Source organism: Vombatus ursinus, unplaced genomic scaffold (genome assembly GCF_900497805.2).
Source record: "Vombatus ursinus unplaced genomic scaffold, bare-nosed wombat genome assembly UNPS02014864.1, whole genome shotgun sequence".
NCBI lineage: Eukaryota > Metazoa > Chordata > Mammalia > Diprotodontia > Vombatidae > Vombatus > Vombatus ursinus.
This window is the reverse complement of record NW_020954642.1, coordinates 5,178,115-5,322,293: the sequence shown is the minus strand read 5'-3', so window position 1 is coordinate 5,322,293 and position 144,179 is coordinate 5,178,115. Positions and strand designations below refer to the sequence as shown.

General features: G+C 37.8%; 2 protein-coding genes across 2 annotated transcripts; one reads left to right on the top strand and one right to left on the bottom strand.

Annotated features, from left to right (window-relative positions):
• Positions 1-1,281: 1,281 nt before the first annotated feature.
• LOC114027884 (zinc finger protein 383-like) lies at positions 1,282-32,392 on the top strand. The gene is made up of 8 exons (XM_027842057.1): positions 1,282-1,362; positions 13,240-13,320; positions 14,084-14,169; positions 15,320-15,821; positions 17,046-17,122; positions 26,486-26,612; positions 27,093-27,188; positions 29,678-32,392. Exons 4-8 carry the CDS (start codon positions 15,359-15,361, stop codon positions 30,919-30,921), a joined length of 2,007 nt encoding a protein of 668 aa, XP_027697858.1. The 5' UTR covers positions 1,282-1,362; positions 13,240-13,320; positions 14,084-14,169; positions 15,320-15,358; the 3' UTR covers positions 30,922-32,392.
• Positions 32,393-57,292: 24,900 nt separating this feature from the next.
• LOC114027887 (zinc finger protein 11-like) lies at positions 57,293-110,342 on the bottom strand. Its single transcript, XM_027842062.1, has 7 exons — positions 110,269-110,342; positions 108,794-109,292; positions 104,618-104,706; positions 103,702-103,810; positions 103,052-103,147; positions 98,588-100,061; positions 57,293-58,558 (listed from the first exon to the last, which is right to left on the bottom strand). Exons 2-7 carry the CDS (start codon positions 109,173-109,175, stop codon positions 57,352-57,354), a joined length of 3,357 nt encoding a protein of 1,118 aa, XP_027697863.1. The 5' UTR covers positions 109,176-109,292; positions 110,269-110,342; the 3' UTR covers positions 57,293-57,351.
• Positions 110,343-144,179: the final 33,837 nt, after the last annotated feature.

Below are 144,179 nucleotides of genomic sequence, written 5' to 3'. Positions count from 1 at the left end.
CACTGACCTACACAGACCACGAGAACATAGAATACTTTCAGAATACGTGGCTGTCTAAATCATGCTTAAGCTATAATAGCAGGTTCCACTTCAGTATCACCTATGTTCCCTGACATCACAATCTTCAGGCAGATAGTCATGAAAGGTTAAGACCCAACAGATCAACAACCCCCCAAAGTCCTATAGATTAATAAGTTTTGCATCCATTAAGCCTCAACTAGTCCTCTCATCGTTAACCCTCTTAGAAGCTTGACTGTCAGTTTTTATACCAGTTTCCTGCTTCTGAAGATGTCACCTGGAAACTGTTTCTACATGTTGCAGCCCCTGCCTCATCAGCAGCAAGAAATACTTCACAATTAGAAAACAGTTTTCTCCACCCACGTCCTTAGCACTATCAAATGTTTCAATATCATAAAATCTTTTAATTTTCTTAAGTGAAAATGACATTTCTGATACATTACCATCAGCTTTGCTGCTGTACCCTAAGGACCCCAGGAGTTTCCATCTGACTTTCAGCTGAAATCTCCTCTGTGCTGTCCCCCTTGGTAGAGAATCAGCTTCTGGAGAGCAGATTCCCTTAGCTTTACTCTCTTTATCACCAGAGCTTTGAACACAGTCAGCACTTCTTCCTTCATCCTGACTCAGCCCCAGAAGAAACTCTGGTTTGCACTACACCCGCCCTTAAGCCAAGAAGGCGAGTTAAACTAGGGCCTGGAGATGGAGTTCATATGATGAATGTGAATCAGCCTAGGATTAAGAACTGACCAGGACAGGGGATGGGAAGGGGGAGGGGCGATTTGGGGAAGTTCGGTCCCCACTTCTCCGCCAGACCCCGCTCTCTTCCCCGAGGAGTGGGTGTGGTGCGGGCCTCAGCCCCGCGTAGGCCGGCTGCAGCTCCTCCCCAGCTCGTCACACCCATCACACCTCTTCCTCTCCCCCACGGCCCCTCGCCCTCCGCCCCCCTGCCCCGCCCCCGCTCTCTCCTGAGTGCAAGTGAGACCAAGACGTCCACATACACGTTCCCTCTCCTCTCCACCCCATGACGCCAACACCGCCATCCCGACCCACCCACCCCCCAAAACAAATTCAAAAGCGTTCGCAGAGTCAGAATGGCGGCACACCAAGGAGCACCACGTCGCCCGCGGCTCCGGCCCCAGCCCCAGCCCCGGCCCCGGCTCCGGCTCCGGAGGTTATGCAACAAACGCCAGGCTCCAGGCACGAAGGATGCCGGGAGGCGGAGGCGGGGCGCCCCGGGGGATTCTGGGAATGGTAGTTGGGTGGCGTGGCGCTGCCCAGGCTTCTGCGCAGTGTCCTTTTCTCCTGGTTTGGTGCATTGTCCGTCAGGTCAGCTCCAAGTTCAAGGTGAGTCCGGCTCCATCCCCTTTCCCCTGCTTCAGTCTGTGCTCGAGCGCTCTGGGACTGGCTGGCAGCCGGGAGAACACGGTGCGAGGCTGCGGCAGCGTATGCCACTGGGATTTCTCGGACCCGCCAACCTCGCGTGCTCCGACCTCAGCCCCTCAGGCTGCCCGGCATCCCTGGACCGGACCGAGGCTTGGACTGAGCCTGCGCGTCGCACAGGGCGGCTCTGCGGGATCCGAGACCCGGAGGGGCCCCTAGAGGTCTTCTCATCCAAGCCTCTGGCTTTAAACATGAGGAAACTGGGGAACGGGGAAGGGACTTGTGGGGCATCCCTCAGGTGGTAAATGTCAGAACTCAGCCCGAGCTCCCATCCGCTGCCCCCCGGGTCGGGCATGCTTCCACTGCTCTCTGCTGCCTCAGTGTGCATTACCCCATGTGAGTGACCATCCCTGTGCCTAATTTCCTGTGTGACCCTGTGGTACAATTCTCCATGTAACAGTGTGACAGTCTGTTGTGCCTTGTCACCGTATTGTGTGGTCGCCTCTGTATGTATGACTGGGCTATGGGGGCGCATGAGGTGAATGTTGGCGAGAAAGAAAGGGAGGAGAGGGTCTCCTGTATTCGTGGCCTTTTATCTGGTTGCCTATGTGACCTTGTATGCATAGGTAAAATCATTACTGAGTGTGACTTTGTGTATATGTGGTTGTCTACGTGCATGACTCAGTTGTGTGACCTTTATGGTCTCCCACAAGTGCCCGTTATATGACCATTTATGTGTTCACCTGTATGTGGTCATTTGTATGTGGTTGCCTAAGCATGACCATGTGTATGGTAACCTGGGTGCATGACCCTGTGTGTGTATGATCTGTGTGTGTGGTTAGCTGTGTGAATGATCTTGTTATGTGTAGACATACACAAAGGAAGCCATACATGCAACATCATGTACTCATGTTTGTGTGATTACTTCTGTGTGGCTCTACTTGTTTTCAAATGCATATGGTCTTGTATATGGGGTCACCCCTATGTGATCTTAGATGTGTGTGTGTATTTGTTCACTTTGTGTGATTTTATATTTGTATTTGAGTGTGGTCTTCTGTATGCCTGACTGTGTTTGTGAAGGAATGACTATATGTGTTTGTTTGCTGTGTGTTTTTGGTGACATATGTGTATGTGACAGTTTATGTGTGTGTCAATACATTAGTGTATGTGAGCACTTGTATGTATGACCATATGTGTTTGTGTATGGTTGTGACCTTGTGTGTGTGTGGTTGCCTTTGTGCATGCATTTGTGTAGTTATTTGTGGCCACATCTGTGTGTAATTGTCTCTGTGTACCCATGCACACACATGTGTGTGAGTGGGTCTGATATATGAGGCCATGTGTATGATAATCACTACTTATGTTCTGCTATGTCAGGTGACCAGCTGGGTGCTTGACCCTAGGTGCATGGTTGTCTGGAGATGTGACCATGTTAGATGACAGTGTTCATGATCCTAGTGTGGGTCTAACCCTCTAGGTATGATCGTCTATTTGTTCCCATTGCATGACCCTTCTCTTTGACTGTTTGACCAACCTGGGTATGACCAACTCAGTGACTGAGTATCCTTGATGTCAGTGGAGGATGCTAGGAGAAGAAGGAAGGTTTGTCTCTATTTCCTGGTTCTAAGAATATGGTGGGTGATGTTAAAATGAGAAGTATGTATCTGATAAGAGCTCCATACACACCTATGTGCCTGAGGAGTTGTAGAGTGGCACAGATTATCTAGTCCAACCACTTTATTTTACAGGTGAAGAAAATGACTCATTCCTAGAGAAAGGAAGTAACTTGTATTCATCAGAGAGAGAGTTCTTTCTAGGGAGACAAGAGAGCTGAGGTAGAGAGAGATCTTATGAAGTAAGTATCTCGCCTAGAGGACACACCTGACCTGAGACTTCTAAAACTCAAACTCTCTTTTATCAGGAAAGAGGCAGATTAGTCAGGAAAAAGCAGATTTTTGTGTAATGGAACAACTTTTCAGAATCCTCAAAAAAGTAGGACTTAGAAAAAGTCCTATCCTGGCAGGCACAGGAATTGTTGCCAAATCTTCTGATACTATTCTCTTTAAAGTATACCAGGCTACCTCCAAAAGGTCTCTTTGGAATTTCGTTTGACTACTGTTCCTCCTGGTGCTGCTTTGCCTTATCTTTGAAGAGCTTTGTTCATAGCAACCGGTGTTCATTTGTGTATCTAAGAGAATACCAGGGGCTCTCCTTAGATTTTTAGGACCACGGCACCCCTTTCTCCCTCATAGTTACCATGTTGACCATTGTATCCAGAGGGCTGGTTTTCTGTTTTTGAGTCACCAAGTGCAGCAAAGCACTTTAAAATAACAACAGGAAGGGATTTCTTCTCCTCCCCCCCCCACCACCATTGGCTGCCCTATTTTTTTTTTTGTCTTTATCTCAGCTTGATATTCTCAGGACTCTGCTTTTCCCTCAAAGCAAAGAACACAGAAGGAAATGGCCAATAGGCCTCTGACAGCCAGATCCCGAGTGAGTCAAAGTCTCCTCTCTATCTCTTGAAATCTCATCACATGGTTCTTAGTGTGTGGACCTCTTTCTTTCTGACATAATGTAATATCTTTGTCCCAACTTCTCTCTTCTAGAAGAATGGACACATTCTAGTAGAAGATGGCTTCCATAAAGAGTGCTACTCATTTTCAGTTTCTTTTTCTTTTCCCTAGAACAGTCATTCAGGCAGTCAGTCATTTATGTCTGCTCTTTCCTCAGTGCAGTCACATGGGCTGTTAGGAAAATTAAAAAAAAAAAGTATTGAGTTCTGTCCGTTTGGATCTGTCTGTAGCATTACTGACTAATGTGTCTGCTTGAAGACATCCAGTGACAGGAAAGGTTCTGTCTCCTGAGGCAATAACTTTATTGATTCCTCTAGAGGGACAAGAGTTTGTATTAAAAGTAAGTTATCCCATAAGCTATAGACTCTTTAAAATGTTCGAATAATTTATATGTGGGGGATGTTCAAAGTAAGTATGCCTTAACTATTATATATATATATGTATATATGTATACATACAATATTATACTACAAAATTATATCTTTGGTTTATCACCATAGAGTATGGTGTTTAAAAAAAATTGTCATGTTAAAATTAGTTTACTCAGTGTTACTGTCATTTTCTGATCATCAGTTCCTGTGCTTTCAACAAGCAGACTAATCTATTCGTGTGTATGTATCCCACTGGATACAGACTGTGCTGTTGATTAAAAATCATAAGGAATAAACAACATAAATCAGCATAACTTCTTTTTATTCTCCAGACACACAGTTATATTTTAGTGAGGGCCAAAACTTCACCTGAGTTCAAACTCAGCCTCAGACACTTCCTAATTGTGTGTCCTTGGGCAAGTTACTTAATCTCTGTTTGCTTTGGTTTCCTCAGGTGTAAATGGAGATGATACCACCTACCTCTCAGGGTTGTTGTGAGAATCAAAGGAGATAATATTTGTAAAGTGTTTAGCTTAGTACCTGGCACATAGTAGCACTTTATAAATGCTAGTTGTTATTATTATCATTATTATTTTACTATCTCTCATTTAGAGAGGCAAGGCATGACTAAAAAAGTAGAATCCCCAGAGGTATATAAAGAGTGCTGGAATAGAGAACTGGATTTGAATTTTGGTTTTACCACTTCTTATCTCAAAAATGAGAAATAATTGGACTAAATGTCCCCTAAGGTTCAAATACATAGGTTCCTAGACATCACAGCCTTACTAACTGAATGACCTTGAGCAAATGACTTAATATCTCTGGTCCTTAGTTTCTTCATCTGTAAAATGAAGAGGTTGGATTAGATCCCTTAAGATTAGGTCATACAATCTGTTATAGCAGCAATAGTCTCAGATTCCATGATTTATGGGCAGAAGTTTTCCTTTCTGAATTTACAGAACTTTGTTCTGCCCCTAGTTGAACAAATATTTATTAAGTGCCTTCTGTATGCTAGGCAGTGGGACAGATAAAATATTTAAATTAGACATAGTCCATGCTTTCATTGAGCTTACAGTCTGGGAATGGGATGGGACACAAATCACTATAAAATGTGATACATGATTTTTTTTTTGAAGATTAAATAAGGTGTAAGATGTATATAAATGGGTTTTCAACTGGAGGGATTAGGGATTCCTGAAGCAGGTGGCAAGTTACTTGAACTTTGAAGGTTAGATAAGAATTCAGTGAGCATTGCAGGCATAGGAAATGATTTCAGCAAAGATCTGAAGGTAAGAATACAGGATGTGGATAGGGGTTGGCAGTGGTCCAGTTTTCCTGGAGTTTAATGTAATCAGGAGCAGAAGGTTCTGACATAATGTCAGAAAAGCAAGGTCGTAATAGATTACATGACTTGGTAATAACGAGGGAGCAGAATGGACCTAACCAGAAATATGCATGAGGAAGATGAGTCTGGCAATTGGAAAAAGAATGGAGACAGAAAGGTCGCTTAGGAGGCTGTTACAATTGTCCCAGCAAGTTGTAATGAAAACCTGTACTAGGATAGTAACAGTAGGGATGAAGAGGTGGGGACAAATGGACAAGATGGTGTGAAGATTGAATCAACAGATTTAAACAGAAGGAGTGAAGAAGTTAGCCAAGGAAGTATAAAGAATTACCTTGAGTTCTGGAATAAAAGAGAAAAGGTGGATAATTATATGTTACTGTATGGACTTTTGATAATATTTGAACTTTGCTCAATTGTAACAGAGCTAGAGCAGCTCTGAATAACAAGAATGTACTATTTGATAGTGGAATGCAGCTAAGCCCACAATCTCATCACAATCAGATAAAAAACTTCTAAATATTATTGTTGTTCAGTCATGTCCAACTCTTAATGACTCCATTTGGGGTTTTCTTGGCAAAGATAATGGAGTGCTTTGCCATTTCCTTCTTCAGATCATTTTACAGATGAGGAACTGAGGCAAACAGGGTTAAGTGACCTGTTCAGAGTCACACAGCTAGTAAGTGTCTGAGGTCAGATTTGAACTCATGAAGAGAAGTCTTCCTTACTCCATAGCAGCACTCTATCCACTGTGTCACCTAACTGCCACCTAAATACACCATAGATAATTTAAATATACCATAGATAAATTAAACCTACCTCACAAGCCCCTTAATTCTTTGACAGGTAGTTGTTGTTTGTCCTTTATTTTCAAAGAGGACCAACATCCCAGGTGATGCCTTGACTTGCATGTGAATTAGATTTAAGTGAGACAGAGTTGCACAAAGTCTTCAACCTTACTCTGTTGTCCTGAGTCATCAAAGTCCAATAGTAGGACAAAAGTCAAGACTGCTGGCAATGTTCTGGGATGCAGTGAATGACCTTGGCATCTTTGATGCCTGACCAAGCTCTAAGCACTTAACAATGCCTGCTTCAGTTGCCTTCATGGCCATTGGAACAAATTGTTCTCATCTGCCCATTCCACCATGGAAAGTCTTCAGATGCTTGAAATAGACATCACCCTAACTCACCAAAAGGTTTGAGGCCTGTAAGTTTCCCTCCACCCAGTTTAACCTATCTACCAAGACTGTTTACTGGGGTGTGGCTACTGTGCATGCTAGTTTCTTGGAGCCACTGGTAAGAGTTGGGTGAATCAGGTGAACAACAAAGGTGGATGAGCAGTCCTGAAAAGGGTGTGGCAAGCCATCACACCAGAGGTACTAGTCCTCCTGAACACTCTATACACCCCACGTGACAGGTACATGGCAAATGAATAGCTTGCTATGGAACTTAGCCACAAAATTTAGCCATGAAAGCTGCCAACAAGGAGACAAAGGACTAAAAGTCTGCTAGAATAAAGATGTGGTCATCTGAAACTTTTCAGGTCTAGTCTTTCTGGCACTACATTGTCTCTGCCCTAGACATGACTGTCTATTCCAGACATTATCCTTCCTCCTGACTGCATCCCCTTCCTTTTCTGAAATCATCTATGTCTACAACGTTCTATCTTAAAATCTTTTATGCACTATGGTGCCTCCTGGCCTTTAACATCAGAACTGTAAAGCCTTTTGGATATTCCTGGTTGAGCTCCTAATCCCCTTTCCCATGTTGGCATCCCTGAACTACCCAAATCAAGGTGTGATTGTGGAGCCAGGAGTATCACCTACAGTACCTAGAAAGAGTGGTGATAACATAGCTTCTTCAAGAACAAGTCATGCCAGACTAACATTTTTTTTTTCACAAGATAACTAGAGAATGGTGGGGTGGATGAAGTATATTTAGATTTCAGAAAAGAGTTTAAGTCTCATACAACCCTTGTGGAAAAGTGGAGAGATGTTGCCTGGATGATAGCACAATTAAATGGATTTGGAACTGGTATAATGACCAAATAAAAAGAGTATTCATTAATAGGTGGATTTAGCCTACATTGATGCCTCATTGTAGTATGGAAATAATCTTGGATTCTCAAAGACTCTGCCAGTGGAATACAAGCTTTGGCACATTCTAACATGATAGAAAGTCTTTGAATACAGATGGGGTTGTAAGAAGAGATATCATCTGTCATAGGAGCAGCTTAGCTAAGTACAGACAGGCTTAACACCAGTAGTCTGGACACTTAATGATGATTTCTTTGGCCATGGAAATCCATCACATGAAAAATATGATACGGACATTTGTAATGTGTAGTGACCCTTCCAGTTGGGCAGAATCTTTAGGGAAGAGGGTGCTAAGAATCACAGCTTTTAGACTTTTATACATGCTTTATCTCTCCAAAAAAAAAAAAAACAATGATGCCAACAGCTTCACATACCAAAGCATCCAACAGCCTAAGCCATTGGAATTCTAAATAAAGAGTCCTTGTTCAGTGACCAGTAAGTAGATATACTAGTGAAGGAACTGAATTCTAGCAATCTTTACACTCTCACTATTAAAAATAAATAAAACAAGGGAATTGCAAGATAAATGGAAGAATTATTGTTCATAGATTCTCTTTGGAGAAGCAAATAAAGTGTTGGCAGAGTTAGTTTTATAGTGCACCTAAAGGCAACAGGAAACATTTCATGGAACATTTGATATTCTCAAATTGCACTCTTCTTGATGAGTATTTGCAAGAAGACCACCATGAAAATAATGAGGATGAAGAATTATATAAAGGATGAAGAAATTATATGAAGAACTTGACAAGGGCCTCCAAATTAAACTAATGTATATTTTGATACTTAGTGGTTTTGAGACAAAGGTGAGGATAGTGAAAAATATTAGAAAATATGCCTCAAGAATAAAAAATGGAGAAGCCCACACCAATACATCATGGATATTTCCTTTGAGAAAAGGACCAAAAGATGCTAGACATGGCAAGCACTGAAAAGCATCACTGAAAAATGAAATTGATTCTATTTGAACAGTCAGACCAGTGACTTGCTAGAGAAAAGATTAAAATTAATATAAGACTTTAAAAAGAAGAATAAAAATGAGAAAAGATATACAGTGGACAATTAAAGCAACATTGGAGGGACTGTGGGAAGACAGGCATATAAATAAGCTTTTGTTAGAATGATGAATTGTTTTGAGTGTTATGGAAAACAACTTGGAATTATGCCAGAAAATTTACCAAACTGTTCATACCGTTTGACCTACTGACCTCACTACTGCACATATACACCAAGGAGGGCTTAGAAAAAAGAAATATATATATACCCAAATATTCATAGCAACACTGTTAGTATCAAAGAAAAAATTGAAAATGAAGTGGTTACCCATTAATTGGGGCATGGCTGAACAAACTGCAGAAATAGAATATTATTACACCATAAGAAATGAAAAATATAGTGAATTTGCTTCTTAACATTTTCACACCATGACACCTTTTTTCCAGTTCCCCTTTATGTGCTGGAAGACAACAGGTACCTACCCATTAGAACACAAGTAGGCAAATTATGGGCTATGAGCCAAATCCAGTCTAACACCTGTTTTTGTACATCCCACAAGGTAAGAATGGCTTACGTTGTATTGGAACATAGCCATCCTCATTCATTTATGTATTGTCTGTGGCTGCTTTTGTGCTATAATAGCAGAGTTGAGTAGTTGCAGCAGAGATCATATGTGACGGTCTCATCACTTTGCGGTTCTGCTCAGCAAATTGCAGTGACAGTCATGATTCAAAAGCTTCAAGTGCTCAACCCACTGCCGTACTGTGACATTTCATTTATTACCAGTGAATGCCTGGCATGTCAAAAAAAAAAAAAAAAAGAAAAAAGAAAAAATATATATATATTATGATTTATCTCAGGGCCAATAATTGAAATTAATTTCTGGACAAGAATAACCACACTCAACCAGTATTATGGAATACTTAATGACTTTGGAAATTAGCTTGTGCTACAGACTTAATATTTCTTAATGAATTCAACCTAAAATTACAAGGCAAAACAGGGTTTTTAGGGAAAACTTACTCTGTGGTAAAGTCAATTCAGGCCACTAGGTGGCACAGTGAATACAGCACTAGGCCTGGAGTCAGAAAGACCTGAGTTCAAATACAGCCTCAGACCCTTAATAGTTATGGAGTCACAAAGGAGTCAGACACAACTGAAACAACTCAACAACAGCAACAACAGCCAATTCATTGACCATTAATGTTGTTTAAATCATAAATAATGACCAACTACTTTATATATTTCCTGTGTTGTCAAAAGTTAAACCAAGAAGCAAGATCTCTATTCCCAAACAAATTTTGCAGCATGTTTTCCAAGCTCAGGTTATGGTTGCAACAGTGTGTTTTGGACCTTGATGCAAAAAAAACAGAACAGAAGGGGAAAAAAGGAGCAAATAGTATGCTTTGATCTGCATTCAAATTCCATAGTTCTTCCTTTGGATGTGGATAGCATTTTCCGTCATGAGACTTTTGGAGATGCCTTAGATCCTTGCATTGTGGAGAAGAGCTAAGCCTATCAAAGTTAGTCATCAGACAACGTGACTGTTACTATGTCCTGGTTCAGCTCACCTTACTCAGCATCAGTCCATACAAGTCTTTCCAGGTTTTTCTAAAGTCTGCCTGCTCATCATTTCTCACAGCACAATAGTATTCCATTACATTCATATACCACAATTTATTTAGCCATTCCCCAATTGATGGGCATCCCCTCAATTTCCAATTCTTTGCCATCACAGAAAGAGCTACTATAAATATTGTTGTATATGTGGGTCCATTTCCCATTTGTATGATCTCTTTGGGTTACAACCCTAGAAGTGCTATTGCTGGGTCAAAGAGTATGCACATGAAACTCTTCTTTTTAAGGTTACTAATGACCTCCTTTTCAGTGAACCCAGCCATTCAGCTGTATCTTTTTGGTGTTTGTGAACAACCATCTACTTCTAGATCAGGAAGTCTTAGCCTTTTTTTGTGTCATGGACCCCTCTGGCAGTCTGATAAAGCCTGTGGACTCCTTCTCAGAATAATGTTTTTAAATGAATAAAAAACAGGGCTTCAAAAGAAGTCAATTATATTGAAATATAATGATCATTTTTTTTTTAAAAAAGTTCAAAGAACCCAGGTTAAGAACTCCTGTTCTGGATAGTCTCGTATATGTTGGTATCCAGAACACTTCCTTCTCCTGGTTGTCCCCCTTACTTCTATAACTTATTTTTTTTTCCTATGGACTCTTTCCTCTTCTTGGGCAGCTGGGTGGCACAGTGGATAGAGTGCTGGGCCTAGAGTCAGAAAGACTCATAGACTCATCTTTGTGAGTTCAAATAGGGCCTCAGATACTTAGTAGTGGTGTGACCCTGGACAAGTCACTTAACCTTGTTTGCCTCAGTTCCTCATCTGTAAAATGAGTTGGAGATGGAAATGACAAACCACTCCAGTATTTTTGCCAAGAAAACCCCCAAATAGGGTCACAGAGAGTCAGACACAATTGAAATGACTAAACAACAACAGCAACCTTCCTCTTCTTTCCCCTTAAATTTTGTCACTCCATAAGGCTTTGTCCATGGCAATATTAATAGTCTTTGGTGATCTAAACTAAGCCCATAATTTCAATTAGCACTTCTATACAAAAGACCCCCAAATCTCTATCTCTGGCCCCAACATTCCCCGGAAGTCTAGCCCCACATTTCCAGCTGCCTACTAGTTATCTCTACTTGTTTCACCGTGGCAGCTTAAACTTAACCTTCCCAAAGAAAGTTCATCATCTTATACCCACCACTTCTAACCACTATTTTGGCGATGGCACCATGCTCTTAACCATTCTTTAAATTCCAGGGACATCCTCGACCCTTTCCTCTCCCTTCCTCCCCGCATTCAATCAGTTGCTAAAAATTATTGGTCCTATTTATGTAATAACATTTGCATCCCTGTCCTCCTTTTCACTGTTACAGATACAACTCTAGCTAAGGTGATCTTCATCTCACTTTTGAACTCTTGCCTAATCTTTCTTCCTTCATTATTTCCCTTTACTAATTCATCTTTCACACTGCAGTCAAAACGATTTTCCTAATGCACAGATCTGATCTAGTCATCTTCTAGGTCAAACACTTTTAAAAACTCTACCAAATAAAATATTGATTCTTTACCGTCACATTCATACGCTTTCATAATCCAGTTTTCCAGTACCTTTCCAGCCTTATTTCACCCTTTTCTCCTGTATATACTCTGCACTCCAGCTCAGTTAAACTAATCATTGCTTTGCTCTAGTCTGTTCATAGCTTTTTTCAGCCTCTGCCTTTGCTTATTCCATTCCCTCTATTTATAATGGACACCTAGCCTTGATCATGGGTGTTGAATGGGTGTTGCCTCAGTCAGAATGAGACCTGTTAAAGACCTTCGCTTAAAAAAGTCAAAGTTGCCCATTGCCTATCCAGTCGTCCTGATGTACATCTTGTCACTGGACTCAGATGGCTCTAAAGGAGAAAATGAGCCTGGTGACTTTGCTCAGCCCTCCCTCACTTAAATCCAATTCACTTGAATGTCATGGCATCACCTCCATAATGTCATGGTCCTCTTCAAGAATGAAGGACAAACAATAGACTCCACTTTTCACTCCCTTGATATCTTCTCTCACTATGTTGAAAGCCTTCCTTTCTATCATTTAAAATAATCCAAGGTGCCATCTCCTTCATGAAGGCTAATCTGAGCTCCCACTGCTAAAAGTAATAATTCCCTCCTCACCTGTGGCTATTTGTGTAGAATTCTCTTTTTAATTCATTAAGATTTCAGGTTGTTGTTGTTGTTGCTTTGGTTTTATTTTGGCTATGTCTCATCTCATCTTCTAGTTTGTAAGCTACTTTATGACAGGGTCTCTATACTTGTTCTTTGCATCTTTTTATCCCCAGGGTCTAGGGCAGTGGCTTATACGTAGTAGGTTCTCAATGTTATTTGACTTAAATATAACTGTGTCCTAAGAAAGGAGAGATTTTTAACTCCTTTCCTTGTATATTTTAGAGTAAAAGATCTTCCAAAACGTCAGACTCATGGTCAGCATAATGCCATTGCCTATTTCCTACTTTGTGCAGAATATGAAGGGCTAGATACAGGGAGAAACTCATGGGGGACATATTGGTGTCTATGTTCAAATACTTGAAGGGTTGTCATGTGGAGGATAGAGTAATCCTACTCTGTTTAACCCCAGAGGTCAGATTTCAATACAGTACAAATATAGTACAGTAGATCCAAAACAGAAGTCAACTTCTTCAACTCAGGATCACCTCTGTCTCTCTCAATCTGTATATTCAATCAATCATTTAAACCTGTGGATCCTACCTTTGAAATATCTCTGGAATCTTCCTTTTCCTTCCTATTCCCAGTGCTACTTAGTAGATATGATCCTAGATGAGCAAAAAAAAAAATTTTTTTCTTTAGGAATTAGTAACATTCAAAAATGTGACTGGATTTTACCAGGAACGGGAACACCTGGAGTCTTCTCAAAAGGACTACACAAGGAAATAATGCTGAGGAACTACAGGAACCTGGTCTCATTAGGTAAGGATGGTTTTCATGTGTCTCAGATTCTGCCCTTTGGGTGTATTCATTTCCTGATTCCTGGGATGGTTTGTTTTTCCCAGTACAAATATTAGGTTCCTACATATTTTCTCATAAGCAGGTTATCAAATTTCAAAATCAGTGTAGTATTATCCCCTCAACTTCGTTTATACTCACGCCGTGTGGCCCATCTATTGTTGAATCTTCTTGTTTCCACTTTTGTAACATCTCTGGTATATATAGTCCCTTCTCTCCACTTACATAGCTGCTACTCTAATGTAGGTCCTGTTTACGTCACGCCTGTACTATTCTAATAACCTTCTGGTTTGTGTCTATGAGCCTAGGGTTCTTATGGCCCAATAGAAATGAGAACACAGGTGTCTTAGGTTCATAATGTAGGGAGATGGAAATCTGAGTTTCCACTAAGGACCAGCCTGGACTAAGACTATCCTATAACTTGTCATACTTTACTACCTGTAACCTCTAGAGCTTAGCTCCTAAAATCATGCTAGACCCTAATGGCTAGCTGGAGGGGAACTACTCTGCAGAGTCACCAGATGTTTTACCAGTGGAGAGCAAAAATTCTCTGAAGTCAACCTATTCAGTTGAGAACATTGGAGGCTGGGAGTCGATGTGGCCACAACCTCTGTGCCTGGAATCCCTGTTTTATCTTTTTTTGGAATTAAGATTGAACTGGGAATGTCCCAGGAAAGTGGGACAATATTCATTCACATTTCTCTCTCTTCATCTTATTTTGCCGCAGGCACTACCTGCTGGATTTCTGGAGGAGCAGAGGGATCAGAGTTTGTTGGCCCTATTGTCTTTTCATTGCTTTCTGTCCAGCCTGGGGTGAGTAAGGTTAGGGGAAAAAAAGGAAAGGAGGCTGGGACTCTAAGGGGCAGTGTCAGGAGGGGAGGAGAAGAGGCCTTATATCTCTTTTATTCTATTTTAATTCCAAACTTAATAAACACCAAAAAATGGGTATTTGCATATATCAGATAAAATGGGAAAAAAGATGATTGTTCATGAAACTGTAAATTTCTTACGTGCAGCTTGTTTTTCCTTTTTTATGTATATAATAAATTCAACATGTAACTTTAAAAACTATCCTGCTTATGCATTTCCTTCTGGCCTTTCTTCTGTTCTCTTTCATGCATTAAAAATACTTCAGTGACCCTCTTTTCTTTCTTTCTTTTTTTTTTCCTTTTTGGGCAATTTTATTGCCAACTTCCCTTTCCTTTCCACTATTAGAGGGGAGAAAATCTCTTGTAGCAAATATGCATAGTATAGCAAAACAAATTCACATTGCAAAGTTGTATCTCTTGAATTGAAAATTGAGTAAAGAGTCCAGTGACAGCAGGTCCAGAAACAGCCAATTCATGCTCTGGTTGGATGATCACTGATAACCACATCTCTCACTGACTTTCATCCTTCAGATAAAGGGAAAAGAGAATCAATTTCTTCAGGGCCCTGGGACAGTCTGTGGATCACCTTTATCCTTGACTTCTAAAGGCTTTTGCCCAAGTGTGTATTAATCTCATGGTTTGCCATTGGTTATTTCTTATTACCTTGCATTTTTAGAGAGCTTTGGAGTTCACAAGGCAGTTCACAAGCAGGTCATTACAGTTTTTAGTCAATAGTTTGATCCAAGTCCCTGTGTCTTACCTGCTCTCTTCACACCCAACCTTCCTCCACCCCCATGCCTTTTCTGGCTTTTCTTTGTAGGCAAAGCTGTTGTATTTTCCAACTCTAAAGAGAAAGTGACAGCCATTCACTTCTGCAGCCCTTTTATCTATTGTTTACATATGAGGATTGAACCTAATCTTAAAGCATCATTGATATTAATTTCAGAGTACCCCTCCATACTACTCTCTGAACTGCACTTTGTCAGCTTCTTTGTCTTTATAATTTCTTTACAGTCTGTAAGACCCTAAGTACTGTTTGTATGACTGAAGACTCTGGAATCTTCCTGTTAATTCTGATCTCTCTTTGCCCACAGCACTATTTAGTAGACTATAGATTCTCTGCCTGAATTTGAATGGATTTGGTTCCTAAGGAGGCAGATTTGAACCCTAGCATAAAGATCCCAGATGAGGAGACATTGTCCATGAACAAGGAGATGGCCACTTCTAGGAGTACTCATGGTCCACATTTACAAGATCAAGATGAGGTTCTGAGAATGACTTTTTCTGAGGAACATGAAACCCTTCTAAAAAGAAATACATTTGATGCTGCAGTCTCTCATCGTAACTTCAGACACTTTCAGTACGCAGAAGCAGATGGACCCCATAAAGCCCTAGGCCAACTTCGAGAGCTCTGCCATCAGTGGCTGAGGCCAGATATTCACACCAAGGAGCAGATTCTGGAGATGCTGGTATTAGAACAGTTTTGGGCAATCTTGCCTGGAGAGATCAGGACTTGGGTAAAGTCACATCATCCACAGAATGGGGAAGAGGTGGTGAACCTGATAGAGGATTTGACCCAAATGCTTAAGGAGGAAGGTAAGACTTAACAAAAGGACAGGTAGAAGACCTGAGGATGTAAGAAAGGGAAATAATGCACCTGAAGGTGGAGGGGTTAGGGTGGCAGGTGCTTGGAAAGACAACAGTGGAAAGGAAAATATCTAGAGGGTACATAAAGGGGCACAAGAGATTCTACCTGCACAAGTCAATAAGAATATTTGAACCTTCAAATGGAATCCAGATATCTTCTTGGTCCTCTATGAGCAACAGCATGTATGAAACCACAGAGGAGAGAACATTCTCCACTTGATAATCCTGTTTTGGTTTTAGATATGCAGTCTACCATCATAAAAACTTCCATGGAGGGTGTTTTTCCTCCAGAAGCTAATGCCATTCAGCTTATAAATGGAAAAGAAAAAAAAAAACAGAATGATCATTTGACTTGTACAAGTCTTTGTATGTCTTGCTTGTGTTCACATTAAGAGGACCACACAAATCTTCTGACTTCCATCTTTGTCTTTTCAAGATTAGTGTTACTCAACTGCCCATCTGTTGTGTGAAAAACTAATGCCAGTTCAAAAAAGCTTTTGCAACTTTTATTTCTTAAAACATAAAAACTCTTTGAACCCTTATTCTACTCCTTCTTCCTATACCCTTCTCCTTTCATCCCTGCTCCATTTTTTGTTCTCCCAGTGCTTCGTGTCTGCGTTGCCCTTTCCCCCTGATCTACTATACTGAAATTGTAGAGAGCACAGTGGACCCTGGCGAAGACTTCAGATATTTATAAATCCACAGTATTATTTGGGTTGAGGAAATTGTACTAAATCACCTTAATTCTGACATTAAAGCCAATGTTTTGTTTCTTTGGAGCTGCTTGACAAACTGATCTTTCACATTCTGTAAAGTAGGATAGGAGCTTGGAAAACATTCCTTCAGTAGTTAAGGAAACTACTGTGGCAGAAAGTTTGAGTTACATTCTTCACATCACATAGCAACTTGGAGATAGAGCTGCACAATCAGTGCTTCCCGGTGTATAAACCAGAGCGCTATCCTCTGCAGTCTTCTGTGACACCAAAGATGAATTTGGAGCTGTTGTTATTGATGTCCAGGGTCTTTTGTTTCACTCCTAGCAAAATCAGGGCTATTTCTGGGCTTTTGTTACCTTTTTGTTCTATAAGAAGGGCTAATGGTGTGTGGAGATTTCTAGTGTGGGATTTGACACACAGGACTAGTGTCCTTCATATCTTCATTTTCCTTCCCTAGTTCTGCCTTCTCAGGACTCTGTCCTTCCCCAAGAAGAGGAGAGAATAGGCCCTGAATTCATGACAATCAATTCCCAGGTGAGTTGGGGTTTCCCCTTTTTCTTGAAATCTTGATTCTTAGATCTTGAGTGGATATTTTTTCCTTCCATTGTTCCAGAACCAAGGAAATTTGGTCCACCCAGGTCAACAAAAAATTCCGTAGAAAATGATTTCCACTTATCTAGTATGCTGCTTCAGGATTCCTTTCCTATCCACCCAGCATTCATTCATTCAACAATGGGAAAGAGAAGTTGGTGAAATTCTTTTTTTGCCCTAATGATAGTTTTATGCTTCAAAAAGTAGAATATACAGCAAGGGAAACTCTTCTGGACCTCACTCTTACCAGTAAGGTAAGGAATCGGTTGTTGCAGTAGAAATGATGAAAACCTGAAGGCAAGTGACCACACCATGTTAAAATTTGTGATAGAGCAAGAGAGACATTCCAGGAATAGTCTGATGCACATGCTAGATTTTTGGAAAGTAGATTCCAAATGGCTACTCAGGGAAAAAAAAGGGGATAAGATTCCATGGGTTAAAATCCTGCAGGGCAAATCACCCTAAAAGAGTTTGAAAACACTAAAGAATGAAACTCTGAAAACACAAACAGATAAATTCCAATGAGAAAGAGAAGAGAGATCTTTCTAATGATACCAATGTGAATAAACATTACAAACGTAGATTTGTAAAAGATATAGAGAAGATGGAAGCAAGGACAAATAGGAAGGATGACTACTAAAAAGAATCCTGAGTCTAAAAATGATAACCTCAGAAACTCTAAAGGTCAGAATGAACTAAGGCTAGTGGTAAAGTAAATGAAGGTTTTGGTTTTTTTTTTTTTGGAACAATGTTAAGGGATTACCAAAGTCTTACTCATCTGATCATTGTTTGAAGGTGATCCTGTATTCTTAAGGTTTATGCCAGCAGAGCACAAACTCTGTTTTTACCAAGATGGAAAGGCTTTCCTGGTCCCTGCATCAGACTGCATTCAGAGGACTGTCCTAGCTAAGGACAGAATCTCATCATCAGCATACTGGCCACATAGTAATGGAGTCTTTGGCCATGGCAATCTATGAACAAAGAAGAATATAAAACGGCCCTTAGAATTACAGAATGCTGTAAATTCAGCATTTACAGTGGCATGGGTAGAGGGTACTAAGAATCACGCAATATTTAGGGCACTTATTGATCTGTTTTGTCTAGTGACCAATGAGTACACATGCTTGAGAAACTGACATATTAATCTTGAACTTCTCACTGTAAATGAAAACAGAAGATTAAAGGGAAGTTACAGCTAAGTGGGAGGATGGTTCACAGATTCTCCTTGGAGAAGCAAGCAAAGGAGTTGGCAGAGTTGGTGTTATAATACAACCAAAGCAGCATTTCCTGAGTCATTTGGTCATCTTATAGTACAGTAGTCATGAAAAGTATTTGTAAAAAGATCACCGTGAAAATAAGTTACCTTTTACATAAATATCTGTTCCAAAGAATGAAGTGATTGAGCAATTCCTTGAAGAATTTGATAATACCTTCTAAGGTAAATCAGTATATATGCTTTGATACTTGAAAACTTCAAGATAGAGGTGGGCTAAAATGATAATGTTGAAAAATATCTTGTAAAATATAGAATAAGGACTGAAAGAGGTCAGTAGCTTGTAGACTATGCAGAATTTTCATACCTGTACATCATAAAGCTTCTTCTAAGAAAAATATTGAAGAGACTGGACAAGAGAAGCCCTGAAAGATATCACCAAAATAAAATTATTTTTAACAAAGAAGGGATTCATTGATGTGGGAATCATTCTTAAATCAGTTGTCTATGAAATTAGACAACCAACTTATTGGAGCAAAGATAAAAATTAATACAAAATAAGAAAAAATCAAAATGAGGAAAAGACACAGAATACAATTAAAACTTCAGTATGACCTATTTAAACAAGTTTTTTTTAATTTTCATTTATTTATTTATTTATTTTTAGGCAGTTGGGGCTAAGTGACTTGCCCAGGGTCACACAGCTAGTAAGTGTCAAGTGTTTGGTCTGAGGCTGGATTTGAACTCAGGTACTCCTGACTTCAGGGCCGGTGCTCTATCCACTGCGCCACCTAGCTGCCCGTAAACAAGTTTTTGATCCCAAAAAATGGGAATCAGATGGGGAAAGGACATTGACCTTATTATAAGAATTTCATATGCAAGTTGCACTAAAGAAAATTGCTATAACAGGAATACCAAAGGAGCCTAAAACTTCCTTAGTTACCAAACATTTTATTGATTTGCTCAGCAGAGACATGTAACAGCTGATGACATCAATTTAGATTACAAATTCATTTGTTAAATCTTGCAAAGACTGTTGGAATATTATAAGTCATATTTCCTTCTAAACCATCAGGAAACTCTGGAGAGAAAAATAGTCTAATAAAAGGCATAATGAGAGACACAACTAAGCAGAATTATCTTGAGAAAATCTGAAAGGTTGCAAAAACAGTGAAAGTGAGAGGAAGCATGGGATAAGTCAAAATGACTCAAGTTCAGGTCTTGCTTCTGACCTACACTGGCTATATGTCCCTGGGCAAGTCATTTAACCCCTCACTCCCCAAGACAACTTTATAAGATAACAAATTGCAGAAAAGTTGCAGATCTATATTGGTAGAAGGAGCTTCCTCTTCGAAGATATCTACATGAATGAAATCACAGATCAGCCCCAAAAATAAATAAATAAGATTTAAAATATACACAGACAAAAGACATTTAAAAAATACAATTTTTTGTAATAAACTCTTTTCCCTATCAAAGATGGTGAAGCTGCCACATTTGAGCTCTACCATCACATTCTTAGCTATGTTTCTAGAGGAATAACAAAATTAAATTGAAGAGAGCAAAAGTAGAAGAAAGCAGCTAGACTAGCAAATATACCCTGAGGAGGCTCATGCTGGAGGTAACAAAATTTTTAGATCATCGAGAGATCAATTCTGGGGGCATCTGGAAGAGGAGGAGGTGCCAAAGGAGTTTTTAAATAATTTCAGATGTTATTGTCAAAAAAGATGACTGAGAAATGATCACTAACTTAAACATATGCTTACTTTCCCATCTTTAAAAAATGTTTTAAGAATTATCTTCATATCCATTGAGAGGTCACTCTTGATAGTAGTATTCATAAGATATTTAGGCCCTCCAAAGTTATCTACCACAGTGGGCCACATATTTTCCATCATACAATGGAAAAATGAACAGAAATTAAGGTTCTACTGTGCTGGTTGTTTAACTATTAAAAAAAAATAGTCTTTGATTCAATAGAATAAAATGCTGCCTTAAATGCTATCCTCCAAAAAAATGTTACTCATGCAGATGTTAAAACTATCCTGGAGTCTTTGAGAGATATAACAGAAATAACCTTGACCTTGTGATCATTTCTATCATGTGAAACATAAAACAGGGAGATAATGCCCAATAATTTCCTACTTTTATAGAGATCCAGCACAGAGTTCATATTGAAGAGAAATTCACTGTAGAAGGAAAAGTTCTCCAGATGTTCTCATTTGTCCGTGACATTGTGCTATTTAAACCCCAGATCAATAAATCAGTTCTTTAATTACGCAAAAGAGTTGTAAATGTAAGAAAAAAAAAATAAAGGATGCCTATTGTCCATGCCATGATATATAGCTGGATGGACAATCTGTAGAACTCATCCATCAACACACATCTTGGACAGAGACAGAGCATGGGGCCTGGAGTTAGGGAGACCCAAGTTCAAACCTAACCTCAGCCACTAACTAGCTGTGTGACCATGGATAATTCACTTAATTCTGTTTGTCTCAGTTTCCTTGTCTGTAAAATGAGCTAGAGAAGGAAATGGTGAACCACTCCGGTTATCTTTGCTAAGAAAAACCCCAAATGGGATCAGGAAGAGTTGGACATGACTGAAAAATGACTCAACAACAACAATGTTCAACATGAGTCAAAAGTGTGATGTTGCAGCTTAAAAAGCTGATTTCATCTTGGACTAGATTAAGAGAAGTTGAGCTTGTTGGAGTAAGGAGATGATAGCCTCTACCCTAATGAGAACACGTCTGGAGTATTGTGTTCAGTTCCACAACTTAGAAATTATCTTGATGTGCTGCAGATTTTCCAGAAGAGGGCAACCAGTTTGGTTTAGTCCTTTGATTTAATGAAGTCTCAAAGACAGTTTCACTGTCCTTTAAGGAAAAGAAATAGTCCAGCCCATATTGTGGCAGATAATCCTACCACATAGACTGGATGTAACAAGCACCATGTCATTCACAAACAAGAACACATGAAGGACTTTACCATCTATAAGGAACCCTTCAACTTGCATTTTGTACTGAATTTTTTTTGTGACAATGGTGAACACCTTTGAGAAGAATACATCTCTATATTTAATTTCTTGCTTGATAACAATAATAACGATGGTCATTGAACAAGATTCTCTCTAGTTTTATTTTTCAAGAAATCATGCATAATAACCTTCTTGGAAGAGAGTCCATAAAAGGCCTTAAGATTTTGCTGTACTAAATCAAGTATTTTTGTAACCCATAAACAATAAGTACAGTGAGATCTCATATTTTCTAATCTGTCTTTTGTATGATAATAAAGGTGTAGTTTACTGTGAAGTGTTTCTTGAGAAAACCTGCCCATTACCTTTTCATACCTCCATCCAAGGGTGGCTTAGGTAGATGATTCTATGAATTATAAAAATGTTATTAAAAGATGAAAATAAGCATATGAGCTGATCGATTTTGATGTCCTCTCAGTCACCTTTTTTGATAAGAAGGCCTGATATTTTCAATGCCTTTGGTGTCTTTTTCTCCTTCACTCATTTTCTTCTTCATTTCTCCCAAACAATTAATATCACAGTATCCTCATAATTGTTGCCTCTACCACAGACCACCCTCTGTGTACATTTGATCTTTTCCAACTGCTTTTCTCATCTTTGCTTTCTACAGTGCATTTCTACTTCCTCTAGAAACACTGTTAGACTATAATGAGAAAGAGACATGGTCTCACATGCTTTAATGTAAAAGAGTCTGTTATAAATAAGATCTTTGAAGACTTAAATATATATATAGTATATATTATATATATGTTTTCCTCCTTCTAATTTCCTCCTGTAATGCTGTCATATGACTTCATTTAGTTGACACCTTAACCAAACTTTCTTTGAGTGGGTTTTTCTCTCTAATATATCTCATTGTTTCATCAGTTGATATTCCTCATGATTTTCTTTTACCCTACTGCATAAGATTTTATTTTTTTGTTTTCTTTTCAGTAGTCTGATAGGATATAATCTTTTCATTTATTTATTTTTTGACATTATTTATTCATTTTTTATATTTTTTTAAAATTTTGATTTCCAAAGTCTTTACCTCCATCCCAACCTTTCCTCAGCCAGCAATATAATGGCAAGCAATGTAATATCATTTATGCATGTCAAGTCATGCAAAACATATTTCCATATTAGCCATGTTGCAGAAAAAGAACAATGAAAAGCAAGAAACATAAAAAAAGTGAAAAAAGTATACTTCAGTCTGCACTCAGAGTTCCTTATTTCTCTCTCTGGGAATGGATAGCATTTTTTATCATGGGTCCTTTGGAATTGCCTTTTATCATTTTTTTGATCAGAGTAGCTAAGTCTTTCACAATTGATCATCATTACAATATTGCTGTTACTGTGTACAGTGTTCTCCTGGTTCTGCTCACTTCACTTTGTGTCAGTTCATATAGGTCTTCCCTGATTTTTTCTGAAACCATCCTTCTTATAATTCTTATAGCACAATAGTATTCCATCAGCATCAGTTACCACAACTTATTCAGCTATTTCCCAATTGATGGGCATCCCCTCAATTTCCAATTCTATGTCACCACAAAAAGAGCTACTGTAAATGTTTTTGTACATATAGGTCCTTTTCCCTTTTCTTTGGTCTCTTTGGGATACAGATGTTGTAGTGGTATTGCTGGGTCAAAGAGTGTACAAAATTTTATTGCCCTTTGGGCATAGTTCCAAGTTGTTCTCCAGAATGGTTGGACCAGTTCACAACTTGACCAGCACTTCATTAGTGTTCCAATTTTTTCACATGCATTCCAGAATTTATCATTTTCCTTTTCTGTCATGTTAGCCAATTTGATAGGTGTGAGGTTGTACCTCAGAACTGTTTTTGTTTACAATTATCTATTCAGTAATGATTTAGAGCATTCTTTCATGTGCCTATTGATAGCTTTGATTTCTTCTTCTGAAAACTGCCTGTTTATGTGTTTTGACTCTTTATCAATTGGGGAATGATTCTTATTTTTATAAATCTGGCTCACTTCCCTATATATTTGATAAGTGAGGCCTTTATCAGAGAAACCTGCTGTAATTTTCTTCACCTGTTTGTTGCTTTCCTTCTCATTTTGACTACATTGGTTTTGTTTGTGCAAACTGTTTTTTAATTTCATATAATCAGAATTATACATTTTATTCCTATAATCCTCTCTATCTCTTGTTTGGTCATGAACTCTTACTTTACCCATAGATCTGACAGGTATATTTTTTTTCATGCTCCCTCAATTTGGTTATGATATCTATGTCTAAGTCATATACCCATTTTGTACTTACTTTGGCATATGTGTGAGATTTTGGTCTGTGCCTAGTTTCTGCCCTCTAGTTTTCTACTGTCTAGTTTTCTCAGCAATTTTTGTCAAATGGTGAGTTCTTGCCCCAAAAGCTTAGATTTGGAGGTTTGTCAAACATTAGATTACTGTGGTCATTTACTGTTACACATTGTGTACCTAATCTATTCTACTCATCCACTGCTCAATTTCTTACTCGGTACCAGATTTGTTTCAATGATTACTGCTTTGTAATATAGTTTGAAATCTGATACTGCTAGGTTACCTTCCTTTTTTGCATTCATTCCCTTGATATTCTTGACCTTTTATTCTTCTGAGTGAATTTGTTATTATTTTTTCTAGGTCTATAAAATAATTATTTGATAGTTTGATTGGTATGGCACTGAATAAGTAAATTAATTTCAGTAAAATTGTCATTTTTGGTATATTGGCTCAGCCTGCCCAAAAGCAATGAATATTTCTCCAATTGTTTAGATCTGTCTTTATTTTTATGAAAATTGTCCTGCAATTCTGGGCATATAGTCCCTGGGTTTGTCTTGTCAGATTCCCAAGTATTTTATGATGTCTGTAGTCATTTTAAATGGAATTTCTTTTTCTATCTCTTCTTAATGCATTTTGTTGGTAATGTATAGAAATGTTATTAGTTTACATGGGTATATTTTATATCCTACAAATTTACTAAAGTTGTTAATTGTTTCAAGTAGTTTTTCAGTTGGTTCTCTAGGGTTCTGTAAGTATATCATCATATTACCTGCAAAGAGTCATATTTTGTGTCTTCATTGCCTGTTCTTATTTCTTCAATTTCTTTTTCTTGTCTTATTGATATAGCTAGCATTTCTAATATAATATTGGATAATAGTGGTAATAATGGAGATCCTTACCTCATCCCTGATATTATTGGGAAGACTTCTAACTTATTCCCATTACAGATAATGCTTACTCTTGGGTATAGATTGATATTACTTATCATCTTAAGAAAGGCTTCATTTATTCCTATGTTTTCTAGTATTTTTAGTAGTAATGGGTGTTGTATTTTTGTCAAAAGCTTTTTTTGCATCTATTGTGATTTCATTTTATTTCTGTTGGTTTTGCTATTGATATGGTCAGTTATGATTATAATTTCCCTAATACTGAACTAGCTTTGCGTTACTGGTTTAAATCCTATCTGGTCATAGCATATGTTCTTTGCAATATAGTGTTGAAATCTCCTTGCTTGTATTTTATTTATTTAAATTTTTTGCATCAATATTCATAAGGGAAATTGACCTATAGTCTTATTTCTCTATTTTTTGCTCTCCCTGGTTTAGGTATCAAAACCATATTTGTTTCATAAAAGGAATTTGGTAGGACTCTTTCTTTACCTATTTTTACAAATACTTTATATATCATTGGAATTAAATGTTTAGTAGAATTTACTTGTAAATCCATCTGGTCTTGGGGATTTTTTCTTAGGGAGCTCATTTATGGCTTGTTCAATTTCTTTTGCTAAGCTGGGATTATTTAGATATTCTCTTCTGTTAATTTGGGTAATTTATATTTTTGTAAATATTCATCCATTTCACTTAGATTGTCAGTTTTACTGGCATGTATTTGAACAATATAATGCCTAATTAATTTCGTCTTCATTGGTGGTGCATTCACCCTTTTCCTTTTTGAAGCTAGTAATTTGCTTTTCTTCTTTCTTTTTTTAAATCAAATTAACCAATTGCTTATCTATTCTATTTTTTTCCCATAAAACCAGCTCCTAATTAGTTCAGTGTTTGTTTTTCTTTCAATTTATTAGTTTTTTTTCTTTTCAGAATTTTCATTTTGATGGTTAATTGGGGATTTTTAATTTGTTCTTTTTCTAGTTATTTTAGTTGCACGTCCAATTCATTGATCTGCTCTTCCTTTCTTTTACACATTTAGAGATATAAATAAGACCTTTCCTTCTGACCTCCTAAGTTGTCTTTGGCTAGAAAAATGTTTCAGTCTGACCTTTTGTTGTCTCTGCTACTCCAGAATTCAATTTAAGACATTATTTTAAGGTTGTTTGGAGATCTTAGATGTTAGGAGATCTCAGCTCCTCCCTGTACTCTGCCATCTTGGCCGTGCTCCTGGAAGTATCTTTTTTAAGATTTTACAAACAATTTTGTATCCTAAGCCAGTGTTGTCTTGACCATTATTTCTTCACTTGGCCAATAGGTTGACTGTTGGCTGGCTAAATCTTCAGTCTCTTTTGATCTTCTTATTATTGTATTATTGTACCTAACTTTCTTTAGTTAAATTTATTTACAAAATTATTTCAATTGGTGTTGATGTCTTCCTTCATCCATTTCCTATTTAGAGTATCCAATAACTTATTTAAAAGGTCAGGTTGGAGTTGAAGATGCTATGATTCCTTTTTATAACTTCCCTTAGTACTTGAGCTCTCACTGTTCATTCCTCTTTGAATCTTCATGACCTTACTATCTGGTTCATATAATTTAGTGCTTGCTTATATATTATTTTATATCACTCTAATCATTTTACATATGTTTTCTTCCCCAGCAAATTGTTCCTCAAAGATAGGAACTATGTCTACTACTTTGTACTTCCCTCAAAATCCAGCCCAATGCTAGATACACAGTAGGGAATCAGCAAATACTTTACAATAAAGTGAACCTTGAATTATACTAGAACCCTGAACATTGTCATAATCATTGTCTTTAAATGCTTCTCACCTCCTCTAATGATTTCAACTCTTCCCAGGCCTACATGGGGAGGTAGTTACAGATTGAACAGAAATGTCTTTGGCATTTCAGAAATCAATGGAATTCAAGGATGTAGCTGTGGATTTCACCTTGGAGGAGTGGGAACAGCTACACTTTGCTCAGAGGGAACTGTACAAGGATGTCATGCTGGAGAACTATAGGAACCTAGTCTTCCTAGGTAAGACTCTTCCCTCCTACTCTACCCCTAAAATAACTCAGAACCTCCTGTTTAAGCCATCTTTGCTTCCACACTTGCTAAATGCTATAAGATGTCTGAAATGCTTAGCTGAATTTTGGTTTGTCATTCAGGGTATGATTTCTGCTAACCCCTTTTAAGTCAAGAGACAGGATGCTTTGGCTCCTCATCCCCAGATGAAAAGTCTTTGTGGAATAGGAAATTACTACTTTTACTATACTATTCTTTAGGCTGAGCTGCCCCTTCTAGATCAAAAACTCTCCCCAAGGTCCTGGCACAGATGCTTGAAGACATGAACTGTATCCATCAGCCTTCTCTTTCTGAGAACACAATATAGACTGTCCTGTATGTCACCATCTGGTCCTTCCAAATATGTCCTTCCCAAAAGAGGAAGAGGCTAAGACTGAATTCTGTAATAACTCTTCATCTCTAGCATTTTCCCATTTCTTTCCTCATGAGTAGGGCTGTCAGTTTCTAAACCAGATGTCATCACCCAGTTGGAACAATTGCAAGCACCAGTGATACTGGATAAAGAAGTCTTAAGATGTCCCTCTCCAGGTGAGTCATTGTGGGCAACAGCTTAGCTGGTTAATTAGGAGAATATGTGTTTGAAAAGTTGGACAGGGAACTCACCTCAAAGTCCATCATCTTGGTGGAGAAGGAATGATACTAGGAATTATACTTGTAGGCCTTCAACATACTTTTTAACAAATTACCTTTCTGATGATATCTCTTTCATGCTGCTCTTTAGTTACCGACAATTGTCTCCACTGTTTACAAAGGTAGTCTTTCCACCCGTACCTTGAATTCTGTCCTTTATTACCTGAATCTGTCATTTCTCCCATGGTTAGCCTGCATTCTGAAATCTTCATTGTCTCTTCCTCTTTTCTTCTGCCTTCAAATATGCATAGCTCTGCTATACATATATATATATATAGATATAGATATAGATATAGATATATATATAGATACAATATTTTTAAAGCGTCCACAACTTATGTTTGGCCTTTCTATCTGTGTTACCTGCCTTCCAATTTTTCCATCATTTGAAAAACACAAAATACCCAAAGTACCCAAAAATATTTCCCATGTTTTGCATCAATAAATGTAGAAAAACCTTCAATAAAAGAAAATAATTGAATTGGAAGACATGGAAATGAAAGGATTTTTTTTTCCTGCTGTAGTGAAAAAGCATCTATTGAAAACTGAGAGCTAGTATTATTTATAACAGAGAAAAATGATGTAATTTTCCACTGTGTGAAGCAAAGATGCCCACCATGAACATTATTATTTGACTTAGTACTAAAAATGCTACCTTCATAAATAAGAAAAAACATAAAGAATAAGTATGAACAAAGAGGAGGCAAAAAACCATCTCTGTTTTCAAACAATATGATAATTTATCTAGAAAACTCAAGAGAATCATGACCCTCAGTCTTCACACCATCCCTTTACAAACTTATTTTTTACTACCCCTCAAAATGGTCTCTCTCTAGTGTTGTTATTGAACCCTATATCTCATTTACTGTATCTGTGTTTTTAATTATACTATGTCCCCTATTAGCAGAGTCCTACGCCTTCTGTTCTATATATCCATATCATACTTTTTTTTAAGGCTCACAGTATGTCCTACCTTTTCTATACCTTTCCCTGACAATTTTATCCCACTACAGAATCCTCCCTACTCTGGTCTTCTGGACCACTTGCAGTCTATATTATATAGTGTCACAACTTGATAATGTGTTTTCCTTTTTCCATTTTTTATATGTTAATATAATCCGCCACCACCACCAAAGTAATAGCTCCTGAAGAAAAGGGACTCTGTCTTTCAATTCTTCTTCATCTCCAGTTATGGATACCTAATAGGCACTCAGTATACATTAGATTGCTTTGAGTCAGTCATAGGACATATTACTGTTTCAGTTGCTGAAAATGTAGAAGCATGAAGAACAAGCAAATGACCCTTACAGCAACACTAAGCAATGTAGTGATATAGAGAGATATGCTGCCCAGCACAACCAGCAAATGGATTCCATCCTTGCTAGTTATACCATTTGTATTTATTATTATTGTTGTTGTTACTATTTTATTATATTAATCATTAAATAAATAATTGAAATTGATGATGATGATAGCATTTATATAGCACTATGTACCAGGCACTGTGCTGAATGCTTTACAAATGTGATCTCATTTGATCCTCCAACCCTGGGACAGAGTTGTTATTATTATCCTCATTTTACAGTAGATGAAACTGAGTCAAACAGAGGTTAAGTGACTTGTCCAGGATCACATAGGTAGTATCTGGTGCTGAATTCAAATTCAGGTTTTCCTGACTCCAGTCCCAGCACTCTATCTACGTGCCACTTAGCTGCCCATTTTTCGGTTCACTAAAGCTTTTCAGCATGGTAGCACTGAAACTGGATTCCTGTGGCACTATACACTTGGACCATGACGTTGGAACTTGTCTTTGGATATTCCCTTTGGAGATCTGGTGCACTTACCCCTATTTTTCCTGTACAAATTCTGTGTCCCCTTTCTAGGTTGAGGAACTCATCCACAGACTGAGTACAGTATTGTTTGTCCACCTTCCCTGATGAGCCAGATCCTATTGTAAGACCCTACTGGCGTGGGTGTGATTTTCAGTGTGAGAAGTCTGAAAAGATAGTCTTAGATTAGTACAACCATCTAGCTTAGGTCAGTAGTCTTTGATGAAGTTTGGCTCATATATTTTCCAAGGTAGGTTTATCTAAGAACCTTTCTTATGGTCTAGAAGCATAACAAGCTCATTTGAACCTGATAGGAAGGTTTTTTTCTCTTTTAAATTCATTATTAATGTTACTATGCTTTCACTACAAGAATTATATACTGCTTTATAATTTATAGAACACTTTTATCATTAGTTCTCTAATGTATATAATACAGGTATTATTATCCCCATGTTATGAGAGAAGAAAACTAAAGGCCAGAGATTTGGAGACTTGCTTCTAACACAGAGAGATGAAATTAGGAAGAGTGGACATTTACCTTTTTTTTTCTCCTTCCAGATAGGGAGACTGCTTCAGAAATTATGGAGTTAATTCCAAAGCAAGACATTGCTTTGAAAGAGTTAGCTCAAGAAAAACTCACAAGGGCTGGTTCCTCGGTCTACAATTTGGAAACACCTACAAAGTGTGAAATCAAATTAGAGAAACAAGACAACCAAAAGAAACATTGCCAGCAAATAACAGTTGGCAACAAGAAAACTTTTAAAAAGGTGAGCAGCTATGAATGTAAGACATTTGGGAGAAACTTAAGTTTGGGACAAATCCTTGCTCCCCAAGAGAGAATTTCTTCAGGAAAAAGTCTCCATAAATGTGATACACACTTAAGAAACTTCAAACAGTATTCTGTGCTCAAACCAACTAAATGTAATCAAGTCCCTACATCAGGGAAAAAACCTTATAAGTTTAATGAATTTAAGAAAATGTTTATTCCCCACTCAGACCTTAATGAATATCATAAAAAAACCTCTGGAGAGCTACCATACAAATGTGACAGATGTGGGAAAGTCTTCCACTGGAAGAGACATCTTGTTCAACATCAAAAAATTCATACTGGAATAAAAACCTATGAATGTACTGAATGTGGGAAAACTTTTAGGCACAGCTCATCTCTTCCTGCTCATCAAAGAATTCATACTGGAGAGAAGCCCTATAAATGTAATGAATGTGGAAAAGCCTTCAACTATAGTTCATCATTTTTTGAACATCAAAGAATCCATACTGGAACAAAACCCTATGCATGTAATGTGTGTGGTAAAGCCTTTAACCATAGCTCATCACTTACTGAGCACCAGAGAATTCATACTGGAGAGAAACCCTATGAATGTAATGAATGTGGGAAATCCTTCAGTCAGATGGGACATCTTACTAAACATCATAGAATCCATACTGGAGAAAAACCCTACACATGTAACGAATGTGGAAAATCCTTCAGTTGGAGTGCAGACCTTACTCAGCATCAGAGAATTCATACTGGAGAGAAACCCTATGAATGTAATGAATGTGGGAAGGCCTTCAGGTGGAACACATACCTTACCCAACATCAGAGAATCCATACTGGAGAGAAACCCTATGCATGTAATGAATGTGGAAAAGCCTTCAGGCAAAAGGGTCACCTCACTCAACATCAGAGGATCCATACTGGAGAAAAGCCCTATCAATGTAATGAATGTGGGAAAGCCTTCAGTGTCAGTTCATCTCTTATAAAGCATCAGAAAGTTCATTCTGGGGAGAAACCTCATAAATGAAATTAATATGGAAAATCTTTCAAGTATAGTTCAGTTTTTCTTCACCTATAAGAGAACCATGGAATAACAAAAGGAGGATTTCATATCTTCTATTAACGGCTTATTTTTTAAAAGGAGTTATCTTTCATGAAATTTGGGGGCACTTGTTTATTAGAATTAATTATGATCTTTTTTTAAATAATAAGAACATCTTATTTTCTATTTCCTTAGTTTTCAAGTGTATGTGAGGGGGTCAGAAAACTCCACTAAAGAGACAAGTCTTTCTAGCTCTCGAACTTTGAAAAAAGAAACTGATCCCTTGGTCCTCAGATATTTTAACAAATAACAAAGGGAAAGGCAGTGGTATAGTGGAAAGAACACCAGACTTGGAATCAGAATATCAAGTCTTGGGTCTGCTACTTACTGCATGTGTGACTTTGGGTAAGTCATTTAGCATCTCTGGGCCTCAGTTTCTTCATCTGTCAAATTAGGAAGTTAAATACAATGATCTCTAAGGTTCCTTCCGTTAATAGAAGATATGAAATCCTCCTTTTGTTATTCTTTGTGTGTAGAAATGTTCATGTTCCTTAATGTTTGTGAAATTAGTAACAAAAAAAGACCAACTTGTCAAGCAGGCTGGTTTTCTCATTTTCTTTCAAGGATTCCAGAGTCCAGAGTTCCCTCACACTAAAAACACAATATATCCAATGGGTGATAAGCATTTTCCACTTTCAATTCATTAATGCTACTTGAATTTGCAAGGCATTTCAGACAAGCTAATCTAAGTTGGGAAATCAGGTTCTACTAGTCATTAAGTAATCATGCTCTTCACCCAAATAAGAAAAAAACAAGGGGACATGATTGTCAAGAAAAATAATAGTCAAGGACAACTTTCATGATCTCAAAAATCTTAGAAAAATCCCCAAATTGCACAAACACTCCCCTCACCTCTTGTTCTTCATGATGTACATTTCCAGAAAAAGGAAAAGGGAAACTTTTCAAAAGTCTCAAATGCTGAACTGATATCTCAACTCTCAAGTATTTAATAAGTGCCAAGTCTGACTAAAGCTTTACCCAAATTTCATGTATATATATATACATGTATATATACACACACATATACACATATATGTATGTATATCTATATGTATACAAATCTATTGTTCTAAAAAAGCCACATTAACTTCTTTAGAAGTATTAGGAAATAATATGAGGAAGTACCTCAAGTCTACCATGTTATTAATATTATTAAAAGGTTTCCTGATTGGTTGATATTGAAGCTGAGATTGGAAGAGTGAAGCATGAATCCCAAAATTAGCTTGTGTGTGTCTGAAAGGAAAGGTACCATTTTTTTTCTTGGAATATAAAGATGTAATAGGCATTCAGCTTAAGGAGACTCAGGATAGGCCAGGGTACTCTTGGATAATTTTAATTAAGGATTTTTGTTGTTCAGTCATTTCAGCTGTGTCCAACTGCTTGTGACCGCATTTAGGGTTTTCTTGCAAAGATCCTGGAGTGGTTTGCCATTTCCTTTTCCAGCTCATTTTACAGATGAGAAAACTGAGGCAAACAGAATTAAGTGACTTGCCCAGGGTCACACAACTAGTAAGTAAGTGTCTAAAGCTAGATTCAAACTCATGAAGTTAAGGACTGGATTAGAAAATTTAGGCAACAATTATTCTGGGGCTGGGTAGAGTTCATTTGCACTTCTAATTACCATATCTTGTTATATTATTTCTGAATTTGTATGTTGCTGTTTCCCTTGTTATTAAACAAAGTCTTGAATGTGTGAAGACAGGGAATAAAAGGGGGGAAAGAGCAATCATGTTAAGACCAAAGCACTTGGAAATAGTAATAGTGGCTAAGGAGGTAGAATAAGTAAGTAGGTGGAACAGATCTGTGAATTCAAAGAACTAAGCCATATCAGGGGCCTTGGAAGGTCCAAGAAGTCCAACACTTTTTTTGCAAGTTCAGTGATCAGAGAAGTTCAATGAGAAATTAAATCCTTAAGGACTAAAGATAATTCCCCTATATTAATTCCCAAAGAAGGAGATAATATTTGAGGAACCTGACCAGAGGTCAGTAAGGGCTAAAGTCTTAAGTACAGTTAAGATAAAGGAGCATTCTTATTTTGAATTACATGGGAAAAGGTTGCTCTAAAACATAGTGGAATCATGGGGACGAATGACTCTGCTAAGAACTTTTAGGTTAGGGTAGATTGAGAACTCTTGAAACCGCCCCCCCCCCCATCTGTACTGGGTAATGTTCATTTATATGCACTTTCAATTACCTGAATTTTCTTCTTAATATTTCTGAAATTATACTTTTTCCTATTAACAGATATATCTATTTAAATATAAGATGGTACTTGCATGATAAGGGAAAGTAGAATCATGGGAACTATACATATCTCATGATGGCAACATTTGGTTATAGTATCCTTGATCCTTAAAGAATGTAGTAACTCTCCCTCCCTCTGCTGTGACCTGAAGACCAGCCCACCTGGGACCCTGGCAGCTGTCCTGGTTGTATTGCCCTTGTATCCCCATGCTCTTTGCCTAGGGTGTTTCATTTTAAGCCTTGAGCCTCCCCTTTGTCAATTAAAATGCCTATATTAAAGGCCTATTTTTTTTTAAAGGAAGTCTATGGGATGACCAGTTTGAAATGTCCAACAGGAAGTTGATGATTAGAGCTCAGGAAAAACTAAAATTGGATAAAAATATTTCTGAGTCACATGCATAAAGATAATAAATCCATAGAAATTGAAAGTCAACAAGTGAGAATGGGTAGAGAAAGAAGAAAATAGGACCTAGGCCAGGGTCTTAAAGAACACCTGCATTCAGAGGCATGAGATTAGGGAACTTTCTAATTGAGTGAATGTGGGGCAGTAGTGAGGACTAATAGTCCAGGGCCAGAATACACAGGTGGGCTGATCACTAATTAACATGGGGTATGCTGGGACAAGATATTTGGTATTCATTTAGCGACAAGGAAGGGGAGCTCTAGGTCAAGAGAGAATCTTTATTAGTCAAGCTATACTCAATGCACTTTAATCAGATCATTCAGAAAGTTTGACCATTTACTCTGAAACTTAGGCAGTTTTCTTTACATTTCTAATTACTTTCTTTATACTAAAAGACAGTATGCTGTATTGCAGAGAGAACTGGTTTGAAGATAGGAATATTTTAGTTCAAGTCCTGACTCTAACATATGCTGTCTATATGACCCCAAGCAAGTCAATTAACCTTTCAATGCCTTCAGGCAACTCTGTAACATCATAAATTACAGAAAAAATGTCAACGTGCATTGCCTCACCAAAGTTCTTTACACTAAGGATATCTCAGATCTAGCCACTATCCTACTATGTTATATACATTTTTTTTCCTTATAGGTAAACCCTAGAAAAATGACATGATCTGAGGTGTGTGGCAACAAGATAAAAGGGAAAATGAATACATGCCACAACAAGCCATCCATTGGTGGTGTCTGGGACAGAAAAAGGGATAAGAGGGAATTAGCCATGGAGAATCATCTCTGAATCCAAGGACCTCGAAGTCCAGGATGTTCAATGATTTGGGCTGGCATTCAGTAACTAGGAACCTTTAAAACAAAACTAAGGCTCAAGATTCTGAGTGCAAAGGTGAAGATTCTTGGATTTAAAATTTGGATTAATAAAAACGCATCCAAAGATGGGTTCCAAAGAGGAGTTCATCTTCCAGGAAGTCAACTTGGTTCATTGAGGCCCAAAAGTACAGGGCAGGATCTTTTAGGGGTATGGACCTGCAAAAGATAGAAGATATTTTTGTTGCCATCTTCTGTTTGATGGAAGTAAGCTAGTTCTCTTGGAACTTTGAAGCATCTCAAATTGTCTGTTATGTTTTATCCCAGAACTCTGCCTTTAATATAGATCTGACAGTAGATGTTGGAAGTGGATCACATATGGCTAATTTTGCAATAGGAAGTGTGGCAATATGGTCAAGTTTGGCCTATATCCTCCTCCCAAGGCAATGGTGGTGGATTAAAATGGTCTAGCAAGAGTTAAGTGACATATATTCTTGGCCACTAATACTTGCCTCCATGTCCTCTTCCTAAAGTCCCCCCTCCATAGCCCAAAATTGTATCTTGTTGCCCTTATCAAAAATACCATCCTCTTACTCCACCTTAGTGTGGATTAATCCAATTAGGTGACTTTTCCTAATGTTATAGAATCTCAGTTGGAAAGATTCTTTCAAGTTATCTACTTTAACTCTATATCTGCTGCATAAATCCCTTGTACATCTCCAAAAAATTGTCCTACTTTGAATTGAACACCCCAGGGATATGAGGCATACCATTCTGATACGTATAAAATTGTTAGAAGTTGAAATTTACTACACTGTCATTTCCACCCATTGACCTTATTTTTCTCCTACCTTAATCCCCGTGCCCCCATGAAGAGCAATTCTTATCCTTTCCATGTGATAGCACTTCAAACTTTTGCAAATAATCACTATGAATGCCCTAAATCTGAGGCAGCTAGGTGGTGCTATAGATATAATACTGGGCCTGGAGTTAGGAAAAACCTGAGTTCAAATCCAGCCTCAAATACTCCCTAGCTCTGTGACCCTGGGCAAGTCAACCTCTGTCTGCCACAATTTCCTCAATTATAAAATAGGGTTATTAAGAGCACCTACCTCCCAGGGTTGTTGTGAGGATCAGATGAGATATTTGTAAAGAACATAGTTCCTGGTGCATAGTAGTCACTTAATAAATGTTCTTCCTTCCAGGTTAAACATTCCTGGTGCCTTCAACCAGTTCTTATTGTTGTGCTTCATTGTCTCACTATCCTGGTCACCCTTCTCTAGTTATACTACACTTTTTTCATCATCCTTTTAAAAATGTTTAGCTCAGAACTGAGCACAACACCCTTGATATGATATAACTAGTTCAGCATAAAGCAAAGCTCCGTTCTGGCTACTATATTTTTGTTAATGTGCACTAAAATTACATTGCCTTTTTTTTGGCAGTCATGTGTCTTTGTATTAAGCTTGTAGTTAATGAAGACTTCGAGTTCTTTTTTTTTACATTAATAGCTATCAAACTATGTCTCTCACGTCTTATATTTGTGTGGTTGCGGGTTTTTCTTTACTGTTTTTGAAGCTAAAATGCATTTATTCATATTGGATTTCATATTGTTAAATACAGCCTATGCCGGCTTGTTGAAATATTTGTATTGCATTTCTATCAGGAAACATTCATATCCCTCCCAGCTTTGTGGCTATTGCAAATTTGAAAAGTACACCACTTATATCTTGATCTTTGGTTAAAATGTTGATCTCAGGTGCTAGGACAGAGTCCTACAACAACTCACAAGAGACCTCTTTCCAGATTGACATCCATCTATTAATAAGCACTCTAATCCTAGTCATTCATCATATTCCAGATTCATCAGATTGTACTATGATACTACCCACATCAATCAATCTTATCCACAAAAATAGTAGGATTTGTCAAATATTTTGCTGATACCATCTACAGAATTACTTTAAAATGTAGTCTTATAACTGTGGCAGCCCTAAATTGTCTGATGACAGAATTCATAAGTCCTTGAGGTCCTCCTGATTTTCCTATCCATTTCCTTGACCCTAATGCTCTTGCAAGTTACACTTCTCTAATCACCCCATTAGCTTTTATTTTTAACGTTTTGGGAACTATTCTTTACTTACGAAGTTAGAGATGGGAGCTAGATACTTATTGGCCCATGTCTAGCTCCCATCTCTGATGCCTGAAGTAAAGATTATTTCCCATCTCTATGAAAGCCATAAGCACTATGGTAGGAAGGATTAGTATCCTGGCACTGAAGTAACAAAATAAAGCAAAACAAAACAAAACAAAAAAATCCCTGTCCATCAATAAGGAAGAGTGATGAGAATTTGATGTAACTTAGGTTTGCCAGATCCAAAGACAGCCTCTCATAAAACCATCTTTGATCCCTTTCTCCTCCAACTGTGGCCTAAAGGCCACATACTCAAGACCCAGCCTCCCCCCTCCAACTATTGAGACCTGGTTTATCCTTCCATCTCTGGCAAGTAAGATATGTTGGCATCATTTACTTTAAATCACTTTCTTCTGCCCTCAACCCTTACAACCCTGCCTGTATGCCTTGTTTTAGTCTTTGAACTTCCCCTTGTGTGAGTTGAAACTTTTACCATAATAAAAGACATTGCTTTATATGTTACTCTGTCTGATTCTTTAGCAAAAACCTCTAAGTCCTAAAACAATTAAATGGACTGGGACACCCTCTCATTGACAGAGGTTAGGATAGTCTTGCTCTTAATGAAACCATGAGCTCCTAGTGCTCATCACTTACCCAAAGTGCCCAGAAAACAATCTATTTTAGAATTTTGTAGGAGGCAAACGTCAAATTCATTTGTCTATAGTTTATGAACTAACTCTGTTAGTTTTACTCTTTAAAAAAAAAAAAAGATCAGGGTAGAGTCCTGAGTAAAATGGGTAGATATGGGTAAAAACCCAATATCAGTTCTATAGTAATGGGTATTTTCCATGCTTGCTCAAAGATCGTTAGTAGTTCAGAAACCACATGAGCAAGTACTTTCTGAGATGTTTTCTGTTTGGACCAGTTGACTTGAATTCATGTAGAGAAGTTAAGCGCTCTACTCTTCACTTGTGTTTCGGTTAAATTTTTGTCCTTTTCAGTCTGATAATTCTATTCAATAGAGAAAATAGAAGGAAAGTAGATTAGTAGTCTTTTTTTTTAAGTTCATCCATTAATATTCTCCCGTATTTTAATTAGCAATAGGCCTAGCCTTTCTTTCTTATATCTGTTGCCTTGGAAGTAGTCTCTCAAAAGAATAACAAAGAAACCAACTCTTGTGAATGTTTTTGCAAGTCCTAGTGTGTTCTAGGCTTTAATCTTCCTGACAGAGTCTTACAAGTATTTTTATTCATCCTTGGTAACCTGCTCCATCAATCTTTTCCATTCTTTTAAAATTTGAGCTCCAGAAACAACTTCTATAACAATATCGTTCTCTTTAAATATTTCTTACTGAGGGAATTGAAGGGATTGGAGCAGGAAGTAATGGTGGGAATTGAGTGAACCACACTGACTCCATATTGTGACTCAGTTACAGAGCTAGCTCGGTACCCTTTCTGTTCTATTAGGGGTTTATGTCAACATCTGTCTTATGAGAAAACCTTATTCAATTGTGGGAATTGGGAGAAAACTGTATTGTATTGTTTGAACCTAGCCCTGCATGACTGGGAAGCAGAACCACCTCTACCTGCTGTTCAGAGACCCTTAACTAAAAACCTAGGTTATGTTGACTAGAAACCTCGTCATATCCAAAGATTGGTAGAAAGAGTTTCTCACAATTGTATATCTCAAGCAACCCATATGTCTTATCTGGAAACTGTCCCCATATTGATCAGTTATTGTTTTCATGTTCCTTTGATTGATTACAGATGCTTGGGGAGAGTGGGACACAGCTTTTTCTGATTTCAGGGAATTGTACCTGTTCACTCTCCCCCTCCCAACTTGGAAAGTCACTAATAATACCTCCAATTAGGAATCAAATTACCTAATTTTGTATTCTAGTTAATTATTTCCTTTTAATTAATTGGTCTTACTTGATTAATTGGGTTTTTTTATTAATTGTTTTTAATGTATAAAAGTTTGTCTCCCCTTGTATTCAGGGTCCAATCCAAGGTGAGGAGGTCTGGTCCTGTTTTGTTGAGCAATTGGCATGCGTTGTTTAATAAATCAAAATGCTCAGAATCTGGAACCTTTGTTTCCTCAATCATTTCATATTTTAAATTTTAGATTTTGTAGTAGATGCTTCAATTCTGTTCAACAAAAAATTTATGAAGTACCTACTGCAAATTCTAAAATGGCATGGTCACTTTCCCTCAAGATTCCTATCATTTCTCATTTACCCCAGAATTAAGTCCTGAATAGTAGTTTTCCTCATCTCTTTTACATCCTAAAAGAAGTAATTATCAACAAGGTAATTCAAAAAATTTCTCATGCTCTGGGTAGAGGGAGAGAGAGAAAGATCTTCAGTAAATTACTAGGTGTAGTTGACCAGGTGGTTGGACTATAATATACTCCCACAACAATATCATTTCAGCTTGAGGATTCCCACTCATCTTCATATAGAATGCTACTCTGCCACCTCTTGTCTCTGCTTTTAAATAAGGTGTATTATTTTATTCCTATATTCTAACCATGAGTTCCTCCATACTTTTAATGTCAAAAGATTCATGATTTCCTTAATATAAGTATGCCCTTCACTCATGTAGATTGCAAACATTTTCTGCCTTCATTAATGGTCTTCAAGAATTGCTGTGGTAAAAAAAAAAAGTGTATTACTTGATAATCAACCTCATAATGACCCTCTCTGAACTTAGTTAAGCTGGTCCTCAGAAAATAGACACACAGTACATTACAATACCTTTACTCACAGAAACTTAGCCTGAAGAACATGACAGGCATATCCTTCAAGAGCCTAGGTTCATTTCCTTGACACCAGGAAGCTCCAGAGTAGGGCTTGCAGTAGAATTTGCAGTTCACTTTGTTTAACATCTATACTTAGTGCCTTGGTATATTGACATCTGGGACCATAATCTTCCTACATACTTCCATTTCTTTTCATCCATTCATATTTTCATCCCATTACACTTCCACCCAAAATACCCTCTCCTCCCTACAAAACTCTTCCTAGTATCACCGTTCCGTTGTTAACAAACTTCCCTTCATTTTTGATCTCTTAATATACCTGCCTCCTTCTATAGATTGAAACTAGGCTACCCCCTGTAGATTCTAAATCTCTAGCAATCCTTTCTACTACTGACTGCTTTTTTTCACTCACCCTGCCTCAGGTCCTCGAAGTGAAATTCTCACTGAATTTACTTCCCACTGAAACTTAATAGCCCCAGCTCTATCATCATTTAGCCATTCTTTTGAAGATCCTTCCATGTAACCATACCAGGTTTTCTCAGTCTTTGTTCTTGTCATCTACTATCCTTTAGGATAGTTCCTACTTTTATTCATGACTTTGACACTTGCTTCATGATCTTATTTACCGTCATGCCTCTGTCATCATCCTTGGAGACTTCATTTTCAAAATTAGTCATTAGTCTTAAAACCTGCTTTCAACAGTTCTTTGACAGCCAAATTCTTGTGACCTCCGCTTCTACTTTATACCCTCACCATCAATCAAACATATTCCACCTTCAGGATCCCAAACTCTGGAATGTCTCTATTTGACCACAATCCAATAATATCTTTTTATTTCTCTCCTTATTTTTCCCATATGCATTGCTTATCTTCAATATACCTCAACTTCCTCCTATTCTCCTTATTAACTCTGTCCTGATCTCCTTTTCCTTCCTATGTAGTTATGCCGCTATAGCCATTTCAATAATGTCTTCTCCACTCTTAAATACATCTTTTTTCTCTTGAACTTTTGTCTTTCCTATCTGGAAACTTTAAAAAAAGGGGGGCGGGTTCCAGTCTTCCTTGCCAGTTTCGTTTTATTTTTCACAGATTCTACATTCTAATTAAATTGAACTTCTCACTGCCTCTACTCTCATCATGCTTCTCCTGTCTACATATCTATACTTTTACCTTCCTTCATACTGTAATGGTCTTCCTCTAGCTTCCGTCTCATTTTGTGGAAGTTTCTTTCTTCAAAGGCCTACTCAAATGCCAACTCCTGCACTAAGCCATCTTTGGCCAGAATACAGCTGAAGTTGCTTACTTCTTCATATTTCTCGTAGTATTTTTCCTGGACCTCTCCTTCATAGTTATATCACTATTCTTTGTATCAAAGATCTTTAAATGCATGTCTTTCCCTACTATTTAAGTGTAATTTCCCTGATGGCACAGTTTGTGACTTAAGTTGTGATATTGGTTTCTTTTCATACTTTGGTACAGGCTGGTTAGACCATCAGAGGAAAGAAGGGAGATATACAGAGAGAAATAGCAAGAATGTCTTATGAATCCATGGGTATAATCCTTGATATCAAAACAACTCTACTTACCTACCCTGGGTTTATCCTTATATATTCATGATTGTATTCAAAGGTACTTGAGATTTGCTTTTCCTAAATTGGTGCATTTACAAAAGATTCCACTTACCTCTGTATTTTTAAGTGTAAAGCTTCATTAATCCTAACTAGGGCCTTTGCACGTCAGCCTGCAAGTCTGAGCAGGACAAATTTCCTGGGTTGCAGTTATATACACAGCTTTAATTCTCAGGACCGTAATAAGAACAATATCCAGAATGACAGCATTTTGAAATGGGAGTAAATGTCTCCTTAGGTCATTTTTGCATGTGAATTTTCTTTGAATGGTTTGTATGCTGCTAATAAATAAGAAGAGCGTGTATCTATGTGTGGGTTCCTTAAAACTATGAACCACAGTATTACATTCCCAAAGCCTACCACAGTACCTTGCACATAGTAGGTCCTTAATAAATGTTACTTAAATTGAATTTTTTTAAAGATATAAACTTTTATTGATACTTAAAAAATATTACTATCACTTCCCAGTGTTTCCGCAATAGAACCTTCACTTATTAGGAAGAAGTAAAGTTAAGCAAAGCAAACTGAAACCTTGACTGTGTCTCATTACTTATGCCTCTTCCCTCTTCATCATCTCTTCTTTTGTGAAAGAGATGTTTTTCCCTAAGTGCACTAGAGTCAAGATTGGCCATTGCCTTATCTGGATTCTGACCCATTTAGGCATTTTCTTTTACATAATTGTGGTCATTGTTCTGTTGCTATGGCTTATTTTGCTCCACATTTCCATCAGCTTTAATAAGTAATCCCACATTCCTCCAAATTCCTCATACTTGTTCTTTATAGTACAAAAATATTCTATTGCATTCATAAATCACAATTTGTTCAGCCATCCCCCAATTCATGGATACACACTTTCTTTCCATGTGTTTTTCTTTTGGACCACTAAAAAAATGCTGTGAAAATTTTAGTGTATTTGAGATCTTTCTCACTGTCTTTTACTCTCTCGGTGTAAATGCCCAATAGTGGTATTGCAGGCTTAAAGGTTATAAATAATCTAGTCACTTTTCTGGTACAGATGAATTCAATTTTTAAAATATTATGAATTTAAAATCAACAAACACAACTTTTCAAGTAAACAAATAAGAAAAAAAGAAGATTTTTTATGAAACCATACAGTTCTCCTATTTAAATTTTGTTTGAAGATGCTGTTTTAGCAAGATAGTAACAAAATCAACCCAGTTGTTTCCATGTTCTCTTGAAACCTTTTTTGGCCTTCCGTACAATTTTCTAGGTTTTTGCTGTTATTGTTATTATATACAGTCATAGTTAGTGTGTCTTTTCCTTCGACTTACTCTGATTCGCTTTTTAGAAATATGCTTTATTTCTTCATATTCTTCACATACATATGTGTATATATATGCTGTGTGTACACACACCACACGTAGTGTAGTAATGATTGATTCCATTCATACCATAGTTTATCCAACTGTTGCTATTTTAGATTATTTCCAGGGGCTCTTCATTATTTTGAACAATAATGCTAGGATTTTTAAAAAATAAATAGGGCTTTTTTTCCCCATGTCAATAACATTCTTAAAAGTATAAATCCAAATTTCTTCTCTGTGTTGCAAAGTTAAGAATTTTTCTCCTTTTTCCAATTGCAAGAGATGACATTCATTATTTTACAAAGCTGTATGCTTTTGTCAACTTGAAATAAAGAGGACTACCAAACTAACAATAACAAAAGTCTTTAATTTAGGCAAGGAAATTGCAATTCTGGACACCATTACAGCACTGGAGTGCAAGAGTTTCCCTGAGCAGTAGAAGGGACAGGGTTTAAATATACTTGGACGGGGATGAGTACTCAGGAGGGTCAACAACAGGGAGGTTAAATTGTTTTACAAAATAGCCAGAGGCTGGGGAGTGGTAACATCTGGTCAGAACAGCAGGCTCCAAGTGTAGCCAGTTTTTATTTTGTTTTGTTTTGCTTTGTTTTAATGGTTTGGACCTAGTTGACTGTCCTAAGTGAGTCTGTGTGTGGGTCTCGGGTCAGGGCAAGGTCAGCTCACAGCTAGCTGCATTCAATGTTCCCATCTTTGAATCAAGACAAATTCCTTTACTGACCAAGGGAAGTGTTGAGGAGTTTGATGTGCTTCTGGACCATGATAGCATTAGTCACCTTAGTCCTGAGTTTCTCTGAGCAAGCAAGGCAACATCTAAAAAGGAGAGACAGGAAAATCATAATGAGGAGGGTGGCCAGGAGGGCCTGGAATACTGGTCTAAGGAGAGAGCCCAGGCCCACAGGGAGCCAGCTGAAAAGGTCATCAATCCACAAAGGGGGGGGGGGGGGGGGGATCAGGGTCAACCTTGCTCCAAAAGCCAGAACTTTCCACCCAGGTTTTATAGGTTGGGAGTGATCCACCCTCAATGTCCATTTAATCAGCACATTTCATCTTGAACCTCAGGTATCCTTTATAGATGTCTGGTCTTCAAGAAACAATTTCTCTTGAACATTCTGGAAATCCTCAGGGCAACTCTTCAAAAAGATGTTAATTCCAAATTAAATAATAAATGTAAATAAAATTGACTTTTCTATCGAGGTAATGCATGATATTCTATAAGTTACTCTCCTCTAAGAAAACTGATTGCACTAAAATTCTTTTCATTAAAACAAAACCTAAGATGTTTCTGATTTTAACTTGAACTAATATATGTATGTGTAGGTGTCCACATACACACACACACACACACTCACACACTCACACACATACACATACATACATATATTACTCAAGGGACTGAGGCTGGTACCAAAGCCTTGCACATGGCACCCCTGGGTGCCCTAGGTCTCTTCTTCTCATCCTCAATCTCACTTCTGACACCAGTTTGTCAAAAGGTAACACATGAAAAACTAAGTTTATTATAAGAGAAATGAACATGCATATGGAACCTTAAGCAAGTGTGAAAAGTTCACAATCCAAACGAAAGCTTGCATATTTATGACATTGTGCCAAAAGGAGGAGGAGAAACCAAAATCTCCACCTAAATGGGAGTTGCAGGGGAGGAGAAATCTTGAATAATTAAGATGGCAAAAGCAACATTCTTTTCCCTTGGGAACTGCTAGACTACCGAGATATGATGGTCTGCTCATCTACAAGGATTCCAGTTGCACAGTTTCTTAGTCAGGTGCAGACTGACAGTTTCCTATCTTGACTCCCAAGGACACACAGGGAGTCCAGCTTGGGGTACAAACAATAAATTATGTCAGCTCAGGGTATGTGGGGGGGGGGGTTCATCTTTCACATGTTCAGTGCCTCCTGCATGCTCTGGGTCCAGTGTTTCTGGAGAATATGGCAACTCAAAAAGACAAGTTCAGGGGACCCCTTAACATTCCTCAACAATACATATGTGTATGTGAGTGTGTGTATATCTATGTATATATGTATGTATGTATGTGTATATATTGTGTGTATGTCTACATCTATATCTCTATATATCCTGCAAACTCATATCATAGTCTGATTATTTTGAAAAATGTAAGGACTTTTTCAACTATACACATATAGATAACTATAAATATGCAGGTGACAAGGCCAAATACTCATTTTCTCAGTTGTTCAGGATACAGTATTCTAACAATGACATTCATCACAAAAACCACAGCTTACATTACCCTGGTTAGAGAGATTTGCTATGAGAGGAAGAAGAAAGGACGTGATTACAACAAAATCCTCAGTTCTATTTAATTTTGGGTAGGAATAGTATATAAAGAGCCAAGGGCATGACAGAATACCATAGCCAGTCTCAGAATTAACCAGGGGGGACAATTTCTTGTATGGGAAACTGAGTCATAAGGGTCTTATCTTAGCCTGTTGCCCTCCCAACTTTTTCCCAGGGACAGATCCCCATTGGCCTTAGATTTCAGACCTGACTTCCATTGATCTGCTGGCATTTTCCTTGAAACAGTGAAACACTGGTTCAAGGACACAATGAAAATGAAGCTCAAAAAGGAAATTCAGGGTCCCTGAAGGTTTCCCCTCAAACGGCAAAGTTTCACTAACCACAGTAAAGCTGGACATAATTGTTATCAATACTCTCAAGTTGTTGCAATAAATTAACTAGTAAATAAAAATTTATCAGACCTTCAAAAAAATCACAAGAGATTTCACTTAACATTCCTTTCTACTAGTATTTCTTCTCATATATATCTTAAAATTAATCCTGATGCAAAACGACAGTCATTAGAATTTAATAAAGTAATCATATTGTTACAACCGTTGACACCAAAAATTTAGTATCAAGAAAGTTTATTACAGAGAAAGTTCAGAGGATTTAGATGTTTCTGGCCAGAAGCAGGCTCCACCCCTCTTCAGGAGGAGTGGGCCCTGAGTGCAAGGGCAAGCTTGCTTTTATGCAGTTAAATTGGGGCAAAATCTCCCAGGCCTGGATTGGTCCCTTCCTTCCAGGTTACATTTGTTCTGGAATTCCCCCTGTTCCCGCCCTATTGTGCTGACAATTGTGCTATTACCCCCCACTCCTACCCTGAGTGGAGAAGTTACTATGCCTGACGTTCACTAAGCATGCTCTTATTTTGATTTTGGGGTCTTCTTGGAACCATCAGCTTTGGGCTAAGCCCAGGCCCACCTACAGTGTAATAACTGCTTCCCTGACTTGTTTTAATAACTCTCTCACTGTTCTACCTGTGGAAGTTTAAGCCATCTAACTCTAACAACATTCTATAAGTTCACATGGATACTGAATATAATGATAGCTTACTAACTTCTTTAAAACAAAAATATTTCAAAGATTTAATCTATGAAGACTGTGTTGATTAAAGATGTAACTTCAGTACAGGCTATTACTAGTATAACTTCATAATTTTCATAATCATAAATCATCCTATAAATTACTACTATACTATAAACTTTGTCAAGGAGTGATCTCATTTCCTCAGCAACCATAATCTGCAGTTTTACCAGATATGGGAAATACTTGCAGCAGCGGAGCAGTTAAGTCTAGCCATGGGTGGAGGGAGTTAAGAGCTAAATCAAATTGCTTGGGGCCACCCTTGCCCTCTGTTCTTAAAAAGAGACATTTTACTGAAACCAACAAGGTCAAGAGTTAGTACCCTGGGCTGCTTTCTGAGTTTAAGTAATGGTTGCACTTAAAACCTCCAGAAGAACATTGAGTTCTATAGACTTGAGGTCTTTGCTACTAAGTTAAGACAGGACTTCAATACAGCTAAATAAATTTAAGTGGAATGTACTTTAAACTTTCCCATTGCTTTCAATTTACCCCTAGCTGTCTATAACTTTTCTCCATATAGTTCTAAATCAGGCTGCAATTTTTTTATCACTATAGATCCCAGTAAAAATAGACACATGAAGTTTCACACAACCTTCCCACTTAAACAAAGCCAAAACTTCCTTCAAATTTTTCTGTCAACATTTTCAAACCTTTTTTTTTCCTTCCCTTAAACTTCTTTTTATTTTGTTCCAATTCTGCCATTCCCTAAAAGATGGAATCACCAAAAACCCTTTAAGATGCTTTCAGCAATTATCTTATAAAAACGTGGTTCATTCAAATAACAATTAAGTTCTGGTATATTATTTGCAGAAGTGACACAAAGATTTTTCTAAATAAGTGTCATATATTTCAAGTTTCTTTTTTTTATCTTTTTATTTTAGACAAATACAAAAACATACATAATAAGAAAAGAAAAAGAAACATTTTAAACTTAAATATTAAATATAAAATAAGAAAAGAAAAAACATGTCATGTGCACAGCAGAACGTAGGAAAGGATTCAGAATATATAGTAAAAACCTTCCATTTCAAGAAAGCCTATACGTATTAAATACTGCGCATTATGCTGAAAACTGTCCATCTTTTCTTTGCTTCCTTGTAGGTTTTCTTTTGTTTTATGCTGTAAACTTTTTAACTTTATTCTTTTTCCCCCTTCTTTCCCTTCCCCCCCTACAAATTAAGCATGGATATATTTATATATAGATATTGATATATACATACACATATAGGATTCTGCTCCTAATCTTTGTTTTTGTTTGTGCATATCTCTTCCCCCCCACCCAACTCCTGTACTTTACTTCCACCCACTACCTTGCCCTCCTATTACTTAACCTAGCCCCCTACAACAATCCCACCCTTATTCTCCCCTTCCCATGAATTAAAACACCCTTTTGTACACCCCTTTGACCTATTCCCTCACCCTCCCCTCTAAAGATCCCTTCTCTATCTTCTCCCCTCTCCCTAATTCCTCTGTATTGGTTCTTCCTCTTGCATCTCATTTGTATAACATGATTACTCTTTTAGCTGTTCTTTAATTTTACTTTTTGAAGTCATATTATACTCAGGTCTTCCCCAAACTTTCTTTTTTTTTTTGGTGAGGCAATCAGGGTTAAGTGACTTGCCCAGGGCCACACAGCTAGTAAGTGTCAAGTGTCTGAGGCTGGATTTGAATTCAGATTCTCCTGACTCCAAGGCAGGAGCTCTATCCACTGTACCACCTAGCTTCCCCTCCAATCTTTCTTATAAGCTACCTAATTACTAATAACAATCTTAGACATAGGTTTTACATTTTGAATACATAAAAAAATGAACAGTCTATCCTTGAGTCCCTTGCATTGGCAATTGGTATGTACATTATATTTCTCTTGGCTCTTGTATGTCAAATCTTCTATTAAGTTCAGGTTTTTTTTTAACAAAGTCCTAAAAGTCTGACAATTCATTAAATAATCAATTTTTTTTTCATTCAGAATTATGCTTAGCTTTGCTGGGTATGATATTTTTGGCCGGAAGCCCAGGTCTTTTGCTCTTCAATATATAGTGTACCAAGACCTGCAATCTTTTAGTGTTGCCACTGCTGGGTCTTGTGTGATTCTAATTGTGGTACCGCTATATGTAATTTTTTTTTCCTTGTTGTTCATAATATTTTGTCCTTGAGCTGGAGGTTTTCGAATTTATAATATTCCTGTGAGTTTTCCTCAGTGATGTGGTTTAGGGGTTTAGGGGTCCTGGGACTCCAAAATCACCACACGCGGGTCCTGCCCAAAAGAATTTGACCCAAGCCTTCTTTCAGCCAAAGACAAGGTTTATTAGAACATCCATCATATTGGGCAGACTCTTTAGGAGTCTGTACATGGGTAAGTGGTGGCTAGATTATAAGAATCTAAGTATCTTAATGGAGACAACATGGACCTTATATACAGAAAGACTGTGGGAGGGATCTAGGAGTGACCAAGGGGGTCACTAGAGGAGGGGTGTGAGAAAAATCTGAATCAGAGTGACCAGTAAGGTGGAGTGAACAGAACTTCTGGGACCTGGACCTTGTGGCCAAGGGAGAATGGAGCCTAGCTAGGATTAAGGGTGGGAAATGGTCAGGGGCCATACATGGGGAGGTAAAACAAAGGAAGGCCAGGCTAGGTTAAAGGCATTATAGCCTCAGCCAATGCCAGACATTTGGCCATGTGGGAAAGTCCAGGGTTTTTCTTTTCCGGGGCCCAGATCCCAACCCCATCCTTAGGATCTCTTTCAGGTGGTGATCGGTGTATTTTTTTCTTATTTCTACTTTCCCCTCTTGTTCTAATGCTTCAGGACAATTTTCTCTTTTTTTCTTTTTCAGCCAAAGACAAGGTTTATTAGAACATTCGTCATATTGGGCAGACTCTTAAGGAGTCTGAATGTTAGTGAGCTATTGGCTAGATTATAAGAATCTAAGCAGTGGCTAGATTTTAAGAATCTAAGCACCTTAATGGAGACAAGATGGACCTTATATACAGAAAGACTGTGGGAGGGATCTAGGAGTGGCCAAGGGGGTCACTAGAGGAGGGGTGTGAGAAAGATCTGAATCAGAATGACCAGTAAGGTGGAGTGAACAGAACTCCTGGGACCTGGACCACGTGGCCAAGGGAGAATGAAGCCTAGCTAGGATTAAGTGTAGGAAATGGCCAGGGGTCATAGGGAGGTAAGACAATAGAGGGCTAGATTTGGTTAAGAGTAGCAGAATTGAGAGATTGGGTATAGCCACAGTAAAAGGCCAGTTGATGGGATTATAACCTCAGGGGAACACCAGAGATTTGGCCATGTGGGAAAGTCAAGGGTTTTTCCTTTCTGGGGTCTAGATCCCATCCTCATCATTTCTCTCTCGACAATTTTATTTATTTATTTCTTGTACTATTGCATCAAGATACTCTTTTTTATCATAGCTTTCAGGTAGTCCAATTATTCTTATGTTTTCTCTTCTTGATCTGTTCTCCAGATCAGTTGTTTTTCTTATAAGATGTTTCACATTCTCTTCTATTTTTTTCGTTCTTTATATTTTTCTTTATTTCTTGATCTCTTAAAACTTCACTGGCTTCACCTTACCCAATTCTGATTTTCAAGGACTCATTTTCTTCCTTAAGATTCTGGATTTCCTTTTCTAACTGGTTGACTTTCTTTTCATAATGTTCTTGTTTTTTCTTGGATTGTTCTCATTTTTCTTTTTAGTTTTTCCTCAATCTCTCTCATTTGACTTTTAAAGTCTTTTTTAAGTTCTTCAATGAATTCTTTTTGGGCAGGTAACCACTCGACATTAGTCTTTGGGGTGGAAGAGAGTTTCTTTACTTCAGTATTCTTCTTGGAAGATGAACCCCAGTTTTCTCTATTCCCATAGTAGTTCTCTATGGTTGGATTCTTTCTCTTTTGCCTGTGCATTTTTTTTTTTTTGGTAATAGTTTAGTTTTTATAATCACCTCTAGTTCTAGGGTGTGGGGGAATGGTACCTCTGGCCTCAGATCTTCTTCAGTTCTCCCCTCTGACCTTGAACTCAAACCAAGACCTCTAGCCTCCTGTAAGTGCCCACAGCCAGCAGCATCCTGCCTGGCTGCTTCCTTCTCACCCCCACAGCATCTCCAAAACATAGCTGGGTCTGGTGTTCCTTGTCAGTTGAGGTTCCCTAGATCTTCCCCAGCTCAGGTGCGCAGCTCCCCTCATTGTCCTGGGGGTAAAAGTTCCTGTGGTTCAAGCTGAAGACAGCCTCCCAACCCAGCTAACCCTGGGCTTGCAGCTTGTTGTTTAAGTCGTCCCTAGCCTGCTAGCCTGGAGATGTCACTCTTCCTAGTCCTGGGATTTCCCTTCAGATCTTTTTTGATTATCCCAGGAGGACCCCTGTTCTGCCCCTACTCTTATTTATTTTCACCATTCTATGTTCTCCTTGAGGCACTATTTTATCTCTTTTGTGGAGGAAAATCTTGAGGGCTTGAAATTTTCTGACCTACTCTGCAATCTTCCCAGAATCCTCTCCCAAGTTGCCTTTTTAAATAAGCTTTTTGTGGGCAAGAAGCAAAACAGTTCTCCAAAATGCAAATACATAATCCATTATAAAATTGGGTAGGAGTCTCATATAATTTACAGCAAACTAATTGTTCTACTTCACTGATTTTCTAATACAACTTATTAACCTAATTTAGACAAACTTTACTCTTTTCCATGAACCAGGAAAAAGTTAACACTTATTCACAGTAGAGAATTTACATTTAAATCATAAACTTAGTTGCTAATTTAGTCTATGTTGTAATTACTTCTGTGTGGGACAGAGACCAGTACTCAAATTCAAAACAAAGACTTAAGTACCTTGAAAGCAGAAAGGAGTTGATTGCTTTCTCATGAGAGAGGGTACTGCCCCTGGACACCCAAATGGCACCAGCCAGGAAGGATGAGTGTGTACAGAAAGCAAGGCTTATTTATACCCTAATTCGAGTTTATCCTCCCTAACCCCTTCTCCTTATCCCATTGGCTGGGCTTTAGGGGGCACAGCAACAGAGTACACAAGTTTGCTCAGAGACAAGAAAAAGCAGGGAGTCTTGCAGTTTAGGTTGGGGGGGGCGGGGGTAGGGCTATTCTATTCTCTCTGCTCCATGCTTAAAAACAGGGTCTGAGGGGGTTTTGACAAGGTCAGAAGGGAGCGTGTTTCAACAATACAATTAAATTCCTTGAGAAGGCCATCTATAGCAGGTGCCTCCAATTTCTCTTCTCCCACTCTTCTTACTATCTGGCTTCTGACCTTATCTCTCTCCAAATGACCAGTGATCTCCTAATTGCTGCCCTTTGTGAGAACTATTAACTAAAACTATTAACCCTTTGAGGAGGCTTCACTTCTGAGAGATCATCTCTTACACTTCTTCTCTGTCTCAGCCTCCATGCTCCCCAAAGCTTCCTCAGATTTCAGGAATGTAAAGAAAAAGACTTGGTTTGAAGACTTAAAGAACTAAAAATAAATAAATTACAAAACACAGAGACAGATTTGCCAACAAAATGTTGTCTTTCCAAGCTCTGTGCACATAATTGCAGCCTGTGAGACAGTGGCCTCAATATTCCCTTACTAGTGAAGCATTTCAGTTACCAGCTTTTTTCACAAACATGGAGCTATTCTCCATTTGGTCCTTACTAGTTGTCTCCAGAGGCCATGTTCTCTTTCTCTCTCAGTACAAAACATATACTCAGCAGCCATTCCTATAAAGGGACCTGTCAGAGTGGCCATATATCTAGATACTTGTAAATTCTTGGTCCATAATTACAAATTTGTCAGCTGTCACTTTAGGGGGATGTGTAAAAACAGACCCAAAATTCCTCATAGATCTTTTATCTTTATCTTTAACCTAGCCCCCTACAACAATCCCACCCTTATTCTCCCCTTCCCATAAATCAATCAAAATGCCAGAACCTCAGCTGAAAGAGATGGGAACTCAGAAATTTGAGCATGTACCCTAGCCAGACCATTGAACTAAATCTGATCTAGACACAAGGGGTTCTATGCTGGTACTAGGTGTCCAAGGTCAAAAATGGTGACCAGCTGGGAAGGAGTCTTCAAATCCCATTGCTCCCACCAGATAAGTGAACCTGAAATAAAGAAGACTACACAAGTAACAACAAGAAGAATCTTTAATTGAAGCAAGGGAATTGCAATTCAGGACACCACACAGCACTGGAATGCAGGAGTGCCCTTTAGCACCAGCAAATATAAAGAATAATATTATGTCAATAAATATGTTGAATTTTTTTATTTTATTAAAATAAACCATCATATGAATGGTATAAGTATTTTATAAATATGAATATTTTAACCTCTTTGTTTTTGCTTATGCCTTAATTTAATTTTCTTTGTTGCTATAGTTAGAATTTTTAAAACTTTATCATGGTAATGGTGAAAGTAGGTAGTCTTATTCTACACATTTAAATAAAAGGAAAATTTATTAAAGCTGAAGACCTTAAGGATACAATTGGTGTTTTCATTTCTGCTGCCTATGAAAGGCAAGGAATTCAGAAGAGATGGGCGAATTTGGTAAGTGAACAACTGAGAAATTTTGGATTTCGATTTCTGGACTGTACCTCAAAATGTGGAAATGACAAGTTCTTCTCCAGGGTTGGCCTAATAAGGACTGGTAAGAATATGTTTGTCCTGCTTCTTGAAAATTTAATAAAAAAGACTTTAATTGACTAAAGAGGAGGGGGAAAGTTGTGTAAATATATCCACCAAACTACATAAATACTCAAATGGATATCTATGGCCTTATTGGAAATCTGTCTATTCACATCATGTGTACTTATATGTGACTCTTGTCTACAGATCTTGGGCAAATCATTTCACCTCTCTGGATTTCAACTTTATTTGCAAAATAAGAAAATAGAATTGGATGATCTTCACACTTCTTTCCAACTGTAAATCTAAGATCGTATGGTCCTCCCACAAGTTAGGGGGCCCACCCAATATGCTAAGGGCCTTGCTCACTTTTCTTTTGATATCATGAGAATACCAGTGCAGTACCCTGACCACCTATTAGTAGTCATAAACATTTATTAAGTGCTTACTGTGTGCCAACTACTCTGCTAAATGCTGAAATACAGAAAAAAATAAAAATGCAAAAGATAGTCCCTGATCTCAAGGAGATCACAGTCTAATGGGAGACAACAAGCAAACAATGAATCCACCAATCACCTCCTAAAAAGAACCCAAAATAGAGGACTTCTGGTGCCAAGATAGTGGAGTGAGGCAGGAACTCCCTGGACCTTTCTCAAATTCCCCTCCAAACAAATAGCCTCAAAACTCATTTAGGAGCAGGGAAGCAGTTTACCAGTTCGGCAGGAACAATCTGTTTCACTGCAGTGGGAGGGTTATTTTTTTTATTTTTACAACATCTACTTTTCCCCATATCTCCCACATATCCCTCCCAGAGATCCATCCTTTATAACAAATATTTTTTAAAAGGAATAATTGGAAAAAATCAGCAAAACCAACAAATACATCAGAAGAATGTGATATATAATGTTCCTTGACTGTGGAAGCCCATCTCTGCAAATAGTGGTGTCAGGTTCTTCTTTGAGGCCAAGCTTAAGTCTTTATAATTTAAAAAAAAAACATTCAATTTTGATTATTTTCTTACTTTTTAATCTCACTTGTAAAAAGAAAAATGTAGTGCTTTTATTGAAATTCACTATTATAAGGCAACAGCAGGGCTATGACAGATAGTAAATCTTTTGATTTTCTTGATTCAGAATCAAAATCCCATGATCTTTAGAGTTTGATTAAATTCTAGCCAAAGTTTTGAAACCTTTTGACGTTCTGAAAACACAACATGTTTGAAGGATCAAAACCTATTAAAAAAAAAAACTCAGCCTCAATAAGGTCTGGCACATGCATTTCAAAAGTAGATCTGCCCTGAAAAACATTAGGAATCAAAACAAAGCTATTAGTGAAATGGAGATGTTAGATTAAGAAAGTGAGAAGAGAGTTTCTTTTTAAGAATAGCAGAAACACTAATAATTTGATATGTAATTTTAATAAGCATTTATATAGTGCCTGCTATGTGCCAGGCACCATACCAAGTGCTTTTACAAATATTACCTCATTTGCTCCTCACAACAATCATTCGAGAAAGGTGTTACTATTAGGATACAGGTTAAGTGACTTACTCAAGATCACATAGCTAGTAAGAAGTGTCTTAGGACAGATTTGAACTCATGTTTTCCCGACTATAGGCCTAGTGCTATATCCACTGGGCCACCAGCTCTTTCACAGCTATATATAATACCAATGCTTATTCCTAAAGAGAAATGTACAGTGAGCAAATGAAATAATCAAAACAATATCCCTGAATCAGTTTCTCAAAAAGACAATGATTGGCCCTAAATTACCCCTAAAGATTTCTCAGAGTTACCTATGAAAGTCTCCCCAAAGAATCCCTTGTTTGGGTAGATTCCATCATCCTGAAAGTGATCTTTCACATTCTAATTTCATGCTTGTAAAAATGTCAGGAATTTTACAAAATGCAAAAACTTTATATAGCACACAATGATACTATATCATATTAAATATTATTTTAGTGATTTCTTGTGTTGCCTTTTTAAATCAGTTTATGCATACTTTAGAAAGATATATCACATAAGCATGTTGTTTATAATTGAAGCATTTAATCACAACATATGGATTTTTCAACGTGTTAAAAGTTGAATCAAAGGCCTTTGCTAGGAATTTGACCCCTTTTATAATCTTTTTCCTATAGAAAAATCAGATTAAATTTAGATCTCTCTAGTTTACCTTTTATATACCTTGCCACAAGTATGAAAATGTCTAATGTTTATTTGGTTCTTTTGTTCACAATATATTTTTAAAGATACATTTCTTTATTATGAAAAATTTTGTTTAATAAGCTAATTTAGTTTCTCTGAGAAAGTTTGGAGTTAGACCAACAGGTTCTCTAGCTTGGACAATTATATTGCTATCTGGTAGCAGCCCATATGTTTAAAAGAAAATGGAAAAACAAAGTAGAAACAGAGCACGTTTATCTCTACAACTACAAACAAAATCATAGTTCATAAACTAGAATATTTTCATTATAGAATATTTAACCACATAAGATATTTTTAAAAGACTTTCTCTTCATTCATTACATTCTTAAGATTACTCTCCATTTTGATGCCTGTGATGTTAGAGCAGAGCTCCTTAAACTTTTTCCATTTGAGATCCCTTTTTGCATTTCACCTTTCTTTGTATCCCTAGCACCTAGCATAATGTCTTGAATATAGTTGTTTAATATGTCTATTGAAATTATACTTTTAAGGCCAAGTCTAAATTCTACCTTGTGAATTCTTTGTGATTTTTCTCCATTAGTACTGATGTTTTGCCCCTCAGACCTTCCACAGTATTTGGTTCATATATCTATCGGAAATTTATCTTTCAATTCACATTATAATTATTCATATGTGTTGTAAGAGGTGGCACAATACAAAGAATGTAGGCCAATTCAATGAACATTTATTATGTGCCTTCTATGTGCAAGGCACTAGGGATACATAGGTTTAAACAACAGTGCTCACTTTCAACTAGTTTATTGGAAATGACCAGAAAGGGAAGTGGGTTAGTGATGTTTCAGTTTGAGGGACAAACAACTTAAGAGTTGCATAGAGCAAAGAATTTTTAAAAAGCTAAAGGAAGTCCTCCAATATGGATACATCCTCTATAGAGGAGGTGAAATGAATGAGATAGTGGTAGGGAAAAAGGGACTAGATAAGGGAATGAATATGTGGAGAGGAAAGAAGCATAGGTAGAAATGACAGAAATGAAAGCAATTACTTTGGCTGTGAAGCTGCCAGAGGATAAGGAAGATTTGGATCCCCCAAAAGAAAGGACTCATTATCTCTAGAATCCTCCTTTGTAGACTACAGAATGTGCTGATGTATGGGGTGGGGGAGGGGTGGTAGAGGATCAAAAGGGCAAGGAATGAGGGAATGATAGATAGATCTGGCACTATGGAATGGAGCCAAAGAGATCTCCTCAGAGACTGGATCACTTTCAGGGCTTTCTTGTCCAACAGTCAGCATGAAGGACTTTAGGCCCAAAGATTGTATAGGGAAGGAGAGCAATGGGCTTTAAGATGGCCTACATCACTGATAGACATATCTGATAGATAGATATGATATGGTCTATAAAGGGACATCATCCTTTTTCACTGTGTTCAATTGGCTGACCTTTTCTTCCCCTTCACATACTTCATACAACCTTTACTTTCTTTGATGCTATTGAAAGTAAAATTCCTATTTTTGTATGGGTGGTGGTTGCTTGACAATTACTACTTTGAGGAGTGCTTTCCCTTTTGTGTACTTGCATTTACTCTTAAGTATTCATGCCTTATCATTGTTTCCACGTGCTGGTCTCCAGTCATTCTGATCTATATCTGACCCCTGGACCCAGATGGCTCTGGAGGAGAAAGTGAGGCTAGTGACTTTGCACAGCCCTCCCTCACTTAAATCCAATTCACTTGCAAGTCATAGCATCATCTTCCTGATGTCATGGTCCTCTTCCAAAACAAAGGACAAACCACCAATACCACCAATACTGCCATACCACCACCACCACTGTTTACACATAGGCACTCCAATCCCAAGGTTTTTGACTAATATCAATTGACACAGAAAAGGCTTCTGACAAAATGCAGTACCTAGTTATAGTACAAAGAATAGAGGGAAAATGGTTTTCATTAACATGATAAAATAACATCTACTTCAAACCAAAAATTAATATATGACAGAGAAACATTGGTAGTGTTCCCAGTAAAACCAATTTAATAAACCATGTCTCCAATTTTACCACTTCTATTTGACATTGTTTCAAAAGTGCTTGAAATAATAATAATAAAAACAAATTAAAGGGATAACATTGATAATAAGCATCTTTCCATGTAGATGGAATGTTGTGTAAACAGAAAATCCAAGGACTTAAAAAAAATTGAGACAAAGAGTTCTTATAATGCAGCAGAATATATGATAAAGCTGGCAAAGTCATTTATTGTCATCTACAATAATGACAAAAATAAAATATGTGGTTATTAATTCACTAAGACTCATACTAAACCTTTGTAAAAAAATAATTATACAAAATTATTAGGGCAGAACCAAAGGGATTAAGCAATTGGAGGGAACTACTTTACACTTGGGTGAGTTGAATAAATATAGAGTAAAAATGTTCATATTTCATCATTTAATCAGTTATTTATAAACAAATTTAATTAACAAATTTAATACATCTAGAACTAGACAAAGTAATAGTGAAATTTATATGAAAAAACAAATTGGCAAAAATAAGCAATAATTTGTGGAGGAAAAATCTCTTAGATGAAGCAGAAACTTGCTTTGCCAGACCTTGAAACAGGACAAAGCCTAGAGTCAAACTATCTACTGATGAAAAAGAGTTGTGAGGGAGTAAAAGGAATATCCACGCTAATAAAATCATGAATCATTAAGTATCTTTTTAAAAATATGTCTTAAGTAAACAACATGGTCAACATTACTGGCCAACATTTATAGGATTTCATTTTGATATGGATTCTTTCATGTTCATAAAGGATAAACTTTTATTGAAGGCTTTCTCACATGCATTTCATTCATATAACTTCTCTTCAGTATGAATTCTTTGATGTTTAGTAAGTGATGATCTGGATCTAAAGGCTTTCCTACACATATTACATTCATAAGGTTTCTCTCCAGTATGGATTCTCTGATGCTGAGTAAGAGATGAACGGTGCCTAAAGCTTTTTCCACATTCATTACATTCAAAGGGTCTCTCCCCAGTGTGGATTCGCTGATGCTGAACAAGATGAGTCCTCTGACTAAAGGCTTTGCCACATTCATTGCACTCAAAGGGTTTGTTTCTAGTGTGGATACTTTGATGCCGAATAGCATGTGTGCTTTGGGTAAAAGCTTTTCCACATTCATTACACTTATATCGTTTCTCTCCAGTATGAATTCTCTGATGTTTAATAACGGATGAACTATTACTGAAGGCTTTCCCACAATCATTACACTCAAAGGGTTTCTCTCCAGTGTGGATTCTTTGATGCTGAATAGCATGTGTGCGCTGGCTGAAAGCTTTTCCACATTCACTACATTTATATCGTTTCTCTCCAATATTAATTCTCTGATTGTTAATAAAAGACGAGCTGTTACTGAAAGATATTCCATATTCATTATTCTCAAAGGGTTTCTTTCTAGCATGGATTCTTTGATGTTGAATAGCATGTGTGCTCTGGCTAAAGGCTTTCCCACATTCACTACATTTATAGCGTTTCTCTCCAGTATGAATTCTCTTATGTTTAATAAAGGATGAGCTACTACTGAATGCTTTCCCACATTCATTACACTTAAAGGGTTTCTCTCCAGTGTGTATCCTCTGATGTTGGCTAAGAGATGAACTGTGAATAAAGGTTTTCCCACATTTATTGCATTCATATGTTTTCTCTCCAGTATGAATGATTTGATGTCGAATAAGAGATGAGCTCTCCCTGAAAGCTTTCCCACATTCATTACATTTGTAGGGTTTCTTTCCAGTATGGATTCTCTGATGCTGAGTAAGATTTGATCTGTACCTGAAGGTCTTTCCACAGTCATTACATTCATAAGGTTTCTCCCCAGTGTGGATTCGCTGATGCTGAACCAGGTGTGTTCTCTGAGTAAAGGCTTTGCCACATTCATTACACTTATAGTGTTTCTCTCCAGTATGAATACTCTGATGTTGGATAAGCAAAGTACTTCGGCTGAAGGCTTTGCCACATTCATTACATTTATAGAGTTTCTCATCAGTGTGATTGCTCTGATGTTGAGTAAAATATGTGTTTTGGCTGAAGGCCTTCCTACATTCATCATATTCGTATGTTTTTTCCCCAGTCTCCGTGCTCTTACATTGGATAAAATTTGAGGTTTGACAGAAGGTTTCTTCAGAGTCATTATTTTGAGGTGTCTTCTCTAAAGGGATTTGTTTCAGAATGTCTGAATACTCATTAAGGATCATTTGATGTTCGTCATATTCATGGAACTTTTTTCTCATAGAATCCGTTTTTTGGGTAGCAAAGATTGACCCTAGAATGAAGCTTCCTTGAAATTTATTAAAACCATGGTCTCTTACCATATCAGGAGTTTTTGTGTGGTCAACTGCCGGCCCAGAATGTCTCTCCTGATTACCCTGATGTTTCTTTAACTTGACATTACATTCCCAAACTTGTCCTTGGGAATTCTTAGGATCATCACTTATAAATCTTCCCAGGAACAGTTCTTCATTTGAAATGTCCTGTTTTGAAACTGACTCTTTGCTTTCATGCCCAGTCTCCCAATCTAAAAAAAAAAAAAAAGAAAAAAGAAATAAAATTTGTAAAAATCTTCTGTTCTTTGTGCTGAGAAAAACAACAACAACAACAACAACAACATTGTTGTCTGGTGAATTCTGCCTCCTCTATTGAAGAAAATCTCTTCAGAGTAGAAAGGATAAAAATAATAATAATCTCTTGTATGTAGATAAACTATAGTTTATTTAGGATTTTAATATCTTTCATTTCATTTTATCCTCACAACAACACTATGAGCTAGGGAATATAACAGATGAGAAAAGTGAGGTTTGGAGAGACTAGGTAACTTGCATCTATTTAGTCAGTGGTAAAACCACAAATAGAGCTTGGATTTTATTGTTCCTAATTCACTGTTCTTTCTACTATTTCACCACGTATGTCATAATTTTTCTATTTTCAACTTTCACCTTCTGTGGAAGAAGGTACTGAGAGAAGCAATAGAAGAAGAAAGAAGTCCTTGAATTGAATAAGGAGATGGAACATGTGAAGGTTAAGGGGAAGACTCTAAACTTGTGGAAGACAAATATTGAAATTGAGGAGGAGAAATGTAGAATAAGCAAAAGTTGAATGATAAAAATTGGAGCTGAAAAAAGAAGAAAAAAGATTAGTGTAAAAGAAAAGTTAATCTGAAGGAGGATTCAGAATGAATGGGGAAGAGGACTGAAAAGATTTTAAAAGAAAAAAAAATCTAAGAGGAAAGAACTGGCAACCCAAGGTAAATGAAAAAACATAAGTAAACAAATTGTTAGGCAAAACATGTTGGCAAAGGAAATTAATAAGTAAAATGAAAAAGAGGTTAATAAGAGGAGGAAAAAGAAAGTGAGTGTACTTGTCTAGGTAAAAAGGTAGGATTTCAACCAGGAATACAGGGCTGGTTCAATATTAGGAAAACTATCAGCAGAATTGACTATATCAACAACAAAACTAACAGAAATCATAAGATTATCTCAACAGATGGAGAAAAAGCTTTTGATGAGATACAATACTCATTCCTATTAAAAACACTAGAGAGGGGGGCAGAGCCAGGATGGTGTAGTAAAAGCAGTGATTTGCTTGAGTTCTCCCCCAAACCCCTCCAAAAACCTTTTAAAAATGACTCTATGCAAATTCTAGAGCAGCAGAACCCACAAAGAGAGTGAAACAAATTTCCAGTGCAAAAGAACTTAAAAGGTCAGTAGGAAAGGTCTGTTGCACCAGGGTGCATAGACTAGGCCCCAGCAAATTAGGAACAGACCTTTGGACAACTGAATCAGTGGCAGCAGTAGAGCTAATTACTCTATGAGAAATCAAGAAATTATAAAACAAAACCAAAAGAATGAAAAAATAGAAGACAATGTGAAATATCTCATTGGAAAAACAACTGACCTGGAAAATAGATCCAGGAGAGATAATTTAAAAATTATTGGACTACCTGAAAGTCATGATAAAAAAAAAAGAGCCTTGACATCTTCTTTCAAGAAATTATCAAGGAAAACTGCCCTGATATTCTAGAACCTGAGGGTAAAATAGAAATTGAAAGAATCCACTGATCACCTTCTGAAAGAGATCCCAAAATGAAAACTCCCAGGAATATTATAACCAAATTCCAGAGTTCTCAGGTCAAGGAAAAAAAATTGCAAGCAGCTAGAAAGAAAAATTCAAGTATTGTGGAGCCACAGTCAGGATAACACAAGATTTAGCAGCTTCTACATTAAAGGATTGGAGGGCCTCACTATAATATTCTGCAGGGGAAAGAAGCTAGAATTACAACCAAGAATCAGCTACCTAGCAAAACTGAGTATAATCCATGAGGGGAAAAATAGACATTCAATTAGATAGAGGACTTTCAAGCATTCTTGATGAAAATACCAGAACTGAAAAGAAAATCTGACTTTCAAATACAAGACTCAAGAGAAGCATAAAAAGGCAAAACAGGAAAGAAAAATCGCAAGGGACTTAATAAGCTTATACTGTTTACATTCCTATATAATAAGATGATATTTGTAGCTCATAAGGCCTTTCTCATTATTAGGGTAGTTAGAAGGAGTATATATAGACAGAGGGTACAGGTATGAGTTGATTATGAAGGGATGATATCTAAAAAATAAAATTAAGGGGTGAGAGAGGAATGTACTGGTAGAAAGAGGTAAGGAGAAGTAGAATGGGGTAAATTATCTCACATAAAAGAGGCAAGAAAAAGCTTTTACAGTGGAGGGGAAGATGGGAGAGGTAAAGGGGAGTGAATGAACCTTACTCTCTTCAAAACTGGCTCAAAGAAGGAATAACATACACATTCATTTGGGTATAGAAATCTAGCTTACCCTATAGGAAAGGGGATAAGAGAAGGGGGTGTGATAGAAAGTAGGGCAAATTAGGGGAAGGGGTGGTCAGAAGCAAAAACCTTTTCAGGAGGCACAAGGTAAAAGGAAAGAGAGAATAGAATAAATGCAGGGGGAAGTGTATGATGGAGGGATATACAAGCAGCAATAGTAATTGTGAAAAAAATTTTTGAATCAAGTTTCTCTGATAAAGGCCTCTAAAACATATAGAGAACTGAGTCAAACATAAAAATAAGAGCCATTCTCCAACTGATAAATGATCAAAAGATATGATCAGTTTTCAGATGAAGTAATCAAAGCTATCTATAACCATATTAAAAAATACTCTAACTCACTGTTGATTGGAGAAATGTAAATTAAAATAATTCTGAGGTACTACCTCATAGCTATTAGATTGGCTAATAGAACAGAAAAAGTAAATGACAAATGTTGGAGGGGATGTGGGGAAAATGACACATTAATGCACTGTTGGTGAAGGGGTGAACTTATTCAACTATTCTGTAGAGCAATTTGGAACTATACCCAAAGGGGTATAAAACCATACATACTCTTTGACCTAGCAATACTAGTACTAGATCTGTATCCCAAAAGAGATTAAAAAAACAAAAAGGAAAATGACCTATTATGTACAAAAATAGTCATAGCAGCTCTTTTCTAGGGGCAAAGACTTAAAAATTGAGGGGAGGCCCATCAATTGGGGAGTGGCTGAACAAGTTGTGGTATGTGATTATGATGAAATACTATCATATTGTAATGATGAGCAGGATGCTCTCAGAAAAACCTGGAAAGACTTGCATGGGCTGATGCCAAGTGATATGTACTGCATACAAAGTAATAGCAATATTGTAATATGATCAGCTGTGAATGACTTAGCTCTTCTCAACAATATAACAATTCAAGACAATACTGAAGGACTTATGATGAAAAATGCTATCCATCCCCAGAGAAAGAACTGATGGTGTTTGAATACCGATTGAAGCATACTTTTTCCTAACTTTATTTTTCTTGAGTTTTTTTTCCTATGTTTTCTTCCACAACATGACTATTATGGATAAGTTTTGCATAACCACCCATGTATAACCTATAAGAAATCACTTACCTTCTCAATGAAGGAGTGTGGGGAGGGAGGAAGAGAGAGAAATTGGAACTCAAAAGTTTTAAAAAAAATGTTAAAAATTGGTTTTACATGTAATTGGGGGAAAATAAAATACTAAATGAAAAAATACTGAAACATAAAAAAAGAAAAAAGTGACAAAGGTCAGCCTAAGTCCATAAGGGTCTATAAAGGTCTATAAAGGAATAAGGATTAGGGTAAAGAGTAAATGCCCATAAGCAGTCAGAAGTAAAGATGAAGCACTCTCCACACTCCAGGATTTCAGGAACAGTGAAGTACTTCTTTAAAAAAAATCTGATGCCAGATGACAATGTCGGAATGGAATTAGCCAGTGTCATGAAGAATGTCCTATGTGAGCTACATGAAAGAGGAATTCTCAATAGCTGGTCCCTCCACCTGTCCCTCATTATGCATGACATTGCCCTTGACTACATTCTTATTAACAGAGAAGAAACTATTGCTAGGTTGAAAAATATGGGCACCCTAGGGTAGAATAAGTCCTATCTCTTAGGATTTCTGATAGTGAATAAAACTAGACATAATCTGACATTCACTGCAGATTTTGAAGAAGTATCACTCAGTCACAGAATTTGACATTTAGAAGGGAACTCTGTAACCATTTAGTCCAGCTCATAGCCAAAAGGAATCCCCAGGTAAGGTAAAAAAGGAATGTGAAGTTTCAGGAAATTAGAGAATAAAGGAATGTCAGAAGGAAAATAAATGAAAGAAGTACCACTTCACATTGAGAGCTAAAAACCAGGATTCAGGTTCTTTCTGAGGAGGAGGGAAGTGGAATGGCTGGAGGGAAAGTAGCTGATTGTCTACTTTGAGGCAACAAAGTACAGTGGGATTAGCACTGATGTTTAATACCAGAATGACCTTGAACAAATCACCTAATGTCTCTGGATTCCATTTTCCTCCTCTGTGAAGTGAGGGGATTTATCCCCTTAAAGTGCTATATCTGTGATACTGGGAGAATAATAAAACTGGAGCTGCAGAAGCTATCAGGTGAAAGATGATGCAGTAAGAGTCAAAGGAAGAAGATAAGCAATGCTGGTTGGTAATTCCTTACTCAGGAGCACTGAGGCAGCCATTTGTCAACTTGTTAATAAAAAAAGCCTATTATCTTCCTGGGGCATGTATCCAAGACTGTTAGCTCACTGCAAGCAGGAATAATTTTATTCTTTATATTTATATGGTCAGTATTAAGTATGTGATAAATAATTGATGAATGATTGATTGAACCTCTTAAGATTCATTAAAATAGATCACTACTACCTACTCCTGGTGATTCACAAGAGCACAAAATAATAGTGCCAGAATGAACCTAGAAAGAAGTATGAAAGATTATAAAGTCTTGGAAAAGAAATTGAAGATCATAGGGAACCTTCTGGTGGTTTCATTACTGTTTCCCATTTAAGGCAAGGCATGTAAAAGACAAAATGAATTTGGGATATGAACAGCTAGTTAAAGAGATGGTGTCTGAGAATGGGCTTTGGATTTCTAGACCACAGACTAAAATGTAGGAATGAGACAAGGCAATTCTGCAAATTAAATAAAAAGGACTTTTAACTAAAAATAAAGAGAAAAGGAGAAGAAAGCTACTTACATATATTTATCAAGTTATACACCAAAGAAAGTAGCTACAATGAAGGAAGGAGAAAAGCATTTGAGACAGCTGGAATTTCACAGGAAGCAAAATCCATGAAAGAAAAAGTAAAAACAAAACCTATGGCCTCACATATCTATACCCAATTGCCTAAAGTATAGGCAACAAATAAAAGGAACCAGAAGTCCTAACAGAAGGAGACAAATTGGACCTCATAAAGTATCACTAAGAACATGGAATGAAGTCCATGCTTAGAATATGGCTCCAAGTAGGTCTATTGTTGTTGTTCAGTTGTTTCAGTGGTGTCTGACTCTTTGTGACCCTTTTGGGGGGAATTTCTTGGCAAAGATACTGAAGTAATTTGTCATTTCCTTCTTTAGCTCATTTTTTAAACAGATGAGGAACTGAAGCAAACAGGGTTAAGTGACTTGCCCAGGACCACACAACTAGTAAGTGTCTGAGGCAAGAAGACTCATGATGAGTCTTCCTTGATTCCAAGCCCAATGCTCTATCTCCTGAGCCACCCAGCTGCCCTAAGCAGGTCTAAGACTTATTCAAAAGAAACAGGATAGGAGAAACAAGGTAGAGGCTGGCATTGTATGTTAAGAAGATATTTGTGTGAAGAATCCAGGAACTAGAGTAGGGTAAGCATAGTGGAGACCATTTGGGCGAAGGTAAACGTGGGGAAAAACAGAGGCAATTTTGTCACTGGAGTATACTACATACCCCTTAACAGAAAGAAGAAATAGGATATGTGAGAAATAGGTAATAAACCTGGCACAGGGATGTGATATAGTGATATATAGATGGGAGATTTTAATCATCAGGACATTTGATAGAACTTTCTCTTTGCCAAGAGAAGAACAGCAAATAACTTCTTCATTACATATTGGACAGCCACCACAACTGCGAAATGAGCTGGGCCCATGATTAAATTGGAAGAGTGGAGACTGGATTATATGGCTGAAATTCTACAATGTTTTCAATAATATTATACTTCTCTATTATGTAAAAGCTCATCTTCTCAACATCAATAATATCACAGTGAAGTGAGAATCATGAAGATGATCAGAAAAGTCAAAAATCATAGAACAGTATGATATACAAAGACCAAAACTGTAACTGACTCAAAGGGCAACAGAGTCATGAATAGTGGGTATTAGAAGCCTGCTGATGACATGAAAAAAGTGGCATAAAAGGTACCAATAATAAACTGTAAATGGACCAGTCAGAGCAAAAGCTAAAAGATGGACAGATTGAGTGCTACACTGATAACCATGAAATGTTATAAGACGTAGAGGAAAATTTTGAGCTTCTTATTTAGATCGTCTTCGAAGACTTTATGGTAGGGCCTGGGACTTGTAACCAGTAGAGCCTTTGGAGGTTGATTAGTTCAAATTCTTCATTTTGAAGATTAGGGAATGTGGGCTCAAAGTGTTAAAGCAAAGTACTCAAAGTCAGACAGCAGTAGTTGAGGATTTGAACCAAGGTTTTCTGACTCTAAATTCAATGCTCTTTTTCTACTATATGATTTTAACTAGTGATATTCAATAATTTCATATGTTCATTTTTTCCTGCCATTACTAGAGAATGAAGAGATATGGCTCTAACCTCTTTTAGGAGGACCAGATTGTACTTTGAGCATTGATGACAGGTTTTTGTCTGTGGTAGAAAGACAAATATAATATATTCCATTCAAGTTACTATAATGTTCTCTTATAGTGTCTTTAAATCTGTGGGAAGCAAGATCTAAGATCCTCTTCATACATGTATAGCCTCTATCATATTGTATGCTGTCCTGCGGAGGGGGAAAATTTAGAATTCAAAATCTTATAAAAGCTAATGTTGAAAATGAAAAAATAAATAGATAAAAAGATCTAAGATCCTAATTCCTTTAACATTCTTAATAGTAGCTCTTGTGGCTTTTCCATAACATAATCAAACTAACACATACTCTCTCTCTCTCTCTTTCTCTTTTTCTCTCTTTCCTCTCTCTCTTTCTCTCTCTCTGTCTTTCTGTCTGTCTCTTTCTCCTTTTCCCCCCTTTTCTCTGCCCCTCCTTCTCCCTTTCCCTTTCCCTCTCTCTTCCTGACTCTCTCCCCTTCCCCCAGAGAACCTATAAAGACTATGAGACCGTGGATCTAGACAGAAAGAAAGTAAATTAAGGGATCAATGTTCCTGAGGAGATGTACAGGGATAGGAAGTAGTGTTAGATTTATAAAGAAGGAACATGCCTCGGTCTGAAAGAATGCAAGAGGATACTTGTTGAGTGTATAAAATGTTAGAAACATATTAAGAACCTTGAGGACCTAGATCACCTATCCTTTTGCTTACAGTAACCTCCTTCTCTCTGATTTTCACTCACTCACTCACCTGGATAGGTAAGTTTTGAGATTTCTTTCTCTAACATCCATGATTCCTCCCCTTGATCCATGTGGGATATGACTTCTGGCTTGGAAACTGGAAGCCCTGATCATGGAGGAAAATGGAAAATGACTGTTTGAGATGAGGACAAAGAACTATCTCAGTTATCAATTCTTTGTATAAAATCTGGATGAAAGAGAACACAAAAGGAGAACCTAGATGGACATACAAAACACTCCTGAAGTATGCTCAGTATTATGTTCCAAAGAAAGTGGAAAGAATGGCTCTCAGAGCTCTTCTGCACTCATTTTCCCTTCCCTGTATAGGATGATAAAAACTGCTCTGGAGTGTATTTGTGCTGCTGGTTGGCCAGGGAGAACCTTTGGGGTGGAGAGAAAACTTTGACCTAGGTGAACAGATGATGTGAAAAAGAAAGTCTGAGTGGAAGTATAATGAATCAACCCACTTTCAGTTCAACTTTAAAAAGCCTTTTCATCAGGGCACAGGGAGAAGAAAGAGACTCTTTTTTGGCCTCAGAGATCAGAGCTCTTTTTTGCCTTGGATACCAATCTCAATTTCATTTAATAACTTCAGATGTTTCTTAAAACAAAAAAAAAGAGGAAGTAGAAGACGAAATATAAAAAAAGAGGAAGTATAAAAAAATTATACTGGGAGGATCCTGAGTCATAACTCAAAGCTACTCTTACCCAGATAAACAAGGTTCCTATAGTTTTCCAGCATCACAGCCCGATATAGATCCCTCTGAGTTGAATCCAGTTTCCCCCATTCCTCTTGGGTAAAGTCCACAGTCACGTCCTGGAATGTCACTGATTCCTGAAACATCAAACCCATTCATGCTCATGCCTTTACAATACATGATTCTGGAGAAAGGGGTGCAGGTGGTAGTGCTAGGGGATTTGAGTGGGATACATAAGTGGTTCAGAAAGTTTTCAAATTTCTTAGTGTTCCAACAAACAAATTAAACATTTAACACATGTCTGAGTTTGTGGCACAGTACATGTATATTTTTGTTGGAGAAGTTTTGCATCTTGCTGACTGGTGGGAACTTGTCTCTTTCAATCAGATCCTATTTGGTATTACACACTCATCTCCATGGGTTTACATCTGGATAGTTCTCCTTGACTGCCCAGGGTTACCCTTGCGGATTGTTTCCCCCAGAGTGGGAATGAGCTCCATGAAAATGATCCCCTGCACTTTTGAATTCTACCACAGAATCTTTCATAGCCTCTCAGATCTCAAATTTCCACATCTGTAAAATGAGGATAATAATGCCCAGACTATCCATCATATAAGATTATTTTAAGGATCAAGTGACATACAAAAAGTACTAGACTGATGCCAAATGTTACTGAAATACTCAAATACACGTGGTCCCATTAGTTTGGATGCTCCCTTCAATGATGCTGATAAATCCATCCCATCTACCTTTTTGTCGGTGCCCTAATAGTAGAAATATACATTGCTGTGTTATCCTTTGATGTTTTCTAGACTCTATTTTATGACCTGGGGTCTTTATTGTAACTGATGAGACAGTTTTAAGTTTCTGTGCCTTGGTCTTTCCTGTGTGTCTTTATAAGTAATCATATCCTACTCTATTTCTTGGTACAAGGCCATCATAATTAAGATGAAAGGTCAGGACACTGGGTATGCCTTTGCTTACCTCCCAATATGCAAGGGGAGTAAGGAACATCACTGAAGAACACTATAAAAATTCCACTAAATCTTTAGTCTGTGGAGCAATCACTGCTAGTTCACTAATATTATAGTTGTCTCCCACCCTCGGCTGATATCTGGGGAATCAGCTTTTCCATACCACAGGGATTACCTAATTCCTTGAATGGGAACCTCCATCCCAAAAGTACTCCCCATTTCTTGCCTTTCCAATTCCTTCCTATAGATTTTGCAGCTGGCACTGATGTCCTCTGGACCTTGTTTATATTCACTGACCTCTGGTAGTAGAAAGTGTCAATGCGTATAAAGCCACCTATAATGATTGCTGGAATTATCCCTTCCTGTCAGAATCTAACTAAATTAGCTGGATGAGTGATAAGTTGAGCCTGGGCCACGGGTATATTCCCTTAGCTCATGAACCATTGACCAAAACTGAAGTGATCTAACAGCCATATTTACATGGACAGAGTGGAATAGATAGCCTTGCTGCTACCTTCTGTCTTCCCCGGAGAAAACAAGGGCCCACTGAAATTCATGCTTCAGGGATAGGGAATTCCTTTCCTCTTAGATCCATGAGTCACTGACCAAGTTTAGGACTAGGGCTGTTGGCAGCCACACTTTCACAGGCAAGATTTCTTACCTTCACCAAAGAGAGCAAAAGCTAGGACCTAAACCCTGTACCTCAGCAACAGAGGATCCCTCTCCTACTATACCATGTAGATCCAAGAGCCACTAGCTAGGGCTATCGATAGGACTTTCAGGTCTGACTCATGTATCTCAGTGGTAGGGAGCCCCTCCCCTACTGCAGGCTTATGGCAAGACATGCCCACAGCCAAGATAGTCGTCCTAATAAGTTCTCCATAGGGCATCCCTCACAATAAGGTAATGGGTTGCTTTTTTTTCCCCCTTACTTTCTCCTGACATTGTACGATGCTAAAAAAGTGCTTGGGTTCTACCCATCATTTCTTATATTTGCCACATGACTAGACCTTCTTCTCTTCCTAACATACATTTCCCAATGATATCTTTTATTCTATTCCACAGTTCATGATTAGTTATATGTTATAGCGTGCTGTCATCCAATGTTACCTTCTCCATTGCCCTTCATGAGATTAATTTTTATTATTCTGGAGGCTGGTGTCCCATGTCTTGCAGTCATGTCATACCAGTAAAATATTAGTAAAGATGGGTCTTTGTTTCAAGGAAGAACTTGGAACCATGAGGGAAAACCTGCATTTTCTGAAAGCGACCTAGACTCCTCTTCTCATCCTATAACAAGCTTTATGTGTTTTCCATTCAACTGTACTATGGGTTTACGAATACCATAGGGCTTTCTCAGGGTGCATTCTGTTCTTGAGATTACACAAACATCTGGCTCTTCTGTTTGAGATTTAAGGGAGGGTGAGTACGTGCTTGTTTGCCTGCAGTGGTGCTGGTTTTGCTGCGGTAGCCCCTTTTTCTACTGCTTAAGGGCTGCTGGATAATTTTTTTTAAATGTGATTATGGAGTAAAATAAGCCACTGTAGTTTCTCAGCAGATTTGTTTTTTTTTAATTTATTATTTTATTTTCCCTCAATTATGTATAAAAACAATTTTTAACATTTTTTAAAATCTGAGTTCCAAATTCTCTCCTTCCTTTCCTCTCTCTCCTGTTCCCCCTCATTGAGAAGGTAAGCAAGTTGATATAGGTTATAAATGTGCAGTCATGTAAAACATATTCCATATTAGTCATGTTCTGAAAGAAAACAGATCAAAACAAAAACTCAAGAAAAATAAAGTTTTTTTTAAGTAGGCTTCTATCAACTTTTTCTATGGAAATGAATAACATTTTTTTCATCATAAGCCCTTCAGAATTGTTGGATCATTATATTGCTGAATAGCTAAGTTATTCACAATTGATCATCATACAATATTACATACAATACTACTATTATGTACAATACTCTCCTGATTCTGCTCATTTCTTCATGTAAGTCATATAAGTCTTTCTGGGTTTTCCTGAGAGGATTCTGCTTGTCATTTCTTATAGCACAATAGTACGCCATTACATTCATATACCACAACTTGTTCAGTCATTCCTCAATCGATGGGCAACCCTGCAATTTCCAATTCTTTGCTACCACTAAAAGAGCTGTTATAAATGCATTCATACGTATAGGTCCTTTTTCTTTTTCTTTTTTTTAAATTTCTTTGGAATACAGACCTAGTAGTGGTATTGCTGGCTCAAAGGGTGTTTTTAGTTTTTTAGGCATAGTTGCAAATTTCTCTACAGAATGGCTGATTAAGTTCACAACTCCAGTGTCTCAATTTTCCCACACCCCCTCCAACATTTGTCATTTTCCTTTTCTGTCATATTAGCCAGTCTGATAGGTGTGGGGTGGTACCTCAGAGTTGTTTTCATTCATTTTTCTTTAATCAAGTGACAGAGAACATTTTTCATATGACTACAGATAGCTTTGATTACTTTATCTAAAAACTACCCGTTCACATCTTTTGACCAGTTATCGTCTAGGGAATGGCTCTTATTTTTAGTTTATTTTCAGTTCTCTCTATATTTGAGAAATGAGACTTTTATCAGAGACACTTGCTATAAATTTTTTTCACAGTTACAAATACTAACTGTATTTCCCTAATATTTTCCTATTCATCCTACTCTCTCCTTTCACCTTGTCCATTCTTAAAAGTGTTTTGCTACTGATTAGCACTTCCTCCAATCCATCCTTCCTTCTATCAGTCCCTCTCTACCTTCCCCACCACCCTAGTTTCTTCTTTCCCCTTTCCTTCCTAATTTCCTGTAGGGTAAGATTTCAATACACAACTAAATGTGTATATTACTTACTCTTTGAGCCAATTCTGATGAAATCAAGATTTATATGCCCCCCCTCCCCACCTCCTCCATCTTCTCCTCCCCACTGTAAAGTTCTTTCATTCCTCTTCTATGAGAGATAATTTAGCCCATTCTACCTCTCCCTTTCCCCTTCTCCTAGGGCATTCCCCTTTCCCACTCCTTAATTTTTTTTAGATAATCATCCTATCATATTCAACTCATACCTGTGCCCTCTATGTATACTTCTTAAAACTTTTGGAGTTACAGGTATCTTTTTCCCAAGTAGGAATGTAAACAGTTTAACCTAATTGAGTCTCTTATAATTTCTCTTTTCTGCTTATCTTTTTATGCTTCTCTTATCTTGTATTTGAAAATCATTTTTTCTATTTAGCTCTGGTCTTTGCATTTGGAATGCTTGAAGCTCTTCTATTTCATTCAATATCTATTTTCCCCTGAAGGATTAGACTCAGTTTTGATGAGTAGGTGTAATCCTAGATCCTTTGCCCTCCAGAATATCATATTCCAACCCCTATGATCCTTTAATGTAGAAACTGCTAAATTATGTGTTATCCTGATTATGGCTCCACAATATTTGAATTGTTTCTTTCTGGCTGCTTGCAATATTTTCTCCCTGACCTGGGAGCTCTGGAATTTGGTTATAATATTCCTGAGAATTTTCATTTTTGGATTTCTTCTAGGAGGTAATCAGGAGTCTTTCAATTTCTATTTTACCTTCTGGTTCGAGAATATCAAGGTAATTTTCCTTGATAATTTCTTGAAAGATAATGTCTAGGCTCCTTTTTCAATCACGACTTTTAGGTAGTCCAATAATTCTTTAATTATCTCTTCTTAATCTATTTTCCAGGTCAGTTCTTTTTTCATTCTTTTGATTTTGTTTTATTGTATCTTTATGTCTCATGGAGCCATTAGCTTCTACTTGTCCCATTCTAATTTTTAAGGAATTATTTTCTTCACTAAGCTTTTGTACCACCTTTTCCATTTGGCCAATTCTGTTTTTAAGTTCTTCTCTTCGATGGATTATTATGCCTCTTTTGTCATTTTGCCTACTCTGTTTTTCAAAGTTATTTTCTTCAATATTTTTTGTACCTCATTTACCAAGCTGTTGACTTTTTTCATGATTTTCATGCACCTCTCATTTATTTTTGCAATTTTTTATTTATCTCTCTTATTTGATTTTTAAAATCCTTTTTGAGCTCTTCTAGGAATTCTTTTTGGGCATGCAACCAATTCACATTTTCCTTTGAGGCTTTGAGTGTAGCAGTTTTGACTTTGTTGTCTTCTTCTGAGTTTGTGTTTTGATCTTCCCTGTCATCATAATAACTTTCTATGATCAGGATCTTTTTTGTTGTTGTTTGCTTATTTTTCAAGCCTATTTCTTGACTTTGAACTTTATATTAAAATTGGGCTCTGCTCCCAGGGCAGAGGTGGCACTGTCCCTACTTCAGGTTTTGTGTGTTTTTTTGTTTTCAAAGCTAGTTCTGGGAGGTCTGTAAATTTTCAGTTCTTCCAAGGTTGTATGATCTAAGGAGAAGTGTATTTACTACTCTCCTGGCCTATGCTTTGGTATGTGAGGGATCCTAAGCATTCTTCCACCCTGGAACTGTGACCACAGTCCCTACTCCCCTGCAGGCACAAGCCACTCAGAGCTGCAACCTAGATCTTAAATGGACAATGCAACAGAGTACTGTACTCAGTGCCAGCAAAGGGACCCCTGTAATTTCCTTCTGACCTTCTGACCAATTATCTGACCTCCTTACTGTCTGAGAGTTCCAGAAGCTCACCACTACCACCACTGATTCAGTCACCCCCCCCCCCCAAGATCTGCTGCTGGTTTGCTGGGGCACAGCCTGAGCTGGACTGTGCTCTACTCTTACCCCAGTGCAACAAATCTTTCCCGCCAGGGTTTTAAGTTGTCTTTCTTGGGCTGGAAAATTGTTTCTCCCTGTCCTTTTGTGGATTCTGCCACTCTAGAACTTGTTTTGAGGCATTATTTTAAAGCTGTGTTGAGGGGAATGAGGGGAGCTCAGGCAAGTCCCTGCCTTTTCTGTGCCATCTTGGCTCTGCTCCTCTCATTGGATTTCTTGTTCATTATTTGGCCTGATGTGAAGGATTTAAATAAAAGATTTTTAATTTATATTGTATTTTTTAATAATTTACAAAGTCTTTATTGAAAAGTGTATTTCCAGTTACAATGAGAGGTTGCAAGCTAATGGGTTTTTAAAAGCAAAAGACAGTTGATATGTGCTGATCTACATTCACCACAAACTAGTGCAAAAACCATCCATTTGTTCAATAAAAAAACCACCTAAGGCAGGAGGCAGAAGTCAAGTAGAGAGAAGCATGTGACAACTACTAAGAGCAAAAGCCATCAATCCAGATCAAGCCTCTAGCAACTAAGTTCTTTGGTCAAAAGAGGCAAATGCCATTCATAGAACTGGAAAAGGAAGGAAGGAGGGAAGGAAGGAACAAAGGAAGGAATGAAGGAAGGAAGGAAAAAAGGAAGGGAGGGAGGGAAGGAGGAAAGGAAAGGAGAGGAGAGGAGAGAAGAGGAAAAGGAAAAGGAAAGAAGAAAGGAGAAGAAGAGAGAAGAGGAGAGGAAAGGAAAGAGAGGGAGAGATGAAGGAAGGAAAGGAAGTAAAGTTGTGGTGGTGAAGGGTTCTCACCAGAGGTTAGAGCAAAAGGAAGTACTTAAGATTGAAATAGCTTAGAGATTTGTTATCCTGGATCACTATGGTTTAAAACTGAGCCCTGTGACCCAATGCCAAATTCTTAGACATCTCCAAATAGGTTTAGTTCAGGTCAGTCTCCCTTGGACTCTCTTCATGTCAACTGACAAGAATGCTGAAGAGTCCCACTTTCCATACTTATACAGTATGTAGCTACAAAAGTTTTTGTCTTATAGTGAACTGGGTCCCGGGTTCATTAAAGCAGCATGTTGGACATTCTTTCCTTTTCATAGGACACCCAGCTGATGCAGTGGATAGAATGTAGAGCCTAGAGTCAGTAAGATCTGCATTCAAATCTAGTCTCAGATACCTAGTAGATGTATGACTCTGGGCAAGTCACATAATTGCTATCTACCTCAGTTTCCTCAACCGTAAAATGGTGATAATCATAGCACCTACCTCCCAGGATTGTTGTAAAGAACAAATGAGATAATATCTACAAAGTGCTTAGCCCAGTGCCTGGCACATAGTAGGCACTTAAGGCTTCCTTTCTCCATTCCCTTCCCTTCCCTCCCTTCCTTTTCCATCTTCCTTTCCCTTTCAATTTCCCTTCCCCTCCCCTCCCTTTCCTTTCTTCAAGCACTGCTTTCATTCTCTCTCAATGAGGCATCCTCTCTATCTCCCCCCTACTCTCAACCTGAGGCAGACATACTGGCATGAACTCCAATCATGTTTCTCTTGCTCCTCACCCTCAGTGCTGTCACCCTGGCTGAGCCAAAGAACTTCAATGACTGGATCTTCCAATGGAAATTGTACATAGGAGACTTTTACAGTATCAGTGTCACTTTTACCAAAGCAGTTTTGGTACATGATCTTGTGATGGTGTCCTTATATTATTCCCTATCCTTCAATCTGATGGATATGAGTGACATCAGCTGGCCCATTCAAAAAGGCAAAACCCGCTGCTAGTGAAGAATGAATATCCCGTTATTAAGTCTGTGGTGCAGTAGCGGATGTCCAGAAAAAGTGTTTCTTCTGCTGGCACTTCCCAGTGCGAATACTGTAAGATAATGAGTATCTTTGCCAAGAAAATTCTATATGGGGTCACAAAGAATCAGACGTGGCTGTACAACAATAATAGAATTATTGAGTAATAAATGTGTTAGCTGCATTTCCCCAGACAGTGAAACCTCCTTGACTAAAAGAACTTTCTCTCATACCTTTCTCACACCCCTTACAGTACCCTGTACATAGCAGATTTGGATGACTTAATGAATAAGTATATAAATTCTGACTGGAGAGGAGTGGGAAAACTTTCAACAACTGGGGATTATTTCCTTTGAAGTCCAACATCCATTAGAATGGACTCAACCAGGCTTCTGGGTTATAGGATGGCAGACGGAAATTAGTCCAAACCCTGGAAACTAAAGTGTAATTTCAGGAAAGAAGAAATTTCAACACACCTGGGACCCAGAAGTCAAGCAATCAGGAACCATTCTTTCTTCTTTTTTCTCCTCCTGGAGTAGTCTAGAATCCTGATAATTAACAGCTGGGGAGTTAAAAGGAAATATGAGGGAGACCAATTCTGCCTTGTAATTCTCAGATACATAAAGCTAAATATCTCCACATCTACATAGTTGACCTTCCCCTTCCCTCCGCTCCCAACATTCTCTACAAAAGGAAGATTAAGGAGAGCAAAGAAGGTGCCTCATCTTCTCCTAGGACCAGAGAAAAGGGCCAGAGACCTTGCTTGAGGTCCTGACTTCATAACTGTGGTCACAAAAAATTCTGCTGAACAAAATTCCACACCTGGAGTCAAGTTATATGCATTTAGATCACAGGATTCTTCCCAAATTTCTGCATGATATGGAAGATATAGTACTTTTGTGAGGTGATGACCACTTCATTTATTGGGCCAGTATATTTTGACCGTTTTTCTAAATGTACTTTGACTCTTTATTTATACTTGTTCCACAAACATCTTCAAATTCCTAAATATAGTCTTCCTATCCCTGTCATTGTTTCCTCTATCCAAGTCAAACATGCTTAGTTCCTTTAACCCATTTTTATATAGGCTCTAGTGCCCTCACTGTCTTAGTGACTTTTCTCTAGTCACAAGCCAGCTAGTCAAAAGTCCTTGTTAACACTTGGCAAACAGAAATCAATACAAAATCCCAGGAATGGCCTGACAAGGACAGCAGACATCAGTATGCTTACCTCCCTAGGTCTGGACACTATGTATCTCTTAAAGCAGCTTAAGTTCCTCTGGCTTCCATGTGACATGGTCGATTCATTAAATGAACTGGTAGTTCATGAAAATCCTCAGAACTTTTTCACTCAAACTACTATTTAGTCATTTCTCCCCTATTCTAAATATTTCAAGTTGCTTTTTTGAAGCCAAGTATAAAACTTTGCACTTATTGCTATTAAATTTCATCTTTTTAGATTCATATAACATCTAAAAACATATATTCAAAAGCTGAAAATGTAATCCAGTAAGTTATTTATCCTTCCCAGCTTTCAGGAGGTGTGGGTGGTCAACAATGTTCTTACCAGCTGAAGATCTGGTAAGCATTCCATCCATGCTTTCATAAAAGTCACAAATATGTTAAATACCATGGGACCAAAGATATATCCCTGGGGAACATTATTAGAGATTTCCTTCCAAGCTACTATTGATTCATCAATAACTATTTTTGGGAAGTAGAAGATAGACAGATTTAGGCTTGATTTAAGGAAAAACTTCCTAACAATTACAGACCTATCAGAAAGTAGAATGATCTGCCCAAGAAAGTACTCTCATTGGAGTAAAGTAAAAGGTCATTCAAATAAAAGTTTGTTTCAGACACGATCCCTGTTCAGCTAATATGTTAGATGTCCTATGAGGTATCTTAAAACTCTGAAATTCTGGGAATTATACCTTAGGAAAGGAAGTAATTTTCTGAATTTCAAAGAGAAAGCAATATTTACAAGTAAATGATCTTAACTTCACTATCAGAGGCACTCTGGTTTAGTGAAAAAAGAAGATGGTAGGAAGTCAGAAGATCTGAGTTCTAATCCTAATTTGCCTGTAAATAAGCTACAGAAAATATCACTTTTAGAGCTGAAAGGGACCCAAGCGGCCATCTAATCCAATCCTTCATTTTGCAGATGAGGAAACTAAGGCCAAAAGATGAAGTCACTTGCCCAAAATCACACAACTAAAAAAAGGTCAAAGCCAACACTCAAGCCCCACACTTCTGATTATAATACAGTATTTTCCCCACTATAACCCAGTACTTTTCCCCACTATACCACAAATCCAAAAACAAGACTAAACAAAATACTCAAAAGACAGTCTCAATTGAAAATGTTCTTATTTATGTAGTGCATGTTCCTGCCCAAAGAGACAATGGGCTTGAAGTGATCCGTTGGCCCCATATGAGAGTTCTAAATTCCCAGGAAACTTTTACCCTATTTATTCCCTGGATCTCTTACTTCAGATGTATTTTACCCTCTTACTTCCCCTCCCATCAACTTTCTGTAATTCTCACCTCTCTCCTCAGTTGTTTGAGTCAAGTCCTCCACCAAGCTTACCACCTCTTTGCTATTTGTGGGATGTTGGGATTTTACCCAAATTCTGATATCCCCAGGCAGGATGGTTAGAAATTGCTCTAGCACCAGCAGCTCCAGAATCTGTTCCTTTGTATGAATCTCTGGCCTTAGCCATTTACAACAAAGTTCCCAGAGTTGGATGAGGGCTTCCTGGGGCCCAGCAACTTCTGGGTATTGATACCACCTAAAACTCTGGCGAGCAACTTCAAGATCTGATTTTTCTCGGATCATATCTTGCTCCCTAGGGATATCAACTCTGAGGACTAAGTCATCTTCATGTGGAGTCATGATTTGAGGCCTCAAGAGAGAGGCCATCACTTTGTCTGAAGATCAAAATTTGAGGTGGTCCTCATCAATTTCAAATCTGCATTCTTAACAGGGCAGCAGTTCACTCACATCCACAAGTTCTTCTAAGAGGCACTGTGGATAGATAATAGATTAGAGTCAGCAAGAGGGACACAAGCCTTAGTTACACAGTTTGAACCCAAAGCCAATGCATAAATTGTTAAGAAATGGTGTACACACATATGGCTCACAAGCCTCTAGCAATAACATGGTCCTATTCTTAAACAGCATAAAGAAAACTCTAGGAGCTATCACAGACATACACTTAGATATACTGATACATGTACATATTTAGCAATTTTTTTTTGGTGAGGTAATTGGAGTTAAGTGACTTGCCCAGAGTCACACAGCTAGTAAGTATTATGTGTCTGAGGCAGATTTGAAATCAGATCCTCCTGGCTCCAGGGCCTATGTTCTATCCACTGAGCCACCTAGGCAATTTTTTTAAAAAGACACAATAAAGGTAGTAATAAAGGGAGAAGAGGCAAAAGACACAGACCTATATGAGAAATTACCTATCACATCCTGAAAAATGGATGAGTCAAAGAACAAATCATCAAAATACTTAATAACTATGTGGAATACAATAGCAATAATGAGATAACACTCCAAAATTTCTGGGAGATAGCTAAAGTAGTTCTCAAGAGAAAAAGTTATATCCCTAAGTCATGTAGTACAAAACAGAAGAATGAATGAACAGAATATAAACAGAATGTGCAATTTCAAAACTTGGAAATCCAACAAATGAACTCAAAATAAAAACAAAAGAAAAAATCCTAATAAGAGGACAAATGGATAAATTAGGGAAAAACTTATAAAACTGATAAAACAAACAGCTAGGTTTTTTAAAAAATCTTAACAAAACCAATACTTTTAACCAAAATCATTAAAATAAAGTTACCGAAATGAATAAACAGATGAAATTATAACAGAGAAGAAATAAACCAATTGTTGAAAACTACTAAATACAGTCACTTGCCAGCAAAACCAAGAATTTAAAAGTAACAAAACATAAAGCAAAAGATCTTAAATAATCCAGTTTCAGAAATGTAAATTAGATTAGCTGTATAAAGGAAATAACAATATGCAAATTATTCTCAAAAAGTGCAAAAGAAAACACTCTATTAAATTCCTTTTTTTTCCAATCAAATAAAATCCTGAAACCTAAACTAGGTATTAAGAGAAACAGAGCAAAAAGAACTATAGATCTCTATACTAGTGAAGTATCAATTGACATTTTTCAAATAAAATCTTGGCAAAAAGAATACATCAATTCATCCACTACATTATTCACTACTTCTCAAATTAGATTTATACAAGGGATACAATGATGGTTCAATATTAGGTGACTAATTAGCATAATTAATCATATTTAAAGCAAAATCATCCCAAGTCACATGATTCTATCAAGAGATGCAGAAAAATTTTTTGACAATGAACAATACTAATTTATGAAATGCTTCTAAAAAACCTACAAAGGCATATTTTTAAAAAAAATGTTATCTAATAACAACAGCTACCATTATATAAAAAAGGAAAATACTAGAAGCATCCCCACTAAATATAGGATTAAAGTAAGGATACTGTTTCCCCAATGCTATGAGACATTGTTCTAGAAAAGCTTGCAATTATAGTAAGATGAAAATAAAATTAAAGACATTAAGAAAGGCAGAGAAAAAATTCCTATTGGCTTATTACATAATTTATTGTTGTTGTTATTGTTATAATGGATAACTTTACAGAAGGGGAGAGGAATATACTGGAAAATGTAGGTGATGTAAAAGCAAAAATAGGAAGACAAATTTATTTTTAAAAATTTTATCTCTGTATCAAAGCTAGGAAATGTAATTGACTAGCACTGTTCTATTTCTTTTTTGTGAAATCATCTTTTTAATAAAAAAAAAACCTTAGAAAAAAACTAGATAATCAACCAAGAATTTTTGTGAAAATTATTAGTTTTAGTAAAAGTAGCAGGACACTAAATCACCAAAATCAGTATCATTTCTACGTAATAATTTAAAAAAATCCAGAAGAAAATAATAGAAAGCAAAGTCCCAGGAAAAAGAACTGAGAGTCAAAGAGCACTCAAAACTTGCAGAGATATAGTTACAAAACATTTCCTTAAAGTAATTTTTAAATGATTTGAGAATTAGAGGGATATTCATTAATCATGTCTGGGTCAATAGCAATATAATAAAATGATAATACTAACTGAATTAATTTACAATTTTAGTGCTATACTATACAAACTACTTTTTGTGGTTGTTCAGTCATGTTCAACTCTTCTTGACTCCATTTAGGGTTTTCTTGGCAAAGACACTGGAGTAGTTTGTAATTTTCTTCTCCAACTCATTTTACAGATGAGGAGACTGGGGCAAACAGGGTTAAGTAACTTGCCAAAGCTAGAAAGTTTCTGAGAATAGATTTGAACTCAGGAAGATGAGTTATCTTGACTCCAGGGCCATCCACTGTGCTACCTAGTCACCCCAAAAACTACTAGGGGATCACTTTATTGAATCTAAGTAAAACAAAATCAAATTCATTTGGAGGAGCAAAAGATCTAGAATATCAAAGAGAAACAATAAAAAAAAGTAGAAATGAAGAAGAGTAGCACTTCCAGACCTCAAATCATATTATAAAGCATATTATAAAGCATATCATCATGCAAAAATACAAATTACTTAGGGAAGAAATCCCTAATTGCTAAAAAAATTTTGGTAAAACTGGAAAGTAGCCCACCAAAAATTAGATTTAGACCAACGTCTTATACAAAAATAAACTGAAAATAAATTTGGGACTTAAATATTAAAGATGATGCCATAAAAAATTTAAAATAATATTAGTCAGTTATACTTCCCAGCTCTGGTGAAGGGGTAAATTAAAAAAATATATATTTTCTTCATACTTTTGCTTTTATATAACCTACATTTCCCAGTGTATTCCCTTTCCCCTCTACAAAGCCATCTCTTATAACAAAAAGAAGTTCAGTAGAACTAATGTATGGAAGAAGTATGACATGACAGTATTCCAAGATCACAGACCCTACCCCCTACCCTACTTCTGCAAATAAGGGGAGGTGGTACTTATTTGTTTCCTGGGGCCAGACTTGACCATTATAATTTCACAACATTCGGTTTTGATGGTTTTATTGTTGTTCTTTCTGTTTACAGTATTTTAATCACTGAATGTACTGTTTTCTTGGTTTTTCTCACTCACTTTGCTAGGTGCTGAATTCTTTTAAAAAAAAACTTTTGTAGATATATTTTTGTTTTTTAAATACAATTTTGTTGATTTTTTTGGCATAATCTAGTTTTCTCCCTATATCACTTTTCATCCCTGAAAGTCATTCTATATAACAAAGGATATTTTATAAAAAGAAAAAAAAAAGAGAAGAGAAAAATCAGCAAAACCAATTATTATATTAAAAAATGAAAATTTAAGCAACTTTTGACATCTGTGGATTTCTCCCCGCCACAACAAATAGGGGGAGGTTAGCTCCATAACATTTCCCATATATGCCACCTTCTTTCCTCAGACACTGCAACCACTCTTATGTATGACACATCACCTCATGCCTGATCTACTGCAATAGCCTGTAGGTTGGTCTCCCTGCTTCAGATTTCTTCCCTCTCAAATCCATCTTCCACTTCAGTAGTCAAATTGATATCCCTAAAGTGCAGGTCTAAGCATATCATTAAATAAACTTTATTCGATAAATTCAAGTGGTTCCATGTTATCTCCATGATCAAATATATAATCCTGTTTGGCTTTAAATTTCTTCATAATCTGGCAACCTTCCTACCTTTCCAGTCCTTTTACACTTTATACCCTTTCATATACTTTATGATTCAGTGACACTGGCCTTCTTGCTGTTGCTTATAGAAAACATTTAAAATCCCCTAACTCCATGCACTTTCACCATCTGTCACCTGGAATGTTCTCTTTCATCTCTGCCTCCAGGCTTCTCTGGCTTGTTTTAAATCTCAGCTAAAATCCCATCTTCTGCAAGAAACATTTCCCATTTCTCTTTAAATGCCTTTTTTTCTGAGACTACTACCCCCAATTTATCCAGCATACATATTGTTTGTGAGTAGTTATTTGCATGCTGTCTCTTCCCATTAAGACTGTGAGCTCCTTGAGAGCAGGGACTATCTTTTGTCTTTCTTTGTATTTCCAGTGTTTAACACGGTGCCTGGATCAGAAAAGGCACTTAAATTGACTTGGCTTGACTTGACTTTGGGGTCATACAAGTTCCTTGAAATGTTGCAACATTCACTTTCAAATGTTTGTTTCCATTTACATTATTGTAGTCATTGCTTATTTTGTTTTCTTGGAGCTTACTGCATCCTGCAGCACTTCATACATATCTTTCCATGCTTCTCTGTATTTATCCTATTCATTACTTAAAGCATAGTAATATTCTATTACATTGATGTACTACAATTTATTTGATCACTCCCCAATTAGTGGATATGTACTTTGTTTCCAGTCCTTTGCTATCACAAAAAAGTGCTGCTATAAATATTTTGGTATATGGGGGAGTCTTTTAATATCAGTGATTATCAATTATCAATGAACTCCATCTTCTCCAGGTGAATAACATAAGATTATTTTATTGGAAGCTTTTCTAAAATCTATGTACACTGTATCCGTATCATTTGCCCGCAGCTGTTACTTTAATAATTCTGTCAAAAAAGAAAATGAGAGAAGATTGGTATGACTTGTTATTCTTGATTAAGCCATGTAGGCTCTTTGAAATTGCTGCTTCCCTTCTAGACATTTGCCAGCTATTTCTTTAATCATCCATTCTAGAATTTTCACCAGAATTGAAGTCAAGCTCACTGGCTTATAGCTTGCTTATTCTATTCTCTTCCCTTTTCAGAACAACCCTTGCTCTTCTTCAATGTTGTAATACCTCTCTTGTTTCCCATTATCTTCCAGATATCACCGAGAGGGGCTCAACAATCACATCTGCCAATTCTTTAAGTACCTCATGATATAGTGTAAGGGTAGCTAGGTGCTCTATTATCTCCTTAGTTATTTTCATATCAACTTCCCATTAGTCATTTAATTTTTTTATCATTTCCCATGTAAAGATATTCTCCTTTGCAGAGAAAACAGAAACTTGTTCAATCATTCCCCAATTTATGGGTACCCCCTCAGTTTCTAATTCTTTGAAGCCACAAAAAGAGCTGATATAAATATTTTTGCACATCCATTGAGTTTGTTTTAATTAGGAGTCATTCTTTCCTTAATGTATCCTCCTTCTTATTCCCCCTTCTCCTTTCTTTTTTCCATATTAGGTAAAATGTATTTCTTTACCCAATTTTGTGTGTACTCTTCCTTGTTTTGACCAATTCAGAGGAAAATGAAGTTTATGTGACAGTAACTTCATCCCCACTCCTTCCTTTGTACAGATTTCTACTTGCACACCTTGATTATGTGACATAATTTTCCCTAACTTTCCTCTCCCCCATCTAGTATATTTCACCTCTTCCCCTCCCTTTCTATTGTTTTAAGATCAGCACATAATAGAACCACTCCCAAGCCTTCTATCTAATTATAATTAGACTCCCTCAGTGACCTCTGCTGATAATAAGGTTCAGAGGAGCTATACATTTCATTTCCCCATATTAAAATGTAAGGAATGTTATCTTTGTTTAGTCCCTTATGATTGCTTGTTGTTCATGTTTACCTTTTTACACTTCTCTTGATGTTAGGGTGAATGTCTCACGGTCTCATGAGAGCTCTGTTGAGGGAACTTTCCCATGGGAGTTCTAGCTTCTATCAGTAGAAGCTGAGGGTCACAACATAGTTGCGTGGCAAAAATAAGGAAGTCTCCCAGGACCTCTCCTTTGCTGACATGCAGCTCCCACGGTTGGTTTGGCTCTCCTCTCAATGGGAGATGAGTCCTGACACGAGCTCCAGCAGACCTGATGATTGGCTATCACAGGGGAATCACACTTTGAACATGCATCACTAGGGCCATAAAAGACAGCTAACTGCACTCAATAAACGGAGCTTCTGCCACCTTGCTGTCTCCCACCTCATCCATGCGTCTCCGGGTTACAGAGCATTGAGCTGGTCTCATGCTCATCACTGTAGCGGCCACGTCATCTTGACATCAAAGTTTCTACACAAATCTGTTTTTTTTTTCCTTCCCATCAGGAATGCTTAGATGTCCTCTATTTCATTAGAGATGGCTAAATTATTCTTGGTCATAAGCTTATATCCTTTGCTTTCCTGAATATTATATTCCAAACTCTCCACTTCTTTATAATGATAGCTATTAAATGGTGTGTCATCCTGATTATGACCTCCAATACTTGAATTCTCTCTTTCTGGATGCTTGTAGTAGTATTTTTTCTTTAACCTAGAAGCTCTATATTTGGGGTAGATAGTTCCTGGGAGTTTTCATTTGGGATTTTCTTTCAGAAAGTAACCAGTGGAGCCTTTCAATTTCCACTTTTCCCTCTTATTCTAAGAGATGGTAGGCAGGATACATTTTAATGATTTCTTGAAATGTCTAGGCTTTTTTTTTTGTCATGGCTTTCAGGTAGTCCAATGATTCTTAAATTGCCTCTCCTCAATCTGTTTTCCAAGTCAGCTAGTTGTTTTTATGATATTTTTCATTTACTTTTACAGTCAATGTTTTGACTGCTTTTGTATTTCTTGTTGTCCCCTGCAGTCATTATCTTCTATTTGGTCCATCTAGTTTTCAAGAGTATTTGTTCCTTGTGTAAGTTTTGAACCTCTTGTGTCAAGCTGTTAATTCCCTTTCACATTCTTTCCTCCATAGCTCTCAATACTTTTCCAAATTTTTCCTTCAGCACTCTAATTTATCTAAAAAAAAAACTCTTACTTTATCTCTTCCAAATATTTTAGTTAAATTTATTCCCAAGCTGTTTTTTTTTTTAAATTAAGGTTTTGCTTTTAGAAATTCCAAAGATGTTTTGGAATCACTCTTTTAGGTTCATGGCTTGATTATTCCTGTCACCACGATAGCTTTTAATAGTGGGATTCTTTTTGTTGTTGTTGTTGGCTCATATTTCCAGCATTCTTCTTGATTTCACACTTTATATAAGAGAATTCATAGTAGCTTGGTTGGAAATGTCAGAGGGAAAGTCCTTATTGTTCCTGCTGCTTTCTTGGGATATCAAATGTGTTATTTTAGGCTCTCAGGGACAGCTTAGGATGGAGATCTACAAGCTTCCAGTGCTCCCAGAGCAGTAAAGGAAAAGAGCAAAGCCTGATCGTTGCACCTTTGTCTGAGTTCTAGAAGTTCTTAACCTCCAAGCAACAGGCCTTTGGGTTGACCCCATTTGGAGTTGCAATAGAATGTTGCTGGTCTAAGCACTACCAGTCAGCTGCAAAGTTCTGCTTTTTCAGAAGGAGAGAATTGTATTTGGTCTGAGATTTCTGCTCTGGTTCTTCCTCTATAGGCTTGAGACTAGGCTAGAGACTATAACTTAGGCTCTCCTTTGCTCCCGGGGTCCAAGCCACACAATGGCTGTTAGCTTCTGAGCTTGCTTCTTGTTGGTACAAAGTCTAGGGCCCACAGTTGCTTCTTGTTCCTCACCCTTGGAATGCCATCTCTAGGTACAGGTCCCTTCTTCAGTATGTCCTGGATCTATGACCTGAAAGTGGCTAATGACAGTCACCAGTTGCTACCTGTTCCTGCAACTTACACAAGTTTAGGCTATTCTATGACAGATCTAGAACCCCTTCCTGTAGTGGTTCACAGCCTTTCCCTGCGCTAAAATGCTCTATGGGGAGCATTTCTAGCCAGAATCTGTCTCCAGCATCCACAGACCTCTCTAAATATGCTGACCTGAGCTGGAAAAATTGCTCACTATGATTTTTTACAAAAAATTTCCTGATCAAGATTTTCCAGATCTCTTTGAACAAGTTGAGAGGGAACGGAGATACAGAGCTCACTACATTTTAAGCTATTGCCTTCTCTTGTCCAGAAACAAGCCTCCATATCACTCCATAGTCATTTCCAAATCATACTGCCTCAACCTCGTCATCTTACTCATCCCTCTTCACTGGATTATGAGATCTGTCTCTGGTACTGTGATAAGTGAATTTTTGCCTTATCTTGTCTAGATCCAGGCTTCTGTGTAACTTCCCTGACATTTTCAAACCAAGCTACTATGAACTCTCCTCATACTCTTTCTAACTTTCCTTTATGAGCTTTCTCACCATTAGAATGTAAGCTCCTTGACTGCAGAGACTATTTCTCTTGTTTGAATTTGTATCTTTAGAACTTAGAACAGTGTGAGTTACATAGGAAACTATGTAATGCAATTCCGTGTCATTAATTCACCAATGAGTAGGGAAGGGGCATTGTTAAATATCTTTGCTTAAGAAAAATCACTTAAGGGGCAGCTAAGTGGCGCAGTGTATAGAGCACTGGCCCTGAAGTCAGGAGGACCTGAGTTCAAATGCGGCCTCAGACCAAACACTTGACACTTACCAGCTGTGTGACCCTGGGCGAGTCACTTAACCCCAATTGCCTAAAAAAAAAAAAAAGAAAGAAAAGAAAAGAATAGAAAAATCACTTTGGATGCAGTGTTGAGATTGGACTCAGTGTTGAGATTGGACTCCTAAAGTGTGGAGAGACTTAAGGGGGATCAATTAGGCAGCTGCTGCAATAATCTAGACAAAAAGTGATAAGACCCTCAAGATAGTTACTGTGTGAGGAGAAAAAGGGATAGGCTATATGCAAAAGGTATTGTGGAGGTAGAGATGTTAAGATTTGGAAAGTGATTGAATATGTGGAGCGAAGAGTGGGAAGATAATGCTGATATTACAAACTTGGAAGACTGGATGATGGTCTTTATGGCAGAAAAGAAGGATAGTTTGGAAGAGAAGTGGGTTTTGAAGGAAATATCATGAGTTCTGTTTTGAACCAGTTGAATATGAAATGTCTCTGGGAAATTCTGTCTGAAATGACCAGTTGGAAGTTGGTGACTTGGGACAGAAGCTCAGGAGAGTGAGTCTTCTATATGGAGATGATAATCTGGGAATAATAGCACTTACTTCTCAGGGTTGTTATGAGGATCAAATGAAATAATATTATTTGCAAAGCACTTTGCAAACCTTAAACCACTATATAAATATTAGCTATTATTATTATTATCATCATCACCACCATCATTATTATATTTCTACCTATGTGCAAGGAACTGGGCAAGGCACCAGGAATACAAAAATGAAAGTTGCTGCCTTCAGGCAATTTACATTCTCTTAAGGTAATTAAAGCATACACAGACAAATAAATACAAATCCCACAAGAGATAGCACTAACAGGGTGAAAGGGGGGTGGCATAGATGAATCACTAAAGATCTCCTAAGGAATTGGCACCTGAGCAGAGCCTTGATAGAAGCTAAAGATTCTTAGAAGCAAAGGCAAAGGACATAGAGCATTCCAGGCATGGAAGATAGCTGTGTAACAATATGGTGAAGACTAGAGATAACATGCCAAGTTTGGCTGGAATACAGATTGCGTGAAATAGAATAATATGAAACAAGTCTGTAAAAGTAGGTAGGAACCAGAATGTGGAAGGCTTTAAATTCCAGGCTGAGGAATTTGTACTTTATCATAGTGACAATGAACCAGTTAAGAATTTTGAGTGGGTGAATGACAATGGTCATTTACTTTAGGAATAGAAATTAGACAGTTGTATAGATAAAGGATTAAAGAGAGGACAAGGAAAGTCTACAAACCAATTAGTAGGCTAGAGAACTAGAGAACTAGAAAGAAGTGAAAAAGGCCTGAATTCAGATAAAGGTTGTGTTAGTGGAGAGAGATAAAAGAAATGTTGTAGAGGTACAACTGACAAAACTTGCAAGTTGAATGGGGGAAGGGGGTTGTGATAAAGGATCGAGGAAAGGTTCAAGGATGACTTTGTGATTGTGAACCTGAGTGACAAGCGACAGTGGTACCTAAACAAAGAAACATGGAAGTTTTGAGGGGGAATATCAGTTTTGGATATGTTGAGTTGAAAATATGGATGGGAAATTGAGGTGTTGATATCAAACAGGCAGTTAGTTGGAAATAGACTGTATAAATAGATTTGAAAGTAATCTGCAGAGAGATAACTGAACTCATGTAAACTAATAAGATCAGAGAGTGGAGAGACAAGAGGGTCTAGGACAGACCATTTGGTTTTGTTTTTTTTTGTTTTTTTTTAGTGAGGCAATCAGGGTTAAGTGACTTGCCCAAGGCCACACAGCTAGTAAGTGTCAAGTGTTTGGTCTGAGGCCGCATTTGAACTCAGGTCCTCCTGACTTCAGGGCCCGTGCTCTAACCACTGCACCACCTAGCTGCCCCTAGGACGGACCATTTGGAAACAACTATAGTTACTAGGCATGTTATGATCCAGCAAAAGAGCAGTCAGATAGGCAGGAGATCTAAGAAAGTGACATCGCAAAACCAAGGAAGGAGACCATAATAATGAGGAGGGGTTAGACAACGGCAACTAAAGCTGCAGGGAGGCCAAAGAAACACTGAGAAAAAGCCATAGTGAAATCTAATTACTAATGGTTCTAATATGTGGATGAAGTTAAGTGGAAAAATGTGTGCTGGAGCTGAAAAGGCTTAAATTGAGAAGTCATATTGTAAGAGCAGCCTTCTATATAAATATGAAGACCTCCAGGATTGATGCCAGAGAGAATGGAGGGAAAAAATGATCCAGGTACTATAGTATAGAGTTACCTAGAGGTCAGTAGGTGACAGCAACATGGATGAAAAGATGGTATTACATACAGATGGCATGAAGTATGAGTACTTTCCTCCAAACAACCCTATGAAGTTGGTAGTACATATATCTTCATTTTATAGATAAGCCAACTGAGGGTCAGAGAGATTGACTAATGACCGTGACCATACGGCTAGTATGAGTTTGAGCTGGTACCCAAGCCCAGATTTCCTGACTCCATTATACAACACTTGGGAGACTTGGCTACAGCTTGAGTACAGCAGCTATTTTTCAGTACCCCAGGGTCATGTCCATCCTGCAGCCAGAGGAGAACTTCAGTAGATAGGAGAGGAAAAAAAAAAATCCTTTCTTTTATGTTTAATTTCAAGTCTCCAAGCTCCTCAGCAGACATAAGGGGAAAAAAAAAGTACACAGTCACAGTAGACCACAGACTTTCAACAATTCCTGCTCAAGTCAATCCACCTTGCCAACTCAAGTCCAATGGATGGTCATAGGTTCATTAGATATAAGGGTTCTTGGAATGAATAAACCACATAAATGCTAAGCATTGTTAAGCACCAGAAAGATCGTCTACATTAAACCCTTCATTTTATAGATGAAGATTTGAAACCCAGTGAGCAGGAAGTGACTTTCCAGTGGTTACACAATAAGCTCAGGGTCCCAAACCCAATATACTGAATCCTAAATCTAGTGGTTTTTCCATTACACTGGTTGCCTCCCAGGAAAGCTTCTCCCCAAACCCTTAACTATTCTCAAGTACAAAGGGTCCTACATTCTGGCCATTTGAAGGGAAGTAGCAGAAGGATGAAGGTTGATACTGAGAACTGAAAGTTTGGGAGGCTGTGCTACAACCCACCGCCTCCAGCCAAGCCATAAAGTTCAGCACTAATGTGAGCCTACCTCCCTTATCAAAGGTAAATGCTTCCCTGACTAGGAAGCCAGCTTCCTCTATCCAGGATATCTGATACGCATACTCGAGCCCATCTCCATACACCTGGGATAACTGCTGTCCTGCCCGCTGGTCCAGCTCCCCCTGACTGGCATATCAAGTGCCCCGTCCTCGAGCCCGGCTCCCTTGCCCGGCCTAACAGCCGCCCTGCCCCGGCTAACTGCTCCTCTCCCCTGGATAACTGCAGTCCTACCCAAGCTAACGGCCACCCTGCCCGCAAGCCCTGCTTTCCCTGCCCGAGCTAACGGCTGCCCTTCCCTGAGCCCAGCACCCCGTGCCTGGACTCTGGCCCTTTCTTAATCTCCAACCTGGCCAGATCGCAGGGACCCGCGGGGAGCCGGGGTCGAACTCTTTGAGCTGTACCTACCTGGAGCCTGGGTCTGTGCCCCAGCCTGACAGCTGCACTCAGAGCCAGGATCGAAAACGTCCTTGGGACCAGCAAAACGATGCGCTCATGGTACCCGAGCTCGGTGAGGAAGTGCGCCTGTGCAGAGGAGAACCCTCCAGAACTACAACTCCCAGAATGCATGCATTCCCTCACTTTCCATCTTCAAGAAACTCAGTTTTCCAAAGACCCCCAACTCCATGGCTCGTCGTATCCCATCATCTGGACTCAGTTGTTTCCTGGGCTCAGTCCACTCCAGCAATCAGAGAATGAGTTTTTCCCCTTCCATTTTCTCCACTTTCCCCATGCCAGTTCTTTTAAAGAGCTTCTCCAGTGTACATGCTTGCTCTCTGTCAGTAATTCAAGGTTTCATTGTTTAAGGCTCAGAGCTTGAGATAACTTTTTTTTTTTTTTGGAAGGTTCTGCAATCCCACCCTGGGCTTAAAAAGGTTAGAATTTTTCAAATAGCTTGGAGACATTCTGGTCCTCGCCCTGTTCTGAAAGAACTCTAACACTCCAGAGATGCCACCAGCTTATTCTGCATGAAAAGAAATAGTGGAGCTGGAAAAGCAAAGCTAAACTGTGGCAAAGCTCATGTGAGCTGCCAAGAGCCTAGAAATGAATTACTGGGGAAACAGTCCTTGAGAAACAGAGGGGATACAAAAGCAAACATGGCAAAGAGCAACGCTTCCATGGACCATGACAAACACTCTAAGGCCTAGCTTACATGTCTACTTTGGTAAATATTAAATCTTTAACCAGAAGGGCTAATTTTACAGGTCAGATTCTCATAGAATTTTTAAAAAGATTCTTCAGTTTTTAGTAGTTTAGTAGTTTATATCAGAAATAAGGTTTAGAATAATGATAGAAACAGAAAGAGGTATGTGAAAACTTAAATTCTCTGAAGTTTCAAGTGAGCTATAAGTTCTAATTTCATGTTCTTCTTATCGTTCTATTGTTAATAAGATTAGAACCACAAGGTTTGAGCTAGTTTTCACCTCATAAACTAATTATTGGAGAAGTAAAATTTAAGAAGTAAAATTAAAGTGTATTGAGATCTGTTTTGCAAAATATTTTTGCAAAAGCATCTAAGAATCTGCAGGTGATATAGAACTAGAGAAGCAAATCTACTGAAGAGAAGCCCCCTTCAGACTGCTCTGAGAATAAGATCAATTTCAGAATGTCCAAGAGAAGATGTTTCTAGAAGACCAGACATCTACATTGGACGTCTGGAATCCAAGATGAAATGTGTTGCTTAAATGGACATTGGAAGTGGATTACTAGAATAGAGGGAGACTTGATATTACTGCTGATGATCATTATTGTATTACTTTGGGTTTTTTTTTAGAATTTCACAATATCTATGTTTGCTGAGTTTTCTTGGTTACCTTGGTGACATGTAAATCTCTCCTCTAATAGTAATCCGGTTCTAGATATTCTTACTTTATTTGTGAGTTGATTAATTAATCTTGTTATTCTTACATTAACTAGTCAGTAGAAATTGTAACAGGCCTGCATGAGATTCAGTATGCTATAGAAGAAATACAACTACCCATTCTAGGTGAGTCATGGTGGAATTCCTTTTCTTGGTTCACTTGGCTGAGGAAAATTGCCTTTTACTTACCTTTGTTGAATGGGCACTTATTGTCCTGTGTTTTATTGTTCTTTTTAGGCTTTGCATTAATTGTTGTGTTAATGCTCATTCTGACTCTACACCAGAGAAACTTATGTTGGTATACCCTACTATTAATGATTATGTTAAAGATTCTATACGATTAGCTTACAGATAAGTGATCAGTGGGAGATGGGTTTGTCTCCTATTGATCACAGGCGGGGGCGGGGAGGCGAATTGTAAAAATTAAATATTGATTCTGTATTTGATATGAAAACACAAGCCTCTTCTTTGTCTCCAAGTGAAGAAGCTCATGAGTTCAAAAATTCAGTCTCCCTCTCTCATAGTTAGATGTCAGAAGTTTAGTCTCCCTAGGCCTATCCTACCACTTTTAATTAAAGAAAAAATCTGAGCTAAAGTTTAGACATTTAGACATTCAATACTCTCATAAAACACTCTAATTCTAAGGGAACTCTTATCCTAACACCACCTACAAATCACTTTGTAACAAGGAAGTCTGTCATTCCTCATAATTTTATCTCTTAATAAAATCCATGACATTTGTATGTTATCTTTTACAACAGGACTTCTCAAACTTTTTTCCACTCATGACCACTTTTTGCCCAAGAAATTTTTACATGACCCTGGGTATATAGGTATATAAAATAGGTATAAAAATCAAATATTTACTGATAATAACTCATAAAGAAATTTATTTTAAAATAATTCTTTTATACATATATATAATTTTACCATTTATTAAAGATGAGAACAAATTTGCTTTTTAATAAGATAGATGTGCTTATTTGTTTTTACATAAAGAATTAAATCTTGGCAGAATATTTGATACTGCAGGACACAGAGCATCTTCAATGGTTTTCAGAGTTGATCAATATTTTGATTTTATAATTATCAATGCTGAGAAAGCCACTTTGCATAAATACACAGTACAAAATGTCAGAAGTATATTTAGGGCAATTTCAGAAATTGTTGGAAATTCTGTCCTAATTCCAAGCCAAAATTCATTCAACAATTTTTTTTTTAGGAAACTCAAGTTTTAAACCTGTTTTACTTGATAACTTGGCAAATTCTTCCTGAACTTTTACTGGCAGATGACTGACTTTTTTTTAATTTCAATTGAGTATGGTTTATGAACCCAATTTAGTTTTGTTTTTTAGAATCAAAATCTGAAGGGAAGAATTTCTGAAACTGTCTCCAGGCACTTCATATGATCAATTATAACTCTTACAATTAAATCTTTGGGAGGGGTATTTCCAATTATAAGATCATGTGTAATTGTAAATATTTCTAAAGAACCATTTTCCACCCTAGGAAAGTTCAGAAAGCATACTTGTTACACTAACCTTCCCCCCTTTGGTGATGTACAAAACTTTATCAGCTGCCAGTGAGGGTGACAGAGAGACCATTAGAAATGTCCAAAGGAAGTCAGAGCACAGAGTTACTCCCATTCTGGATCAAAGCTTCTTACCTTTTTCAGGTACAAAATATTGTAAATTGCTCATCAAAGTATCTGACATATAGTAAACACTTAATAAATGCTTCTTTATTTCCTTCCTTCTTGCTGGGACAAGGGGAAAAAAAAGAAAAGGAATGACAAGAGGGAAAGAGATGCTGGATACATTCTCATGTAAGAGGTGACTAGATCATCTGTCATATCAACTACTAGGGTTGAGATAATAATTGTAAAGTGCTTAGCACAGTGTCTGACATATTTTTTGGTTTTTGAGTTATTTCAATCATGTCTGACTCTTTGTGACATCATTTAAGGTTTTCTTGACAAAGATACCAGAGTGGTTTTCCATGTCCTTCTCCAACTCATTTCACAGATGAGTAAACTGAGACAGACAAGATTAAGTGACTTGCCTAGGATCACACAATTTGAGGCTGGATTTGAACTTATGTCTTCCTGCCTCCAGGTTCAATGCTATATCCACTGAGGCACCTAGCTGTCTGTCTGACATATAGTAAGTGCTATTATGATAGATTGACCTGAGAATTATCTGCATAGATAGACAGGCTAATTGAACCCATAGGAGTTGATGAAATAACCAAGAAAAATAGTATAAAGGGAGTAGAAAAGTGGACCTAGGACATAGTCTTGGGAGACACTTTGGTTAACGGCCATGACCTAGATGATAATCCAATGAAAGAGGCTGAGGAGTGTTCATACAGGTAGGAAGAGAACTAAAAGAGAGTAGTCAGTAAATCCCAGAAAGGAGGGAGATGATCAGTTGTATCAAATGCTACAGAGGGGTGAAAAATCAAAGGACAGGCCATTAGATTTAACCATTAAGAAATCAATGGTGACTTTGGAGAAAGAATTTTAGTTAAATGATGAAATTAGAGGCTAGATTGCAGTGAATACAGAAGAGAGTGAGAAGAGAGGAAGTGAAAATTTTGTCAAGGAGTTTAGTTGAGAAAAGAAGAGATAGAAGATGACAGCTGATGGGCTTGGTAGAATCTAGTGGGTGTTTTGTTTGTTGTTATTTAAGGATGTGGCATATCTATATGTTTATAGGCAGCAAAGAAAGGATTAGGAGATTTGGTTTGGGAGATTGAAGCTTAGAGAAAGGTGAGGGAAATTACTACAGAAGACAGGAATGGATGGGATCAAAGGTCTGTGTAGAGTACTTAGTCTTTGCCAGAAGTAGGGCCAACATATGATCAGAGGCTGGAGTGATGGAGAAAATAGTATGGCATGATGTCAGAAGCATGTGAGATGGGGAGAAGAGAAGAGAGAGTTCTCAGCAAATGGTTTCAATTTATTTATGAAGCATGAATTGAAGTCCTCATCAAAGAGAGTTGGAGGAAGGAAGTTTAATGAGAGAAAAGAATTGGAAGAGTTGCTGTGATGAGTGATAAAGGTAATCAATTGGGAGGGAATGGTAGAATTGCCTTGCTGTAGTGAGAGCCCAATTTTGTGGGGGTGGGAAGGCAATATAGTTGGGAGATGAAGAAAGGATTCATGTAGAAGATAGTATTTCAACTGAATTTTAAACCAAACAAGAAATTCTAAGAGGTGAAGGTGAGGAAAGAGTACATTATAAGCATGAGGGACAGTCAGGCACAGGACAGAGATTAAGTGTTATGTATGGAGCCCTATTTGGCCAGACCCTTGGGTGCAGGAAGGAGAATAAAATGTAAGAAGCCTGGAAAGGTAGGTTGGGACCAGATTGTGAAGGGCTTTAAATGCCAAAAAGGAGTTTAGAATTGATCCAGACAATAGAAACTGGACTGGAGTTTGTCCAACAGGGGAGTGACAGAGTTCTACCTGCACTCTAGGAAAATCAGTTTAGCAGCTGTATGAAGGATAGATTGATGTGGAGAGAGACCTGGAGCAAAAGAGATGATTATGAAGCTATTACCATAGTCTGGGTTAAAGGTTAAGAGGGCCTGAACTCCAGGATCAACTATGAAGCCCTTTTGGTATCTTTTTGGCATTGAGTCATTTCAATCATGTCTGACTCTTTGTGACATCATTTGGGGTTTTCTTGGCAAAGATACTGGAGTGGTTTGCCATTGCTTTCTCCAGCTCATTTTACAGATGAGGAAACTGAAGCAAACAGGATTAAATGACTTTTTTTGGGGGGGGGCTAGGCAATGGGGTTAAGTGACTTGCCTAGGGTCACATAGCTAGTAAGTGTCAAGTGTCTAAGGTCGGATTTGAATTCAGGTCCTCCTGACTCAAGGACTAGTGCTCTATCCAACTACATTACCTCTAATGTGATGAACTAGTAGAGACAGGAATGCTCACCTAGGAGGTGCACCTTTAGAGAACAGGGTGATCAAAGCCTAGAAAGCCAAGAGTATCTAGGAGCAAAGGATTTTCACGTGTCCAGTGCTATAGAGGGGTCAAGAATAAGAAATGTAAAATCAGATTTTGGAAATTAAGATATTATTGATAACTTTGGAGAAAGAAAGTAGAGCATTGAATGTAAATAGCTTTTCCATGTTTTACTGCGAAAGTGAGGAAAAATATAAGATGATAGCTGGAGGAAATCCTAAGGTCTTGTGAAGGATTTTAAAAAAAATTTTTTTAAAGATGGGAAGACTCAAGTGTCTTGTAGACAACACAGGAAGTAGATTGGGAAAAATGAAAAATTAGAGAGATGGATAATTTTAGAGGAAATCTTCTGGTGAAGATGGGAGGGGACAGCATCAAGAGGGCAAGTAACAGGGTTGGCCTTGGTGATACCTCTTCATTAGGGATTAGAGAACTGAGTGGAGGGATTACTATTGCCAAGGGGCTTTGAAATTTAGCAGAGAAGAGGAAGCTCCCAGTGAGTGGTCTCCATTTTTGTCTTTGCTTTTTTCTGTAGAGTATGACTTGAGGCAGAGTGGGTGGAAGGGATGGTGTGAGAGGCTTGAGGGAATAGGTTTAAAACTACCAAAGTGGGGAAGGGAAATAATCAATTAGGGAGGAATAAGAGTTGCCTAGCTTGGGTAAGAACTCAACTGATTTAGAGGACATAAATTTTTAGTGGGCACCATAGTGAGCACTAAGGGGAAGGCCATATTTTCTAGACTCCCATTTTGTCTTCCAATACTGTTACTCTGATATATCCTTGTGTCCAAGTGCTATACAACTTTCTAAAGTTGGATAGCAACACTCAGAAAAAGTTACAATGCAGAATCTCATCTACCATAGAAGCAACATTCCTCAGTTCTACCTCAAGTACCTTGCTTTTATGGTTCCAGTAAAATTGTGCATCCAGTTCTAACCAAAAAATACTGCACCATGGACTAGAAAGTGGTTTGGGGGAAATAGGAATTGAGAAAGAAAAGGCAGAAAACTTCAAAAACATTTCTAAAGAGAGATATCCCACTTTCCTTCATTAAAATGAGTGCATGATTGGATATCCATACAAGGATCCTGAAAAGCGGTTGTTAACTTTATACCCAGTCCTGTGATTTGTGCTGTGGGAGACATAGAAGGCATGGGCCTTGCCTGGGAATTTTTCACCTAAAGGTGAATTCTTGCTCATAGAACTGGACTCTGAGAATCACATGATCATTATCAAGATATCTTGACATGTATGGACCAAACTGCAACCTATTCATACAAATTTTGTCTCATTTTCTAAGCCATGAAGAAACTTAAAGGGGTTTCAAAAAATAAAGCAGACAATTTTCCTTACATCATCCACAAATTAGACTTCTCCAACACAGCCCACAGATAATGGGAAAAGAAGGTATTAAGAAGGGTAAGAGTAGGGAGGAAAAAAAGGTAGGTAGAAGAAATTCTAGAAATCAAAGCAATGACCTACAGTTACTCTCCATGTCCCAAAAGATCTGGGGGGAGGGGGTGATAAGAGAACTAATACTCAGACTGTGTAGCTACCAAAGGAGAGATGGGTTGGGTCCAAGAAAGTACTCATTATTCCTAAGAATTCTGCCCTTGCAGGCATTATTTGGGTGGGGAAGGAAGTTTGCTGGGAATGAGATAGTTAAATCCCATGAATATCCTCTAGATTTGTATACAATATGAAAGAGAGGAACTATGAAGTTGAGAAATGGAGTCAGGAAGCCAGTTAAAAGGGTGGATTACTCCAGGCACTACAGAGTTTTCTCCTCAGTCTCAATGTGAAGGACACCTTTAGGCCCGGCAACTATATGAAGAATCACACTAGTGGGGTCTGAAATGGCCTTCATCAGTGGTTCTCAAAATTTCTGAGGCATTAGAACCCAACTAGAACTTAACTACAACTTAGTACAGTGCCTGGCATATAATAGGTGCTTAGCAAACATTTAATTACTGACCATCCCATAAAATAAGACTTAAGTGGAAGCCTTAAATGACTTATAATACAACTAATATGAATTAACATAAGGTTGGTTTACAAAGAAAATGTTTTCACAAAAATTTTATTCAAAATTTAACATTTTAAATAATAGCTTGTTTATAGAACACTTTATCATTTACAAAGTGCTTTAAATAATTTCAATTGTTCCTGACAATAACCCTATCACATAAATACTACAGTCTTTTTTTTTGGGGGGGGGGGCAGGGAGTTGTGTCAAGCCTATCTATTGTACTAGTTTTTATATGGGGCATTATTACTTTTCACTGTGCTCAACTGAGAGTGAAATGACTTCTCTCCCATACCCTTTTTGATACCAGTGAACATCACTGTCACTTTTATTATTATTCCAGCAGTACTTTTCCTTCATTTCTGCCTATAGAGTCTTAGCTCTTACTCTCAAGTATTTATGCTTAAATATTACTTTACACATAAGGCCCCACAACTACAATCTAATACAAAAAAATCTTCTGTTAAAATATAGCACCCATCTGTGACACAGAATAGGAACAAATGGGATTTTTGTTAACATGATTATGACATCTACTAAAAACCAAAAGTGTAACAGAGAAATAAAAGTTTTCTCACTGAAAAAAAAAAAAGGTAAAACAAGAGTTTTTTCTTTTACCACTTCTATTTGACATGGTTTTAGAAGTGCTTGAAATTACAATAAGAATAAGAAATGAAAGGGATAAATGTTAGTAATGAAAAGATTAAAATACCTTTCTCTATAGACAATTCAAATTCTCAACAAAAATTGAGATGAGGTCAGTAAGGAAATCAAGATAGAAGCTAAACCTGCCAAAAACAACTATATTCTTTTATACTGGTAATAAAAATAATAAACCAATTTAAAAGAAAAAACAATTTACATTAAGGGCAAAAAATCAAATATTTGGGTAGTAACTCACTAAGACAAACACAATATTTTTGAAAAATTACAAAACATTATAGCCAAATTAAAATAAGTAAATATAGAAGGAACACTTCCCAACAGGGATCTGATGAATACAGTAAAAGGGTCAATATTCAGTTGTTAAATGATTTAGATTTACTATTAGATTTGACACAATACCAACTAAAGTACCACAGGGTCCTTTTATAGAATTAGATAAAAGGACAAATGTATATGAAAAAATATGTTGGCAAAAATATGAAGAGATACTTTTTTTGGAAAAAGGATGATTGGTAAAGGTGAGACTTGCCCTGTCAGACCATAAAACACAGTAAGACCCACAGCCATACTGTCTACTTAGGTGTAAAGGAGTCATGATCTGTATTGATAATTGGGACATACTGATGAAAGTGCAGATCATTAAAGTAATGAAGTAGCTTTTAAAAATACGTACATATAGTGACCAACATTTGTAAACTTCCATTTCACTACAAATTCTCAGGTGTTTAAGGATAAACTCTTCTTAACAGTTTATCACATGTATTTCATTTACATAACTTCTCCCCAATATGAAGTCTCTTATGTTTACAAAGTGATGATCTGCAACTGAATGTTTTCTGACATGTACTACACTCATAGGGTTTCTCTCCAGTATGGATTCTCTGATGTTGATTAAGAGATGAGCTGTGCCAGAAAGTTTTTCCACATTCATTGCATTCATGTGGTTTTTCTCCAGAATGTATTATCTGATGTCGAGTAAGTGATGAGTTTTCACTGAAGGCTTTTCCACACTGATTACATTCATAGGGTTTCTCTCCAGTATGGATTCTTTGATGCTGAATAACATGTGTGCTCTGGCTAAAGGCTTTTCCACATTCACTACATTTATAGCGTTTCTCTCCAGTATGAATTCTCTGATGTTTAATAAAAGATGAGCTGTCATTGAAGGCTTTTCCACATTCATTGCACTCAAAAGGTTTCTCTCCAGTGTGGATCCTCTGATGGTGACTAAGGGATGAACTATGACTAAAGGCTTTTCCACATGTTTTACACTCATAGGGCTTTTCTCCAGTATGAATTCTCTGATGCTGAGTAAGGATTGAACTGTGACTGAAAGCCTTTCCACATTCAAGGCATTCATATGTTTTTTCTCCAGTATGAATGATCTGATGTCGAATAAGAGATGAACTGTCCCTAAAAGCTTTCCCACATTCCTTACAATCATAAGGTTTTTCTCCAGTGTGGTTTCTCCAATGCTGAACAAGGTGGGATCTCTGGCTGAAGGCTTTTCCACAATCATTACATTCATAGGGTCTCTCTCCAGTGTGGATTCTCTGATGCTGAACAAGGTGTGTTCTCTGACTGAAGGCTTTGCTGCATTCACTACACTTATAGTGTTTCTCCCCAGTATGAATACTTTGATGTTGAGTAAGGAATGTACTCCGGCTAAAGGCTTTGCCACATTCATTACATTTATAGTGTTTCTCTTCAGCATAAATTTCCAGATGTTGAGTAATGTGTATGCTTTCATCACAGGCCTTCCCAGATTCATTATATTTGTACACTTTTTCTTCATTATGTAAACCATGACACTGCATTAAATTGGAGCAATGACTAGATGTTTCCTCACATTCATTACTCTTGCAAGGTTTCTTTCCTGAGGAGACTGTATTACATTTAAGCACGTCTGAAAACTCACTGCAAACTATATCAGGTGTATCATGTTTATGGAGTCTCTTTTCTATAGAATCTGTTCTTTGTGAAACAGGAATTGACCCCAGGTTATAACTTCTCTCAAGCTTATTGCATCCATGGTCTCTTAATATATCAGAAGTTTTTCTTCCGGGGACTGTTACTTCCTCAGATTGTCTCTCCCAATTATGCTGCTGCTTCTCTTTCTTGACATTAGATTTCCAATCTTGTCCTTGGGAATCCTTAAGACCAACCATTGTAAGTCTTTCCAAAAATGATTCTTCGACAGAAATGGCTGGATTAGAAATTGACCCTTTGCTTTCAGGTCCAGTGTTACAATCTGAAAGAAATAAAAATTGTAAAAATCTTGTGTCCCTTTGTACTAAGAAAAAGTACTGTTATGTGGTAAGTTCTATACTCTATCTTTTAATCAAGGAGAATTCTCTTCAATATGGAAAGGGTAAAGAAAAAACAAATAATAATGACTACTCCCCTGCATTTGCAGAATTCTTAGTTTATACAGCACTTTTACATTCAGGATTTCATTTTAATCTCACAACAGACCTGTGCAATAGGGACTTTTACTAATAAGAAAAATAAGTGCCAAAATGCATTAAAAGACTTGTTTATGGACATGTAGTTAATAAATGGTTGAATCGCAAATAGATCCTGGGTTTTCAGATCCTTAATCCAGAATTTTTTTCTAATAAGTCACCATTTCTCATTATTTTTCTCCTTTCAACTTTTGTGCTAAAAAGTTGTGGCATCAGGAACAGGAGAAGAAAGGAGGAATTGAGATGAAGAAAGAAAAGAAAATTGTGCAGGTAGTTTGGAAGACTTTGGACTTGTGAAGAAGACCAGAGATTAAATATGAGAAGAAGAAATTTAGGAGACCTTGAGGAAAAGTTGAAGAACAACTTGACCTAAGGGGAGAAAATTCAATATGAAAGAGGGAAAGGGAAACCAGAGAACACAGAAAATTTAATTTAATGCACTAAATGTAAATAGTCTGAGTTTTGCTGAGAAAAAGAATAGATTTTAGGAACGGATTTAAAAACCCGTATTCTTCCTACAGGAAATCCATTTAATGTGTTATACACACATATGGTTTTAAACTTAAGTGGTAGGTTTAAAATATTTCATGCACGTGTAAGGTTTTTTGTTTTTTTTTTAAACAGGAATAGCAGTAATGACAACAGAGGAAACAAATAATTCAAACCAGAAAACTTTAAGACAGACAGACCAGGGCATTATTACATAATGCTAAAAGGAACTTTAAATAATAATAATAAGCTTTAAGTTATAAGCACCAAACAAAGCTTCTTAACTTCATAACTTTATTAACTTCATAAAAGGAAGGTTAATAACACAATAAGCATAAATAGCCAAATATCTAGTAATAGGAAGAAACTTCAGTTTGCCATTATCAAAATATCACCAAAAAAATTAACAAGCAATTACATCTCTGAATTACTTATTTAAAAAATTGGAAATAACAGCTTAGCTATTAGAGAAAACTAACTGGAACAATTATGGAATGTACAGGGAACTAGCATAAAAATGATTACATATTTGGCCATTGTTGTAGAGTCTGTTAAACTGTGACTGCTGTAATATATTTTGTAGTGTCTGGCTTTGGTTTCTATGACCTTTCTAGATTTTCAGAATTTTGTAACTACAAGTATTAACTTTTTTTTAACTCTAGAGAATATTAATGAATTAATATTGCTTGCCATATGATATATACATGTATACAAACATTTTATTAACATTTAAGGCTTTTTAGGATTTAAATATTGCAAGTCCCTCCCCTCCTTGGAATTGGAAACAGTTTTTGCATTTGTAATTCAAGGGAAAAGCCTAAAGCACCTCTCTCAAAGGACCTTTGATCTCTCACTTGAGAGAATTACCCAGGGCCATTCTCTCACCACTACCCAGACAATTTATGATACAGAACTCCCTGGTAGATTCATGGCTATACCGACTGGCTAGTATCCTGTGTTGTTTTTTCCTTTTACCTTTAAAACAAGCTGAGTTCTCCTCATCTTTTCCCACTAATAACTGCATAAATAACTATCTGGACTCATATGGCCTCATAGCACCTGACATCATATGAATCAATGAGCATTTATTAAGTGCCTGCTAGGTACTGGCAACACCAATACAAAAAATGATACTATCCCTACTCTCAAAGAGTTTACTCCCTTTGATATCTAATCTTGAGGAAAGAGAGAAACATTCTAATTGCATAGTCTCATTACCCTCAATCAATTACTGTGCTCAAAAATCCCAAAACATAGATCTGGGAGAGGAGACAGCAGTAACACGTTCCACATCAATAACCATCCCGAAACCCCTGAAAAGGAGGTGATTGATGTCTATTAATGTCACAGATGGGACTTCTGTTATACAAAAGAGAAAGTTGGGAAACCATCTTTAGAGGATGCCATACGGCTGTTATTTATGCTGTTAGTGTTATCAAACTTTCTTTTATGAAATTAACTACTGAAACTGTTTGGTGCTCATAATGTAAAGATCACTATATATTGGTTATTTAAAGTTCCTTTTAGCATTATGTAATAATGCCCTTGTCTGTCTTTTTTGAGGTTTTCTGGTTTGAATTAGGGAGCTGTCCTAGTCTTGAGAATGGCCACACCATTGCCCCAATCTGGACACAGATTCAGAAGCCCAGAGTATCACACTCTCAACTCTGCTGGGTATATAGTATACCCTTTAATACATAATTTGTATTTGTGGTTCTTATTTTTTCTCTTCCCTAGTGGACACTGGGTTATCATATAATCACCATTTGGAGAGACCTCCAAAGGAATTGAAATGAGTTGAAGAAACTGATCAAGTCTTCTCACTTTTTAAACTCCTTTAACTCAGAACGGTCTCATTCTAAATGCTGTAGTGAGTGACCCTAATATGCCATTAAAAAGTCTTAAGTTAAAAAAAATAAATTATTCATACCATAATCCCAGACCAGAAGGCAATATAACTAGGAATGGATAATAATAACATGGGTAAAAAGTATGAACTAGATGACTTCTGATATCCTGCCTAACTCTAAATCTATAAAATGTCTAAAAGCATAGGAAAGGGCAAGGGACAGGATTCAGAGTAAAGGTACAAGGGTTAAAGAAAAGGAATATATTTCAGCTTGGAGAATGCATGAGGACAGGTGTGCTACTAAGGTTATATTTCACCCTCTTCCCCCAGGACTGAGAGATCTTGAGAAGACCTTCGGGCTCAAAATCTAACTGGACTATCTGACTTTTCACTTGCAATGACTGCCCTCCGCATGGTTTCACTCATTTACTTATTCACCTGAACAAGTACCTTTTGAGACTTCTCTCTCCAGGATTCCTGGCTCTTCCCCTTGATCCATATGGGAAATTAATTCTGGTTTGGAAACTGGAAGCCCTGCTCATGTGGGAAAAAAAAGCAAAAATGACTGTTTGGCATGAGGACAAAAAAAACATTTCTGCATACAACTTCTAGTTACAAACTCCTGAAGACAGGACCCAAAAGGAGAGCCTGGGAGATGGTTCAAAGGGATCTTGAAGTAGGAAAGTTCTATAAAACATTCCAAAAGAGTGTAGAGGAATGAGTCATAGAGTTCATGTGAATTCATCTGTCCCTTTTCCCGATAAGAAGATGGAAGCTGCTTCTAATACTTGTAGGAATTTGCTCTAGGACTTACACTTGGGAGATATCACCCTGGAGGATGATATCTTAGATGAAGCCTAGGAAACAGCATAATGAATGAATCTGCTAATTTGCAGTTATGTTAAACAAAGCTTTTCATCTGGAAACAAGGAGATATAGCCTTTCTCTTGGTTGTAAAAGGATTAGACATTTTCTCTGTGTGCTGCAAGTTTTGCTAACTTTTAGTTAATCACCTCATATGTTGTAAGAAAAGATATGAAGACATTACAAGGAGAAGATCCTGAGTCAAAAGATGAAGCTATCCTTACCCAGAAAAACTAGGTTCCTGTAGTTCTCCAGCATGACAGCCAGGTATAGGTCCTTCTGATCTAACTCCAACTGCCCCCACTCTTCCTGGGTGAAATCCACAGCCACATCCTTGAATGTCACAGACTCCCGAAATGTCAAACACATTCTGGTTCACACAAAACCCTCCCCCTTAAATGGTTCTGGAGAAGGGAGAACAGGTGGGGGATTTGACCAGGACATCTAAGTATTTCTGGGAGCTTTTAGGCTTCTGAGTGTTTCAAAAGAGTTCTATTACAAATTTGCCATATGCCTGATTTTGTGGTACTCTACATAAATACTTTTGGAGGGGAGCATTGGAGGGAGTTTGTTGACTGGTGCTCTTATAATCTTATAAAATTCTTATAATCAGATTCCATTAGCAGTAAGAATTTTAAAATCACTTTAAAATATTTTACTACAAAGTTTCTGCTGAATTTTATTTAAAGGACTCTACCACTTCATAAAGTTGCAGAATTACTGTCCTATATCCCTCCTGCCCAATCTAGTCTTTCCCTTCTTTAACTTACTTTTTGGTTTTTTTTTTTTTTAAACTAACTAGTTTTGGCAACTTAAAAAGATTAAGTATATTATTAATTGTTTAATAATATTAGTCTCATTTTCCCAGTGACACTGTTAGCCTCTTTAACCAAAAGATATTTCTCTTATGCCCCTCTGGCATCTTTTACAGTACCCAGCACATAAGAGGACAGGTTGACTTAATGAATAAATATGGGAAAAAGAAGAAAGGCACTAGACAAGTGGGGATCATTTCTTTTGAAGTCCAACATCATCAGAATGGCCCTATCTTGTGTTCCGGGTTGCAAGATAATGGGAGGAAATGAGTCCACACCCTAAAACCAAAAATGGTATTTCACAAAAAAGGAAATATCAACACACCTGGGATCTCAAAGTCAGGAGTTCAGGAGCCATCATCTCTTCTTCTCCTGCATCTACCTGAAGAAGGCTAGAGTCCTGAGGGTTAATAGCTGAGGAGTGAAAAGGAAATATGAGGAAAACTGATTTTACCCTGCAATTCCCAGGTAGACCAAGCTATATATTCCCACATACTACTTGGTTGACTGCCCAGCACATGCATATGCACGCGTATGCACAATACATGCATGCATACACACACATGCACGCACATGCAAACTCTGTGCACAAGCATGCACACATAGACATACACACTCCCTACAGAGAGGAAAGTCAGGAAAAATGAAGTAACCCAGTCCCTTCCCAGGACAACAAAGGAGATCATGGACATTGCTGCTCAGAGTCTTGACTTCATACATAAAGTCACAAAAGATTCTGAGGAACAGCACTCTCTACATATACCTCAAATATTATCCATTGAAATAATGGGATTTCTCCCAAATTTCCACATTATACGTATGTAACAGTCATCACTACATATATCAGGTAAATATATTTTGCCTTTTTCCCATATGTACTTTGATTCTTTTTTTCAAATCTTTCTTCCAAGAGGAGCTCTTCAAATAATTAAAGGCAGTTTTCGTGTCTTTGACCATAGTCTTTCTAATATGCCAAATTCCTTTCACCCATATTTATAGATATAGTCCTCAGTCTCTTTCACCATAATAATAACCTTGCTCTGGGTATATCTTATCACTTGTCAAAAGTCCTTGCTAAAATGTGGCAGCCAGAGGACAACACAATTCTGCAGATGTAGACTGAGGAGATGTGGCCAGGTGTGCCGATAGTTCCTTTTTTCTGAAATACCATCTTTGTTTTTAGGGTGTGGACTCATTTCCTCCCATCATCTTGCAACTCAGAAGACGAGACAGGGCCATTCTGATGATGATGGACTTCAAAAGAAACAATTCCACTTGTTGAGTGCTTTTCTCCTTTCTCTCATCTCAAATTCACATATTTATTCATTAAATCATCCTGTCCTCTTATGTGCTAAGTACTTCAGACACGTCAGAGGGGCATAAGAGAAATATCTTTTGGTCAAAGAGGTTAATAGTGTCACTGGGAAAATGAGACTAATACTATTAAACAATTAATAATACACTGTAGAATTCTTATCTCCCTAGTTCTTGGTACATTGGCCTAGTTCTTGGCCACATTGACACATTGTTGACTCATAACTGCACTTTCAATCCATGAAAATAACAAGTTTTTCATGACATTAAGTACTATCTAGCTCCATGTTTCCTGTCTGGCACATTTGCAAGTGACTTTTTAAAACCGAAGTATACAATTTTACATTAACCTCCATTAAATTTAATCTTTTTAGGTTAAGCCAACAATGCCAATGTGTAAACATCTTTTGAAATTCTGAACATGGGATCTAAATTACTTATTTCTTCCCTCAGCCTCATGTCATCTGTGAATTTGATAAGTATGCCATTTTGTTTTTTAGAAGAGTCACAGATTAACATTTTAAATAGCATAGCAACAAGAACAACAGAGTCTACTGGAGAACTCTCACCAACCTAACATTGACCCATCAATGGCTACTTTTTTAGGTCTCATCATTCAAACAGTTCCAAATTTCTCTACCTACACCATCATCAAGTCCACGTATTACCATATTTTCTAAAAGATTAAATGAAAGACTATGTCAAATACTTTGTTGAATTCTAGCAATATGTCTACAGCATTATCCTCATCTACCAGTCTAGTAACCCTGTTAAAAAAGGAAACGAGGTTAGTCTAAAAACATCTAGCCTTGATAAAAAACAAACAAACCAAAAAAAAAAACAAACAAAAACAAACAAACATATGATCACCACTCCCTTTGTGAATGTTCACAAATCAACCTTTTAATAATCCATTCTAGTATGCCAGGAATTGAAGTCAAACTTGCCAGCCTCTAGTTTGCAGGCCCCCACCTTCTCTTTTTAGTGAATCATCACATCAGCCTCTTTTTAGTCCTCTGGACCTCTCCAATTCTCCATGGTTTTTCAAAGACTATTAAAAGGAGCTAAGCAATCACACCAGCCAGTTCTTTTAGGTGTGCAAAGATAGAGACATTTAGCTCAAATGAACTGAACTCACTGAGAGTATCTAGGTGTTCTCCTATCATCTCTTCTATTAATCTTCAGTTTTAACTTGTTGACCATCTTTGTTCTATTCCTCTCAGTCTGAAGATCATTCTCCTTGATAGAGAAAATTAGCAAAATAAGAATTAAATAGTTTCATCCTGTCCCAGCATCCATTATTGTTACCCCATCTAACTTGAACACTGGTTCCACCATTTCTTTGATGTTTCCCTTGCCCCAATATTTTAAAAAGCCCCTTGAGCTGTCCTTAGCATTCACTGAAAGTCCCAGAACAAACTGATCTTTAAGCATTCCTGACACTATTCTTGCAGGACAGTGACCTTTTGTTTCCATCCTCCATAACCTGCACTTCCTTCCATCTTCTTGATGTGTTTTTTTTTAACACTCTAAGTTGGTTGATGGGTTCTCTATGCATCTATAATCTTTGTAGACAGTTTCCCTTTTTCTTCTTCATCAGAATAACTTACCTTAGTAATATAACAATTTTATCCTTGAAAGCTATCCACCCTTCTTGGGTCAACTTCCCTGTAGACCTTTGGGCCCATCCCTAGGATCCTATCTGTCCTTTCTGAACTCCTCGAAAGCTAATTTTCCAAAATCTTTGATATTATCAGAAACTTAGCTTTCTTCTTGCTCTATTACAAATTCTAATATGGAGTATTCACTTCCTCCTAAAGTTCCTATCATTTCTATTTCACTGAGCTTGATGTCTTTCCCTGACTAAACTCTAGAATATATTCTTAAAAGTGATGGTAACCCTACATTCCATTGGTCTAAAAGGAAAGCAGTAGAAATTGTGGCAAGGTAGATTTAGGTTTGATTTAAAAGAAAACTTCCTAATGATCAGAGACCTGTCCAAGGTAGAATGATCTGCCCCAGGAGGCACTCTCACTGGAAGTTTTCAATGAAAGGTTTTTATAGTAGGGGGATGGAATTAGTATTTAAGCACCTACTATGTGCAAGGCACTATGCTGAGAGCTCGGCAAATATTATATCATTTGATCCTCACAACAACCATGTGAGATAGATACTATTATTAGTCTCATTTTACAGTTGGGGAAACTGAGATAGAAAAAGGTTAAGTGACTTGCCCAGGGTCATACAGCATCCAGATTCCTGTTCAGCTAACATGTTAGGTGACTTCTAAGATCCCTTTGAACTATGAAAAGACAGGAGCCTTATCTTATTTGACATGTAAGGAAATAATTTGTAACTCTCATAGAGAAAGCAGTATCTACAAATATCTAGATGATCTTAACTTCACTATTATAACTATATATTATATATAGTTATATATATATATATATATATACATATAACTATTATAACTATATATTATAACTTTCACTATCCTTTAGTGAAAAGAGAAGATGGTAGGAGTCAGAAGACTAGATTTCTAATCCTAATTTGGCTGAGAATAAACTATAGAAAAGATTACAGATAATAGAGATTAAGAGTTAAAAGTGATGCCAAAGGCAATCTGGTCTAACCCCCTCACTTTGCAGATAAGCAAACTGGGGCCTAAAGTAAAGTTACTCACTCAAGATCACACTTCTAAAAAGGGTCAAAGCTTGGACTCAGGCCTAAATTTCTGATCATAACTCAGTATGTTTCCCACTACACTACACCTCTTACCTTAAATATGTAACACATTATTCTCAAGTCTAAATTTCAGTCACTTCTTTATGGAGAGATGGCATGAATCTACTTCAGAAATAGAATAATTTGATAGTTTGGCTATTCCTTCTACTTCCCCTACTTTATCCCACCTTATACCCTCCAAAAAGAAAGCAAAATCAAAAACCCAGTACTCAAAAAAGGAGTCTCAATTGATAATGGTCTTACCCATATGGCAAAATACCACATACTACTACCCACAGTGAACCTTGAAGGAAACAATGGACTTGATAACATGATCCCTTGATCCCACACTGGAATTCCAAATTCCCGGAAACTTTTTTCCTATTTATGTCATGGATTCCTAATTTCAAGTGCCTATTTCATCCTCTTACCTCCATTCCCATCATCTTTCTGTAATTCTCACCTCTCTCCTCAGCTGCTTGGATCAAGTCCTCCAGCAGATTCACTACCTCTTTGCTATCTGTGGGATGCTGAGACTTTACCCAAATCCTGATATCTCCAGGAAGGATGGTTAGAAATTGTTCTAACACCAGCAGCTCCAGGATTTCTTCCTTTGTGTGAATCTCTGGCCTTAGCCACTGAAAGCAGAGTTCTCTGAGTTGCATGAGGGCTTCTTGGGGTCCAGCGGATTCTGAGTATTGATACCACCTAAAACTCTGTCGAGCAGCTTCAGGGGCTGATTTATCTCTTCCTAAGATTGTATCTTCCCTCCAAGGTACATTAATTTTCAGGATCCAGTCTTGTTCATGTAGAGTCATGAGTTGAGGGCTTAAGACAGTAGCCATCACCTTGTTTAGTGGTTTTTATAGGAGATTCTCCCCATGAATTTCAAATCCGAATTTCCAGCAGGGAGCCAATCCCCTTCACTTGGGTTAAGCAGCTTCAAGTTCTTCTAAGGGGCACTGTGGGTGGAGATTGATCATTGTGGGTGGAGATTGATCATTGTGAGCAGGAGGAACCCAATAGTCTCAACGATACAGCCTGACTCCAGAGCCATGCAAAAATTGTGGAGAGGTACTGGACACATAAATGGTCCACAAGAGTAGCATATAAAACTATAGTAGTCTAATTTACAACCCTTTAGACTTTGAGCTCCTTGAAAGCAGGCCTGGGCGTTTTTTTTTCTTTTCTTTGTATCCCAGAGCCCAGCACAAGGCCTGCCACATAGAAGCTTTGTTAAAATTTTAGTGTAAGTATTTATGCCTCTGGAATCAGCAAATGCTACAAAATCAGGATCTAATTTGCTGTTTTGTTATCTGTTGTTTTGTTATTTGTAGGAAATGGATGGAGAAAATATTAACAATGCAGATTAAACTTAGAAAGTTTTTTGGAGAGCCAGCTTACCCCCTTCGTGACCAATGCACAAACATACGGAGGTAAAGAGAAACACAGAGACTTTCTCAGTTCAATCGGCCAATCACGCTTACTGAAGCCAGGCAGCACGCGAAGTTCAGGGCATACAAAGAAACCAAACACAGTCCCTGCCCTAGGTCCTGAATCCGGAGCCCAGTTCTATTTCTATACCATCTGCAACCTTCCTCGAAAGCCCCTCCCCGCAACATTGCCTTCCTCTGAAAGGGGATGGGGGTGCCTATTCACATCCCAGACCCTGGGGCGAACAACAGGGAGATGGGGAGCGGGAGGGGAACGTAGAGGGTGAGCCCGCCCGACAATAAACTCACTCCACCAGGACTTTCGGCCCCTCCCCCTCCCGGCCCGCCCACCAAGGTCTTGGCTGACGCTCTGTGAGCTCCTGGGGCAAAGCCCACAAGCCCAGCTCCCCGCGGCGGGTGTACTCCAGCTTCTCGCTGATCCCGACCTGGCTGGAATGATGGGGCCCGCAGAGAGCTAGGGTCAGACGCCCCGAGCTGTACTTACCCGATGCCTGTGTATAGGATCCAAGTTTGACTGAAAACAGAGCGGGTCCAGGAGCGAAGCATCCTTGGGACCTACGAAACTGCGCGCGCATCCTCCTCGTGCTCGGCCCCCTGGGGATGGGGGTGTGGTTAGGCACAGGAAGCCTTAGAACTACAATTCCCAGAATCACCCTTTCCATATTTTCCGGGTGCTTGTTTTCCAACGTCTCTAACTGATTTCATAGCAATATCTTCTCCCCGCCATTGCGACCCAAGGGGTGGCTTCTCAGCTCTGCTTGTGTTAGCTTTGAGCTGTGAACTCGGTTATTTTGCTTTTCTCAGTGGAGTGGGGGGCGGGGCTGGAGGGGAGCGGCAAGGAGAGGGATACTAAGTAACGCGGTCGGAACTCTCCGCCAGTCAGGAGACGCTTTCTGCCCCGCCTTCTTTCCCCGCCCGGCCCTTTTCAAAGAGTCCAGTCCCAACTTCCGGCGGACCTCTTCTGCCCTTGTCTGATCTGGGACCAGAAACAGAAGGTCGGGAGACTGAGTGAGGGAGAGATCAGAGAATTTCCTTTGGCAGCCGACTGCTACTGTAACCTTCCTGGCAGTAGTTTTCTCCTGACGTGAGGGAGGAGCTAGAGTAAGCTAGGTAGAGCAGTGAACAGAGTGCTGGACTTGGAGTCAACTGAAGACCTGGGCGCACATTTGAGCTCAGACACTAAAAAAGACTTTGTGACCCTGAGCAAGTCACTTACCCTGTTTCTGCCTCAGTTTCCTCATCTGGAACATGGGACTAAAAACAGCACCTGCTTCCCAGGGTTGTTGTGAGGATCAAATGAGACAATATTTGTAAAACGCTTGGAATACCTTAACATGGTGCATAAGTGCTTGCTATTGTTTTTATTAACAAGAATGTCGAGCTTTCTGACCCTTCTGAAAAAATAAACCCTCAAGCGCCCTCACAAGTCCCTGGACGATAAAGGGAAGCAGAAGCAGCAAAGCCATACTGATAATAATTGTTAATAGGCATTTATTAAAAGCTTATTACATGTCAGATAGTGGGCTAGGAACACAAAGAGGGAAAGGCAAAAATAGACTGCCCTCAAAGAATTTATTTTCTAATGAGGGAGACAGATGTAATGAATATAACTAGGCTTATACAAGTTATGTACAGAGCATATGAGAGATGATCTCCGGAGGGAAAGGCCCCCTGCAGAAGGTGAGATTAGAGAATCTTGAAGGAAGTGGAGGCAAATAAGAGGATCTGTGAGGAGGGAGAGCATTCCAGGCATGGGGCACAGCTGGTATAAATGTATAGGGAAGGGAGATGGAGCATTGTATTGAAGGAATGATGGGCCGGTGTTGCTGGATAATAGCAAGGAGTCAAGTGTAAGAAATTTGGAAAGGTAGGACATAATAAAAAAGCTTGTGAACAATCAGGAGTCCAGGAATAAATAACTAGAAGGTGGAACCATTGAAAGAAGGAGCCACAGTAGTAAGCATCTGCAGGAGGAGTGCCTGAATGAAATCTGGACTGAATATATAACTAGAGGAGCCCAGAGAGTAGAAAGGCTGACAGCAAACCGATGACGCAGAAAGCTGGACTACAGGAGAGTTCAGTGGAAGGAACAACTGCAGAGGAGTAGGACTGGCCTAGGAGCAGTAAGTCACAAAGTCCCTAAGTGATGGAGGAGTGAACCTGAGCCTTTTCCCTCTGTGGGAACCCCTTTCTAAGGCAGGTCTTGGGAAGGGTTGGCCAACTGGGTAGAAGCAAATGAGTTACATTAGTGAGATGTGTGAGCTGTTGTGTCACCTCCACAAATTCCCTTTTGGGAGTACCAGGGAATTACACCCGAATGAGGACAGATGAGCTGAGATTTTTTTGAGGACCCAATGTATATCCAGGTTTTTCTTGTTATAGTAAAGCCTCTGTCACAAGGGTTACATTAGTCTTAAGAAAAATTTTCTGACTCCACAGTCTTCCCCCTAAAATAACTTTTTTTTCTTTTTTATGTCTATATTCTTACTTATTTTCCAAGTACATGTAAAAATTTTTTTAACATTCAGTTTTTAAAAATTTGAGTTACAAATTCTCCCTCTCCTTCCCATCCCTCTCCCATCCCTTAAGAAGGCGAGAAATATGATATCAATTAGATACACATAGTTTTTTTTACTAGAATTCTCACCCCCTTCTGATAAGTGTATAGAACTTACAAATCAGTCTTACAAATCCGGAAAAGGATTTTCCCTAGAAAGAATTATTTTCTACTCAATTCAATGACTGGATGTGTTAGGACTTTTCCTTTCTAAAAGAATTGTAGCTGGGAAAACAGAAAAAGAAAAAAGCCACCGGAAAAGCCATGGCAAAATCCACTCATCCTCTTATGAGGAAAACAATACCCTAGCAGAATATGATAGCTGAATCCAGAAACTACAAGCAGAGATTTCTACAACACCTAGCAGTTACCACAGGACCACAGGAGCAATGATGAATAGCAGTCATATAATACCAATCGGGAGCATTAAACGATAGAGATCACATAGACTGTGCTGAGCAGAGAGTACACACCTGGAAAAGACTGACTACATGCCATATAAGATCATCAGGGACCAAGTTGGGCAGGATCATTGAGGAGACATGATTGGAACACATTGTTATCCTTACATTAGAGGCATGGGTTGCTCCTCCATTCATATTTTATAGTCACATGTGTGTTCCTTTATATGAGTAACCTGAGAAAATGTGTCACCTATGTGTGTATTCCTACATAAAGTAGGAACTACATGAGTTCAGTGTCTCTAACTTGTTCCCTTTATGATCAAACTAGATAAATACTAGCTATCATCATCATAATAATCATTATAATTATGATTACTATGTATCCATTGTTCCTACAGATGCAAGAATTTACTCCAGGTTTATGGGGAAAATTTTTTATTTCTATTTTCATTACTATTCTATTTCATTAAATGCTTCTGTTTAAAATTGTGTCCTATGCTCAATAAGTAAACACATTAGTGGATGATTGTGAGCTACAGATTTGAGTGGCTATAAACCCAATGAGTACCTTAAACCTGGGTAGTTTTGTCTTGGGAATATACTTTGCAAGCGAGGGTTGATCCTTAGGTTCTACATATGTATGAAGTAAGCATTTGGAGGAGGAGTGCCTGAATGAAACCTGGGCTGAATACATAAAACTAGAGGAGCCCAGAGAGTAGAAAGGCTGACAGCAAACTGATGAGGCAGAAAGTTGGACTACAGGAGAGTCCAGTGGAAGGAACACCTGCTGAGGAGTAGGACTGGCCTAGGAGCAATAAGTCACAAAGTCCCTAAGTGATGGAGGAGTGAACCTGAGTCCTTTACTTTATCTGGTTCTCAATTTTTTGGAATCAAAATTTGTTTAAATAGTTCGAGTTGGAGTTCTTTTAATGGGGAGGTACACTGTAAACAGTGAATCCACAGTAAAAGAAGTCATCAAATAAATTTATTAGTGAAAAAGAAGATGGACTGGCAATATGGTGCAATTAGACACTACCTGGTGGACAGACCATATATTTCATTGTTATCCTTATGATAGAAAAAAAAAAAAGCAAGGAACATCCCCAGCATTTTGGGTTGATTGCTTATGGCAAATTTATGAAACTACCTGTAGTAACTCTGTTATGAGTGCTATTTTGGAAATGAGAGACCCAAACAGACACTGTCACGACCCTAGTGCATAGCCTCATCATCTGATACCTGGACTATTGTATAATAGACTTCTGGTTGTTCTCCTGCCTCCAGACTCTTTACTCCAGCTTCTACTCAGCTGCCGAAGCAATCTTCCTAAAGTGCAGGTCTGGCTATCTTATATCATTTTCCCCTACCCAATAAATTCTGGTGGCTCCCTATCACCACTTGGAACTATTACAAATCCTCCATTTTGCTTTGAAAAGCCCTTCAAAACCTGGACCCTTCCTACATTTCCAGGCCTCTTCTATCATACTACCCTTACATACTCTAGGGTCCTTTGACACTGACCTTCTTGTTGTTCCGTGATTCCATTTCCTGATTGCATTTTCACTGTCTTTTCCCCATGCCTGGAATGCTTTTCCCCCTCATATGAGCCTCCTGGCTTCCCAGGCTTCCTTCAAGTCTCAACTAACTTCTTTGCACTTCTTGCAAAAAGACTTTCCTGATATTCCATCGTGGTATTGCCTTCCCTCTGAGATATATCTTGTCCATTCATCATTGTTTGCATGCTGTCTCCCTGATTAGGTAGTTAATTCCTTGAGAGGAAAGATTGATTTTTCTTTCTCCTTTCTTTGTAACCCCAGCACTTAATGCCCCTAATATAATAAATGGGGCCACTGCCAGTCATCCTGACTTATATCTTGCCACTGAACTCTAATGACTCTGGAGGAGAGATTGAGGCTGATGACTTTGCAGAGTTCTGCTTTACTTAAATCCAAGTCACTTGCAAGTCAAGATGTCATCTTCCGGAGGTCATTGGTCCTCTTTGAGAATAAAGGACGAACACAACAAGAAAAAAATAAATAATAAATACTTATTGACTTGACCTCTCTTTTCTTTTCTGGTTACAAATTGTATCAAGACTGTTTTGAATTGCTTCTTAAGAGTTGGATGGGAAAGGGGAAATTATCATTTTTTCCACCCACATCCACATAGCTATGAATGCTTGACAGCTAAAGCAGATGTCCTGTCTAAGCAAGCCTGGACTTAGATTTTGGTTATGCCTTGTGAGTTTGTCCTTTCTTGGTCTGAAGAAAAATAAATTCTTAAATAGGTATGTGCAGGATTGGAGGCAATCTTGTGAGTTCCTAAGGTCTGGGGGTTCTGTGTCCAGTGGGGGGCCAGATGGTGTCAGGGGAAGTTTCTGTTTCAGAGAGTTTGGCCACTGACAAGGAGAAGGAGCAGTTCAAACCTTCCTATTTTACCCACAGATTTGTGCTACAAATTACTCATATAGTACCAAGCTGAGGCAAAATGTAAAACAGCTTCTTAACAGTTCTGAAAAGTGCTTTATGTTCTGATGAGTTTTAAGGGTTATCCTCTCAGCAGATTATAACAATATTTAGAAGTTGTTAGTGAATCTTTAATTTCTTTCCCTTGTGTGAAGGAAAGAAAGACAAAAATTCGTACAGGTTGATTACTTAATGGGAACATTTTCCCCAGAGGCTTATATGGTTTCACCAACTGTACTCAGTCGTTGGCAGTGTCTTTGGCATCTTCCTTCCTTCTATCCTTCTATCCTTCCTTCTTTCCTTCCTTCCTTTGTCATATCCAATAGCCTTCCACCTTTTTGTTTTGTCTCCATCTTATTTTATTTTGAAGCATTTTGGTTATCTTGTTCTTGCCTAGGTCCTGATATCATTGAGCTTTCTGACAGTTCAAGGCAGAAGACCACATCTTTATTTGTTTTTTTTTTTATTTGTCATTTGTTCATGAAACGCTCATAGACCTACCAAAAAGAGCAAAGGCCAGCCTCGTGAGGTAGAGAGTTCCTTTTTAACTAGAGGTCTTCAAAAAGAAACTAGATGAACATTTATTGGAAATTTTGTAGAGGGGAATTTCTGTTTCAGGAGTAGTTAGACTAGATGAACTCTGGGACTACATGATTCTAATGTACTCTTGTGTGTAAAGCATTGTTCTAGACAACATAGTCAACCATTTAATGTCCAGTGCTGCTTGACATACCAGTGATCCTTTGCAAATAAACTTTAGCTGAACCCGGAGATGCCTGCAATTGCTGAACCCAGTCTTGACCAGGTCAGAAAGAACAGCAAACATCTTGCTTTCTGACTTATCTCTATCATGCTTTCTGATTTATTGTGTTTACAGATGTATTCTCCCTAAACTCCCACTTTACTGACTTTCTGATCTATTGTTTCTCCCTTAACCCCTACTTAGTATAAGTACCTCAAATCTGTATAATTACCTTACCCTTTGCCCGCTCCTCTTTGAGCAGCTGAGAACCTCGCCTTTCTGCTCTAGCTTGCAAACTTCTTCTCAGACAATGATTTCTTTAATCTTCGTAAACTGTTATTGCACTCTGGCTCATTCCAGGTTCCCCTTTTGGACCTGAGGCTTCTTCTGTTTTAGCAATTAACAAGAGGTTTTTATTTATTTTAACAGTTCAAAGAGAAAAACTATATCTCTAATTTCTCCAGAACCTTGGAATCTACTGCTGCAATTCTGGGCTCTGATAGGTGAATTTTTGTCTTATCTTGCCTGGAACGAGGTCTTCGTGCCACTTTCTGACCCCTACATACCATGCTGCTTCTGCTTTGGTCATTATCCCCATTTCCTACCATGGGGAAACTTGGACTCTACCCTGGGACAACTCTGGGCACTACTATGTAAGTTTTTACTTTATTTTGTTCACAATTAGGATTCCATGTCACTTTTTCCAGATCTCATTTATGTATTGTCTTATCCTATTAGACGATAAATTTCTTAAATCTAGGAAGTGTCTTCCTTGCTTTTATTTGTATCTCCAGCACTTAGCACAATTACAGGCACGTAATAAAAGCTTAAATGCTTGCTGTCTTTCTGATTGTCTATCTGCCTGTCTATCTATCTATCTATCCATCATTCACCAGAAATTCCCTATTATACCTTTAAGCCTGAAACAAAATACCTTTTGTTGCATGAAGATATCTTGCTTGAGTGTGCTTGTATTTAATGTTGCCTGACCTCTAAGAACATATAGCTCTCATAAGAAGCCACAAGTTCTCAATAAGCAATAGGTAATTACCTCAATATCTACCAGGGTAATTACCTCAATATTTACTCAATATCTACCAACTGAGGGTTTTTAATCTTCTTGTTAACTTCCTTTCACAGTCTCACAAAGCATTATGTACCCCTTCTCAGGATAATAGTTTTAAATGCATAAAATAAAATATGTAGGATCACAAAGGAAACCAAAGGTTAGTGAAAATAAAAAAAAGTAGATAGGTGGCTTTTTTTTCCCATCCAAATTTACAGGCCTCTTGAAATTTATCCACAGACCCCAGGTTAAGAACTCTGGCTCCTAGACCCTAGTCATCTTCCTAGGCCACCAGAAATGATCAGAAACAAATGTCTTATGATTTTGTGGCATTGATAAGGAATATTTATTATCATTTGTAATATAGGGGAAGTCTGATTCCATCTTTCCTGTTCCTAAGAAGGGTCATGAGTTTTCCACTTTAAGGTTACCTTAAACTGAGGTACATGGAGGAAGGAAGAGAAGACATATACTACTTTCCAAGACAACTAGAAAGTTTCTGAGGAAGGAAAAAGTTGAAATTCAGGGTTAGGTGGAAACATGAAAGGGTCATTGAATAACTGGATTATATTCCCATGTTGGGTATTTGCAGTTGAAGACCTATAGATGGTTAATTATTCTATCCACAAGCCTGAAATCAAATAGCTTTTGGGGGACAAATGTATTTTTTCTGTGTGTGTGTGTGTGTTGTGTGTGTGTGTATGTGTGTGTGTGTGTGTGTGTGTTACTGCTTGATAACTTTGTAGGAGAAAACATAGAACAGAAAAGAGTGAGACTGTATCACTCCAATATGAAACATCAAGCCATTTAAAGCCATGTGGCACAGTGGATAGAGCACCAGGCCTAGAATCAAAAAGAAAATCAGACCTGAGCTCATATCCTGCCTCAGACAGTTACTAGCTGTATGAGCCTGAGCAAGTCGCTTATTTTTTTTTTAATTTTCCTTATCTGTAAAAATGAGGATAATAATAGTACCTAGCACCCTGGGTTGTTATGAGGATTATTATTATTATTATCATTGATTGTGAGCTGGCCATTTTCTTGCTATATCACTATATCCACTTCACTTTGAGTATCCGTGCCAGAGATGTTTTAATTTTACGGTTCTGAAGGCTATAGATGTAGGGGTTCAGTGTAGGGGCCACCACTGAGAACATAACTGAGGCTACAAGATCTCCACTTCTCCCTTGAGCCTCAACCTGACCTAGGGGCTGTATATAAACAATAATTAGTGTTCCATAGAAAAGCATGACCACAGCTAGATGGGATCCACATGTGGCAAGTGCCTTGTGTAGACCTCCAGTGGCTCGGACTCCATTCACCGCGGCTCCAATGAAGCCATAGGAGATGACAATACAAGCAGCAGGTAAGACGATGTCTGCACTACCCTCTACTAGGGCTATTGCATAGTTGAGGGAGGTGTCAGAACAGGCAAGATGCAGCAAAGAGTAGACATCACAGTAGAAGTGTGGGATATCACGACTCCTGCAGAAGGTGAGCCTCGCAATGAGGGCTGTGTGGAGCAGGGAATGAAGCATTGTGCCAACCCAGACCCCACCCATGAGCATTAGGCAGCGTGGTAGAGTCACCACAGTAGCATAGTGCAGTGGTCGGCAAACAGCCATGTATCGGTCCCATGCCATGGCCGCCAACACGTAGCTACCCACATTGCCTGCCATCAGGAAGAAGAAGATCTGGGTTAGGCAGGCTGTGTGGCTGATGGACTGGTTTCCAGTAAATAAAGAATAGAGGAGTCTGGGAACTGTGGTGGAGGTAAAGCACAGGTCTCCCAAGGACAGGTTGACCAGGAGGATGTACATAGGGGTGTGGAGATGTGGGTCTGAGCTGACAGCCATAAGAATCAACAGGTTTCCCAAGAGGGCTGCCAGGTACACAACCAGGAATAGTATGAAAAGAAAGTCTTGATGGCTGGAGAAGGCCAAGAGGAAGAACTCAGAGACACCAGTCTGGTTCCCAATTGTTACATTACTGATGGATCTGAGCCTGGGTTGGGCAAGGGAGAGAGAGGGTGAGTGATACTTCTATAGCTATTTCAAAAAATTAAATTCACCTTCAAGAACCATTGAAGACATTCAAAATATTGCTTCCCATCCTCTAAAGATCGTTTCCAAAGAAATCTAAAAGTATTTTAAGCTTTTTAAAAAAGTATCATTGAAATAACCATCCAATCTCTCTGGGCAACTTATAATAGATGATCACTGAGTACTTTAAGGCTTACAAAGTACCTTATATACATTATCTCTTTGGAGCTTCTCAATAATCCTATGAGGGGTTGTCATATGCTTGAATAGTGTAATAAAAGTATTGGAAAGTCACTGTCATATACTTTGTCTCCTCTACAGTGTCTAGCCCAGTGAAGTCTTACCACCTACCCCTGAGGGGAACACCATGCCCCACATCATCTTCCAGAATGTCACCCCAACCTCACACCCCAACTTACCTTTGGAAACTATCTTCTAGCTTCCTCTAAAATAATTATCTTGTAAATAAATGCTGCAGGCAGTAAGACAGTACTCACAGATAAACCCTAGATCCTTGGTGAGTTTGGTCACCTAAGTGGCACAGTGGATAAATCATTGCAGGGCCTGGAGTCAGAAAAATCTGAGTTCAAATCCCACATCAAAAATTTATTAACTGTGTGACCTTGGGCAAGTCACTTAACCTTTGTCTGCCTCACTTTCCTCAACTGAAAAGTGAAGATAGTAACAGTGCCTACCTCCCAAGGTTGTTGTAAGGATCAAATGAGATAATATTTGTAAAGTGCTTAGCATGGTGCCTAGCATGTGGTAGGTGCTAAATAAATGCTTGTTGCCTTCTAAAGTTTTTCCTTACTTCTTAGAAGCACTCAACTCACAGTCTGTTGAATTGCTCATTTCTCCATTTGAGCTACTACCAGTCTCTTCCTGGTTTTTCAGTTCCCAGGATTCCCTAGCCTTCCTGGTAAAGACAGAACTGTTTCTTACCCTAATACCCTCAAGACATGCTTGGTTAGAAACAGAGAACATTGCTGGGTAATTGAGGCAGCTTTATTGGAAGACGAACTTGATTTGGAGTGAGAAGACTTGAGTTTGCCTACTGGTTAGCTATGTAACTATGAGTAAAATGCTCAAAGTATCTGAACCTTTAAAACAGGAATATTAATGCCCTCATTACCTATCTTATGGTGTGGGTGATGCTTTCAAATGATAAAATACATATCTATTGGGCAGCTAGGTGGTGCAGTGGATAGAGCACTGGCCCTGGATTCAGGAGGACCTGAGTTCAAATCCAGCCTCAGATACATAATACTAGTTGTGTGACCATGGGCAAGTCACTTAACCCCATTACCTAGCAAAAAAAAAATGCATATCTAAAGAACTTTAGAAATAGCATTTAGAATGTTTCCTTAAATGTGATTTATGTGGCTGTATCAACTATAATTAATGTTATTTTTAGTGTATGCCTATGTATATATGTGTATATATGCATGAACATATGTATGTATATGCGTGCATATACATATCTGTATTCCTATTTATATGTAAACATGTATGTGTGTGCCTGACACATAGTAGGTGCAATATGAATGCTTATTCCCTTCCTGTTCTGGCTCCCCCCTCCAAGATATTGTTTAGTCATGCTTATAAGGAAGGTTCTAGAGGTGGCAGTGAGAAACTAGGAATAAGACATCCTCCTCCTGGCCTAGTGTTTTGGAGGCATAAAACAAGGTGTATCCATTAATGGAAATGGTGGCTATGGATACAGTCATTGGGGAGGTACCAGATTTCTACCCACTCTAAGAAGGTAGATGGAATGTGAGGAAGAAGCCTCAGAAGAATTACATTTTATTAATAATACAGAGATGAAGGATCAAAGAGGGAGAAAGACATTTTTACCTAGGTGCTGCAACTTTCAAACACAGACTTTAGGAGAGGAGGTGGCAGAGGAGGAGGAAGAGGAGGAGAAAGTGTCTAAGCAATACCTAGAACAGTAGATTAACATATTCTTCTCATCCCAGTTAATCATCCTAGAAATGGGAGCAGGAGAGAATGCTTCTGGGCCCACTTTTTTCCTCTGGTTCAATGTAGGAGACTAAATGAACTGGTGGAAAGGGACCAATCATCTGTTATGGACATGCAGTTGCCCTAACCTTCCTTTCATCTCCCTCTTTTTTCCTAGTATAGCTAAGGAAACAAAAACAAAATCCCTGTGCCCTGCCCCCCCCTGCCATTTGTTGTTCTTACTTTCTTCATCTACCTTAGAGCCTTCTGAGCTGAGTATTCCCTGTACTCTTTTTATAAGACTATGTTACCCTTTGGTATTCTTGCTTATTTATGTTTTTACTTCCTCTTCAGAATATATTTGAAAAATCTAAGCTTGTTGATTTTCTTACACATCTACACCAATCTCTTTTCACAATTTCTTATATTCTTCCTCATTGACATTGTTTCTCTGTTTGTCCAGGATTGAATTCTGGACAGTTTTTCCTCCCTCTTGGCTTGACTTCTATAGGATTTTAGACAAACAAGTCCTACATTGGTAGATATTTTTCTTCCAATCAATCAGTAAACATTTATTAAGGGTCTACTATGTGCCAGGCACTGTACTAGGCACTAAGATTCCAAAATCTTGGGTATATGTATGTCAGATTTAATTTTCTTCCTACCTCTATCACTAATTTTAAAGTGGAATGGTTATTTCTCTTCAGTCATTATCATTTCCACTCTAGCAACCAGTTCCTCTTAATTGGAGGAAATCAAGTCCAGAATAGACATTTCTTTTGTTGGTTATTCTACTTTTTGAAGAATGAAGTTGTTCTTAAGCTTATTAATCTTAATTGTTCTGTTCTGGATAGAAGAGTTTCAACAGATCTATTTCCTCTCTGTAATATACCTTGATGTAATTTTTTTTGCTGTTTCTGCCTCTATTGATTTCCACCTCAATGCTCATCACTATGTCTCCTTCATCTGTTTCCTGATATTACTCAGATATCTTCTTAATATACAATGCTTCTCTGTCCTACAGTCGTTTATGTATCTTGCTTTTTTCAACAAAGCCCTTTCAGAGCTATGTGTCAGTTGTGCTTCCCATCCCACTGAGTTTTAATGATGCCAATCATGTCAAATTTACCTCCTTGTGTTAGCATCTTTTGTGAGGGACAAGAATATAGCCATAACACCTACAAATCCCTCACTGTTGATTGGAACCATGGCAAATCTAGATGCAGTCAGAAAAAAACATCTGCTCACTTCTTCCTAGGGAAATAGCAGCTCGCCTCTAAGGCAAGGAGTGGGAAGAAGACAAACGCTTCAGAGAACTTCTTTACACTCTCAACTCCATCTTTCCTGACAATGATCTCATAATTCATGGCTAGAGGTACTTTTCTGACCTCCGTCCTTTTCCAACAAGGCCCACCTGAATTTCACCCACCTTCTCTCCCAAGAGAGGACAGATGAATCTTAATTTCTTCTGGTTGGACAGCTGGATCACACACTTCTATAAAGCAAAGGTCACCCAAGCCTCACTCACCTTTGGAGCAGTGTCTCTGACCTTCCATATACCTTCAGAATAATACTATGACCCCAGCTGTGATCCATCTGGAGAAGCCTATTTCTGGTTGCTGTCTCAGTATCAACAGCTACAAAGAATGGAGGTTTTTAGACAAACACAAAGAAGAAAGAAATTAGAGAAAGAAAAGAAAACTTCCCCCACCATTTGTCAGAGTTTCCTGCCTGTCTTATTTAACAGGCTGATGGAGTGTGATTAGTGATCTCTGGAAGCATCTTGGGATTGATTTTCTCCTCAGGTACTTTCATCTAGATATCTCTGAGGGCACACTCTTACTGTTTTCTTCTGTCACTCTCCAGGGTTTACCCATCACTATACTGTCATCTCCCCAATGTCCTCATAGTTTGAACATGAGGACATCATATATCTCTGGGGCACACTCAGTTGGGGTTCAGGGTTTTATGGCGGAATGCCTCATCTCCCATTCCAAAGACAATTTTCAGTCCGGGGCTGGCTCCCTTATTATTCCCTTTCTTTTCATCCTTAAGCGCCCCAAGTATTGGCCTACTTTATAAAATCAGCATTTTGCTGCCTCCGTTTGTCTTTCCATCAGGTTTTCCTTCCTCCCAGAAGCCTTGTGAAACAGAATGTTGTTTTGCTTTTTCTCCCTCTTTCTTATGTCCTGTTCAATAGACATGGAGAAAGTTATTGGGTCAAGAAGTCTCAAAATTTCCACAAATTTAGATTTATTCATTTACTTATTCATTCTCTACTTAGGAGGCATGCAGTCTGTATGGTCGTTGTTTTAGGTGCTGGGGAAAATACAAATATAATTACTGCAATGGTCCTCTTTTGGAATTTATTAGGGAGATTTAACACACACATAAATTCATTACAAGTAAAAAATAAGTATAATGCAGAATAGGTTTCAAAAAACACAAGTATTATAGCAGAATGCAAAATCTGAAGAAAAACATTTCTGATCAGTGACATCTATGAAGGCTTTATGGGGAATGTGGTTTCTTGATGAATACATAAGATTTCAACAGCAGGAAATGAATTGAGAGAATAATTTTAACCTGTATGGAACAACATGAGCAAAGTCACAGAAATGGTGTCAAAGAAATATATGAATACTTTGCATTTTAAGTATGAATCTGGCAGAAACATTTTAATTCTTAATTTTCTTACTTATTTATCATTGTTCTATATACAGGCCATTTCTACTTTAGAGGGAGATGTCTGAACCAGCATAGTCATGTCTTCTCCCCCACCCAAGTCCCCCACCCTGTTCCCTCCTCCTGAGATGATTCGAGGTAATATTTATAGCAATATTGCAAAAGAAAAACCACAATATAATCAAATAAAGTTTGAGGTTAACATTTCAGAATAGTCACTTAACAATTGTTATTCACCCATTCTTTCCTGAACTATTTACCTCAAGTGTTCCCCTGGAGTAATTAAAGGTACCTCTTCCCTTTAAGGGTGGCTAGGTAGTGCAGTGGATAAGTGTGAGGCCTGAAATCAGGAAGACTCATCTTCCTGAGTTCATATCTGGCCTCAGACACTTATTAGCTGCATGACACTAGGCAAGTCACTTAACCCTGCATGCCTCAGTTCCTCATCTGTAAGATGAGGGGGGAGAAGGAAATGGCAAAACATTCCAACGTCTTTGCCAAGAAAACCCCAAATGGAGTCACAAAGAGGTGGACATGAGTGAACAACACACTTCCCTTTAATCAATATCTTAATTTTTTCTCAATACAAAAGGGTGGATCTTTTTGTTTTCCATTTTGTGACATAGACTTTTAGATGTAGGATCTTTTCTCTATGTATGTTTTAGCAGCATCTCAGAATTTTTAAATAGGTTGTCTTGTCATTATCATTTTCTTTCAAATACATAGTTTCTATGATTTATCTTTTTTTAATCCTTTTATTATTCAGGATGCCATTATTAAGTCTCCAAATAATTATGTGTCTTTTGAGTGTGTTTCCTATAGTAATTTGTGTATTCCATTATGTGTATTTCATTATGATCTGTAGGGATGTGTTTAGGAATTATGCTTTTTAGCCTTATTTTTAGTTTCTCTTTTAATATCTCTAGTATTTAGTCTATTTATATAAAAGATATGCAATGCTGAGAAATAAATATTCTTTAATTTCTCATTCAGAAGATAACATAGGTCTCAGATCTAACTTTTCCAGCAGGTTGTTCAGTTCTATATTTTCCTTTGCTTATCTTTCACTTAGATTTTTTTTCCAGCTCTGAGGAGCATTAAATTTCCTACAGTTATTGTTATTATTCATGCATTTTTGCAATTCACTTAACTTTTCCTTTACAACTTTAGATGCTATTCCATTTGATACATATATGTTTAGTATTGCTATTATTTTATTATCTATGGAATTTTTAAGCATTTATTTCTCTTGATTTACAGATTTATATACATATTTATCTCTCTTGATACTGAGAATATTCACTTTTACTTCATCTGAGAGCATGATTGAAGTTTCTGGGGTTTTTTTAAAATGATCTCTTGTATATTAATTTTGTTCCAACCTCTCATTTTCATTCTGTGTCTGTCTATTTTTAAGGAATTTATTTTATACAGCTAGTGGTTGGATTTCATTTTATTCTAACTTTTTTATTTTGTTGAATTGAATATGAATTCACTGACGTTTGGGGTTATGGTAATTAGGTTTATGTTTTTCTCCATTTATTTATTTTGTATATTTTTATTCCTTTCCTCTTTTAAATCAGCACTTTGTCCTTGTCATTAGTTTTAAATTATTTTGATGCTGATCTATTCCCACAAGCTCTCCCAAATCCCTATTTACCTACCGTATTCTCAAGTTCTTTGAATTTAAATTGTTAATTTTTATTCATTTATTTATCTATTTCTTCTCTTTTACTGTCTTCTTTCCCTCTCCAGTTATGTATGCAATTCAAAATCTTCTTGCTCTCTCTCCTCAGACCTCTTATTTTAAGTAACATTCTTTTCTAAGGAATTTTCTTTTCCTTTGTTCCTTTTATGATGTCTTTTTTTTTCCTTTTAGAGTATTCTTAATAATATTTTCCAATGCATGAAATATAATCATACTTGTTCTTTCTTTATTTTCTTCAATTACCTCATGAGATTGAAGCTTCCAAAGTACTCAGTTTGACTTTCCCATTCAATCCTGTTTTTGTGTTTGTTCTTTAGTTGTTCAGTTGTGTCCTGCTCTTTGTGACTCCATGGACCATACCATCTATTGGGTTTTCTTGGGAAAGATACGGGGGTGGTTTGCCACTGCCTTCCCAGTGGATTAAGGCAAACAGAGTTTAAGTGATTTGCCCAAGGTCACACAGCCAGAAAGTGCCTAAGGCTGTGTTTGAACCCAGGTCCTCCTGACTCCAGACCCAGCACCCTATTCACTGAGCCACCTGGTTGCCTCATTTTATCCTAGGTCTATGTTATTTGTTCTGCCTGTTTTTTTTTTGTTTGTTTGTTTTTTTTACTGTGCCTTCATCTTAGAAATATCAAGTCATAAGGGAAACCATGTTGAACAGATACTTTGTGCCCCATGGTTTGACATCTGTTCTTTTCCCTGGCCCTTACTATGATTGTTCTTCATGCCTAAAGCCAGGTTAATCTATCTCTAGTGTTTAGTTTCCCCTATTACTATGGCTATTGGCTACTCTTGGAGATTCACGTGTCCTTTTTCCTTGTGTAGGACAGAGTAGAATATTATCTTCTGAGGTAAAACCACTTCTCAGAGGAGGCAAACATATTCTCTCTGGACAAAACACATTACAAAGTCCTTATCTTTTACCACAGATAGATACTTTTCCTTCTATGAAAACATTTTTAGTGGCACCTTTTCCTTTCTCATTCTGGGGTGAGACTCCCCACCCTTCTTCTCTTCTCCTTGTAGTCCCTTCCATCCATTGCTGTTCTTTCCAGTCACATTATTATTCTGCTTGGCAGAAAAAAAATGAAGAAAAATATGAAAGAGGTAGATTTGCCGTCTCTCTTTTGTGATTTCATTGTCCCATCTACCTTGAACGATGGTTATGTCCTCATTTGGTTCTCTACTCTTCTTCAATATAACTTAAAATCAATTTTCAAGCCTTAGCTTTCCTTATTAGCATAACTTATGTTCATCATCTATTACCTACTCTTACTTTAATCTTCTGTGAGACACTGCTGCTGGATCCACATCTACTGATCTACTGAAGTATTGATTTTGAACCAAAAGCAGTCCTCTGAAGCCTGGTCTCTAATAAGATGGGGTAGAATCCCTGTTCTCACACTTGGAGCTGTTAAACCCCAAATTCATTATCCTGAGGGATGATTATACATGTAATTCTAATTTTGACTCACATCTAGGGTTTCCCCAAAAATGGAGGAGCAGAAAGGTACTCACTACGAAAAATGAATCAAGCATCAGACAAATCTTTATTCAGACAAAATTTATACATACAAAATAAATGCTAAACTTAAAAGATTCATAGTAGGCATTAACAGAACATCTTAAAATATTATTTGGCAACTTAACATAGTTCTGTTTATAATCTGCGGATGATGCTTGAACTATAACAGGATATATAGCAAGCATATTTTAATATATTTATAACCTTTCTTTATAGAGGGCCCTGAACTTTAAGAACTTTCTATGCAATTCTCCATTTTCCATCAGCAGGTCTGTTTGGTTTTGACTCCATGAAACAACATGCTCCCACACTGGTCACTCCTTGTTGGCCTCCTGCCCCATCCCCTCTACTTTTCAGCTTCTTTTTATGGGTTGTCTTCCCCCTTTGATTGTAGGCTTCTTAAGAGCAAGGATTGCTTTTCTTGTTCTTATTTATATCCCTAGAGCTTAGCGCAGTGCTTGGCACATAGTAAGCACTTAATAAATGTTTATTGAATTGAATTGACTCTCCCTTAAACAAACTTATGGAGACACACAGATAACCCACATGGGCAACATACACCCTCCGTATATTTCACCTCAACTCTGCACTGTCCAAATGATTCTTGATAATACTTGCTGTTAAAAATGGCCAGACATGGGCCTAACCTTTTGTCAGTGGACATTTTCTCCAAGATCACTGGAAGAATTGCTGGGGAATCCTTCCTTCTCTCCATTAAACTCTGGTCTAATGAAAGTCAGGACCTCTGGACTTCTTGAAGTCACAAGATTGCTTCCAAGCCCGAAGATGTTCATTTTGGGATAAAAGCTCTTTTGTATAAGAGCAAGAAAGAGCAAACACCAACTGGCTTCCTAAACACAGGCTTAACCTTGCCTGGGCAAGAATGTGTTTTGGATGCAATGCTTCACCAAAGCTCAGATTGGGGCTAAGTAAGCTGCTCCTGCCCCTACCACACGGTTGGGGAGTAGAACTAAATTGGCCTGATATGATTCAAAGTTAGCATCAAAGAGAGGACAAGAGAAAAACCTATGTATAAAAACCTTTTATACATTCACTGAGTGAACAGCTCTTATGACTGACATGTCAACATACAAGAGGTGCTCTGAGCCACACATATCCAGAAACAAACTTCAAAGGTTGGACGAGGTCAACTGGAATCCATAATGTCAACTCTGAGCATGCTTCATGTGATGGCCCCTATAGGCCAATTCAGTCTTGCTACACAAGTCTTTTAAAAAAAATCAATTAGTTGAGGAATTCCTTGTGCACCCATATTATTCCCTTTAAACAACTCCCATTTTTATTATTTTTATTCCACTTTGGATTTGTTTCTCTTTGTGTGTTCAGACTTTATTTGAAAATTTATCATTCCACCTGGATTGGTTTTTCTTAAAGAATTTTAGTACATGAGATCCTATCTATCCTTTCTCTATGTCGACCTGAAATAAAGAGAACTACTAAGGTAGTAACAACAAGGGTCTTTGATTAAGGCAACAGAATTGCACATCAAGATATCGCAGAGCATTGGAAGAACTGGAGTGACCATATAGGCAGAAGGGGTAGGATTTAAACTCACTTCAACAGGGAGGGAGTCTCATGGGAGGCACAGCCTCTTGAAGCAGTTACATAAGTTGTTTTGCAAAACAGTTGAAAGTTCATAGAGAAAGCTGGGAAGGCTTAGGAAGTGATAACATTTGGTGAGAATAGTGACCTGCAGATGCAGCATTAGAGAATTTCGAGAGAAACTGGATCCAAATGTTTTGAAAATGCTCTGACCATGGGGTCAGGGTCAGGTAGATCCTCTGATGACTGCATTTAGCATCTGAATTCTGAAATCTACTCTTGAAAAATCCAGGACACATTTCAGAATGTAATATTAATGACTAATATTTGAATAGTGATTTAAAATTTGCAAATGATTTCATCTACATTATCTTTTTTTTAGCTGTAAAACATGTCTCCAGGTAAGTCCTACAGTATTATCATCTTCCCGAAGAGGAAACAGAGGTTCAGAGAAGCTAAATTATACACCTAACATCATGCAACTAGTTAAAGATAGAAGGAATGTTAGAGCTATACTAGATCAAATGAGATTGTGTAGCATTTTGCAAACCTTACAGCATCATATGAATGTAGCAGTTGTTATTATAAATATTATTATTGTTGTTGTTATTGTTGTTAGATGGCCACTTAAATTTATTCCAACTTTCAAAAATGATGTATTCTTTGATTCTATGTGGATATACTCATATAAGGAAATCTAGGAAGCAGTGGAAGTGGTAATAGTAAAAATCATTTGAGTGGAGGTCAGTGGAAGCAGAATCAGGAGTGATATTGTCATTGGCATATACTCCAGATGACCTAGACAGAAAAAGGAAATAGGCAAAGATTTTGGGAAATATGTTAAAGACTGGTGTATATATATATACATATATACACACATGTACATAAACATACATAATCATATATACATGTGTGAGTGTATGTGTGTGTGTATGCATATAATTACTAATTAGAGATTTCAGTGATTCAGATATCTGCTAACTCTCTGTCTCTCTGTTCAAAAGGGAGCACCTAATAATTTCTTGACTTGCCTTATGGAGGAAAACAACCTTCAAAAAAGTGGAGGAAAACAACCAGGGAAAATTCTATCTTGAATCTGATTCTTACTGAAATGGAGGATCTGGCTTCTGGGGTGTAAATGATAAGTACTTTGAAGGAGGGTTTAATGCCACCTAAGAATTTGTGTTGGAAAAGGAAAAGAATCTAGGAATAGGAGGCAACCTGGAATAATGAATAGTGTGCTACAATTGGAGTCAGAAAAACTTGGGCTGAAATCTTACCTCTGACACTATCTGTGTGATCATGGAAAACATATTTCTCTGAAGCTCAGTTTCCTCATCTGTAAAAAAAATGCCATTATTTTACAAACTTTAAAGCACTATATAAACCTCTGTTATTATTGCTTGTAGTAGTAGTAGTTGTAGTAGTAGCAGCAGTAATAGTAGTATCAGTAGTGGTAGTAGTGGTAGTAGTAGCAGCAGCAGCAGCAGCAGCAGCAAAAGCAGCAGCAGCAGTAGTAGTAGTAATAGTAGTAGTAGTAATGATAATAGTAGTAGTAGCAGTAGCAGCAGCAGCAGCAGCAGCAGCAGCAGCAGCAGTAGTAATAGTAGTAGTAGTAATGATAATAGTAGTAGTAGCAGTAGCAGCAGCAGTCCTATTCTTAGGTTAAGAAAATTAACTACACAACTATAGGACATGCGAAACTTCACTTAACAGTAATTTCTGCCGAAAAAAACTCAGGGCAATCATTGATTATAAATTTTATCTGAACCAACAGTCACATTGCTACCAAATAAAAGTTAGATTATATTAATCAAAACACAGCATTCACAGTGAGGGAGATACTAGTGCCATTATTCTCTCCCTTGGTTGGGCCACATGTGAATAATTGTATTTACTTCAGGGCATCATCTTTTTAAAAGGGTATTGGCAAATTTGAATACGTACAGACAACAGCAACCAGTTTGATGAAGAAACTCAAAACTATGCCATATGAAAAAACTAGGAGTGAGAGATTATTAATTTTCAGGCTTCAAAGATTTGAAGGGATGTCAGGCAGAGGGTAATTTAACTTGTTTTGTGAGGTTCCAGAGGGCAGGACTAGAACCAACAGAAAAAAAAAAACTTACAGGAGAGCAGATTTCAGGGACACTTAGTAAAGGATTGATTTTTTTTTTTTTAAGTTAATGAGTGCTTTAACACTGAAAGTATTCAAATAAGGGTCTGGAATACCATCTTTTAAGGTTATTGTAGGCAAAGTTCCTGCATTGGGTAGATCAGATGAGATATTATCAAAAATCCTCTGCAACTTTAAAGGTCTCTGATTCTGAAACTTTAATGATTAAAGGATTCCATGATTTTGATATACTTCAACTAAATAACCTAAGAAATTTTAAAAGAAATTAAGGATGTTCTGAGGCATATTCCTGAAATTAATGAGGTTGACGTCATCAGAGACAGGGTTAGTCTCCTACAACATGTCCCTTAGTTTCTGGATGAAATGAATCCATGCTTTAACCCTAGGGATTTTCTTATGTTCTCACATTTGTTAAATTGGGAAAGTCAATAAATATATTACTGAGAAATCTCTTTTGTTTTGGGAGACTCTAGGCTGTCAGGGGATTTGTTGCCAAAACAAGCTTCCAGGACAAGATCCACTTTGTGGAAGTGTTGCAATTTCATCCCTAGTTTGTCAAAAAGAATATAAAGAACAACCACAAGTGGTTAATTAGCAATAGAGTTAAGGAAATTTTGGGTCCCAAGGAGTGGAGTTCCCTTGGGGTCTCATTAGCAAAGGAGACAGTTATGAGCTTTCAACTACTACACAGATATCTCTCTCACAGATAGGCATCACAGAAATACTGCATCTTATTCTAGGATGCTCCCAGCATTTTTTGAGGGCAGATCTAGGATAAAATGAAATCTTGGTATTTTGCCCATTTCTGATGAAGTGTGTTTGTCTATACATTATTTGTATTTTTTAAAATCCCAGAATGTTTCCTAGCTGCCCCCTACATCTTTTAATATAATAAAAGCTATGAAGTCAAGGAGGTAGCCCTAATAACCAAGGAGATTCCTGATCAGTTCATAGGATCACAGATCACAGAAGCATAGATTTTGAGCTGGATAGGACTCTAGAGACCTTTTAGTCCTAATCCAACCCCTCATTTCACAGATGAGGACCTGGGGCTATGAGAGGTTAAGTAACTTTCCATATAGCTAGTAAGTACCTGAGGTGAAATATGAACCCATGGCTTTCTTACTTCAACTCTTATACTCTATCCAGTATGCCATACTGCTTTTAGCTCAGTGCCATTCCTCCAGAACCCAAATCAGCCTAGAGTTTGGAGACAAGACTATAGCTCAACTGGAGCACAAGTCCTAGAGCCAAAGTCAGAGCCTGGTATGAAATTCAGAACCCAGCTAAGTGAACCTAACCTTTCTAAACAGCCATTTTAAAAGTCTCTTCCTCCTTCCCATCTCCTTTTCTCTTTTTCATCTTTTCCTTTTTTGTCCCCTTTCCCCTCCCAAAAAGGTTAACTGAGCACCTATTTTCTAGGGTTTGTGAAAGTTGAGATATTGGACTGTGGTGAGTAAAAATGCAACAAAGCTAAACTGAAGCAAGATAACAGTTTATTAACAGTGGCATTATAACTGTTAATGAATTGGGTCAGAATGTCCCCCCTTAGTGGGTCAGCAACTGCAAAGGGATTGAAAAGACCATGTTCATTGAGGCCCCAAAGGAAGGCAAGGGTTGAGGTAGTAGAAAAGCCTTATGATTAGCTGCCCCTGAGAAAAGTGAACAGGCCTTCAGATGTGCTGATCATACTTCTCTCTGACAATTAAGGGATGCTAATTGCTTTGTGGGAATCAGCTGCCTCTAGTAATCTTAGCTAAAAAATCACTGGCATCTGATATGTCTTTGTATAGGCTGCCCGACCCACCCGCCCCCCACATCCCCATGTCTGGGATACACTTCCTCCTTACTTTGGCCTTAGAATTATCGTTGTTGTTTTTTTTCCAAACACAACTCAAACATCACCTTTCATTAAATTTGAAATCCTTCCTGATTCACCTAGTTGCTGGTGCCCCATTACATTGTATTAATGTTGAATGTAAAGAATATGGACTGTTGCTACTTCCGGGGGACTAGAGTCTCCTTACTTACCATCTTCCTCTCCCATAAGGGACTCTCCTCATCTAGACCCAAGAGCATGGATATTATTCAGTCTGAAAGAAATCTAGCCTTGGGAGAAATGGATCACTATCTTTCTCTTATACTGTTTGGCATTTTGTACCCCACCCTGGAGCATGAGGAGGATAATCACTTAGAATTCATTTCTGAGTTGTCTAGGGTTTCTCCAAAGAGAGAAGTAGAAAGATACTCAATGCAGATCATATATAGGGCAACTATTTATTTCTTCTACCAAAAAGAAATGCTTAATATATGAGAATTTCGAACTCACAGTCAAAAAAGACTTAGACACACAATAATATAACTACTGTCATACTCTGTCAACATTATTGATACTTTAAACACCAAACATGAGGCAGTTTGTGGGACTGCTGAATAAGCATTTATTTTTTGACTTGGTTCTGTACTATATATCTTAAGGCCCATTTCTTCAGAAAACCAAGCCAGGTCTTGGGCTCATCCTCTTTCTGGTAGCTATCTTTTCCAAGAAAAACTGTAGTAATGCTGGGAGCTCCCTATTAAGTGCAGCCAGTATTGACTGAGGGCCCAGGAAATCTCAACTTTTCAAACAAACAAGATTGCATCTCAGGATCAATGATAATATACTGAAAACACGGGAAAGAGATGAAACAGAAGAAGCAGCTCAAGACCCAATTTCGGGGTTACCCAGGCAGGACATGTCCCCTCTGTTTTGTGCTCACACCTGTGAGACTGCTAACATGGGGAAATTTTGGCTCCCCACTGACTCTTCATGGGAAACCTAGGGAGGGAGAGCTTCTTGCTACATGGGAGAATTGAAGAAAGATCCTGAGATGGAAGTTGTCTTTCATTTTTAACTGGTGCAGCAACCTTCTCTCCTGCAAAAGACTACCCAGGGTTGGCTACGACATACCAAAACTCTGTGTTCTTATAATGTTCCCCCATGTTTCCCCGGAAGTGACCAAAGTGCAGAAGTACTTAATGTGATGGGCTCTCACCATTTGCCAATGTTTACCCCCTATTAAAGGAGTGTATTTTGTATATACTTGTGTATGTGCATATTGTTTTTCTCACTACAAGGTGAGTTGCTCCACAGCCAAGATTGTTTCGTTTTTGTCTGTGTCTGTAGAACTCAGCACTGTGCCTGGCACATAGTAGGCACTTAACAAATGCTTGATGATTGGTTCAGTGAAGAATTATACCTCCCCTCCCCATGGCTATCATATAGAAGTGGGAAAAGACAATTAAATTATTATTTTTCCAAGATCACTGGGTGTGTTGCCTCCCTTCCCCTGAAAGAGCCATTAAAGATGTTGCAAAAGAAGGTAAGAGAAATTATAGGAACATGAGATTTCAGATCTTTCTAGGTATGGCTCATCCACTTGGTAGATTCACTATTATATCACTTACTTCTGTTTTCATTCAGTAAATGTGTTCTAACCTAAGGTAAATCCTTTTGGAGTCATACAAAGTTGGGAAAGAGATGAGAATCTCAAAATGATGGGGATGTACAGAAGTCAAGCACAATTGATAAATTAAGATTAATTGGGAATTTTCATAACCTAGGCAAAGAACCTGGGCAAATAAAAATACAAAGGGGTTTCTTTGTGGAGCTAGTTAAAATCATGATGAAGTTTATGTGAAAAATTGATAGGCAAGAACATCAAGAGTTATGCTGGAAAAAGAAAAGATGATAAACGTGATTTTATAGTCCCAAACATTAAAACATATTACAAAGAATTTATCATCAAAACTTTTTGGTACTGGTTAAAAAAATAAATTAATGGAATGGAATAAATAAACCAGATTTCAAACCAAATCTATTTCAAAGATTAGGGTTTGGTGAACCCAAAGAGAATAAAATCTGAATAAATAATTAATCATTTAATTAAAACATTGAATTGGAATACATATCAAAGTTAACAAGTATACTTTGGAAAAATGAGCAGGAATTAGGATGAAAATGAATTTATACCTATAACTCACCATATATCTCAGGAAATTCCAGCTAGATGATAGAATAATGGATGAGGGGACTATGGAAAAAATAAGATGATGTACTTTCCTTAATTGTAGATGGGAGACTTTTTTCTATTCAACAAAAAGTATTTATTAGAATTGGTTAGACAGGCTTGAGTATGTTAGAATGAAAATCTGTACATAAGAAAAGGTTTATGACATAAAACTTATCATCTAACAAATGTATGTGTTAAAATTTTATATCAGTAACTCCTAATCTACAATGTTTAAATGACCAAGGGATATGAACAAATTCTTTTCAAAAGAGGAAGAATAATTATTCTAAATCACTCGATAAAAGAACAACCTCACTAATGATCAGAGACACCAATCATAACACCTCTGAGGTACCACATCCATCAAATTGATGAAGATATTTAAAATCAATGAAATCTCTTGTAGTAGGGGTTGTGGAGAAATAAATACAGACATTCATTGTTGATGGAATTGCCAACTAGAAAAAAATTAGAGCTACTAGGCCGTTCACAGTAAAAGTTATAGAAACAATCACATCCTTTGAGCCAATAATTTCATTTAGGGATGCAAGTTGTAAGGGTTATCAAAAATATACACACAAACATTCATCATTTCAAATATTTTCATAGTACCATCACTTGTAATTGTGCAACCCCCAAAGGGGGAAAAAACACTCTTCCCTCTAAGAAGGAATAGTTAATATCCAACAATTGAAGAATAATTAAATAAATTATAGTGCCTTCATGTAATGGAATATAATAGTTTAATTAAAATTTATATGTATGAGGAATATAAAGAACTTTGGAAAGACTCTTATGCAAAAATGCATAGAGCCAGAAGAACAGACTATGTATTTACTCTGATGGCAAAAGAGGAAAAATAAAGAGCAAGGAATAGACCAAGAGCCCTGATGGACACTTAGAGGGGTTGAGGGGAAAAGTGTTGACATTTTAAAAATTAAAATTAATGAATGAAAATATAAATAGTTGTAAATAATATTGAGTCATTTGTATTGATGTTTAATATTAGGTATACACACATACACTTGTGTGTGTGTGTGTGTGTATTTTGAGAGATGTGGGGTAGGGCAATGATCACTGAGCCCGGGAGATAAATAGGCTACTTCTTAGAAGGCTTACTAAGGCTGCCTTCATATCCCCATTCCTCAGGCTATAGAGAAAAGGGTTCAGCATTGGGGTGACTACTGTGTAGACCACAGATGATGCTGTCTCCTCAGTAGAGTATACTGATGAAGGACAGAGATAAGCACTCAAAACTGTTCCATAGAACACACAAACTACAGAGAGGTGGGATCCACAGGTAGAGAAGGCTTTGTGCCTTCCCCCACTCCCTGATGGGATTCTGAGGATGGCTGAGACAATGTGGATGTAGGAGGCCACAATACATAAGAAAGGGATTGTCATAACTGGGCCACCAACTGCAAAAACCATCACCTCATTGGTACGAGTGTCAGAGCAGGACAGCTTCAGAAGGGGGCCAATATCACAGAAAAATTGAGACACTTCTATCACACAAAAGGAGAGATGGGCCATAAGGAGGGTGTGAGTCAGGGCAACAAGATTAGTAAGAACCCAACACACACTCACAAGAAGGACACAGAACCTGGGGCTCATCACTCTCCTATAGTGGAGAGGGCGACAGATAGCCACATACCGGTCATATGCCATCACAGCCAGCAGAAAGCTGTCTAGATCACCAAAAGTCAGAAAAAAATACAGCTGTGTTAGGCACCCTATGTAGGAAATAGTGTGACATTGGGTATACATATTCACTAACATCTTCAGGACAGTGGTAGAAGATAAGCCAATATCAGCTGAAGAGAGGCAGGCCAGGAAAAAGTACATGGGGGTGTGGAGACGAGCTTCAGAGATGATGGCCAGAAAGATGAGCAGGTTTCCAATCAGAGTCACCAGGTACATGAATAGAAAGAGCCCAAAAAGAATCTGCTCCTGCTCTGGCCAATGGGAGATCCCCCGGAGGAAGAATTCAGAGACTGTAGTCTGATTTCCCTGCCCCATGTCATTGATACACCAAGAAGCAACAAAAGACCTAAAGAAAATAAATGAAGAGTTCCTTAAGTACATTAAGTTGCATATCAATCAATATTCATTTTTAAACATGTTGGACCAAACAATGAAATACCAACATTTCAGGGACTTTATTTCTCTAGTTTTGGTCAGCAAAACAATTTACAGGCTCTGTGAAACAACTCTTTTGCTTGTGAGTGTCCACTCACTTTAGACCCTACTATGTGCGTGGAGGAGAGGGAGAAGGGGACAGCTAGGTTTATCAGTAGATAGAGCACTGGGTTTGAAAGACCCAGGGAGGGAAACCTGAGTTCAAATCTAGCCTTAGACACTTCTTAGCTGTGTGACCCTGGGCAAGTCATTTCTCCTCTGTTTGCCTTAATCCACAGGAGAAGGAAATGGCAAACCACTCCAGTATCTTTGCCAAAAAAAACACAACAAAAAAACCCCAAAACAAAACGAGATCAGTATGGTCTAGGGAGTCACAAAGATTCAGACATGAATGAATGAGTGAACAGTAACAACCACAAACAATGAAGTAAAATAAAAAAATGGGGGAACTAGGTGAGGCAGTGCATAGAGCATGGGGCCTGGAGTTGGGAAGATGTGAGTTCAAATCCAGCCTCAGACACTTGTAGGCTGTGTGACTCTGGGAAAGTCACTTAACCATTTTTGCTGAATGAGATAGAGGATCAATTAGGACCCTATTGGAGGAAAACTTCTCCATCAGAAGAAAGGAAGAGATGGTTGTGGAAGATGTTAAGAAGCTGTGAGATGAGAAGGCATTAAGAGGGAGCTCATCATGAATGGCCTCCATTGTCATAGTAAAGTATGATGAAAAGGTCCCCAGCTAATAGGGTAGGAGAAGAGGGTGTTGTGGAAGGCTTGAGGAGAGAAGACAAGGTTTGGAATGAACACTAATGTGATTGCTTAAGATGATTAGTTAGGTAAAATTATTGCCTTGCTAAAGTAAAGACCCAGGATTTAAAAATTTATGTTTATAGTGGACCCAATCAATGTAATTCTGTTTACTCAGCAGCATGATGAGTAGGGGTGGAGGAGAAGCATGGTAGGAGTAATTCGGATTTTGGGTTGAGCAAGGAAGGAAATGCAATAGGAGGAGGCAGGAAGGGGACTGGGAGTACAGGGGAGTGGAGAGTTAAACTTCCGAGAGGCTGGAAAGGGAGTCGAGTATGGTTAGAACAGCTGTGATAGCCTGAGAAAGGACTGAGGGTTTAAAGGACTGGAGGTCGTGGTGAGAGCCAAGAATAGATGTAGGAGAGGTAAGGCATAGGGCGAGGTGGAAGTAAAGAATAAATCAGGTGACAAAGGTTGTTGATCTGGCATTTCCAGAAAGTAATTGTATAAATTATAACAAGTTGCTTACTGCCCCCCATCCATCCCCACCCCAAACCTTGGGCTAATTTCTTTTTTTTTTAATCTGTGAAAATGGCTAAATTGTGTCATGGAAACCGAAATCACAGGATTTCAAGGTTCCCACGGACCTGAGAGTGCCTAGGGTCAATCTCTGCCAGATGTATGCAATAGTTTCGCAATCCCCAAATGAGGGGATAATCTAACTTAACATCATCATTGGTGGGAAACATTATATCACAAGGCAGATCAATTCATTTTTAGACATTTCTAATTCTTAGAAAGTTCTTCCTTGTATTAAGCTGAAATCTCTATGTTTTCACTTCTCCAGGCTAAACATGCTCAGTTTCATCCAATGATATGTGTATGGTATGGTTTTGAGCAGCTTTAGTATCATGGTCATGCATCACATTTTTCTGGACATTTGTCATCTTATTAATATCCTTCCTAAAATGTCATTCCCCAAACTGAATATGACATGCCAGAAGTATTCTGCCCAGGACAGAGTCTAGTGAAATTAACATCTTCCTTGCTATGGACACTATACTTGGTTGTGATGTCACAGCCAATGCATAATAAAACTGCTGCCCCAAAACATTCAGGGCCTTTCTCTATGTCCCACAGCCTGCTATTGAGTCAACATCTTTCTCATCTTGTAATTTGTACAAAGATTAAAAAAAACTCAAGTTGTAATACTTTATATTTTATTTCCATTTCATTTCATCTTTTTAAATTTGGCCCCTTGGTTCAGACTGTCAAGATCTTTTGGAATCCTGATTATGGCATCTGACATCAAGTTCATCAGTCTAGGATTTGAATAATTAACCTTCTTTGCATTTTTTTAGAAACTAGGACAAAGTTTGTTTTGCTTAGTCTCCTGTAATTCAATAAATGCAACAAATATTAAGCATGTAAAGGGACTCTGTCAGCCGCTAAAGCCAAGAATCAATCAATCTACCTATCTATCTCTATCTATCTATCTATCTATCTATCTATCTATCTATCTATCTATCTATCTATCTATCTATCTATCTATCTATCATAGGACCTTTCCTCAAGGGGCTTCCATTCTAAGGGAAGATATGACTTGTAAATCTAGAAGTATCATACAAAATAGGAAATGAAAGGTGCAAATGAGAAATCAGGTGAAGTCTTTTAAGTACATGGAACACTAAAAACTGGGGTGACCCAGGAAGGCTTCTGAGAGTAGATAGTTCCTAACCCAAGTGTTGAGGGAAGATCAGAATACTCAAAAGGCAGAGATGCAGAGAGAATGCATTCCAGGAATGAAGATAGCCTATGAAAAATGATGGAGGAAGGAGTTGGCATATTGATTTTGGAGAAGAGCCTATAATTGTTTGATTAAAAGGTAGAATACATGAAGGGGAGTAATATGAAACAGCTCTAAATGTACTTCAGAATCACAAAATTTTAGAATAGTAAGGGACCTCAGTGCTTATCTAGACCAACCTATATCCCAAAAGACCTGTCAGTGGTTATCTAGAGCAACCTATATCCTCACCAGACATACCTAATAAGTGGTCATCTAGTCTCTGTTGGAATACCTCCAATGAGGGGGAGGCTGCTACCTCATGAGGAAACCCATTCCACTTATAGGTATCTCTAATGGATAAGGAAGTTTTTCTGACATCAATACTATATTCGGTTTTTAGCAATTCCTATTCATTGTCCCTGATTTTGCTGCTGGACCAAACATGAAGAGTCTAATGCTTCTTCTGCATGACAGTCCTTAAAAATAGCTATCACATCCACCTTCATCTGCCCCCTTCCCTTCAAGTATTTTCTTTTTCAGGTTAAAATTCTAGTTTCTTTACTCAGACCTAGTTTCTTGAGGCAGCTAAATGGTCCAGTGGTTAGAACATTGGGAAGGAAGATCTGAGTTCAAAGCCACCCTCATATGCTAACTAGCCATGTGAGCCTGGGCAAGTCATTTTACCTCCTTGTCTCCCTCAATTTCCTTAACTGTAAATAGAGATGGTAGCAGCACCTCACTCACAGGGCTGTTGTCAGGAATATTTATAGAACTACATAATACAGTGCCTGGCACATAGTAGGCACTTAATAAATGATTATTCCCTTCCGTCCTTTCCCAGTTCTCACAGGGCCTAGATTCCTGGCCCTTTACCATTCTGGTTACCCTTCTTTGATTGTTCTTCATCTTATCAATGTCCATCTTCAATTGTCGCACTCAGAACTGAGAATACTACTCAGAGCAACGTATGTCACCTCATTCCTAGCAGTCAAACCTCTGTTAATGTAACCCAATATTAAATTCTCTTTTTTGATTGCCACATCATACTGATGGTTCATTATTGATCTGACAGTTTGGTAAACTCCTAGATTTCTTATCAGACCAGGTACTATCTAATTCTGCCTCCCCTATTTTGTGTTTGTGAAACTGATTTTCTCCACCCAGATGTAAAATTCTACATTACACCAACTGAAACTGATCAGATTCAACCTTATATTCTAACCTGTCAGGTTCTTTTCAGATCCCGATTCTCTGAGACAGTTTCATATTATCAGCACATTTGATAAGCATGATGTCTGTCTTTCTCCAAGGTAGGTAGAATCATGTAAGAGTGAGCCTTAAATACCAGGCTAAGTTGTATTTAATCATAGAGGCAACAAGAAGCCACTTAGGTTTGGAACTGGGGAATGCTATGATCAGACCTGTACCTTACAATGACTATTTCCCCAAGGCATACCATTCCATTGTCTAGAAGTTCTACTTGTTAGAAATATGTTTGCCTCTCTGTCAGTCTGTTTGTGGACTCTTCCATTCCTACTTTCTTTTCTTTTCTTTTTTTTTTTTGGTTAGGCAATGGGGTTAAGTGAGTTGCCCAGGGTCACACAGCTAGTAAGTGTTATGTGACTGAGGCCAGATTTGGACTCAGGTCCTCCTGAATCCAGGGCCGGTGCTCTATCCACTGTGCCACCTAGTTGCCCTGCATTCCTACTTTCTTATCCCTTACCTGACTGCTCTTTGCTGATCTCAGATACATTCACCAAAGATCCATCTTTTCTGCCACTATTTGTCTCCTTTGGATAAGGAGAAATTCATCATGAGAATATGACCTAGCAACCTTGAAACCTTTCTTCCCTAAAACAAAGCAAACAGAAAGGGTTCTTGGCAGAACTCAGAGCAAGTGGTTCACCACTACCAGGAACAAAAGAATCTGCTAGTTAGTTGTGGCAAGAATATTTACCAGTTTCATAAATCCCTGGGACCTTATCCCCATGACTCTTTATTAGAGGCACAGCTGGTTGTCTCATTTAGCACCCAATCACAGTGCTCACCTGAGTTTGAGGAGAGGGAAAGGATATCTGTCTCCTGACAACATTGAAATTATGGGTATTATATCCACAAATGGATAGAGAAGGTAATGACCCTTTATTACCAAATTTAAAAAACTTGTGATTTTATCTCTGAGAGAAATTCTTCCACTAACATGGATCAGAATTCCTCCACACCTCAGTAGACATGTAGTATTCTGTCCATAAATAATGATCAGCATGAATTGTGATTTAATGTTGATATAGTGACCTTCATTTGAAAATTAAATGAGTACCTCATGAAATAATGAGTTTTCCATCATTGAAAAATGTGAAGTAGAGGCTAGAACTAGATGATCACTTGTAGATGGTATTGTAGAGAGGATGCATCAGATATTTGTACAAGAGGTTGGACAAAATAAGCTCTATGATCCCTTTAAACTATGAAATTCATTTTTTTCAGTTGTAAGAGAAAGTATCTTTCTCTCTATATTACAGTTTGTATAATATAATCTGTAACTGTTTTTAAAATACAGGTCTGAATATGCTACTCTCCTCAAAAATCTTCAGAGACCCTATTGCCTCAGTTTGGAATTTAAAGTCCTTTCATTCCACACTGCCTTTTCAAAAAAAATATATATTTATTTTTTCTCAATCAGGAAAATATGCCTTCTTTCCCTCCCACACAATAGTCTCCCACCCCTTTGAGAATGAGAGAAAAATAAAACCTTTGTTGCAAATACAGATAATTAAGCAAAATAAATTTCCTTGTTGGCCATGTCCAAAAATATATACTTCTCATTCTGTACTCTGAGTCATTCACCTTTTCATCAGGAGATGGTTAGCTTTTTTTCATTAGTCCTCTGGAATCAAGGTTGGTTATACTCTGATCAGAGTTATTAATTCTTTCAAAGTTGTTTGTTTTTTATGATATTGTTATCATTGTATAAATATTTATCCTAATTCTGTTCACTTTACTCTCCATCAGTTCATATAAATTTTCTGAGGTTTCTCTGAAACCACCCTCTTTATAATTTCTTACAACACGATAGTATTCTATAACATTTATATACCATAATTTGTTCACCCTTTTTCAAATTTATTGGTACTCCCTCAGATTCTTGTTCTTTGCCACCTCAAAAATACCTGAAAAATATTTGGTACATCCTGAGTTTCCTTTGTTTAGGACTAATAACTCCCTTACTCTAACTTTCCTCTAATTCCCCCTTCTTCCTTCTCCTATTTCCCTCCTATTTCTCTTTTGAATAAAATATAGTTATATGCCCAACTCGTGTGTGTGTGTGTGTGTGTGTGTTTGAGCATGCACAACTACCATGCACAATTTAGCACCTTTTGAGGCATAATTCTAAATTCCTGTCCCTGATAGCTGTATCCATTCACAGTTCCATTACTGACTGTTTTCATCAGCTGTTCAAATAGTTGGATTTCCTTTTTCTGCCAATTTTGCCATTTTGACAGTTTTCCATTTCACAGTTACCCTAATTTGCATTCCCACATTAATAATTTTTAGCAATCTTTTCTTATCATTATACATAACTTGAATTTCTTCCCTTGAAAATTGCTTGTTCATATCTTTTGATTATTTATCAATTTGAGAATGACTCTTAATCTTATGTATTGGAATTAGTTCCTTATATACCTTGGAAATGATGTTTTCATAAGAGAAACTTGCTACAAAGATTTTTCACAAGGTAATTGTTTCTCTTCTAATTTTTACTACATTGGTATCATTTGAGAAAAAAAACCTTTAAAATTTTACGTAATTAAAATTATACATTTCATTTGTGATCCTCTCTGTTCTTTTCTGTGGTCAAAATTTTTTCTTTATCCATAGATGTGATAGGTATTTTTTTCATGTTTACCTAATTTGCTAATGATGTGACCTTTTATATCTAGGTCATGCATCCATTTAAATCTTATCTGAGTATGATACAAGGTGTTGGGCTAAATTTAATTTCTTTCAGACTGCTGTCCAATTTCTCAGCATTTTTTGCCAGATAGTGAATTCTAATCCCAGTATCTGGGATCTCTGTTTATTAAATACTAGGCTAATATATTCATTTTCTGCATATTGTATACCTAATATGTTCCATTGATTAATTTCTATTAAAAAACCAAAATGTTTTGAGAATTATGACTTTCTAGTATAGTTTGAGATGTGGTATTGTTAGGCCCTCTTCATTCCTATTTTTTGAGTTTCCCTTTATGTTTCTTGACTATTTTTGCTTCCATATTCAATTTTTATTAATGACTTGTTTGAAAGTATAGATGGAGTGTTCATCAAGTCTGTAGTGGATGCAAACTAGAAGAAAAGGCTAGTTCCTTTGAATGGTAGAGTCAAGATCCAAAACTATCTCAATAAGCTAAAATAATGAACCAAATCTAATAAACTGGAGTATAATATGGGTGAAAGTAAAGTACCCCACAGGCATTTAAAGAAAAGAAAATGTTGCACAAGTAATGGAATACAAACAAACACCAAAGAAGAGTGTTCATGCATTTCTCTGTTTAAGAGCAAATGGAACAGACTCTGATCTAGTTCTTCCGTGGAGGGAGAGATTCATAACAGTCAAGGAAGGAAGAGGAAGCATCTTGGAGATGCTGAGTGTAGCTTGAATAAATGAAGTGGGCAGATGAGGGCAATGGAAAGAGCATGAGTGGAGGTGAGCAGGAAGAACATTCGAGGTATGGGGACAGCCAGGAAGAGATATGAACATTGGAGATGGAATGGTATGGAACAGAAAGTAGGACAATTAATCTGGACTAT

What these genes read in the sequence shown, in the direction of transcription:
- LOC114027884 (XM_027842057.1), top strand. Translation starts at nt 15,359, where the DNA reads ATGGATTTGGTTCCTAAGGAGGCAGATTTGAACCCTAGCATAAAGATC. An exon ending in CCAAATGCTTAAGGAGGAAG is followed by an intron (nt 15,822 to 17,045) that starts GTAAGACTTAAC and finishes TTCCTTCCCTAG; the next exon opens with TTCTGCCTTCTCAGGACTCT. An exon ending in TCATGACAATCAATTCCCAG is followed by an intron (nt 17,123 to 26,485) that starts GTGAGTTGGGGT and finishes TTGGCATTTCAG; the next exon opens with AAATCAATGGAATTCAAGGA.
- LOC114027887 (XM_027842062.1), bottom strand. Translation starts at nt 109,175, where the DNA reads ATGGCTACTGTCTTAAGCCCTCAACTCATGACTCTACATGAACAAGAC. An exon ending in CTCAAAAGGTACTTGTTCAG is followed by an intron (nt 100,062 to 103,051) that starts GTGAATAAGTAA and finishes TATTTCTTTCAG; the next exon opens with ATTGTAACACTGGACCTGAA. An exon ending in AGACTTCATATTGGGGAGAA is followed by an intron (nt 58,559 to 98,587) that starts GTTATGTAAATG and finishes TCAACATCAGAG; the next exon opens with CAATCACACTGATGAGAAAC.